General features: G+C 44.0%; 1 protein-coding gene and 1 long non-coding RNA gene across 4 annotated transcripts; one reads left to right on the forward strand and one right to left on the reverse strand.

The window, feature by feature from the left end:
* Positions 1–7089: 7089 nt before the first annotated feature.
* On the reverse strand, positions 7090–78925 carry SOCS5 (suppressor of cytokine signaling 5). 3 transcript variants are annotated; one of them, XM_008254440.4, is made up of 2 exons: positions 78703–78925; positions 7090–11263 (listed from the first exon to the last, which is right to left on the reverse strand). In XM_008254440.4, exon 2 carries the CDS (start codon positions 11249–11251, stop codon positions 9641–9643), a length of 1611 nt encoding a protein of 536 aa, XP_008252662.1. In that variant the 5' UTR covers positions 11252–11263; positions 78703–78925; the 3' UTR covers positions 7090–9640. The 3 variants fall into 3 exon arrangements, with proteins under 3 accessions (XP_008252662.1, XP_008252661.1, XP_008252663.1); XM_008254439.4 differs by having other exon boundaries at positions 78365–78727; XM_008254441.4 differs by lacking the exon at positions 78703–78925 and adding an exon at positions 78064–78244.
* On the forward strand, positions 78811–83164 carry LOC138848630 (uncharacterized). The gene is made up of 4 exons (XR_011386658.1): positions 78811–78927; positions 80207–80314; positions 80463–80573; positions 82535–83164. It is a non-coding gene; the product is annotated as an uncharacterized lncRNA (long non-coding RNA).
* Positions 83165–119648: the final 36484 nt, after the last annotated feature.

Below are 119648 nucleotides of genomic sequence, written 5' to 3' on the forward strand. Positions count from 1 at the left end.
CCTTTTGTATTGGATCATACAAGAAGCTACATAAAGAACTTCGAAAAAATGAATAATTAAAAAAAATCTTCGGGGCCCGACACTGTGGCGCAGCAAGTTAACACCCTGGCCTGAAGCGCCGGCATCCCATATGGGTGCCGGTTCTAGTCCTGGCTGCTCCTCTTTTGATCTGGCTCTCTGCTATGGCCTGGGATAGCAGTGGAAGATGGCCCAAGTCCTTGGGCCCCTGTGCCTGCATGGGAGACCTGGAAGAAGGTCCTGACTCCTGGCTTTGGACTGGCGTGGCTCCGGCCATTGCGGCCAATTGGGGAGTGAACCATCGGATGGAAGACCTCTCTCTCTCTCTCTCTCTCTCTCTCTCTCTCTCTGTAGCTTGGCCTTTCAAACAAATAAATTATTTTTAAGGACATGCAATAAGATATTCATGACTTTTTCATGTTGACAGAATGGAGCAATAATATAAGTAAATGGATTATTAATTCACTGACCCATTTAACAAATACTAAATACCTATTCTGTACCAAACACCAACCCAGCACTGAAGATAAAACAGTGAACAAGACAGACATGGTCTCTGTCTCAGAGATTAGCTTAAAAGTGGGAGAGTCACACTTAGAAGCCCAGATGAACAAAAGATTTCCAAGTCTTCCTAGTAGAGACTAGGCAGAACACAAAGCAGGACAGACAGACAGAAGAACGGGGAAGGGAAGCCCCTTTAAACGCCGTGCGGGAGCTCGGAGGAGGCGACACTTCAGCCTGGCTGTAAGGAACAGAATCTTCCTATGAGGAAGGCGGAGAGACGCTGGTGACTGGAGCACTGGAAAGATGGCTGTGGTGGCGGGGTGTGTGGGTGTGTGCGCTGGGGGCTGGGCAGAGCAGCACCAGGTGGCTCCCCAGAGAAGGTCGCAGTGGCCCAGTGGCCTGTTCTTTCAACGTATTTGCCAAGGGTTTAGAATCTATATTTACCCATTATTTACAATCTATTGTTACCTAGAAACACTATAAAAGAGAACAAAGGCCTGGAAGAAACATTAATTTGCTTGACAAAATTAGGATCCTGAAAACACATTAGATAAGGGTTCAGGCTCAGGCCTCAGGCCTGCTTGAAATCCAGCAGATATTCTTCCTCTCTGTGTCCTTGGACAAGTTACTTGACCTCTCTGTGCCTGGGATCAAAGACTAGTGGAGGAGGAGACCCAGGCAGCTCAGGTGACCTTAGGTACTGTGTGCTAGTCCCCCTGCTGCAGCAGGCTACATATGGTTTGTCTGTGGGGCCCTGAAACTCTCCCTGCATATGGGCTCCGCATTGTGTCCCAGCGGCTCCACTTCCAATCCAGCTCTCTGCTATGGCCTGGAAAAGCAGTGGATGGCCCAAGTCCTTGGGCCCCTGCACCCACTTGGGAGACCCGGAAGAAGCTCCTGGCTCCTGGCTTCGGATCGGCCCAGCTCTGGCTGTTGCAGCCATTTGGAGAGAAAACCCGCTCTGTCTCTCCCTCTCTCTGTCTGTAACTCTACCTCTCAAATAAACACATCTTTTAAAAAAAGAGAAAGATTAAACTTTTAAGTGTAATGATAGATTTACACTGTTAAAAAAATACTCTAAAATCTTGGGTTTTTGGTAAAGGGACAGTAAATACCTAGAGTTAGGCTGTGATACTGTTTCCAGATCTGGTACTATCAAACAATAAAACTCAACACAGTTTTCACACTTACTAAAAAAAAATTGAGAAAACCTCAATTGCATAGTAGCCTTTTGGGGGTTAAATTCAGTGACTCCCTCTTAAACCTTATTTTTGCTGCCCTTTCTGAGTACTTTTGTCAAATAAAGCTTGCCTTGTTGCTGTTTATACATGACCCGAGTTTCCGGTCCTCTCTGTGTAAGTAAGGCTAAGAGCAGCATTTATTTATTTGTTTATTTTTTGCCTTGCAAATGTGTTTTACAAAACTGTTTTAAATACGGTGAGTTTGACTTAACAACAGGTAAAACACACGCTTGTATTAAATGGGAGACACAGTTCGGCTTTCTGATTTGCTTACATTTGGAGAAACCGGCACATTTAACGAGGAATCTTCCAGGCAAGCGAACGACTTGCTTTCCCTAGCTCCGAACTGCGGCACTGATGTCTTTGGCAACTTCTCCAATGTGCTCCTTGGGTTCACCCCGGCGCCATCAACCTGACCTCGGCAAACTTCACACTTCCTGACTCCAGCTTCTCCCGGCCGGCCGGAGTCTCAGAGCCGCTGCTGTGACTTCTGATTCTTCTTGCTTCCTCCTGGGTCAGTCTGTGCAGCGCAGCCCAGCCCGCGCTTCCCCCTCCTCAGTCCTGCCCCTCTCCAGTTGCTACCTGGTACTGCCATTCCGGGGCACCTCAGGAGGTTTGTGCAAAATGGAATTTAAAAATGTTTTGGTACAGAAGATTTCTGAAATATATGCATAGGAGGGATTTTCAAAGGCTCATGGAAGATGCCTACCACCAAAGAACTATGCATGAATTTCAAGGTTTTTTTTTTTTGTACCAAGGCAATCTTGTGACTGTTTTGCTTAGCAGTGAAGAATGCTGTTAGACAGCCTGTACTCCCCATCGCAGCACCCTGCTCTGGCTCCTGGCTCCAGCAGGTGACGGCTCAGCTCAAGTGGGTGGGTTCCTGCCTTCCACATGGGAGACCTGGATGGAGCCTCCGCCTCCTGCCTCACTTGGCCCAGCCCTGGCTGTTGTGGGCATCTGGGGAGTGAACCAGCAGATGGGAGCTCTTTCTCAAATATAAAAGTTTTTTTGTGAAAAAAATCTTTTAATTCCACTTTTACATGAACATCTGTCAGTACACCATACTTCTAGCACCTGGCCTCTCTACCTAATCTGCTAAGTTAAACTTTCGTTATGAAACAAACTTAAGACACCTTCCGAAACCACACTGGCTCCACTTGCCGTCACTTCTTGTTTTCCTTATCAGGAACACAACCAGTTTTTAGTTTGACAATTTGGTCTGTTTCTATATATTCTCATTGGCCCGTGTCTTCACCGCTTATAAACTCAAGAAATGAGGCACCTCACCTTCTACTGAAATCTTACTTCAAAAACTCTCAGTAACTGGGCCTCTGCAACCTTTTGTCCAACTGCTGAATGGCCTGCCTCAGAGTGAAGGGAGCCAGAGATGCAGGTCCATGCCGACTCAGGCGAGCTCCGTGCGGAGCAAGTCTGCGTGGAAACTCCTCAAAGTGGCTCCAAGCCTGCACTTCCTTCGTTCTTAATCAGCTACGTGTTTAAAGTTTGATCTTGGCCAGCGCTGTGGCTCACTAGGCTAATCCTCCGCCTACAGCGCCGGCACCCTGGGTTCTAGTCCCGGTCGGGGCGCTGGATTCTGTCCCGGTTGCCCCTCTTCCAGGCCAGCTCTCTGCTGTGGCCAGGGAGTGCAGTGGAGGATGGCCCAAGTCCTTGGGCCCTGCACCCCAAGGGAGACCAGGAGAAGCACCTGGGTCCTGGCTTCAGATCGGCGCGGCGCGCCGGTTGTAGCGGCCATTTGGGGGGTGAACCAACAGAAGGAAGACCTTTCTCTCTCTCTCTAACTCTGCCTGTCAAAAAATAAAATAAAGTTTGATCTTTTAATCAGAAAACGCCCTGGAAAATCATCAAAGGGAACATCACATGCTGCCAGGCTGCTGTTTGAGACACTGCATTCCATGTAAGAGCACCTGAGCTGGCGTCCCAGCTCTGCTCCCGGTTCCAGCTTCCTGCCGATACACATCCCTGGGGGCGGCAGCTGATGGTTCAAGTAGTTAGGTCACATGGGATTGAGTTCCAGGCTCCCAGCTTCAACCCCAAGGCTGTTGTGAGCATTTGGGAAAATAAACCAGCAGCCAGCGCCGCAGCTCACTAGGCTAATCCTCTACCTAGCGGCGCCGGCACACCGGGTTCTAGTCCCAGTCGGGGCGCTGGATTCTGTCCCGGTTGCTCCTCTTCCAGGCCAGCTCTCTGTTGTGGCCCGGGAAGGCAGTGGAGGATGGCTCAAGTGCTTGGGCCCTGCACCCCATGGGAGACCAGGAGAAGCACCTGGCTCCTGGCTTCGGATCAGTGCGATGCGCCGGCCGCACCACGCTGGCCGGGGCGGCCATTGGAGGGTGAACCAACGGCAAAGGAAGACCTTTCTCTCTCTCTCTCTCTCTCACTGTCCACTGTCAAAAATTAAAAAAAAAAAGGCCGGCGCCGCGGCTCAATAGGCTAATCCTCCGCCTAGCGGCGCCGGCACACCGGGTTCTAGTCCTGGTCGGGGCGCCGGATTCTGTCCCGGTTGCCCCTCTTGCAGGCCAGCTCTCTGCTGTGGCCAGGGAGTGCAGTGGAGGATGGCCCAGGTGCTTGGGCCCTGCACCCCATGGGAGACCAGGAAAAGCACCTGGCTCCTGGCTCCTGCCATCGGATCAGTGCGGTGCGCTGGCCGCAGGGCGCCAGCCGCGGCAGCCATTGGTGGGTGAACCAACGGCAAAAGGAAGACCTTTCTCTCTCTCTCTCTCTCACTGTCCACTCTGTCAAAAATTAAAAAAAAAAAAAAAAAAAAAAAAAAAAAAAAAGGACCAGCAGGTGGGAGCATTCTCTTTCTCTGCCTCCCAAATAAATTTTTTTCTTTTAAACAGAGGAACATTGGTGTAGCAGTTGCGATGTTGCTTGGGATACCCACATCCCATATTAGAGTGCCGGGGTTTAAGTTCCAGCTTCCAGCTAATGTACACCCTGGCAGGCAGCAGGTAATGGCTCAAGTGGCTGGGTCCCTGCTACCCATGAGGGAAACCTGGATAGTGTTCTTGGCTCCTGGCTTCAGCCTGGCCCAGTTATGCCTATTGTGGGTGTCTGGGGAAATGGGATATTTCTTTTTGTCTCTGCCTTTCCAAAACAACAACAAACAACAACAACAAAAACCAAAAAACAAAAAACCCCAAAACTGATACAGAACCTGAGTTGACAAACTAGAACACTAGATAAATGCTGCTGTAATTATTTTTCTCCAGATAGTTAATCCCATGTAAAATCTCTGTGGCCATCCTGCCCTTTGGGTTTAGATGCGAGTGGCTTTGTTTGCTACCCAGCACAGACCCTCTCCCTGGAATGTGGCTGGCACACGGGTCTTCACGAGTATTTGCTGAATGAGTATCTGGAAGAGACTACATAGTGATCAATCAAGCTCCCCGGGCACGAGGAGGGCTGCTCACCCACGCTCTGCCAGTCCTCCACCAGCCCACACAGCTTACCAGCGGCCCCGCACACAAATCCCAGTCCAAACCTCCTTAGAGCATCCTTTTTAAAAAGCCATGTTCTGGACTGGCGTTGTGGCATAGCAGGTTAAGATGCCGCCTATGACACCAGCTCCCTGCTGATGTGTCTGGGAAAGAAAGCAGCAAGTACTCGGGCCCCTGCTCCCACCTGAGACCTGGAAGAAGCTCATGGCTCCTGGCTTCAGCCAGGCCGAGCCCCGGCTGCTGCAGAGTGAACCAGAGGATGGAAGACCTCTCTCTCTCTCTCTCTACTTCTCTCTGGCTGTTTTTTTTTTTTTTTTTTTTTTTTTTTGATAGGCAGAGTGGACAGTGAGAGAGAGAGACAGAGAGAAAGGTCTTCCTTTGCCGTTGGTTCACCCTCCAATGGCCGGCGCGGCCGGCACGCTGCAGCCGGCGCACCGCGCTGATCCGATGGCAGGAGCCAGGTCTGGCTGTAACTCTTGCAAATAAATTTTAAAATTCTTAAAAACAAAAACCATGTTCTGTTATCATTTGTTGCAAAATCATGAAATGAAACCCTAGTCTCATATCCGGGTATTTTTTTTACATACACACGGAAAGCGGGATTGTTCTCTTTGGCAACTTTCTCACTCATGTCAGCGCATCTGATACATGTTTATTTAATTTCATGCAAGTAAAACTGTATGTGCTGGTGTGTGGGACAAGAGCACGACCTGGAGTGCCTGCCCTCTGCTAACACAGCCACAGGCAGACCTGGGTGATCCCAGGAAGAACAGGACAGAGGGCAGGGCATTCATAGGCTCTGCCTCCAGCAAAGGGCAATTCTCGCTGTTTGTGTAAGAATTTTAGGGGCCAGCGCTGGGGCATAGTGGGCTAAGCGTCTCCCTGTGGCACCAGCATCCCGTATGGGTGCTGCTTTGTGTCCCAGCTGCTCCTCTTCCAATCCAGCTCTCTGCTGTGGCCTGGGAACGCAGTGGAGGATGGCCCAAGTGCTTGGGCCCCTGCACCTGCGTGAGAGACCTGGAGGAGGCTGCTGGCTCTGGATCCGCTCAGCTCCGGCCATTGTGGCCATTTGGAGAGTAAACCACAAGATGGAAGAGTTCTCTCTTTCCCTCTCTCTGTAACTCTGCCTCTCAAATAAATAATCTTTTAAAAAAATTAAAATTTTAAGAAAGCTTAGGGATGAAAATGAATAACAACCAGATCAAAATGTCAAACAAAAAGTTTATATAAGTCTTCTATTTCGCTGTAAAACAAAGCTTAGAAATCAAATTTCAGTTTTTATGGAATAAGGCTTTCAAAAGACAAGAACAGAGAGTGGTTTGTGGAGAATTATTATTTGGGTTCAATTTTTGTCTAAGGGTTACGACTCTTAGTCACTTATTTGAACCAAGAAAGAAAACACCAATGACTTCTGTATATAAAGGTGACTACTGCAAAGGAGACTGCAGCTGCAAGGCTAAACCTTATGTGCAGATAACAAAATTTTAAAGGTACAAGGATACTCAAGTGGGATCTATAGAATAAGAACTCTAAATGATTTAAAATCAGATGACAGAATTACCTAAAATAATATTAACTCCACATATGTGTATGTGTACATATGTATAAATGTATATGTGTACATACACAAATACACATGTACGCACAGATGGGGAGGAAGAAAAGAGGAGTGTGTGTTTGTGAGAAGGGAATGAATGACCGAGAATGGATATTAATAAACCAACCTTTCCTTGGGTTAACTATTTTACTATAAAGATATGTCCCAACCTCTAAAGAATTTCCTGGTTTGTATTAAAACGTACTTCAAAAGGACCACATACACACAAATTTGCTACAATGGATTCAGAAAAAGACACAGTGAATATAGATTTATGTGTAATTTCATGCTGGTGATTTTTCTTTTTTTAAAATGTAAGCCACTAATATTTTAAGAAAAAATTTAAACCAGAAGTTGCATATTAATATTATACACAAACTGAAACATAAGTGACTTAGCACAGTGTATACATGCTTACATGAACTCATATAGTTACACATTTAAAACAATTTCCATGTAACATATGAAAGTTCTGTAATACATAAAAGCATTAATACTTTCTATAAAACTAGTTAGAACATCAATTTGCTACAAGCATATAAAAACATCAAGTGCTTTCTTGGAGTTTCAAGTGACCTCTCTCCAACCCGATCTTGCTTGCATATATAGTCCTTTTCCAGTAAATCAGCATGGGCGACTTTTCCCCCAAGAGGTTTGTTTTCCAGGTACAATATAAGCTCAAGAAAACGGACCCAACAATTATGCAACATAATTATGTCATAACAACTTCATTGCACATAATGCTTTAAAGTAGGTTTGGATGAAGTTCTCAATCACTTTGGTATATGTTGTTCAGGGACTTCTACTAGAAATACAGAAATTCTAAGTCCCCTCAATCCCCATTCTTTGATAAAATGGACAAGTCTTTGGTTAAAGTTCTACATTTTGGGCATTTATTATCGATTACGATGGTCCCCAAACCACCAATAAATGGTGATGTACTATTAGTTCACAAGACCTTGTTTAACCTGTTTCTGATGCAGTGGGACACTACAGATAATCACTGACTATGATACGTCATTGGTAGCTTCAGTTTTTCACTTCCTGTAGAGAAATCAATAGGTGTATTCTTTCTCTGCTAATTTTTGGTAATGACCTCAGCTGTAGAGTAATCTGCAGCAACTACAGACACTGCCCCACAGCATATACGATTATGACTGGAGAGCTGTGGAGCATCGAATTTAGACTCAGCTTATTCTGATAAGTCAGTATCAGACTGTACAGTAACTCCGCATTAACTGTAGTAGTTTGTCAGGTAATGCTTATTTTAAAAAACCCCAAACCATTCCATGTACAGGACACACTGTTGCAAATGTATAAAACAGCAGATCTACAAGGAGAACACCAAACATACTTTATTAGCACAAGGAAGCAGCCCTAACAAGGCACGGCAAGCAGAAACACACATCAGCAGTCAAAAGGTTCGAGTTGCATACAGCTGCGCCTTCTCTCTTGTAGCCTTGGCAGCAGCCTGAGGGATGCAGAACACCTCTCTGCAGCGGCTGGTGAGGAGCCAGGGAGCGCTCACCGGAGGCCAGAGCACACCAACAGAAAGACACAAAAATGGACTCGGCTACTTTAGTGCAAAATGTCTAGGACAGAACTGGAAATTCAGTTCGATACTAAGAAGCAAACACTAGAACTTGGTATTACTTCCAAAGGAGCTCACTCAAGTTGTATTACGTACTATTCTAAGTGATGAAAAGGTGCCAAGTAAAGTTATTTACAGATACAACGGTTGTACAGTACCTTTTCAATCGGCAATGTAGGTTTCAGATTTTTCCATTAAGAATTAACTGCACTGAAATCCTATAAATTATACTTAAGCAATTCAGCTATGAGAGTTTACAACAAAGAGATAAATACTGCCATCCAAATTATTAATTACAGTTTAACCATAGTCTCTCAACACCAGCAACCACGGTAGTGACTATTCTGACTTGTTTGGGCATCTTCTACTCTCATTTTCTTCATGGTTCACAAACTTATCGTGGGCATCGGAGAAGATCCAGCTTTTTAAGGAAACAAATATTAGACTGCGTATGTCAACTTAAAATGTTAGGATCACATGCAGGAGCACACTGCAGCAGCTATGCCAAACGCCTGTTTTAAGTCAGAGCACTCATTCAAAAAGTCATACCTAGGGCCTTTAAACAAAATTCTACTACTAACTTTCTAAGTCTGAAATTTTAAGAATAACTATTTAGAAAACCTGGTTTACTTAGCAGTACCTTTTGCAGATGATAAAAGGAAACTGACTATTAACTACATCAACACCTAAGTGAACTGCACTATGCCCTTGTGGCCAGAAAATTGCATTTTTTTTTTTTCTAAAAGGAAGGCAGGTTTTTTTTTTATTTTGTTGGACTTCCAAAGCTTGACTTATAGTAACTACAAACATCACTACTTTTGGAAGGTTATAGAAAAACTCTTAGAAAAAATAATTTCAAACATTAGTCACACTGTTGAAATACTCATCCAATATTAATAATTTGTTCTTCAGTAAGAAATAGAATTCTTCATAGCAAATGCCCCAGAGTTGCCTCCCTCAATTACTACAGCCATTAAAAACCCAACCTGTTAGCTAAATCAGCAAAAAGTTTTTGTAACCTTACTGAACACCTGTAGCTGGATCCTCTGCTGTTTCAACAGGCACCGCGCCTATCTGAGCAACAGCAGACGGCATCTGACAGAAGCTAAAGCTACGTCTACACACCGTGTGGGAGCACCTGGCACCGATCCTGCGCTGGTCACAGCCCTACTGCGAGACGCACACGGAAGCAGGCCTAGCGAACGCCCTGGGGGAACAGGTGGGCTTACTTCGCCTTAACTGGCTCTCGTTCTAACCAGCGGACCCTAACTTTCTGTTTATAATGATACTCTTTTAAAAAATCCTGCAACATGGACGGTAAAGGGAGCCCATCGATGCCATCATACGTGGTGCACCTGCAGATCACCGCCCGGCAGATGTACTGCAGGCTGAAAGGGAAAGTCCTATTGAGGGAGATCGTCAGCAATGGTTCAAAAAACATGCAGGAGCTGGGATCTTTGTAATGTTCTAGAAGTCCTGTTACAGTGGAGGAGTGAAACACGCACGGGTCGTGGGCATCGAAACTGAAGTTGTGGTTCCACTGCTCGATGCGGGCGTGCAGGGAGCGGTTGTAGCGGCGGAAGCTCACGGAGAAGAGGTAGTCCTCCTGCGCCGAGTCCCTGAGCAAGAACGTGCCTTCCGGCTTCCCTTCGAGCAGCGCCTCTGCCTCGTAGCGGTCCATCACGCCCCAGTAGCAGGGATTCCCTGTAATCTGAAGCAGGTCGGGCACGAGGCAGTGTATGTAATCGATCTGGGTGTGCACCTTCCAGGCGCCCTGCCTGCTCACGTGGGCGTGGCTGTCCCCAGACACCTGACGCTGCTTCTGCCTGCGAGACTGCAAGCACAGGGTGGTGGTGTCCTCTTCCGGGTCGCAGCTGGCCTGCGGCGCTGCAGGGCCGTCCCCGCTCACTTCAGTCATCCCAGGAGCTAGCTTTGGTCCCAGTTTGTACAACGGATTCACCTGTGCCGTAGCCTCGAAGGTGTGGATCTGGGCATTGGGAGGGGGGTCCACCCCTTCTTCGATGCTGAGTCGTCGTCTCTCTCGAAGCCGGTCTTCCTCGTCTTCTGTAGAAACCAAAGACGGATCGAAGGTATCAAAGAGGGCGGAGTGCGGGCTCACAGGCGCCGTGTGCTGTTTGATCAGGTGCCACTTCTGCGCTAGGTCGGAGCCCGCTGGGAAAGGGCACTTTTCAAGCATGAGTTCAGAGAGATGGATCTTCCTTTTGTTGGAAAAGAGGGGCTTTGGCTGCTTGTGGTCCGTTCTCACGGGGAAGCACAGGCCCACGGTGTCCTGCAGCCTCTGTCTCAGCGAGCGGCTCCCCAAGGCCCTGCCGGACACGCCGTCGGCGTCGTGCCCCGCGCTCAGCCCGCAGCGCCGCTCTCGCCTCGGGAGCCCGCCCCGAGTCCGCCCGACCTTTTTGTCGCTCTCCAGCGAGCTCTGGGTCTTGGTGGAACAGGAATGTTTCTTCTTCCCTCCCCACGGGGCGTGCCGCGAGTAGGAATCTCTGCGCGCAAGCCTCGTCCCGGCGGCCGCGCACGCCTCGTTCTCCTTCTCGATGCTTATTTCAACTATCTGCGGGATCTCCGCTGCACAGTTCTGGCTTCTCCGGGCAGAGCCCTTTGCGGGGCTCAGTCCCAGTTGTAAGGCGACATTTTCCCGTAGGGGGCTGCTCTGTTGCTGAGGAGCGGGCTCTCCGGCGCCGAGGCCCTTCTCTTTGACCGACAGACACCTGTTGGAGTTCATGTCCACATGGTCACTGCGGCTCGCTCCCTCATGGCTGAAGAGATTCTGACAGCGGTATTTGAAGTTATTCCACATCTTCCCCACCTTATCCATGGATTAGGAGACCTAAAGACAAAACAGGAAACGGACATCAATGCGTGGAGGAACACGTGCTGAAGGCAGAGCCAGTCCCCTCCAGGGCGCATGGCCCTCCCTGGAGGAGGCGGCGAGCCCCAGGCCCGAAGGGGCACTGCCTGAGAGCAAGCCGGGCCAGTCCTCGCTGCCCCTCCCCGCAGGCCCAGGTGAAGGAGACAGACCTCGCGACTGTGCTGCTGCTTTTACCCTTGCAGTGACCCGATTTCATCATCAGGCATTCTTGCGTCCTCTCAACGGACGCCTCAAGTATTACAAAGGGAAAATAGGTTATGTACTGTTGAAATGCATCTGTATTTGACTGTCAAAATAATCAGGGCCACATTTGTGTAACATCCCTGCACCCCACATGGGAAGACCCAGGGGAAGCTCCTGGCTCCTGGCTTTGGATCGGTGCAGCTCGGCCATTGTGGACAATTGGGGAGTGAACCAGCAGATGGAAGATCTCTTTCTCTCTGTCTCTCCTTCTCTCTCTGTGTAACTCTTTCAAATAAATAAATAAATCTCTAAAATTATTTTTATTTATTTATTTGAGAGGCAGAGTTACAGAGAACGAGAGACAGAGAGAGGTCTTCCATCCGATGGTTCACTCCCAGTTGGCCACAACAGCCAGGGCTGGGCCAATTGGAAGTCAGGAGCCAGGAACTTCCTCCAGGTCTCCCACATGGGTCCAAGGGCCCAAGCACTTGGGCCATCTTCTATTGCTCCTCTAGGCCATGGTAGAGAGCTGGATCAGAAGAGGAGCAGCTGGGACACAAATTGGTGTCCATATGGAATGTGGGCACTGCAGGCAGAGGCTTAGCCTACCACGCCATCATTACGCACTACTATTCACAGTTTACTGGAAAACTACTTGAGTATTTTTTTATACTGGGGAGAGTCATAAGAACTGATCTTTTTACAATTTTGACTAATTTCCTTTGTCAAATTCTCATATTTCCAACAAGCTGACAAGGGTTAAGAGAAGCACAGAGAATAAAACATGTGCAAGAAACTGAAATCTTAATTTAAGAATAATAAATGATAACGGCATGTTAAGTTCAAGTGGTGTCAGCCTCAAAAAAGGCTGATTTTGCAAGAGGGATGCGGCAGGATATTCTGAGATAAGAATGTCATAAGACCTAGCTGTTCCATCTGATAGATTTTTATTAGAACAGATACCAACTAGCATGCAAACTTATATGTGCCTCACGTATGATTCTAATAAAGACAAGATCCAGCCAGCACTGGGGCACAGCGTGCCAGATCCCGTAGTAGAGCTCCAGTTTGGTGAGTCTGGCTGTTCCTCTTCCAATCCAGCGCCCTGCTAATGCCCAGGGGAAAGTAGCTGATGACTGCACCACATGGGAGACCCAGATGGGAGTTCCTGGCTCCAGGGCCACGCAGCATTGTTCTGCTTACACAGTCTAATTCCCGCCATGCTGCTGGTGACTACATTGTTCTGTTGATGTTCTCTTTCACTCTTCTAGTTTCTTTCTTCTCATTTAAGACTGATTTTTATTTTTACTTAATTCAAGGATTCTAATAAAAAAAATAGCACTGTCTGCCATACCCTTTTCTATCCTTGATTCCCACCCTAAGGGATTCAAGGAAATTATATTTTTTTGGCTGTTTCTGCTGATACTGTCTTTGCCATTTCTAGATAGCATGGTCATGTTACTATGCTCATTTTTCAGCTCTAGACACTATCTACTGACTTCATACTAAGGAAGATGGTAGTTTTTGTTTGTTTTTAAATCATAGCATCAACATCAATTTCCCCGTATCCTTCCCTGTTCTCAGTTAACACTCATTTTTGGGCCAAACTGGTAATTATCATTTTGACCAAGTATAGTTGAGCCATTTTTCCTTTCTTGTACAACTGTTTTCCTAGAGTGATTGCCTTTATGCTGTTTTCTTGGTTTTCTCTGTATCTGTTACATTCTTTCTCAAATTCTTCAGCAAAATGTAAAACCACCTTCAAAAAAGTCAGCCCCTGCTTACACAATGCTGTCCCGTGACCGCTTCGCCGTCACTCCAGCGACTCTGCTTCTCTCCTGGGGATGCTCTTCACCCCCAGGATGCTCACTTTTTCAGAATAAAAATCTAGGCTGGGGATACTTTAGCCTCAGAATTCTAAGCGCCTTCCCTGTCTCCAGCTTCTCATGCAGCTACCGCAGTCCTCTCTCTCACTCCTCCAGTCTCCTATATAGGACGTGCTTCCAGCTTCTGAGAAGTGGCCACGGCTGCTTCTCCGCAGGGCGGGCCCTCTGCACTCCCTGTGCGGGGTCCTCTCAGTGCTCTGGCCGCACTGCCCAAGTCCTTTCCCACAGCACCAGGCCTCTGAGAGCCCTCTGTTGATTATCTGCTATTCTGCATTTCTCTTCCTTTTCTACTTTTGTTAATTTCTTTAGCTTCACTTTCCAACACTTATTGCAGTCACCATTTTCTCTTCACAATTTCAACTTCCTGACACTTTTTTTTCCTGTTCTCTAAACATTACTTTTAATAGCATCCTAGTCTAGTGTCTTGGATCTAGTATCTTATTTTTCGGAAGATATAAGCTTTTAAAATGTTTTCTTCCAACACCTAGATGTTTCTGTTTCTTCTTGGTATTCTTTTTCTGCTTGGTTCTTTCCTTAGGCCTCTATTTTGCATTTTCTACAAGTGTCTAATGATCCCTGGCTGTCCGTTACCACTACAGTGTTGGTTAGCAGCTCTGTCTGCATGAGTGGGACTTGTCAACTGGCTGGGTTGAGTTTCACATGATAGTAACAACCCACCGTCTTTCGGTGTATGCATTATCTCAGTGTAATGCTCTATCCTCCCGTCTAGTGGAGAGGGAAAGGGGGGTTTGAATCTTAATATTCAGGTTGTAACTTAGTCCTTGTTTTTCAAAAGGTGTCCCAACTTCAGCTGTGACCGAATCTCTCAGATTAAGTTTCTCCAAACTCCAAGAACCACAGTGCCCTGGCCTGGGTAAAGGAGGACAGGCGCGAGGAGTCGGGTAGGACTTCACTGTTCCTGCCTTGCTTTCTGAGGGCACTGGTTCTTCAACCTCAGAGCTACCCTTACTGCAATGTCCACAATATGTTAACACAGTAGCCCATGTACATGCCCACTCAGAAAAAGGCTGATCGAAGCACATCCAGACTGTGAAGTTCCAGCCTTACAAAGTTAGTTATGTTGGGTTCTAAACCTGTTCAAGCCATATTCACTATGTGATTTTATTAAATATTCATTAATCTACGTGGGAGTGGGAAGTCGGACCAAGAAGTAAATATTCTTGCTGAATTATGTGTAGGCAAGAAAATAGATCAAAACTGAAAAAGAGAAAAAAATCCTGCAAAGATCTATAAAGATTCTAGACTCAGTGCATCAGAAGAGTCTAAACTGTTCTATTTAAAAGCCCAAACTTGGGATGTGTGTGCATGTGCATGTGTGCGCGTCTGTGTGTGTGCACGTGGGCGTGTACATGCGTGTGCATGTGTGTACGTGTATGAGTATGTGTAAGTGTGTACATGTGTATGTGTGTGTACGTGTATATGTGCATGTCTGTGCGTGTGTGTGTATGTGTGTGCGTGTACGTGTGTGTGTTAGCAGGGTTGGGTGCGGCAGCACTGAGGTGCAGAAGATTACGGCATCCCTTGCGTGACCCACATTCCCCATCAGAGGACTCTTTTGAGTGCCGGCTGCTCTGCATCGAATCCAGCTCCTTGCCCATGTGCCTGGGAAAGCAGTGGAGGGGGGTCCAAGTTGGACCCCTGGCCACCCACATGGGAGGGTCAGATGGAGTTTCTTGGCTCCTGGCAACAACCTGGCCCACTCCAGCCGACAGCCATTTGGGGGATGAACCAGCAGATGGTTCATTCTGCTTCTCTCTATATTTCCGTCTCTCTCACACTGTACCTTCCTACCCTCCTTCCTTCCTTCCTTCCTTTCTTTTTTTTTGACAGGCAGAGTGGACAGTGAGAGAGAGAGACAGAGAGAAAGGTCTTCCTTTGCCGTTGGTTCACCCTCCAGTGGCCGCCACAGCTGGTGTGCTGCGGCTGGCGCACTGTGCTGATCCGATGGCAGGAGCCAGGTACTTCCTCCTGGTCTCCCATGGGGTGCAGGGCCCAATCACTTGGGCCATCCTCCACTGCACTCCCGGGCCACAGCAGAGAGCTGGCCTGGAAGAGGGGCAATCGGGACAGAATCCGGTGCCCCGACTGGGACTAGAACCTGGTGTGCCGGCGCCTCAAGGTGGAGGATTAGCCTAGTGAGCCGTGGCGCCGGCCCACACAATACCTTTAAATTAATAAATAAATAAGGGCCGGTGCTGCAGTGTAGAAGGTTTAAGCCTCTGCCTGCAGTGCCAGTGCCCCATATGGGCACTTGTTCCAATCCTGGCTATTCTATTTCTGATCCAGTTCTCTGCTAATGTGCCTGGGAAAGCAGTGGAAGATGGCCTAAGTTCTTGGGCTGTTGCGCCCATGTGGGAGACCCAGAAGAAGCTCCCGGCTCCTGGCTCTGGCCTGGCCCAGGCCCAGCTGTTGCAGCCATTTTGAGAATGAATCAGCAGATGGAAGATCTCTCTCTGCATCTCTGCCTTTCAAATAAATCAGTCTTAAAAATAAATGAATGAATGAATGAGTGAAGGGGGGGGCACTGTGGTATACAAGGTTAAACCTCCACCTGCAGCGCCAGCATCCCATATGGGCAATGGTTCAAGTCCCAGTTGCTCTGCTTCCAATCCAGCTCCCTGATAATGCATCTGGGAAAGCACTGGAAGATGCCCAAGTGCTTGGGCCTCTGCACCCACATGGGAGACCCAGAAGAAGCTCTTGGCTCTTGGCTTCAGTCTGGCCCATCTCTGGCCATTGTAGCTATTTGGGGAGTGAACGAGCAGATGGAAGATTTCTCTCTCTCTCTCTCTCTGTAACTCTGCCTTTCAAACAAAATAAATACATCTTTTATTTTTAAAAAAGTATACCTCCATATATAACAAAAATATACACAGCAGAGGGGCTGCCTGTTAGTAGGGGGGGAGAGAACTAGGCAAGGCATTAAGGATGGGTATGTGGTTTCTGATGTTTAACTATTTTTAGACTACACTTAGAATTTTATACCATCTTTTCTGTACACAATACCATGTACAGTAACATTTTTAAAACTATATAGGCTACATTTTTACCACAATAGGAATTAACAATCAAGTACTAAACAAAAAAATCTAAGGAAAATGAAAAAGTTCTGGTAACTCTTAGGTAAATGAGGAATTCAAAACTGAAAATTAGACTAATCAGAAAATGAGAAATAAATATTTGGTTGTTTTTCTTTTTGGTAATTGAGTGATATTTACCAGAATGCTCCTTTTTATTAAGATTTATTTTATTGATTTGAAAGGCAGAGTTAGAGAGAGAGAGGGGACACACACATATACACACGGGGGGGGGGGGTGGTGGCAAGGACTGCAACAACTGGGACTGGGCTGGGCTGAAGCCAGGAGCCAGGAGCTTCTTCTGGGTCTCTCATGTGGGCGCAGGGGCCCAAGGACTTGGGCCATCTTCTGCTGTTTTCCCAGGTACATTAGAAGGGAGCTGGACTGGAAGTGGAGCAGCCAGGACTTGAACCAGCGCCCATAAAGGATGCTGGCACAGCAGGCGGCAGTGGCTTAACCCACTGTGCCACGGCACCGGCTCCCAAAATGTTCCTATTCTTTGAAGTGGCAGTTATATATTCTAGACTAGATGGTTACTCTAAAGACAGCATTAAAAAAAGAACAAAAGAACAGTGAACTAAATAGGATTCTCTAATGTAACACAGGGCTTAGCAAGCATTTTTATAAAGGGCCGAATAGTAAATAAGTTATTTTAGATTTTGTGGGGCATAGGTCTCTGTGGCAATTACTAAACACTGTCATCATAACCTGAATGCAGCCACAGACGATCTGTAACAAGTAAGCATCGCTACAGGTCAACAAAACTATTTAGGTCAGCAAAATTAGGATTTCATATAATTTTTACTATTAGAAAATATTACTCTGAACCTTTTTTTAAAATTTTTTAAATTTATTTGACAGATAGAGTTAGATAGTGAGAGAGATAAAGAGAAAGAAAGGTCTTTCTTCTGTTGGTTCACCCCCCAAATGGCCGCTACGGCTGGCGCTGCGCTGATCTGAAGCCAGGAGCCAGGTGCTTCTTCCTGGTCTCCCATGGGGTGCAGGGCCCAAGCACTTGGGCCATCCTCCACTGCCTTCCCGGGCCACAACAGAGAGCTGGACTGGATGAGGAGCAACCGGGACTAGAACCCGGCGCCCATATGGGATGCCAGCGCCACAAGGTAGAGGATTAACCATGTGAACCACGGCACCGGCTCCCTTACTCTGAATCTTAAAATAATTTAAAAATGAACTGTACAAAAATAAGTGTAGCCATCTAAATTTGGCACATGAGCCAGTTTGCCAGCCCCTGACACAGCATACATTTTAAAATCTGATCGTACACTCACCAAACATTACTATTCAATTGTTTGGGAACCAATAAGAAGCAATCCTTAAGTGCGTAAAGATAAAGGTATACTGATGGTCACTAGAGCATAACATTGAAAACTATGTCTTATAAAAATGAAATATATGCATATTATAGAAGAACTGAGCACTACATAAGCATATTAAAAAAACTAACCCTACCTGAAATCCTACCACCTGGGATAATCAGTTAATATTCTGGCAACTATCTTTCCATATGTTCCCTAAAAGCTATACATAATCTTCGTTTACAATTAAAAAACTTTTTCATGTCTGTGTCAGTATCCCTGATTATTTTTGTAAAATGTATTTTCTGCCCTTCCTCCCTTTCTTCCTTCCTTTCTGTTAGCTATGTCAGAGATGGGATTAGACTTATAAAAGAGAAAAACTTCAAGTAGTTCCATTTTTTAAAATGATAAATAAATCTAAGGATCTTTGAAGTGAGGTTGAAACAGACAAACCTCTGAAAAGCTTCATCTTGAAAGAAAAGAAGAAAGATGATGGTAATGGCTGTGACGACAACATATATTGGTGGGTGCTAAGCTTGTGCCAGGCACTGACATAAGCATTTTACTTCTCCCAGTAACCCCAGCAACCATTATCTCAATTTTACAGGTGCAGGAACTGATATATCTGACATATTAATACAAACCTGGACTTCCATTATCATTAACCAATTCAGCTTTTCTACCTCTTTTGAATCAATTTTAAAACCGTATGTTAACAGCTCTAAGTCTGAATGGCGTTATTAATCAATTCTTTAAAACCTCAAAGAATACTTCATTTCTATATTGTTTCAAGAACTGGTGACCATATAAAAAGTGGGACATGTCTCAAATTATTATTTACATCCAGCATAACTTTTAATATTAGAATCTGATAAACCCAGTGCATGTACACACAAGAAAACCACTGTCCGATTCCATTTAGCTATAAAGAAGCAATCCTTTGACCAGAACAATCTGCAGGAAGTGGCCTGCTCACAGGGCTCCTGGGAGTGTTCTGGTGTCAGTGCTGGTCGCCCACGGACCCTCCATCTGTTTCTGTAGGTCCTACAGCACAGAAATGTTCTGATATGACTGGAACTAATAGATCCACATGACTAAGCTCTGTTTTGTGAGACTGCTTTTAACCAAATGATAGTTCCGAATGTGTCTGAAATCATATGCCTAATTCCAAGGCACCAAGTTTAAGAAGCTCTTACATTTCTCACTGTACACAGTGGTCCATCCGAAAGAAGAACAAAAGTGAAAGGGGATACAAAGCAAAACTAAGTCACAATGTTTCACAGACTCTGTAACAACATACACCGGCCAGCTAACAATTAAAAACTAATTTTCTAATAAAAAATAATTTCCATCTCTTAAATTTTACCCACACAATTCTAACTTCCAACCCCACTCCTAGGTCTAAATTCCACATAAAGATACTGCCCATATTTTTCTTCGGGCAGTTTAGTGAAAGGGCATGGGCAAGAGTCAAACCCGCGGGGGCTGGGGTGAGGGAGAATTCCAGCTTCAGCACTTCAGAATGTATTCCTTTGTATTTCTGAACCTAAATTAGCCTCTTGGTACAATCAGGATAATATCTATCTTATGAGTTGGATGTGAGGATTAAAAAAAATATATAAAGGCTATGGCTCACAGGAAACACTCAAAAGACAGAGGCTTTAAACAGGTAACCAGCGGCAGCCAGCATCTTTGCCTTTCCTTTCTTTCTGGAAAGACACTCCCATTCAGTTCTTCTGCGCACAGCACCGGCCGGCTGCGAGCTGCATTAATCACTGGAACTTCTGAAACACTACGGGGATTCCAGTGCTCCCCAGCAGTTGAAGCCACAGCTCATCTACAGCATAAACTAAGGACAGCTAATCTGTGCAGGACTGGACAAGGTCCAGGAGCACTGGCGCCCCCCCCCCCTTTTTTTGGCTTCAAACTCCTTTTTCAGTCTGTAAAACACTGCCACAATTTAAATTTTACTCCACAGATACTGCACACTAGAGAAGCATAAAATCCTAGTCAGTTATGCTTCATTTTCTATGGAAAAAACATCTTATGTAATACACTAACAAATATACCATTCATTGAAATGTTTCTTATCTGGCCAGCATTACTGGCAAACTGTGGTGTAACACAAATAACATACGCTTTAGATGTAGCAGGACCTAAAATCAAAGTGAACCACTCACTCGCTGTGTAGTGCTCCACGCCTCAGCCTTTCCACGTAAGGACAGCAACACTCGCCCTTCTCCTGAAGGGTAACTCGCGTCAGGTACATTCAGCGCGAGGAGCAACAAGGCTGCTTGATGACGAGCGAGGGAGTCCTGGTGAGTCAGTCTGCTCTGCATCTCCCACTCCCGGGAAGGCCTGCGGCCAGGCCACCCAGGCCACTTTCCTAGGCATGCTAACCAGCTGACCAGCACTGCCCTCACTGCCTCCAGAGCTCCGGGGTGGAGGCCCATCACATCCAGAGGCAGGTAGAACAAACAAAAACCCAACAAAGCAAAACACCAGAAAAGAGTCTCTGAGTGGGGAGCTGTGTGACAGTGTGCTCACTGTGATCTTGCTAACAAGTTACAAAGAACATTCAGTTCCCCAGGCAGGTGAGCAAGTGGAGCCTGGACCACTTCCTTCTCCAGGAAGGATCACCACCTCACAGTTCCAGCAGCCCAAACAAACGATCACAAGAAACATAAGGACTCTGAAGATGGAAATGCAAACTTTTTTGATAGAACACTCTCATGTTACTTTTTATCTACAATGCTTAGAATACATTTAACATCCATTTATAAACTTTACGGCACTACTCTCTCCTATGTCCAGTGCAGGTTTAAAGAAAACTAACAGGCTTCACGTAACTTGACAGCTTGCAATGAATCCAAAAAAGACAAAAACTCAGGGCAGCTTCCCTTTTTCCGATCTAGTTTCTTTACCACCTAAGGGAAAAAATACCTTTACTATCTCAAAGTTAGACTATTCTTTAGGAAGATATCTGAGGAGGATACTAAAAGAGGTAAAGGCAAATAACTATACTTCTTAGTTATATAAGGAAACAAATATAAAGAGAAGCACAACTACAACCAGAAACCATTACACAGCTCAATTTTTGTTTAATGTATTATCATGTAACCAGTTTATTTTTTTAAAAAATAGGACAAAAACCTTTAGCTTGATAAGAGAATGGAAATAAAATCTCACCTATCAAAGCTGAGACACAAGAAGCCTGAGGAGTATTTTTAAGAAGTACTGATTCGCACATTTGCGGAGTACCACATGTGGAAGACGTTACACTCAAGTTCAAGCTCCCACACAGGCCACTTTAAGCCCCTGCTCTATGTGTATTTACTCTAAACCAACCCACGATTTAAACAAACTTTATTTTCTGGACACCAAGCACACAGCAGCTTAGAAACTGGAAGTTAGAAGGGGTGGGCTGTGGTTAGAAAGCGTGATGTCCAAGTATGCCAAGCAGGGTACGACAAAACCAAAGAAACCTTGAAACACAAGCAATGTCCCTGGGCCACCAACTGCCTGCACGTATGAGGGGATGACACAAACAAGGGATTCCACAGACACAGAAAACAAAGGGTTAGAAGCTTCGAGACTGTTACCAGAAACTGCAAGCCAACGGATTTTTTCTTTTTTTAAAGTTTTTCACATTATTTTTTTTATTTTTGACAGGCAGAGTGGACAGTGAGAGAGAGAGACAGAGAGAAAGGTCTTCCTTTTGCCGTTGGTTCACCCTCCAATGGCCGCTGAGGCCGGCGCATGGCGCTGATCCGAAGCCAGGAGCCAGGTGCTTCTCCTGGTCTCCCATGGGGTGCAGGGCCCAATCACTTGGGCCATCCTCCACTGCACTCCCTGGCCACAGCAGAGAGCTGGCCTGGAAGAGGGGCAACCGGGTCAGAATCCGGCGCCCCCACCGGGACTAGAACCCGGTGTGCCGGCGCCGCAAGGCGGAGGATTAGCCTATTGAGCCATGGTGCCGGCTGAAGCCAACGGATTTTAAAACTTACAAGAAATGGCTAGATTTTAAGAAAAACATAATTTACATAAATTACCAAAATGGACTCAAGAAGAAATAAAATCAATAATCGCTAACAACCTTTAATGAGTTGGGATCAGTCAAAAATCTTTGCACGAGACAAACACCAGAGTTGTTAGATTGGTTTTTCGGCCTAGGACACAACTCTGATGTCAACTCACTCATGGCCAGAGTAAAAGGAATGCAAGAATCAGCTAAGAAAGGCAAGAGAAAGAACAGGCACACAAACTGGAAGAGGAAATAGAAAACTGTTTTCAAATGGCATGACTATCCACATTTAGAGAATCCTAAGGAACCTTAATAAAAGCCCAATCCAGAAGCTTCCGAATTAAATAAGTGGATTCAACAGGTAACAGGATACAAGATCAATGCACAAAAAGCAAGTATGTAACTATGCACTAGAAACTGAAATTAAAATATGACTTTAAAGGCTAAGGAGATAGGCTGACAGGAAATTTCTTTAAAATTAATTCTTTGGTCTGAGTTCTAGCTTCTAGTTCTGCTCCAGAAGACTCAAATGGCAGGGGGAAAGCAGGCTTGCGGTCCTGGAGCTCACCGGGCGCGGTGGTGAACCCTGAGAACGGGGTCTGTGGCTGCCTGAGTCCCATCAGGTCCCTCCCTCGGGTCCTGGCACAGTCCTCATCCTCCTGTGCACAGACCAAGCCTAACAGCCGACTAGATACTCCACCTCCCCCCACTCGGACTCCAGAACACACACACACACACACACACACACACACACACACCCGCATCTCAAGCCCATCAGAGAAAAAGTCAAGGGATGCTTTGTGTGGGGGGCTGCTTCCTCCACACGTGAAGAACCGGTACGAGAGAAGCAGCAGAACACCAGTGACCAGCATTACAACGCAGGACCAGGAGGCCAGCACAGCTGCCCCACACAGCTGTTTTCTGTTTTTCTCTTAGAAGGGGAAATCAGACTTGCTTCTTTGTTTCAGTCTTTCTAAAGACTGAAACCAAACCAACTCTCAGAAAAAGAAAACTAATATTTTAAATGGTTGAAAATGTAGAGACAACCGAAAGAGCCCTGGGAGGAGTCTCTGGGGGAAGCCCCCAGGCTCAGGCTGCGGCAGCTCACAGCCCAACTCGCCCACAGCAGAGAGCTGTGTGTTTTCATGCTAGAATTTTCAAAATAAGCACAGCATTCCACAAACAGACCCAAGTTACTTAAGGTCTGCATTAGCATGGCAGTTATCACTCCAATCCCAATCATACCACTCCCCAATTATCTAAATAGCTTCATACTCGATAGCTAGTCATGTTTTCAATTAGGTGTGAATTAATGTTCAATTTAAACATTATGTTTAGTTCCAGCTGCAACAAACACCTAGCAGAAGCATAACACACACACTTCCTATACAATTTAAAGTATAATTATTTTCAATAAACAGCTTTAAAATGAGAGGGTTTTGGTAAGAATTACTTATTTATTTGGAAGTCAGAATTACAGAGGAGGGGAGAGAGGGGGAGGAAGGGAGAGAGACACAGAGAGAGTGATCTTCCATCTGCTGGTCCACTCCCCAAATGCCTGCAAGGGCCAGGACTAGACCAGTCCAAAGCCAGGAGCTAAGAGCTTCTTCTGGGTCTCCCACATGGGTGCAGGGGCCCAGGCACTCGGGCCATCTTCTACTGCTTTCCCAGGCCATGGCAGGGAGCTGGATCAGAAGTGGAGCAGCCGGGGGACTTGACCCAGTGTCCATATGGGATGTAGCCCACTATGCCACAGCACTGGACCCAAAATGAGAGTCTTTAATATATAAAAATAAAGCAGTCTGTTTAAACAGTTTCAAAGATGAATAACATGGCTTAAAGTAGAGGTAGATTCTCAATATTCTTTGATAATGAAGTTTTGAGTTTCATGAAAACGCAAATCCTTACAACATTCTGTCAAACTGGAAATGAGGAAAGATTTGCTATTTACTTACATTACACTTGTGTGAAGTGTGCAAGGTAGAAACTGACTGCTATTGCCTGCAGGTGATCCCGGGACCTGCACGTGAGATCATTCACTATCTTGTTAAATGACAATACTGGTTTTCACAATAAAACGTCAAACTTTCCAGTTGGACACCTGGATCTAATGTGGTTGAACCACTCCACAGCTGGTATATTTCCACATACTAACTAGAAATCACAAATATACACAAATCAAAATCATGTAAAATTATCTGAAATAGCTCATCTAATGTCAAACTATCCACAAATGCTCTCTCCCCTATCAAATGACTTCACCAGATGGACACACATGTGGCTTGTATTATTCTGGCTCCCAACACAAATTCTTTACCACAATTACAATTTCGTATTATGCCAGAATAATACCAAGAGTTCATAAAATAAATGGTTTTACATATTTCATATTCTATAAAAACAGTATCAAAGACATCATCTCTCATGTAAGGGTCCACAAAACATTTCTCTTTGTACTGTGAACACTCTTCTCTGGAGAGAAAAAACACAGCCAATATGTAGCCTGTAAGCGGAAAATGGAAAAGGATCACTCATTGCACCCCTCCTTTTTCCCTGCTAATGCTACCAGGGAATCCAAATACAAGGTCTTCGCTTTAGTTTCTGATATACTTGGAGGCTCCTTTCCCAGTCATTTATACAAGTCTTAACCAATAATCTTTATGTTAAATGTTCAGGTACAGGTCTGGTAATCATCTCTCTTTTCCTTTTGTATGTAGATAGAAATAAAACAGTCAACTCTCAAGCATTCTGAAACTAAAAACTCTATACTTCCACATCTAAAAGAGCTGGCTCAAATGTTCCCAGAAGAGGAACTGGTGAGAATCTCATCTGGCTGTAAACAGGTAAGCCTATCATTTAAAAAAAAATAGCAAACCACATGACCTCTCAAAGAAGAGACCGTAAGGTCCATTTAAGCAGAATACTGAAAGAAACCAAAAGGACAGAATCAGCACTGTGGCTCAGTGGTTAAAGCTGTCACCTGCAGCACTAGCGTCCCATATGGGCTCCTGTTGGGAGCCCTGGCTGCTCCACTTCCGATCCAGCTCCTTGCTAAGGCACCCAGGAAAGCATCAGAGGATGGCCCAAATCCTTGGACCCCTGCACCCATGTGGGAGACCTGAATGAAGCTTCTGGCTCCTGGCTTCGGCCTGGTCCAGCCCTGGATGTTGTGGCCATTTGGGGAGTGAACCAGTGGATGGAAGCTCTCTCTCTCTCTCTCTCTCTCTCTCTCTCTGTTTCTCCTTCTCTCTCTCTGTAACTCAAATAAATCTTTTTTTAAAAGATTTATTTTATTTATTTGAAAGAGAGAGAGAGAGAGGGAGAGAGAGAGAGAGGTCTTCCATCGCTGGTTCACTTCCCAAATGGCCACAATGGCCAGAGCTTAACTGATCCCAAGCCAGGAGGTTTTCCCGGATTTCCCACGTGAGTGTGGGGCCCAAGGATTTGGGCCATCCTCTGCTGTTTTCCTAGACGCAATAGCAGGGAGTGGGATCGGAAGTGGAGCAGCCAGGACTTGAACTGGTGCCCATATGGGATGCCAGCACTGCAGGCCAGGGTTTGAACCTGCTGAGCTACAGCGGTGGCCCCATCGGAAAGAAGGCAGGCAGGCAGGCAGGCAGGAAGGAAAGAAACCAAAAGGAAATGGTTGAAAGATCTGCTGTACAATTTAAAACTTCTACATTTTTTAAAAAAAGGCCACAAACAAAAAAAAGTAATAAGCTGGGTAAAACATTTTCAGCATACAACAAAATGTTAATATAATATAATGAATTTATAACAAAAGATGAAACACATGACTCAACAGACAATGGCAATGCCCATATTAATTAGAAGTCACATTTATCCTTGGCCAACAAATCCGAAGGGTGTTCAAAAAGTCCATGGAAAACGCATCTCAGGGTTGGCATGTGGCAGAGTGGGTTAAGCCAGCGCTGCATCCTATATGGGCACCAGTTCGAGTTCCAGCTGCTTCACTTCCAATCCAGCTTCTTGCTAATGCGCCTGGGAAAGCAGCAAGGATGGCTCAAGTGCTTGGGCACCTGCACCTGTGTGGGAGACGGGGAAGAAGCTCCTCGCTTCAGCCTGGCTCAGCCCCAGCTGTTGCAGCCATTTGGGGAGTGAACCAGCAATGGAAGACCTCTCTCTCTCTCCCTGTCTCTCTAACTCTGCCTTTCAAACAAATACAAGCAACCTTTAAAAAATAAAAAGTGACTTATGAAAAACAATGTATGCATTTCAGATTTTGTGCACTGAAATAAATTTATCTTTTAATTACATACATGAGCTTTTTCTGAAGTCGCCTTAGGTATGAAAAAGGTTATTCTTGAAATCTATTAGACATTCAAAGTAAAATGTGATATGATTTTTCATGTCAATTTGTTTTTCTTTCACATTAAAAACATTTATTTATTTGAAAGGCAGAGTTAAATAGAGAGAGAGACATCTTCCATCCGCTGGTTCACTTCCCAAATGGCTGCTACAGCCAGGGCTGGACTGGGCTTTAGCCAGGAACCAGGAGCCAGGAGCTTCTTCTGGGTCTCTCACATGGTTGCAGGGACCCAGGCACTAGGGGCATCCTCTGCTTCTTTCCCAGGTACATTAGCAGGGAGCTGGACAGGAAGTGGAGCAGCCAGGACAAGAACTGGTGCCCACATGGGATGCTGGCATTGCAGGTGACAGCTTAACCCTGTAGGCTACAATGTTGGCTCCTGTTTCACATTTTAATGGTACTATCTCCATTATGTGATATTGGGAAAGTAACATCTTACATACTAATGTGAAAACATAAATCCACCTAACAGTCCAAGAAAGAAATTTCGTACTATGCATCAAAGCTTTACAACTGTGTATGGGGCCCGCACTGTGGAATAGCGAATTAAGCCGCCGCTTGCAACACTGGCATCCCGTATCATCAGATGTGCTGGTTCCCAGCTACCCCACTTTTGATACAGATGCCTGCTAACAAGCCTGGGAATACAGTAAAGCCCAAATGCTTGGGCCCCTGCCCCTGACGTGGGAAACCAGGATGGAGTTCTTGGCCCCTGGTTTTTCCTGGTCCAGACATGGCTATTGCAGCCATTTGGGAGTGAACCAGTAAATGGAAGATTGATTTCTCTCTCTGTCTCTGATGTTCTTTCAAATAAGTAAATAAATATTTTAAAATAATGAAATTTGGAGCTGGTGCTGTGGTGTAGTGGGTAAAGCCACCGCCTGCAATGCCAGCATCCCATAAGGGCACCGGTTAGAGACCCAGCTGCTAAACTTCCTATCCAGCTCTCTGCTATGGCCTGGGAAAACAGTGGAAGATGGCCCAAGTCCCTGGGCCCCTGCACCCGCATGGGAGACCCAGAGGAAGCTCCTGGCTCCTGGCTTCGGATAGGCAGCCTGTTATAGCCATCTGGGGAGTGAACCAGCAGATGGAAGACCTCTCTCTCTCTCTCTCTCTCTCTCTCTCTGCCTCTCCTCCTCTCTCTGTGTAACTATGATTTTCAAATAAATGAATAGATCTTAAAAAAAAAATGAAACTGTGTATAACCTTTTATCCAATGTTTCACAATTAGAAATTCATCCCCAGAAAAGAATCAAATAAAGACGCAAAGGTTTATTTACTTATTTATTTGAAAAGCAGAGATAGAGAGAGAGGAAACAGAGATAGAGATCTTCCATCTGCTGGTTCACTACCCAAATGGCTGCAGTGGCTGGAGCTGGACCAGGCCAAAGCCAGGAGTCAGGAGCTTCATCTAGGTCTCCCATGTGGGCTCAGGGGCCCCAGGACTTGGGCTATCCTGCACTGCTTTCCCAGTCACATTAGCAGGGAGTTCGATTAGAAGATGAGCAGCCAGGACTTGAACCAGGACCCATATGGGATGCCGGAACTGAAGGTGGAGGCTTAACCTATGCCACAGCATAAAAGTTTATATACCAGAGAAACAAGAGATACAGATTTATATGCAAGGCATAAAGATGTATATACAAGAGATAGTCATCATATCATTAGTTACATTAGCAAATAATTGGTAATATCTGTATTGGTCCATTAATAGAGGACTGGTTAAACAGTGGTATTTTCATATCCTAGAATAATACAAAGACATTAAAAGCCATGTTTGAGCATTTGACATTCTGGAAATGTTTACAAAATTAAATGAAAATGATTATAAAACAGTATTTTTAAATTGACCTCAACACATACACACACATATACAATACACACATAAATACAAACACATATTTTTTTAAAAGATTATAGATAGGAAATACCACTGTGGTTATTATGGATACGGTGTGATTATTGCAGTCGTATTTCTTTTCCAAAACATCAGATTCTACTGGACTTAATTTTATAGTTGGAAAAAAAATCCTATTTGAAAAGGAACCTGATCTTGAAAAACATCAATCTAATTTCACATTATAAATCCAAAGTTGCAAGTAAAATGTACAAGAATTAAAGAATGAAGTATATATTTATTAAAGATTTATCTATTTGAAAGGCAAAATTAGAGAGAAAGAGAAAGACACAGAAAGTGAGATCTTCACTCCCCAAGTGGCTGCAATGGCTGGAGCTGGCCCAATCTGAAGCCAGGAGCCAGGAATTCCTTCCAGGTCTCTCACTTGTGTGTAGGGGCCCAAGTGCTTGGGCCATTCTCCACTGCCTTCCCAGGTGTTATCAGCAGGGAGCTGGATGGGAAGTGGAGCAGCTGGGACTCGAACACATGGAGATGCCAGTGCCACAGTGGCAGCTTTACCTGCTTCGCCACGGCACCGGCCCTTTAAGTATTATCTTTTGAAACTGTAAAGAAAAGGCTTGGCAACAGTGAAGAAGAGGCACACAAAGAAACGGGGCAAAGAGGGCAGAGAGCCTAATTGGTGGAGAAAGGACCAACAAATACAGAGGTCTCCACTGGAACCAGCCTGACTCTCAAACAGCCCTGGGGATTAGTGGTAAGCCTGGGTAGGGAAGCAGGAAATGCTCTTTCTAAAAGAGTGCCAAGAGTAAGTAATCTGCATTCCTCTGTATATGGAGATACTATTTATAGGCTAGCCAACAGAAATAGATTATGAGATGCCATTTAATAACTCGCACAGCTGAGCTTAGAAGAGGAGCGTGTCCAAAATATAATAAAGAGGAAAGAAGGGGGCAAGCAGCAGCAGGAAAGGGGCCATTCCACTGTTAAAAAAAAAAAGGCTCACTACTTGCTAATCCAACAGCAGAGCTGATAGGAATTCAACTCTTACCAGTTACTTTTTTAAAGATGTATGTATGTATGTATTTATTTATTTGAAAGGCAGAGTTACGGAGAGAGAGATCTTCCACCTGTTGGTTCACTCCCCAAAAGGCCACAACAGCCAGGGCTGGGCCAGGCTGAAGCCAGGAGCCAGGAGCTTCATCCAGGTCTCCCACGGGGTGCACAAGTGGCACAAGCACTTGGGCCATCATCCTCTGCTTTCCAAGGCTCATTAGTTGGACAGGAAGTGGAGCAGCAGGGACTTGGACCATCACCCATAGGGAATGCTGGCGTCGCAGGCAGCAGCTTAATCTACTCACCACAATGCCTTATCAATTACCTATGAATGCAACAGTTAACTTTACCCGTTTACTAGTCAATTCTGGTTTCAGGGTTCTGACACCCGAATGTAGGTAGTTGTGTGTGTGGTGGGGGGAGGATACTGATTTCAGTATGGATGTAACAAGAGAGAGGAATCCTCACAGAAATCCAAGGACAAAATGAGTAACAACGAAAGTGGGCCTGGGCCTTGAGGAGCCTGGAACTAAGATCGTGCTCGGGTGCTGGGCTGCCCTAGGGAGCAGCAGCGGGAGTAGCAGGAATCTGGTGTCTTTCATTTGGGCGTCCACGCCAGTTCCATCACCTCTAGCCAAGGAAGACAGGACCATTCCAAATGTAGGAGCACAGCTGCCTTGGTTTACTCCCTCGGCCAAAGTTCCTCTTAGACATGACGGTGGGAATGGCAAGGAGCTGAAGTCACGCAGTGACAACATGTGCTCCATAGAGATGTTTGACACTGCAGCTCGCGGCCCAGCATTCCATACGTCGTGCTCTCCGGAATTCCAGTACACTACAAGGCATCAAGGGGTCTCCACGAGCAAAGGTTTCTGTTTAGCTCCCTGAGAGAGGACAGTCTCCTGGACATTATTTTCCAAACTGTGTGACGCTGCAGGTTGCTAAGATCTCATGGGGCCACCAAGACTCTGGGAACTGGTTTGCAGAACGCTGTCCTGTGGTGCCCCAAGTTTCCCCACAATCCAAAAACCACAATGAGCTGAGTTTCCAGGAAGCAGGGGCTTTGTTTCATGCCATGCTTGGTGCACATCATTCACTCAACTTATGGATGCTTGTGAAACTAAGTCAGTACTAGGAGGTTGGAGGGGAAATGGGAGATGCAATGAGAAAAAGGAAAAATAAAATCAAGAGGACTACCATTTCCAGTAATGACATATATTTTCAGGGCAACCTTGCTGCTGAAAACAACTAAAAATCCAGATATAAAAACCAAACAAAAAATCAAAATACCTTAAAATAAAAACCTAACAGGATGTTGAGAAACTGCCAGACCAAATTTTAAGGTCAAGTGGGAACCCGGGAGGTGACGGGACACTGCACCTCTAAGACCCTGGCTCTGAGGGTGCTGCTGGCGGGTCTCAGCCGAGTGCATCTTCCAGTGGCCTCCCAGGATGACCGGGACAGATGTCAGGGCACACAGTCCTCAAGACATCCACAGGAATTCCTCCCCACATCAAGCAGAAATCCCCAAGGGCTGAACTACGACTAAACCTATCCCCCAGGCCACCCCTAGGAGTTGGAGGATAGAATCTTTAGGTCTCAAGAGAAGCAAGCTGAGAAAAGTATGATGGAGAAGACCTATGTCTCTAAGAAATTTGATCAGCCTGGGTAAGGACTGCAGTCTGGGTTTGCACGGAGTTGGTAATCCAGGGAACTCCAAACCATGATATTCCTTAAAAATATTTTTGGTGAGTGATACTCTCACACCTGAACATTTAGCGTAAGTAAACACAAACTCATTCTGAAGGAAGACATCTTCATTCTCAACTTCAAAGAATACCCACAAGTTAATTGTAAGGTCAATAAGCAGTGAACAGAGTCAAATAAAATACACATCCAATAGCCTCTGTGGTGAGAGCAAGAGCCCACAGGAACAGACGCACAGAGATTCCAGATGCCAGATGACCAGATCCCGATCTTAACAAATATGCTTGCTATGCACACCCAATAAGAGTCAAACTCGAAGATACTTTCAAGGAACAAGAAACTATAAAAAGTGACCTAGGAAGAGTTGTAAATCAACGTTACCTGTAGTCAAATTCTTTCTAGAAACAAAAACAAAAACTCCAGGCCTAGGTGACTTCATTGGTAAATCTTAGAGATAATTTGAGAAAAAAGAAAATTCCAACCCACACAAGCTCTGTATAAAAATTTCTCCAATATTTATTTTATTATGTTAACATAACCTGGTAACAAAGTAAAAACACACCATGAGGAGAAAAAATACAAAATAATCTCCATGACCAGTACAGACAAAAGCCTTTTAAATATCAGCAAGCTGATTCCAACAGTATACAAAAATGATCAAATGAGATAAGCTACCAGTCCAAAGTTGGGTTAACATTAGAAAATCAACCTAATTTATCACACTGAGTAAAAAGCATGTCATAATCTTATTAGATGTAGCAAAGCTATTTCATACGATTCAACATTTACTTAGGATGAAAACTTTTAGTAAACCAGGACAGAAAAATAAGCATTATTTAACCCAATAAGTGTGTTTCCGAAAAATGAGTGTTAACTCCATCCTTAATGACATACTGAGATATGTTTCTTATGACAAGGATGTTCACTCTGATCCCTTCCATCTATAAATCAAGAGGACTACTAGCCAGCAAAACAAGGTAAGTTAAGATATAAGGCACTGATTAACTTTATCCCTACAGATTCAAAGGAACAAACAAAACTGACATTATTTCCAGATGATGTAATCATGTACTTCAGAAATCCAAAACAATCCATACATAAGAATAAGTAAGAATTTGGAAGATTGGTAGATACAAAACAATATATAAAATACTTCTATGTGTCTCCTATTCCATACTCTGTTTCAGTAACAAACAATACAAAATGTAAAATATACACAGCTTGTATAATAGCATAAGTGATATGAAATAACTAGGATAATCCAAGAAAAGATTTGTAAATTTTTTTGAGAGGGAGGGAGAGAGTGAGCAAGCGAGCTTCCATCCTCTGGTTAACTTTCCAAATACCCGCCAACAGCCAGGGCTGGGCCAGGCCAGAATAAAAAGCTAAGAGCCCAATCCAGGTCTCTCACATGGGTGGCAGGGACTCAGTTACTTGTTGCCTCCTAGGGTCGCACTGGCAGGAAGCTGGAATTGAGAGCTGGAGCTGGAAATCAAATCCAGGAACTCCAATGTGGAATATGGATTGCTTAACGTGTTTTAATGCCCTAAGCCAAACATCCCATTCCTACCAATTTTCATGGGGAGGGGGGACCCCACATATCTCTACTGGACAAGCATACTAAATAGTATTACACTGAAATTTAGAACTTCTTGTAGCTGGCATTGTGGCATAGCAGGTTAAGCTACCGCCTAAAACACTGGTATCCCATATGAGCACTGATTTATGGAGTCCTGATTGCTTTGCTTCCAATTCAGCTCCCTGCTTATGTACCTGGGAAAGCAGTGGAAGATGGTCCAAACACCTGAACCCCTACAACCCATGTGGGAGATCTGGATGGAGTTACAGGCTCCTGGCCTTAACCTGGCACGGCCCTGGCCATTGCAGACATTTGGGGAGTCAATCAGTGGATGGAAGAGCTCTCTCTGTGCCTTTCTGTTTCTGTAACTCTGCCTTGCAAATAAAGAAAACAAATTTTTTAAAAGGACTTAAATTAACATTTTCTGTTCATCAAAAGCATTAGGTAAGAAGCAGCATTTTCTTTTTAAAAAATATTTATTTTTCCCCCAGAAACCTTTTGAGGCATACAAGCGTCAAACACTTCATACTTACAACTTTAGGAACATGGTGTTTCTTCCCACTGTACCTGCCCTCCCACCCCTGTACCCACCCCTCTTCCTCCTTCCTCTCCTATTCCCACTCTTATTTTGTTACTAAGATCTATTTTCTTTTTCTTTCTTTCTTTTTTTTTTTTTTGACAGGCAGAGTGGACAGTGAGAGAGAGAGAGACAGAGAGAAAGGTCTTCCTTTGCCGTTGGTTCACCCTCCAATGGCCGCCGCGGCCAGCGCGCTGTGGCCGGCGCACTGCACTGATCCGATGGCAGGAGCCAGGTACTTATCCTGGTCTCCCATGGGGTGCAGGGCCCAAGCACTTGGGCCATCCTCCACTGCACTCCCTGGCCACAGCAGAGAGCTGGCCTGGAAGAGGGGCAACCGGGACAGAATCCGGCGCCCCGACTGGGACTAGAACCCGGTGTGCTGGCGCCACAAGGCGAAGGATTAGCCTATTGAGCCATGGCGCCGGCACTAAGATCTATTTTCAATAAACTTTATACACACATGATTAACTCTGTGTTAAGTAAAGAGTTCAACAACCCATGGGGGAGACCTGGATGAAGTTCCTACCTCCTGGCTTCAGTCTGGCCTGGATTTGACTGTTGCAGCCATTTGGGGAGTGAACCAGTGGATGAAAGATCTCTGTTTTCCTCAGCCCCACCTCTGCAATACTCTATTCCTTACTCTGTCTTTCAAATAAATAAATAGTTTTTAAAAGAATATAAATTGATATAATTACTTTGAAAACTAGATTGGCAATATCCTGTGAATTTAAAGATACGAGTTTCCTGGGGCTGGCATTGTGAGGTATCAATAAAGTCACAGCCTGCAGTGCCAGCATTCCATATGGTGCCAATTCGAGTCCCGGCTGCTCCACTTCCGATCCAGCTCTCTGCTATGGCCTGGGAAAGCAGTGGAAGATGGCCTAAGTCCTTGGGCCCCTGAACCCATGTGGGAGACTGGAGGAAGTTCCTGGCTCCTGGCTTCGGATAGGCGGCCTGTTACAGCCATCTGGGGAGTGAACCATCGGATGGAAGACCTCTCTCTCTCTCCCCCTTCCCCACCCTGCCTCTCTTTAACTCTGCCTTTCAAATAAATAAATAAATCCTTAAAAAAAATATGGATTTCCTAAGACCCAGCAATTCTCCTCAATTTAAACTCTTGAGATTCTAGTGCCCATGTGTACCACAAAAAAAAAAAAAAAAAAACAAAATGGTCATAGCTGTTTTTAATATTACGAAATAGAGCAGAACACAGCAGTAGTTCAAAAAGTTCATGGAAAATGGAATTAAAAGATATGCTTATTCTGGTGCCAAAAATGTTGAAATCCATGAATATTTTCATCCCACATTTTACAAGAACCTTTTGAAGACTCCATGATACAAGGGAATTGTATATCTGCAACAAATGAGAGAAATGAAAATAAATGCACAAATACTGACATATTTACTTGTATATGTGTGTAGAAAAGAGGAAAACTAATCTACATCACTTAAAGAAACACACATAAGTGGTAAAACTGTAAGGGGAAAGGAAAAGTGATTTTTGCCAAAGTAAGAATATGGTTACATCTGGGGTGTGGTAAGGGGTGGACAGATGGGTCTGACTAGGAAGGGCCACACAGCACGCTTCACGCTTCCAGTACACCGGCAATGCTCTATTCCTTAATCTGGATGCAAAACACACTTCATAACTATGCATTAAACTGCACTTTTACATTTTATTCATTGTTCAATAAAATAAAAAGCTAAAAAAGAAACATACACCAGAGAGAGAACAAAGAAAGCAGACCGGCACTAGTGAGGTGCTACTGGTAACAGCTCAGGTATCCTCAGCGAAACTCGGGTAAGTATGGGATACAGCTATCCAGACACACACGTGATGGCCACCTCAGCCGGACAGTGTGTCTCCAAGCACACTCCCCCCGTCACTGCTGTAAGGCTGTACACCTGAAGACAACCTCTCACCCAATACTAACGGAACACGGCCTTCCCTACTTGACTCCATATGCTTTGTTGTCTACACAAAGAGCCATTCTGACAGAGAAAGCCACAAGCATTTGGCAGGGCCAATGCCACTGAGTGCTCCTAAGGGAAAACACGAAATTTTCACTACATACGAGTGGATTACTCCAAGTACTGTAAAATTAAGCTGCATATGAAAAATCGCTGGTTCAGTAAGGTAACTTGCAATATTTAGGACTAACTCTCCTTGGCACAAGGCCACACTGCCACAGGAGCTGTGTACTTTGAGACGCTCTGCACCGAAGACTCTGCGTTCTGAACAAGCCTGTTCTACATCTTACCAACCACGGAAGGGAACTGGAATTCTACTTTCTTATCCGATTGCATGGGAGAAAAACTCAAGTTTCCTGGATGTAACTCATAAATTTCATCTGTTTAACCTAGCTCCTTCAGATGAAATGAAATAACGGAGAATATTTTTAAAATTCTGATTTGCCAAGTGTTTATATTTACATAGCAACAAACATGCAGGGTCTTCAAAAAGTTCATGGAAATGTGCATGGCTTTTACTTTTATTTTCCACGAACTTTCTGAAGTGCCCTTGTCATGGTCTTGCCTTTACAGTTCTGAGGAAGTGTTTCTACGCTTTCTTCCAGTATAACTGGATGTGTAAGGGAAGCACACACAGAGTCGACCTATTCGTGCACTCTTCACCCTCCAACAGCCTGCCGGTCTGTCCCAATTTGGCCATTCGTCATCGTAGTGCAGGCTCACTGTATCTACAATCAGTATTTCTCCTCAAATTGGGACATCAGTTCCAGGTTTGTACTGAATTTCTTGGAAAAATCTTAAGAGTGTTTTACTCTTCCTCCACTTAGCACCGTCGTATTAATGCTACCTACTCCAGCAGTTTCTTTTTTCAGAATGGCTCTCAAATGTACCTTGTTTCTCCACTCTCACTGCCAGTAACTGCGTCCAGATTTCTTTTGCCACATTCCTCGATTTCTGCAACACCTCAGTCTCTCCTGCCTTGCCAGCCTCACTTTCTTTCAGGAACAGTCAACAGTTACAACATCCTGCACCTGCTACTCACTCGCTGCCATCCCCAATTAGCTCCCAGTTTATAACAAACTTCATTCTCCCTCCTCTGAAACACCCCTACCACTTTGTCCCTCACATTCAATTCTATTTTTAACATCCACATCAAGTTCTAATGTCTCCCTGTTGATTTCTTAAATTACAGTTAATACCATAATTTCTTATCTTTTTTTCAGATTATTTCAGACATGTCAATTTCATCTTTACATCTGTACTATAAAATTCAAAAGACAGAGAATTGTTGTACATTGCTTCTCATACCCAAAGCACCTAACAGAAGGAAAGACGTTTACATCATGTTTCTCAGAGACAAAAAGGCAGGCGAGCCCAGGCACTCCAGTGCACCCTGGTGCTCCGGCCTTGGCTCGGGTCATCGAGGACTACTGCTGGTCTGTGCACTGGCTACTGACGCCTGACTCACCATTTTGCCAAACTGAACAAATAATCGGCATCAATGGGAAAGCATCTATGAAATCCTGTTTGAACCACTGGATATGTGTTTAGAGATGATTATTTGAAAGCCTGACCAGAGAGTCTTGCTGAAGGAACTGAATGCTAATTTTGACTATGAATCCACTGGGACAGAGGCCCCAAACCAGAATTTTCTAGGCATTAGGCAAGTTATTAGAAATCAAACATCTAATAATAATAAGCATTGTCACTAAATTAACTTGCATCTAGAGCAGGCATTGGGCACAGTAGTTAACATGCTGCTTGGGACGTCCACATCCCATATGGCAGTGCCTGGCTCAAGTCCTGGCTCCTTGGCTTCTAATCCAGCACAGGGGCCAGCAAAGGCTTCATAAAGAATATGACCCCCACTTGGTTTTAAAGAATGAATAGGGGCTGGCATCAATGGTGCAGCTGGTTAAGCCACCATCTGTGATGTAGACATCTCAGTGCCAGTCCTGGTTGCCCCACTTCTGATCTAGTTCCCAGCTGGAGGCCTGGGAAAAGCAATAAGAGATGGCCAACGTTTGGGCCCTTGCCACCCATAAGGGAGATCCGGATGAAGCTCCTGATGCCTGGCTTTGGCCTGGCTCCACCCTGGCCATTGTGGCCATCTGGGGGGTGAACCAGTGGATGAAGCGCATGCAAATGCTCTCTCTGTCTCTAACTCTGACTTTCAAATAAATAAGTAAATCTTAAAGAAAGAGAAAAGAATAAATAGCTACCTACTAAGCAGAACAAAGCTCATCAGGCAGAGAGAGTGCAAAGGCTCAGACTCAGAGAAAAGCCCGGCTTTCCCAAGGCTGAGGGATGTTCAGCGGGCTGTAAGAGAGGGCAAATGAAGGAAAATTAAGGAAAAAGCGACCAGGGAAACTGGGGACAGAGACTCTAGAGGGTCTTACACATCGTGCTACAAGGGTGCCTTCATTCCTGGACCTGGTCTCAACCAACGCCGATTCCCTGCACGGTCCCCACAGGGGCCAGACGGCTCAGTGACAACACAAAGCGTGCGGGTCAGGGTGTGCTGAGGACGGGGGTGAGGGAGAAGAAAAGCTCACTCTAGGAGGAAAAGGCTCAGTGTTATTTTAGTGAATGCTGAGGATCGGAGAAGCCAGCATGGGCACGAAAGAAAGATGATGACTCCTAGAGTGAAGGGAAAGGAACATGGCTGACAAGTGTAATCGGGCACTGTCTAGATTAGGTAAAGACAAGACTATCTGCCTTATAGAGTGAACTAAGGGCAATAACTACCGAGGAAAGACTGCATTCTTATTTTAGGTCTACACTCATGGCTTTCCTTCACAAATGGCTGATGCAGGTTAGTAAACAACAGCTGAGGGGCCAGCGCCATGGCGTAGCGGGCTAAGCTGCACCTGCGACACTGACATCTCATATGGGCTCTGGTTTGAGTCCCAGCTGCTCCACTTCTAACCCAGATCCCTGCTAATGTGCCTAGGAAAGCAGCAGTAGATGGCCCAAGTGCTTCGACCTCTGTATGCATGTGGCAGACCCAGATGGAGTTCCAGGCTCCTGGCTTCAGCCTGGCTGAGCCCTGGCCATTGAAGCCATTTGGGAAGTGAACCAGTGGATGGATAAAATCTTTCTCTCTCTATTCGCCCTCTCTGTCACTTTGTCTTTCAAATAAATAAATGAATCCTTTTTAAAAAAATAGCTGGGCAGACCTTTTCTATAGCAGGAACATGGTATTTGATGACCTCTGATCCCTATCAAAAGTGGTATTAAATATGAGTGAAAGACAAAGAAAAATCAGTCTTAAAGGGTACTAGGGGCTTTAGTTTTTGTTATTAAAATGGGGAGAGGCCAAGATCTCTCTTTTATTTTTGTATTTATTTTCATTTTAACTGAAAGGCAGAGAAAGAGAGAGAGAGAAAGAGAGAGAGAGAGAAGAAAGCCAAGGAGAAAGATTTTCTATCTGCTGGTTCATTCCCCGAATATCTGCAAAACCCAAGAGTGGCCCAGGTTGAAGCCAGGAGCCAGGACTCAATCCAGGTCTCCCATATGGGTGGCAGCGGCCTAAGTTCTTGAGACATCAACCGCTGCCTCCCAGGGTGTACGTTAGCAGAAAACTGCAACTGGAAGCAGGCGGCACTCCAACACAGGATCTGGGCATTCCAACCACAGTGCCAAATGCCTGCCTCAGAAGCTTGAATTTCTACTCAAGCAAGCAGTGGCCTTTTATTTTATGCAATCATCGTGTATATTTTTTTTGCAAATTTTTAGTTTTATGATTAAAAAAAAAAAAAAGAAACAACCACCAACATCCTATTAAGAAAACAAGAGGTGGACTTTTGGCCTAGTGGTGAAGACACCAGTTAAGATGCCTGTGTCCCAGGGCCAATGCTGTGGTGCAGGTTAACCCTCCGCCTACAATGCCGGCATCCTATATGGGCACCAGTTCAAGTCCCAGCTGCTCCTTTTCTGATCCAGCTCTCTGCTGTGGCTTGGGAAAGCAGTGGAAGATAGCACGAGTGCTTGGGCCCCTGCACCCACATGGGAGACCCAAAAGCTTTTGGCTCCTGGCTTCTGACTGGCACAGCTCCAGTCACTGCAGCCATTTGGGGAGCGAACCAGTGGAAGAAAGACTTTTCTCTCTGTTTCCCCCTCTCACTGTCTGTAACTGTATGTCTCAAATAAATAAAATCTTAAAAAAAAAAAAAAAAAAAAAAAGACGCCTCTGTCCATATCAGAGTGACTGGGTTTGCTACCCGACTCCAGTTCCTGACTCCAGTTTCCTGCTAATAGAGACCCTGGGAGGCGAGCCCCTGCCACCCACTTGGGAGACCTGGGATGGGATCCTGACTCCCAGCTTCCACTGAGGACATTTGGGGAGTGGAAGAGTAGATGACAGCATGCCCTCTCTCTCTTTGCCTCTCTAATAAAGTAAGAAAATAAAGAACAAATTATTGAGGAGGAATATAGCCTCTGTGAATCTGCAACCCATTCGTGGTAACCTCTAGTTTCAAAGAGCAGGGAATTCTAAAACAAACAAAAACACTGTTGCAATGTTTCCATTATTTTTGTTCTAACCCTCCCTAAATTTAGGTACCGCATTTTAGCCTTTTAACAAATATTTATTACAGTGTGGGCCACTGGAGTTTACCAAGAAACTGCACGATTTGGTTTTTACCCTTAGTCCTGTTTCCGTTTTTAGCATGTCTTTGGCATTTTCAGCTAGATTATGAGTTTTATCACTGATCTGTAACACACATCAAAACACTTGCTAAGGAACAATGTGAGAAAACACTAATTTTTTTAGAGTGGGATATATGGCTTTTTAAATTTAGACTTGTTATTCAAACCATTTGTACCCAAATATAACTTCTGCTTGAAAAAATATGGTTACAGATTTTCTTAACCCCTGAATTTCACCTGATATTTACTTATCCTTTACAACAGTTACTCTTTATTATAAAATAATTTGGGCAAAAACGGGGATCCAGTGGGCAATGAGGCCTTTGACCCATGTATTTATTTCCCAATGAATGCACCTTAAGATTTCAACTTCTCCAATGATGATTCACCACACTGCAAGAATAAAGCTAACAGAGATCAGCTGTTGTGGAAGGTGGTTATACATTCACCTGACTCATCGCCATATGGAACAGTAACTCTGAAGGATCTGGTTCTTACGGTCCTTGAAGTCAAGAAGTAGAATTATAGTAACAGCGATTGCTTCAACTTCTCACAGACGTCTCACGTGGTGGAAGAGGACTCTCATCTTTTCAGCCCTTATAAAGGCACCGCGCCATGACTGAGGTCTACCCTCACACGCTAGCTGCCCCACAAAGTCTTGCTAATATAATCATGACAGGGATTAGGTTTCAACACAGGAATTTTAGGGGGAACACAACATTCAGTCTATTGTAGCTTTCTTTCCTTAATACTGATACCACAGGGTGATGAGTTTAAAATCTAATACAAATAGTAAAGACTAGAAAACCTGTTTCTACAATGGAGGATAATATCTGCTCTGCCCCAACCCCACCAATCATTTTAGTAAAAGGAGAGCTGGGAATTGAGCACAAGTAATCTTGTTTACTAGAAGAGAGACAGCCTTCCAAACCAACCTATATATCTAGATATATGTACAAATCTAACTTAGTAACCTATACATCCCTCCAGGAATGTGAATTGTACACTGACTTTAAAAACAACCCTGGAGATGTGATTGATATTTTATTTTCTGATTGGCAATCTTACAAAAATATATTACAGGAATATACAAATTAAATTTAGCTATATATTTAGTCTTTTGTGAAAAAAATTAAAACAGGATCCATACTACAAATATGGGCCACCTTAAGTCAACTCAATCTTAATCTAAATTAATCTTAAAAAGTATCTTGAAATTTTTGTCAAGCAATATTAATATCTGGAAATTTAAAATACAGGTCATTACATAACTGTAATTGCCAGAGGCTAACTGATTTATTGGCCCAAACCATACCTAAGTTTGATTTTCTTACATATATATGTAAAATCTATATATAAAATTTTAACTCATTTAATTTATACTTTAACTACTGATGTCTTGAGTAATATGGAAAAGCGTGAATTTCCACCTGTATGTTAGTGATTTCAGTAAAAAAAAAAATCAGACCTAAACATACTAATATATGTCTCAAACAATGCTGAAAAGTTACTTTAGCTTCTTACATTACTTTGCTAAGAAACTAAGCGTTACCTGGTGCTGGCGAAGACGTCTAGCATAAAGAAGAGGTTCTTAAATTCAATATGCATCAGGATAACAGAAGGCCTGTCAAAACAAATCAATGGGCCTCATTCCCAGCAAGTCTGATTTAGTAGAGCAGGGGTGGGGCCAGAGAGTTGGCATTTTGAACAAGTTCCCAGGCGATTCTGATGTTGGCCCTTGGACTACACTTTGAGAACCACTGGCATATTTCTAAATACCTGTGTTCAAATCTCTACTTGTCATTTAGTATCCATGTACTCTTGACTTGGTTTAACAGCTTTACCCCTCGATTTTGTCATGGCTAAAAAGAGGACAGTTGTTGGAGAATGAAAATGACATGTGTACAGTGCCCAGTGCATGGTGAGCACTCAAATAATAGCAACATAGTGGGCTGAATAAATGAATACCATACTTAGTGCACACCGTTCCAGTGCCAGCCAAAATGTAACAAAAACACTCCATCCTGTCTTTCCTACTGGATACAGCTACAAAACCTACACTCAGATGATAACCACATATGTTGGTTGAATAAATGAACACTGTACTTACCAGAACGCACTGTTCCAGTGCTGGATACGATGGAGTGAAAACACTCCACCCTCTCTCCTACAAAAGTAAGTTATACAATCTGAACAGAATCAAGGAGCAGCTTTCAAAGATTCTGAAAAGCGAATGGTAGCAGGCAGCCTGGAGAAGATCGGAAACAGTGGTGAGCTGACTTTCTGCTCCCCTCCCGTATCCCACCACCTGGACGTGGAGGAGACCTGGAGTGGGCATCAGAGCACAGCTCCAGGAGCTGCCCTCCAGTCCCCACTGAAGAAACAGGGGAGAAGGTCTCCTGGCAGTTAAGAGTTGGGTGCTCACAGTACCTAAAATCCCAAGAGAAACGTTCCTCTCTATAGTCCCAGAAAGCCAAGTTTCAAGAGGGTGGGTGCAATCATGGAGAGAGAGCAGAGCAGAAAAAGATCCAGCTTTCTCACTGAAGACTGAGAGAGGGCTCCCCAGTGGGGGGTTAAAGTACAGGAGAAACTGCCAAGAGGGAGACGCTCAGAAAAGCGATTTCATGGCAAGAAATTCCACCTAAATAGCATACCAAAACCTTTGACACTTGAAATAAGAGAGAGTGAGTCACCTATCTCCAACTGGCCAATGAGCAGTGCACATACAGACCAAAATAGCAAAGCACTGCAGGCTTTGAAACCAAACTGACACTCCAATCATAGAAAGCTGGCTGCAACTCGCAGGCTGAACCCAACCAGACCTGAATGACTGCTGAAACACAAGTATCAACATTTTCACAGAATATGAGCAACATCCAGAGTCTCAGTATTTTGTCCAGAATGCAATCCGAAATTAGCTAGCACGTGATGAAACAGTAAGATCTCCACTTGCATGGGACAATAAACAGACACCAACACTGAGATGACACAATGTTGAATTATGTGACAAAGACTTCAAAGCAGCTATTATAAAAATCCCAAGAAGGGACAACACTCTTGAAACAAACAGAAAGTCTCAGCAAAGACAAAGAAGCCAAGAAATACAGTAGTCCCCCTTATCCACAGGGGATACCAAGACCCCTAGTGGGTGTCTAAAATCACAGACAGTACCAAACCTTATGAACAAGAACGGTGATACCATAACAGTTGATAAGTGAGAAAACTGCTAAGTGACTAGTGGGTGGGCAATACACATAGCTGGCTATGCTGGACAGAGGATTCACACCCCAAGTGGAATAGAGAGAGAAGGCAGGAGATTTCATTAGAATGGTACATAATCTAAAACTTACAAATTATTTTTTTAAAGATTTATTTTATTTATTTGAAAGAGTTACAGAGAGAGACAAAGACAGAGATCTTCCATCTGCTGGTTCACTCCCCAAAATGGCTGGAGCTGAGCCAATCCAAAGCCAGGAGTCAGGAGCTTCTTCTGAGTCTCCCATGTGAGTACAGGGGCCCAAGGACTTGGACCATCCTCTGCTGCTTTCCCAGGTGCATCAGCAGAGAGCTGGATCAGAAGTGGAGCAGCTGGGATTCGAACTGGTGCCCATATGGGATGCTGTCATGGCAGAACTGGGCTGTAACCTGCTGTGCCACAGTGCTGGCCCCATATATGCTTATATCTGGGATTTTTCCACTTAGTATTTTTCAGAACATAGGTAACTGAAACTGCACAGGCAGTGCACTACATAGAGCCAAATGGAAATTCTAGAACTGACAAATACAATATCTGGAATTAACCACTAGATGGGCTTCATTAGCAAAACAGAGATGAACAGTCAGTGAACTGGAAGACACACTGACAGAAATGATCTAGTACAAACAATACAGAGAGATAAAAAGGAACAGAGCCTAAGGGATCTTTGGGATTTATCAAACTATCTACCAGGATGGGTGTTTAGCCGAGCAGTATCTCTAAGAGGCCTATATCCCATTTCAGAGCATCCAGGTGAGAGTCCCAGCTCTGGCCACCAATTTCAGCTTCCTGCCACCGCAGACTCTAGGAGACAGCAGGCAACAGCTCAAGTGGCAGGGTCTCTACCACCTACATGGAGACTAGAATGAGTTCCCAGCTCCAACCAGGCATTGCGGGCTTTTGAGAAATGGAACAGTAGATGGGAGCTCTCTGTTTCTGTCTCTGCTTTTCAAATAAATAAAATAAAAACTTTTTTTTTTAAACAGAGATAGAGACAGAACGAGAGAGAGAGAGAGAGAGACAGACAGAGAGAAAGAGAGAGACCTCTCAATGCTGGTTTATTCCCTAAATGGCTGCAATGGCTGGAACTGGACAGATCTGAAGCCAGGAGCTGGGAGCTTCTGCCAGGTCTCCCATTCACTTGGACCATCCTCCCTGCTTTCCCAGGCACACTAGCAAGGAGCTGGATTGGAAGTGGAGCAGCCAGGACTTGAACCAGCTTGAACCAATATGGGATGCCAATGCTGCAGGCAGAGGTTTCACTGTGTACACCAAAGTGCCAGCCCCTTTAAAAACTTTTTGAAGTGTCTAATACTCATGTCATTGTCATCTTGGAAGGTAAGTGAAAGAATTCAATGGAGAAAAGTAAATAATGGCTGAAACAAATTTGGTAAAATGAACAACATGTGTCAGATTCTAGAAACTCAGAGATATCAAAGCGAATAAACCCACTGGTTAAAACTCAATTTTGAAAGTCACAAGAACAAAAATGATGCATTTACAGGGAAATTGCAATATGAATGAATTTCTCACCTGAAACCACAGAGTCCAAAATAAAATTGGTCTATTTCTAAAGGGGTGAAACAAAAGAACTGTCAAATCCAAAATTTTAGATCCAATGAAAATATCCTTTAAGAATGCAGATGATGGGGCTGGCACTGTGGAATAGCAGGTAAAGCTGCTGCCTGCAGTGTTGGCATCCCATATGGGTGCCTGTTTGAGTCCCAGCTGCTCCCCTTCCAATCAGCTCTCTGCTATGGCCTGGGAAAGCAGTAGAAGATGGCCCAAGTCCTTGGGCCCCTGCACCCACGTGGGAGATCCGGAAGAAGCTCCTGGCTCCTGGCTTTGGATCAGCGCAGCTCCAGCTGTTGTAGCCAACTGGGGAGTGAACCAGTGGATGGAAGACCTCCCTCCCTCCCTTCTTCCCTTCCTGCCTCCCTCCCTCCCTCCCTCCCTCTCTCTTTTTCTCTTTCTCTGCCTCTCCTTCTCTCTCTGTGTAACTCTTTCAAATAAATAAATAAATCTAAAAAAAAAAAAAAAGAATGAAGATGATGAAAGAGGATGAAATAGATATTCTCAGGTGAAGGTAAAATTAACAGAACTCACTGCCAGCAGATTTGCTGGAAAAGAGTTACTAGAGAACAGAGGACATGATATCATGAGAAACATGGAACATGAGTAAAGGAAGAATAAAGAAATGGTAACTATCTGGGTAAACATCATCAACTACTCTACTTCTGAATTCTTCAAAAAATGTTTCACAGTTGAAAGCAAAAATCGTACCACTGTATGACAGGGTTTTCTATGTATGTCAGTGTAATAGGTAAGATAATACAATAAAAAGAGGGAAGGTAAAGGGGCACAGATGGTGTTAATATTTTTACATCTCACTGAACTGGATAAATATCTATTCTAAGTGCACTATGAAAACTTAAGTATGTATAATCTCCAGAGCAAATCAACTCACACACGCATGTGCAAGCGCACATTCTCACACACTATAATGAGAGAAAAAATTTTAAAACTCACAATAAATAAAATAGAATACTAAGTCTGGGCCTGGCGTTGTGGTACAGTGGGTAAAGCTGCCACCTGCAACACCAGCATCCCAAATGTGTACCAGTTCATGTCCCAGCTGGCTCCACTTCTGATCCAACTCCTTGCTAATGGCCTAGGAAAAGCAGTGGAAAATGGCCCAAGTGTTTGGGCCTCTGCCACCCATGGAGGAGACCAGCTGAAGCTCCTGACTTTGGCCTGACCCAACTGTGGCTATTGTGACCATCTGGGGAGTGAACCAGCAGATGGAAGATCTCTCTCTCTCTGTCTCTCCCCCCTCTCTCTGTAACTCTGACGTTCAAATAAATAAATAAATCTTAAAAAAAAAAAAAAAGTTGTTCAAGTATCCCCTCCCTTAGGAAGGGGAAAAACAGGAACAATAAACAAAGAGAACAAACAGAGAGCAAGTAATAAAATGGCAGAGCTAAATCTAAACATGCTAGCAATTAAATTAAATGTAAATGACCCAAAAACACCAATTAAAAGACTAACATTTGATATTAAAAAAAGAATGATCCAATTATATGTCACCTACAAGAAATTCAAGAGACAGGTAGGTTAGAAATAATCAAAAAGGGGTATCATGGAAATAGCTGGAGTAGCTATATGATTGTCAAATAAAGTTTATTTCAAAACAAAGACAATTACAGGATTAAAAGTTCCATTACAGGGCCAGCGCTGTGGCACAGAAGGTTAAACCTTGTCCTGTGGTGTTGGTATCCCATATGGGCGCTGGTTCAAGTTCTGGCTGCTCCACTTCTGATCCAGCTCCCTGCTAATATGTGCCTAGAAAAGTAGTGGAGGATGACCCAAGTGTTTGGGTCCCTGCACCCACATGGGAGACTGGGAAGAGGCTCCTGGCTCCTGGCTTTGGCCTGGTTCAGCCCTGGCCTTTGCGGCCATTTGGGGACTGACCAGCGATTGGAAGATCTCTGTTTCTCTCTCCTCTATCTCTGCCTTTCAAATAAACAAATTAAAAAAAAAAAAAGTTCCATTACATAATAATAAATGGTTCAATTATTTCAGAACACATATCCTATATGTGCACCTAACATAACAGATCTTCAAAATGCAAGAAACAAAAACTGACAGAACTGGAAGTAGAAATAGAGAAATCTAAAATTACAGTTGGAAATGTCAACACCCTTCTCTCAGGAATCTATGTTGACAAAATCAGAAAGAATATGGAACTTAACAATACCACCAACCAACTGGATCTAAGTGACATTTACAGAGCACGTCATCAACGAGAGCAGAGTACACTTTTTTTGCAAGGAATATCAAGATGCTCACAAAGATCAACCCTCAGTTACAGACACAAAAAAGCAAATTTAAAAGAACCAAAGTAACACAATTATATTCTCTGACCACAATGAACTTAAACTAGAAATCAGTAACAGAAAAAGCTCTAAAAATCTGGAAATTAAACAATATACTTATAAATAATCTGCAAGTCAAAAAGGAAAGTCTCAAGAGCTATTAGAGAATATTCTAAATGGAAAGAAAATAAAAATATCTATTATCTAAATGTCCACCTTAAGAAACTGGAAGAAAAGAGCAACAAGCCCCCGAATCAAGCAGCACATGACTGCAGCTTAACAGTGAGAGCCTGGATGCTTTCCTCCGAGACTGAGAACAAGTCAGTGATGTCTACTCTCACTGCTTCTACTCAACATTGCACACAGCTGGTGAGAGAAAGCAAGGGGACAGAAAAGCACAAAGATGAGAAAGAAAACGGTCTCTATTTTGATACATGTTGTCTGCACAGAAATCTTACAGAATCCACCCAAAAAACTCACAGAATTAGCAAGATTACAAGGTTGCAGAATACAGGTCAACACACAAAAATCAACCATATTTTTATATACTAGCAATGCAATGAACAACTAGAAACTAGATTTTTTAAAATAATACTTATAATAGCTCTGAAAAAGTGACATACTGAGATATAAATCTAACAAAATATGTACAGGAGCTGAATGCTAAAAACCACCACAATATAAAATGAATCAAAGGGAAGTTAGACATATTTATGGGCAGGAAGATAATAAAGGAAAGATGTCAATTCTTCCTACTCAATTTATAAATTTAACAGAATTCTAATCGGCTCTCTTGCCCCTGCATATTTTTTAAAAGATTTATTTATTTATTTGAAAGTCAGAGTTACGCAAGAGAGGAATGGCAGAGAGAAAGAGAAAGAGAAAGAGAAAGAGAGAGAGAGAGAGAGAGCGCGCGATCTTCCATCTGATGATTCATTCCCTAGTTGGCCACCGATCCGAAGCCAGGAGCCAGGAGCTTCTTCCAGGTCTTCCATGTGGGTGCAGGGGCCCAAGGACTTGGGCCATCTTTTACTGCTTTCCCAGGCTATAGCAGAGAGCTGGATTGGAAGTGGAGCAGCCGGGACTTGAACCAGCGCCATATGGGATGCCGGTGCTTCAGGCCAGGGTGTTAACCCACTGCACTTCAGCACCGCCCACTCCCTGCATATTTTTATAAGTAAGGATAAACTGACTCTAAAATCAAAAGCAAAGGGATAAGAACAGTCAAATAATTTTTAATAAAATTGAAACAATCATACTACTAGATTTTAAAAAATACTGAAAAGCTACAGTAATTAAGACAGTATGGCGGGCCGGTGCCGCGGCTCACTAGGCTAATCCTCCGCCTTGCGGCGCCGGTACACCGGGTTCTAGTCCCGGTTGGGATGCCGGATTCTGTCCCAGTTGCTCCTCTTCCAGGCCAGCTCTCTGCTGTGGCCAGGGAGTGCAGTGGAGGATGGCCCAAGTGCTTGGGCCCTGCACCCCATGGGAGACCAGGATAAGTACCTGGCTCCTGCCATCGGATCAGCGTGGTGTGCCGGCTGCAGTGCATTATGGCCATGGTGGCCATTGGAGGGTGAACCAACGGCAAAAAGGAAGACCTTTCTCTCTGTCTCTCTCTCTCTCTCTCTCTCTCACTCTCCACTCTGCCTGTCAAAAAATTAAAACAAAAACAAGACAGTATGGCTTTGAGGAAGGAACAGACACACAAATCAATGAAGAGAGAGAGGCTGGTGGTGCGGTGCAGAGGGTTAAGCCAGCACTTGTGATGCTGGCGTCCCAAACTGGAGTGCCAGTTCCGTTCCAGCTTCTTGCTAACGTGCCTGGAAAAGCAGCAGAAGATGGCCCAGTTACTTGTGCCTCTGCCACCTGAATAGAGTTCCTGGCTTCCAGCTCCGGTCTGGCCCATATCCTGTTGTTGCAGCCATCTGGGGAGTGAACCAGCAGACAGAAGACATCTTCCTCTCTGCACACGCTGCTGCCCCTACCCCACCACTGTTGCTCTGATTTCAAATAAATTAATGTCTTTATTTAAAAAAAAAAATAAGAATTGAGAAGGGTACTCACACAAATACGGCCAAATTATTTTTTATATTTATTTTTATTTATTTGAAATGCAGAACAGGAGCGACAGAGAGAGAGAAAGAATCAATCTTCCAGTTGCTGGTTCACTCCTTGAATGTCTGCAACAGCCAGGGCTGGATCAGGCCAAAGGCAGCAGACCGGAACTCCATCCAGGTCTCATGCAGGTAGGAAGGATCCAATTACTTCCGCTGCCACCCGCTGCCTCTCAGGGTGCGCATTAACAGGAAGTTGAATTGGAAGCAGTGCCAGGACTTGAACCCTGGCACTACAACATGGGATTCAGGTGTCCCCAGTGGCATCTCCACCACCACAACAAATGCCTATCCCTTGCTGGTTGATTTTTGACAACCGTGCAAAGATGATTCAATGGAGAAAGGGCAGTCTTTCCCCCAAAAATAGTGTTGTAATAATTGAATGTTCATATGCAAAATATTTGAACCTCAATTTCACACCTTAAACAAAAATGAATTCCAAATAGATAATAGATTTAAATGTAAACTACAAATCTGTAAGACTTTTAGAACATAAAGGATATTAAGTCATTGTGACATGAAATCAGGTAAACATTTTTTGACGTGACAGCAAAAGCAGAATCCATGAGAAAAAAATTATAAACAGGACTTTATCAAATTAAAAACTTTAGTTCTAAGAAAGACATCATTGGGCCGGCGCTGTGGCGTACTGGGTTAACCCTCTGCCTGCAGCACCTGCATTCCCTGCATCCCATGTGGGCGCTGGTTCAAGTTCTGGCTGCTTCACTTCCAATCCAGCTCCCTGCTGATGGCCAAGGAAAGTAGTGCCAGATGGCACAAGTACATGGGCCCCTGCACCCACATGGGAGACCCAGAAGAAGCTTCTGGTTTCGGATCAGCCCAGGTCCAGTTGTTGCAGCCATCTGGGAGTGAACCAATGGATGGAAGATCTCTGTCTCTCCCTCTGTCTGTAACTCTGCTTCTCAAATAAATAAATAAATCTTTAAAAAGGAAAAAAAAAAAAGACATCGTCAGGAGAATGGAAAACAAAGTAGACTGGGAGAAAATCTTGGAAAATGTTGTATCTGACACAGGATTTGTAACCAGGATAGGCAAGGAACTTTCTCGTCAGAGTTAGAGAAAGAGATCTTCCATCCATTGGTTCCCTCCCCGGTTGGCCACAACGGCTGGAGCTATGCCCATCCGTAGCCAGGAGCTTCCTTCCAGGTCTCCCAAATGGGTGTAGGGGCCCAAGGACTTGGGCCATCCTCTATTGCTTTCCCAGGCCATAGCAGAGAGCTGGATCAGAAGTGGAGCATCTGGGGCTTGAACTGGCACCCATATGGGATGCCAGCACTGCAGGTGGTGGCTTTACTGCTACGCCACAGCACTGGCCCCAAAAAGATTTCCAACATTATTAGTCATGATAAAAATCCATATTAGAGTCAAGATGATAGAAGAACAGATAAAACAGTGATAACACCAAACTGTGGTAAAGATGCAAAGCAACCCGAACTCCCGTATGTTGTCAGACATGAAATGGGACGGTTATTCTCAAAAAGAGTTCAGCAATTTCTTACAAAGTTAACAATCTCAACCTTTGGTATCTATTCTAGAGAAATGAGAACTTGGGTTCACACAAAAACTTGTACATAAAAGGTTAAATGGTTCTTCCCATAACTGTCTCAAACTAATCCAAATGTCCTTCAACAGGTGAATATATAAACAAAAGGTAGTACAGTCATACGCTGGAATACGACTGCATGATAAAATGGAACCAACCACTAATACATCTGACAACTGGGATGAAACTGGAGAGAAATGGAACCAGAAATGGAACTGGAGAGAAATGGATAAAATGGAACCAACCACTGATACCTGTGACAACTGGGATGAATTATGCTGAGAGAAAGCAAACATACTGTATGCTTCCATTTCTGACATCAGTGATTAGCAGGGGTTGGAACGGGATAGCCAGGCGTTCAGAGTGTGATGCAAACAAATAGTATTGTGGAATTGTTTTGTATTCTGACTGCAGCAGTGCTTATGCGGATTTGTGCATCAGCTGAAATTTATAAAATAATGTATCAAGTAATTTGGGCATGCGTTAATTTTTTTAAATGTAAAACTTTAAAAGTACATAGTAAATATTATCTTAGAACTCTTAATTCTTTTTTTTTTTTTTTTTTTTTGACAGGCAGAGTGGACAGTGAGAGAGAGAGAGAGGAAGGTCATCCTTCCGTTGGTTCACCCCCCAAATGGCTGCTACGGCTGGCAAGCTGCGCCAATCCGAAGCCAGGAGCCAGGTGCTTCCTCCTGGTCTCCCATGGGGTGCAGGGCCCAAGGACTTGGGCCATCCTCCACTGCCTTCCTGGGCCACAGCAGAGAGCTGGATTGGAAGAGGAGCAACTGGGACAGAATCCGGTGCCCCAACCGGAACTAGAACCCGGGGTGCCGGCGCCGCAGGTGGAGGATTAGCCAAGTGAGCCGCGGTGCTGGCCAGAACTCTTAATTCTTTATAGAATTAGAAAATAAATGTCAAAAGTCAAAAGTAAGGGCTAACATTGTGGCATAATGGATTAAGCTGCTGTCTGCAAAGCTGGCCTCCCTGTGGGCGCCGGTTTGAGTTCCAGCTGCTTTGCTTCCAATCCACTCCCTGCTGATGGCCTGGAGAAATGGAAGATGGCCCAAGTGCTTGGGCCTCTGCACCCACATGGAAGACCTTTGGCCTAGCCCAGCCCCTGCTGTTGTGGCCTTCTGTGGAGTGAACCAGCAGATGGAAGACCTCTTTCTGTCTCTCTCTCTGTTTCTGTCTCTCTGGAACTCTGCCTTTGAAATCAATAAAATAAATCTTTTTTAAAAAAGTCAAAAATATATGTTTTCAGTATGTGTGTATCCCTGAAATCAGAGAATGAAGATATAACTGGAAAGAGATTTTTAAATATTACCTATGATACAACACAGGTATAAATCTTAGACTGAGAAACAAGTATGTTCTCCAACCAACCACCCAGGCTATTAATATCTAGTATCAACTAAACACAAATATTTAACATCATCCTGTGAAAAAGGTAAGTTGAGACTAAAGAAACACAGCATGTACAAATCAAACAGCCATTTGAATTCACACTGGATACTCATTTGGCCTTGGAAAGGAGAGGACAATACTGTCCACTACCAGTATGGCTTCTCACAGTACCAGTTGCTTCTCACAGCAGCTCCAGACACACACTAATCCATTCAGGATTTTCTTACCTCATTCCCCTGGACGCCAAAAACAAGCACTCTGAAGACTGCTAACTGGGATCAAATACTGACTGTTATAAATGCAATCAGCCCAAGAACGCATGAAATATTTCTTTTCTCCACAAAAAAAAAAAAAAAAAAAAGCCCACAGCAAATCAGTACACGGAAATAGCTCTTCTTAGATTGTGCTTAAAAACACCACCACAACCAGATGACTAAAAGCCATTTATTTAAATAAGTGCTCCATCTCACTGTCCCTAGTTTTTCTCCATTCTTAATTCATTACATAGAAACTTAATGTGGGAGCACTAGGTCCTTCTGAAATGACATTTGTGCTCTGAGTGCTCTGGTCACTTCTCAACCTTAAGTCTTTTGGGGATATGAGCTTTAGGCAGCGAATGTGGCTTTTTCTATTGTGTTAAAAAATACAACTTGATCGATTCAAATATTGAAAACAAATACTTCCCTACTAAACAACAATTACCGAATGCTTAAGATACCCCCAGCCTTAAGGGTCATACAAAAGAGACAGCAAGGTGAAACAGGTCCTCAGAGACTTCATGCAGATCTGTGGGTAATACAGTACCATGCAGAACACCGGGGAATAACATCTGCCCAGAAGTCAAAGCCTTGTTCAGCAAGGCTCCCACTCCAGCCTCTTCCCGCCACAGAGAGTAAGCTGGTCTGAAGAAGGGAGGCCCCGTGAACTGCTGCAGCCAGGAGACCGGCTTGGGTGAGTCCCAACCACTCTCCAGCGCTTAGTGTTGACGGGACACCTGACACAAAAAGGACATTTGTTCATTCGCCTCTGATTTGGACTTGGCAAAGCAAAAAAGAAGGAGCAGGCAGGGGCTCCTTCTAGAAGGGACTCACTCAGAATGTTTGCATCTTGGGACAGCAAGTTCGCTGTTTAAACTGAATACTGCCTTCTCACAGTCACGAGAAAGAAAGGAAGCTGACACCCAAAAGGGGGAGCTGGCTGCTCTCCTGGCCTCCTCTGGAGTACACCCACTTACATCAAGGGCTTCACTGTCCTAGCCCCAGCTGCACTTGGCACCTCCCGGTCCTACAGCCCCCTACCATGTATCAGCTGCACTACGGTTCTCAGAGTCTTAGTAAGCTCATCTGAAACCCAGGGAACTGGACCAGATCCAGGACGTCACAAACTGCTAGTATGACAGTTTAGAAATACTGACCACAGAACACATACCTTACCCAGCTTATTAAATTTGTTATCTGGACTTTACCTCTTTGTTTCAGATGAAACATCAAGTTGTCCCAAATTGGAAAAGCAAACACTACTTAATTCCTAAAAGAAATTCTTACCTTAGTCCAAAATACTTAAATGGCTGTATCTTACAGTAAAACATAATCCATGCAAAAATTCCTCATAGTTCTTTACCAGATAAATTTACCACTAGGAAGCAAGCATTGTGGCACAGCAGGTTAAGCCACCACCTGTAACACCAGCACCCGATATGAATGTGTCCAGGTTGCTCCACTTCGGATCCAGCTCCCTGCTAATGCACATGGGAGCGGTGGAAAATGGCTCAATCCCTTGGGCCCCTACATCCACCTGGGAGACCCAGATGGATCCCTGGCTCCTGGCCCAGCCCTATGGTGACTATTTGAGAAGTGAATCAGAAGATGGACTCTCTCTCTCTCTCTCTGTTTGAGAAGTGAACCAGAGGATGGATGATAGCTCTCTCTCATCTGTTTCAAAGAATAAATAAACTTTTTAAAAAATTTATCACTCAGAATAATAATCTTTTTTAAAAATAAAGATTTATTTATTTATCAGTAATTTTGAGGTAGAGTTACAGACAGAGAGGGAGAAACAGAGAGAAAGGTCTTCCATCCACTGGTTCACTTCCCAAATGGCGACAATGGCAGGAGCTGGGCTGATCTGAAGCCAGGAGCTTTTCTTGGTCTCCCACATGGGTTCAGGGGTCCAAGCACTTAGGCCACCTTCTGGCTGCTTTTCCCAGGCACATTAGCACGAAGCTGGGTTAGAAGTGGAGAGGACCCAGGACTTGAGCCAGGCATTCTGCTATGGGATGTGGGCAGCCACTCGCTGCACCACAACCTGCCCCAACAACAATCTAATGAATCAAATAACATCAGTACCTCTGCAACACCAAGAGCTGTAGAGTTCCAGCAATGTCTTCAGGGAGCAAGAAAAGATCAAGTGCTCCCTTGTTAAGTTTCAGACTACAAATCCAGAAGTGGAAGAAAACAATCTTAACAATTACTGAACGGAATGGAAGAGAGACATTGTGCCTGTCACCTTACTGGGATGACACCCCACGAGGTAGCTAGTTACTGCCGCTATTTTAACCATGAAAAAACTGAGGCTGGCACTGTGTGCATCAGGATAAGTCACTGCCAAGTGGTGCCGGCAGCCCGAATGGGTGCTGGCTCGAGTCCCACCTGCTCTACTTCTGATCCAGCTCCCTGCCAATGCACTTGTGATCAGCAGAGGATGCTCCAAGTGCTTGAGTCCCTGCACTCATATGGGAGACCTGGGGGAAGCTCCTGGCTCCTGGCCTTGGCCTAGCCTGCCTCTGGCCATTATGGCCATTTGGGGAGGGAACCAGCAGGTGGAAGACCTCCCTCTGTCTCTGTCTCTCTGCCTCTCCCTCCTGTACCTCTGTCTTTCAAATAAATAAATAAATATTAAACAAACAAACAAAAAAGAATGCTTCACAGAGTCTAAATATAAATTAATAAAGAAGAATGAATTTCTGTCTCAAGACTTCAGGACAACATGCTCCGATCAGCAGAGCCAATAATCACACACATCCTTTCCACAGGTACAGCTCTGGAATGAAGACAGTCTGTCAGATGATCGTGGCTACATACTGTTTCTTTATTCCTCCTTCTAAAGACGTATTTCTTGGCCGGCGCCGTGGCTCACTAGGCTAATTCTCCACCTTGCAGCGCCAGCACACCGGGTTCTAGTCCTGGTCGGGGCACCGGATTCTGTCCCGGTTGCCCCTCTTCCAGGCCAGCTCTCTGCTGTGGCCAGGGAGTGCAGTGGAGGATGGCCCAAGTACTTGGGCCCTGCACCCCATGGGAGACCAGGATAAGTACCTGGCTCCTGCCATCGGATCAGCATGGTGCGCCGGCCGCGGCGGCCACTGGAGGGTGAACCAACGGCAAAAAGGAGGACCTTTCTCTCTTTCTCTCTCTCTTACTGTCCACTCCGCCTGTCAAAAAATAAATAAATAAAAATAAAAAAAAAGATGTATTTCTTTCTTTATTTGAAAGGCAGAGTGACAGAATAGGGAGAGAGAGAGATCTTCCATTTGCTGGTTCATTCCCCAAACAGTCACAACAGTAGAGCTGGGGCAGGCAGAAGCCAGGAGCTAAGAACACCATCTGGGTTTCCCAACAGGGAGGGGCTCAAGTACTAGGGCCACCTTCTGCAGCTTTTCCTGGTGCATTAGCAGGAAGCTGGGTTGGAGGCAGAGCAGTCAGGACTCAAATGGCACTCTGATATGGGATGCTGGATTCTCAAGCAGGGATTAACCCGTTGCACCACAATGCTGGCCCCATTTCTTAATATAAACTTAAAAAATAGATCTGTTCTAATAGTCTTTTGTATGCTTGCTTAGGATGAAATCAATTTTCCTGATCAAAATGAGCTCCTGGGTCTACAAATGCTGAGGAACAGACTAGACTGTTAAGCTGAAGTGGTTCGCTGAAGTCAGGTGTGAGTGGTGCCTCTCTGGAGGAACTGTCTGGTTCTCTACACTTCAATTGCTCATGAAGTGTAACACTCCTTTGTCTCTTCAACATGAACTTGCTGCTCCTGATTTCTAACACGTTCTATATATAGCAAAATATGGGAAGTTGAGTCACCACTGTGAGTTCCTGAAGAGCATGAAGTCCATATGCTTAAGATGCCAGGGGTGTAAACAGCAACTACAGTATTTTATTAAGAAAACCAATGATTCCTATGTCTATTATTTTCTTAACACAAGGACAGCCATACCTGCAAGGGGGTGGGCAGTAACAGTGGCAGAGGAAGTTAAGACAAAGACTTTTTAAAGATCAGCTCTGGGGGGAAAAAAGGAAAGAAAGAATGCAACAATAAATCGCTTCAAGTACATAAAGAAGTGCTTGATGGAAATACAATTTTAACTATGAAACATGGGAAACTGTCTTAGTTCAGGAAAAGTTTAGGGTGTATGTTATACATACACTGTAGGGATAAATTTCTCTCTAAATTTATAAAGATGATACTCAGTAAAGCTCAATCTAAAGTACCTACAAAAATGAAAAAAAGACATAATCAAGATATAAACTGGGGCTGTCATTGTGGCATGGCAGGTTAAGCCACCGCCTGCAACGCTGGCATACCATATGAATACCAGTTCGATTCTGGGTTCTCTCTCTCTTCCTTTTAAACAAATAAATAAATCTTTAAAGAAAAAGAGACACTCAAAAGTATCACTTACTATTTTCATTCACCATATTATGAACACTATCTCATACTTGTAAACATTCTAAAGCTCAGGACTTTTAAACATAACATTTTAAAAATTATAATCAGTACACCAACCAAAGTTGTAGAGAACATAGTTTTATGCTACATGATTACACAGCCACAGCAAAATTTAATGATTCTAAGAGGCTTCTAGCTTTTTAACATTATAAATACCACTGTAATAAGTAAATACCACATAAATTTGTTTGCATTTCTTACTCCTTCTAAAAAATTCCTAAAAATGTAATTTTGGGGCAAAAGTTATGAACATTTGAAGGATTCTGAATATTTGCAAAATTGCCCTTTAGAAAGCTGTAGCAATGTAGGTTCCTACTATCAGCAGATACCTGCCAGTGCTTGATTCCTTTTTATGTGATAGATCAATCTGAGCATGTAGTCTGACATAATGACTCTAACCTTTCATGGCTTTTTCTATAATTTATTTCTTAAGCTTGGTGAAAAATCTTTTAGGAAGTAATAGTTGTTGCAGTGAGAAAATACCTGTAGTAGAACAACTTTTCTTATGTTGTTTTTGTTGAACAAATGTACCTCTGCAAATTAAATTTTAAAATTAAAATTTATTAAAAATAGCATGAATTGCATATATCCATTTTTAAAAGTAACTTATCCTTCTATAAGTATATGTGCAATAATGTATGTCTGGAATGATGTTCAGACAACTATGATGAACTCTAGGTTTTGAGATTCTGAATTATTTTTTCTCCATTCTAAAAAATTTCCTTCTATTATCTCTAGAAGCTGGCATTATTTTTTGAAAATAATTTATAGCCTAAAAAGTATGACATACCAAAAATCACAAAGGATTTTTAAGGATAAAAATGAAAATAAACTCTATACTTCCACCCTCAGTTATGATGGCATTAACTGGGACTGGACTGGACCTCCTGCTGCACACTATCATAAATCTGGGGAATACAGATGCTCCCCTACCTATGGGGGCTGACTTGCAATCTTTTGATATGAAAGCAACACGTATTCAGTAGAAAACATCTAGGGCTGGCGCTGTGGCACGGCGGGTTAAAGCTCTGGCCTGCAGTGCCAGCATCCCATAAGGGTACGGTTCAAATCCCAGCTGCTCCACTTCTGATCCAGCTTTCTGCTATGGCCTGGGAAAGCAGCAGCAGATGGCCCAAATCCTTGGGCCCCTGCACCCACGTGGGAGACCAGAGGAAATTCCTGGCTCCTGGCTTCGGATCAGCTCCCACCTATGTGGCCAATTAGGGAGTGAACCAGCAGATGGAAAACCTGTCTCTCTCTCTCTCTGCCTCTCCTCTCTCTGTGTAACTCTTTCAAATAAATAAATAAATATTTAAAAAATAAAAATAATAAATAAATAGGAAATCTCATTTTTAAAAAATCTGAATTTAGAATCTTTGTTCTTCCGAGGTGAGGTGATGGAACTGAGTTGTGGGGTCTGAGTACAGCACCACAGGGACGCACTCCAGGAGTTTGCAAAAGGGACCTTTGTGAGCATCAGGCTAAACACTCATCTGCACATGCATGGTGTGTAACTCCATGAAACTATACAATTACCAACACCACGGAGTTCTCAAACAGTTCAACAGAGTATATAGCAAACAGGGTTTAGTTCCTACCAATGGGGGTAACCAAACCTTGATGAATACAAGGGGCATGCCTCAACAGTGGGCCCCAAATTGCCCTCTACTAAAAGCTATTCTGGAACTGCCCCCAAACAACTAAAAACCTCAAAACCAAAAAACCCTGAAAACAAAACAAAGATTAAGTTGACCCATAAACTATGAGAATAAAACTTAATACTCAAGAAAGATCATGCCTCCCTCCTCAAAAATCAAAGACACTCATCATTAGAACATCCATTAAAAATTACCAGATTTAAGAAAAAGCAGGGGCCGGTGCAGTGGTGCAGTAGGTTAATCCTCCACCTGTGGAGCCGGCATCCCATATGGCCGCCAGTTCTAGTCCCGGCTGCTTCTCTTCCAATCCAGCTCTCTGCTGTGGCCTGGGAAAGCAGTGGAAGATGGCCCAAGTACTTGGGCTCCTGCACCTGCGTGGGAGACCAGGAAGAAGCACCTGGCTTCTGGATTTGGATCGGCGCAGCTCCAGCCGTTGCAGCCATCTGGGGAGTGAACCAATGGAAGGAAGACCTCTCTGTCTGTCTCTCTCACTTTCTGTAACTCTACCTCTCAAATAAATAAATAAAATATTAAAAAAGAAAAAAGAAAAAGCAAGAAGGCCTGGCGTTGGGTTGTAGCACGTAAAGCCACTGCCTGTAATGCCAGCTTCCCATATGGATGCCAGTTTCAGATGTGGCTGCTCCATTTCTGATCCAGCTCTCTGCTAATGGCCTGGGAAAAGTGGTGGAAGGTGGCCTGACCGCTGGGGCCCCTGCTACTCATGCTGGAGACCTAGAAGACTCTCCTGGCTCCGGCTTCAGTGTAGCTCAGCCCTGGCTGTTGTAGCCATCTGCAGAGTAACCAGCAGATGAAGATCTCTCTGTCTCTCTCTCTCTGTGTGTAACACTTTCAAATAAATAAATAAATCTTAATAAAAAAAAAAGAAAAAGCAAGAAATGATAGCCTATAATCAGGTCAAAGAAATGGCAGGGATAAAGAGAATCTGAATACAAAGAACTAAAAACAGGTAATACAAAAATGATTCAGAGATTTAATGAAAAACATGAATATAATGAACAAAAAAGAAAAATTTCAATAGAGAAGTGGGAACTATATAAAATGAAATTCCAGAACTAAAAAAAAAAAAAACCTTATACAAAAAATTAAATGGACAGTCATAATATCAAATCAGACAAAGAAGTTTAGAAAAAGTGAACTGATGACAGAGCAACAGACATGTTTCCACACTGCAGGAAATAAGGAAACAGGAAGAAAATGGACAGAATCTTGGTAACCTTTTAGTTAATATTAAGTGGTTGGACATATGAACAATTGGAGTGTAAGGAGAAAAGAGATACTTAAAGAAATGGAAATTTTGATGTTGGAATTGTATAAGTTTGGTGAAAATAAGACATCCATAGGCCCAAGAAGTTCAATAAATTCACCCCCCCCAAAAAAAAAACCAAACCAAGAGGCATCATAATAAAGTTATTGACTATAAGTGATGCAGAAAAAAATGTTAAAAGCAGCCAATGGGGAAACACATACATACAGGGAAACAAATGTAAGAATGTTCAGACTTCTCATCAGAAACTATACAAACAAGAAGACAGTGGAATGTCCTTGAGCTACTGAAAACCTGGAATTCTACATCACCCACTTTCAGCAACTGGCACCAAATGAATGCTGTTTAAGGGGGGGGGGGCAGCAGCACAGAGGCATAGTGGGTAAAGCCGCTGCCTGCAGCGCCAGCTTCCCATATGGGCACTGTTCAAATCCCGGCTGCTCCATTTCCTTTTCTTTTTTTTTTTTTTTTTAATTTATTTGAAAGAGTTACAGAATGAGGTAGAGACAGAGAGGGAGGTCTTCCATCCACTGGTTCACTCCCCAGAGGGTCACAATGGCTGGAGCTGTGTGGATCTGAAGCCAAGAGCCTCCTCTTGGTCCCCGACACGGGTGCAGGGGCCCAAGGACTTGGGCCATCTTCTACTGCCTTCCCAGGCCATACCAGAGAGCTGGATCAAAAGAGGAGCAGCCGGGACTAGAACTGGTGCCCATACGGGATGCTGGCACTTCAGGCCAGGGCTTTAACCCACTGTGCCACAGCGCCAACCCCTGCTCCACTTCTGATCCAGCTCTCTGCTATGGCCTGGGAAAGCAGTGGAAAATGGCCCAAGTCCTTGGGTCCCTGTACCCGCATGGGAGACACAGAGGAGGCTCCTGGTTCCTGGCTTCGGATTGGCACAGCTCCGGCCGTTGCAGCCAACTGGGGAGTAAACCAGCAAATGGAAGACCTCTCTCTTTCCCTGCCTCTCCTACTCTCTCTGTGTAACTCTGACTTTCAAATAAATAAATAAATCTTAAAGGGGGGGGGGGGGGCAGCACTGTGGTGTATTGTGTTAGGCTGCCACCAGTGAAGTTAGCATCCCAAATGGGCACCAGTTCCTCTCCCAGCTGCTCCACTTCCAATCCCTGATAATAGCCAGGGAAGGCAGAGGCAGATGGTCCAAGTGTTCAAGCTCCTGCCATCTGCATGGGACACCTGTGGATGAAGCTCCTGGCTCCTGGGCTTTGGCCTGGCCCAGTGCTGACCACTGAGGCCATCTGGGAAATAAACCAGCAGATGGAAGATCTCTCTTTCAAATAAATAAATAAATCTTTTTTAAAAAAAACCTTTAAAAAAATCTTAAAAAAAAAAAAAAAAAAAAACAAAGAGAGAGGGCTGTACTATAAGAAATGTAAAAGGGAGTTTTTCAAGCAATGGGAGCATGATACCAGACAAAAACTTGGATCTATACAAACAAATGAAGATCCAAAGAAATGGTTAAAATGAAAGCAAACATTAAGGGCATTTTTATCATTTTTAATTACTCTAAAAGGTAACTGCCTGACAAAACAAAAAGAATATATAAAATTAAAATGACAGCACAAGCACAGAGGATGGCAATGTATTATGATTATGCTTCTTGTATTGTACATGTATTATTTAAAGGTAGACTATAATTAATCAATAATTAGGGTTACCACTAAAAAATATTATTTTTTAAATTCTAACTTTTTTTAAAGATTTATTTTATTTATTTGAAAGACAGAGTTACAGAGAGAGGTAGAGGGAGAGAGAGAGGTCTTCCATCTGCTGGTTCACTCCCCAGATGGCTGCAATGGCCGGAGTTGCACCGATAAGAAGCCAGGAGCCAGATGTTTCCTCCTGGTCTCCCATGCGGTGCAGGGGCCCAAGCATGTGGGCCATCTTCTACTGCTTTCCCAGGCCATACCAGAGAGCTGGACTGGAAGAGGAGCATCCGGGACTAGAACCAGCGCCCATATGGGATGCCAGTGCCGCAGGCAGAGGATTAACCCAATGCACCATGGCACTGGCTGCACCACTAAAAAATTTAAAGAGCGATATCTTATAAACCAATAGAAAAGATAAAATGGAGTCATTTAAAAAAAATGCAAAGCATATAGAAAACCAAGGGAAAAAACAGCAAACATACGGAACAAACAGAAAACAGTACATTTTAATCCAACTATAACCATAATTACATTAAGTGTAAACAGTAAATTCCTTGTTGGCATGATCATAGTTGTACTCCAATAAAACTCTACTTACACAGGGACTGGTGTTATGGTATAGCAGGTAAAGCTACCACCTACAATGCCAGCATCCTATATGGGCACCAGTTCGAGACCCTGCTACTCCACTTCCAATCCAGCTCCCTGCTAATGGCCTGGGAAAAGCAGCCAGAAGGTGGCCTAAGTGCTTGGACCCCTGAACCCATGTGGGAGACCAAGAAAAGCTCCTGGCTTCAAATCAGCCCAGCTTCTGCCATTGTCGCCATTTGGGAAGTGAACCAGTGGATGGAAGACCTTTCTCTCTGTTTCTCCCTCTCTGTAACTCTACCTCAAAAAAAAAAAAAAAAAAAAAAAAAAAAAAAAAAAAAAAAGAGAGAGAGAGAGAGAGATGCCATTATAAGGAGACACTACATGGAGGTAAAGAGTATGTTAGAGTATGTTCTTTGGGTCCCTGTTTCCTGGCTTGCATAGTGATGGTCCCTCCACCATCCTCCAGTACCACCAGATGTTTCAAACCAATGGGGCCACACGATCTCAGTTAGGCTGTGAACCTCCCAAAGTGTATGCCAAAATGAACCTCCTCTCAGGTATTTCAGTTAAGGTGACAAAAAGCTGACTAATATGGTATCTATGAACACCTACAGGTAACATTTAACTGTGCAAGACCTAATTATTTCTTTCCTAAAATCAGTCTCAAGGGATGTCCTTTCTCACCAACTTTACTCAATATTCTCCTGAGGACCATGACTAGGGAACCAAAGCGAGAAAACAGAGGCATTCTGACGCTTTTAAAAACAAGTAAAATAATCTTTACAAAAATCAAGATCACGTGATCATGTATACAGAACGTGCTCTGGCAGGAAAACTACCAAAAAACCAACAAAACAAACCTACTAGAGCTAACAGATTAATTTAGCAAGGCTGTAAGATATAAAAACCAAAATACAAAATTTCATTTTACTTCCATATATTAGCAACACACCACTGAAAAATGAAAACTTAAAAATACCATATATATCTGCATAAAATACTTACGTATAAATTTTAATAAATTATGTATAAAACTTTAATGTTGTAAAGTATAAAATATGACAAAAAATTAAAGAACTAAAAAAGTAGAGATATATGATGTTCACAGATCGAAAAACTGTATTGTTAGGAAGCCAATTTTCTCTAATTCCTACATTCATGCAATCTCAACCAAAATTTCAGCAGGCTTTTCTGTTGATGTTGTTAAGCTGACTCTAAAATTTATATGGAATTGCACAACACCTAGAAAAACCTAAACAATCTTGAAAAAGAACCACACAGGAGGACTTAACATTACCTTATTTCAAGACTTAAAGGGGGTCAGCACCGTGGCACAGTGGGTTAAAGCCCAAGCCTGTGGCACTAGCATCCCAGATGAATGCCAGTTCTAGTCCTGGCTGCTCCACTTCCGATCCAGCTCCTTGCTAATGTGCCTGGGAAAGCAGCAGAGGATGGTCCCAGTCCCTGGGCCCCTGCACCCACATAGGAGATGGGGAAGAAACTCCTGGCTTCAGATGGGCTCAGCTTTGGCCACTGCAGCCATTTGGGGAGTGAACCAGCAATGGAAGACCTCTCTCTCTCTCTCTGTAATTCTTTCAAATAAATACAAATATTTAAAAAAATTTAATGAAGCCATGTTAATTAAGACAATGTAATGTTGGCATAAAGATATACAGATTAATGAACAGAACAGAACTAGAAACAGATCCACATGTATTCACCTGATCTTTGATGAAGGTACCAAGCAATTATTGGGGAAAAGAAAGTCTTTTTAACAAACCATCCTGGACCAACTGGTTATCTATATCCATATGAGTGAAAAACTTAAACTCAACCATTACCTCACTCCAATACACAAAAATTAATCTGAGTTAGTACACAGACCTAAAAACAAAAGCTACCTCTATCAAGCATCTGGAAGAAAACACAGTAGACTATCTTCGCAACTATGAATAGCAAAGGCTCTTAAGACACGGCCCAGAAAACATTAACACTAAAGAAAATACTGGTAATGTAACAGACTTCCTCAGTTCAAAATTTTATCTCATTAAAAGATATCTTTAAGATAATGAACAGGCAAGTCACAGACTGGGAGAAAAATCCTTAATAAATATATCTGACAAAGAACTTGTATCCAATATATGAGTATATAAATCCTAAAACTTATTACTAAAATGGAAAAATACCCTTTCAAACTGGCAACTGGCTGTCTTGAACAGACATTTGACAAAGGAAGATGCACAGGTGGCCTATAAGCATGCAATAAAGTGCTCAACAGCAACAGTTACCACAAAATGCAAATTTCAAACCACAATGAGACACCCCAGTAGGACCAGACACTGGTAAAGATAAGGGGCAAACAGAACCTTCAGAATGCATTGCTGGGGGAAGCATAAAGTGGTAAAACCAACTCAGAAATTGTTCTTTAAGTTCCTTATGTCAAACACACATTGGGACTGGCGCCGTGGAGTACTAGGTTAATCCTCTGCCTGTGGCACCGGCATCCCATATGTGTGCCGTTTCTAGTCCTGGTTGCTCCTCTTCCAGTCCAGCCTGGGAAAGCAGTGGGCCCCTGCACCCACATGGGAGACCGGGAGGAAGCACCTGGCTCCCGGCTTCCGTTTGGCGCAGCTCCGGCTTTTGCGGCCACTTGCGGAGTGAACCAACGGAAGGAAGACCTTTCTCTCTGTCTCTCTCCCTCTCTCTCTCACTGTCTGTAACTCTGCCTGTCAAATAAATAAATAAATAAATAAATAAATAAATAAATAAAAACACATCTACCCTACAATCTAGCAATCCCACTTCCAGATATTCACTCAAGACAAAACAAAACATGTGCCACAAAAAGACCTATATGCAAGAATGTTCAAAGCAGCTTTGTCCATAACGACTGAAAACTGCAAACAACCCTTTCTACAGTAACACCACCTATGCAAGGGAATACTAGCCTGCAAGGAAAAGAACAAAGTACTATCACATATAACATGGACAAACCTCGAAGACATCACACTGATCAAAACAAACCAAACACAAAAGAGAACATCCTGCATGATTCCATTTGTATGAAATCCTAGACAGTTACTCTTACTGTGAAAGAAGTAAGAACAGTGGTTGTAGCTGTGAGAAGGAGACAGAAAGGAATGAATGGGAAGGAGCACAAAGGGTCTTTTGGGGTGATGGAAATTGTAAATTATACAGATACAAAAATATGGAACCGTATGTTTTTTATCTGTGTATTTCCCTGTATGTGAATTATATCCCCACTTTTTTTTTTTTTTTTTTTTTTTTTGGACAGGCAGAGTGGACAGTGAGAGAGAGAGACAGAGAGAAAGGTCTTCCTTTGCCGTTGGTTCACCCTCCAATGGCCGCCGTGGCCGGCGCGCTGCAGCCGGCGCACCGCACTGATCCGAAGGCAGGAGCCAGGTGCTTCTCCTGGTCTCCCATGGGGTGCAGGGCCCAAGCACTTGGGCCATCCTCCACTGCACTCCCGGGCCACAGCAGAGAGCTGGCCTGAAAGAGGGGCAACCAGGACAGAATCCGGCGCCCCGACTGGGACTAGAACCCGGTGTACCAGCGCTGCAAGGCGGAGGATTAGCCTAGTGAGCCGCGGCGCCGGCCCTATCCCCACCTTTTATAAGAAAGGGAAACAACATCTAAAAATTGAATTTCTACCTTATTACTCTCTGCCCATCCTCTAGAATAATATTCCCCCAAAGTTTGGTCTGTGGACTGTATTTATCAGAATCAACCAGGCCCATTCTTAACTTATTGAACCGGAATTCAGGGGTGGGTAAAGGCATGTGGGCCTGGAAATCTGTATTTGAACAGAATCCCATAGAATTCGCAGACCCAGAAAAGTCTGATGATCATTGTTATAGAAGTACATAATAAGCCGGCGCCGCGGCTCACTAGGCTAATCCTCCGCCTTGCGGCGCCGGCACACCGGGTTCTAGTACCAGTTGCCCCTCTTCCAGGCCAGCTCTCTGCTGTGGCCAGGGAGTGCAGTGGAGGATGGCCCAAGTGCTTGGGCCCTGCACCCCATGGGAGACCAGGATAAGTACCTGGCTCCTGCCATCGGATCAGCGCGGTGCAGCGCGCTGGCCGCGGCCATTGGAGGGTGAACCAACGGCAAAAGGAAGACCTTTCTCTCTCTCACTATCCACTCTGCCTGTCAAAAAATTAAAAAAAAAAAAAAGAAGAAGAAGTACAGAATAAGAAAAAAGATCAAAGGATTCAGATTAATTATAAATTGTCAGTGCTTTATATACAAATATAAAACAATAGATAACAGTTGCCATTTAAATGCTAAGTGGCTATTTAAATTATGTTGCAATTTTCTCTTTACAATTTTCTACTTATATCCTTCAAGGAATTTCAACTCTAAATTTTGGTCTTCAATTATCTAACTACCCTAATTTCTCATTAATCCCAACTCAAACTACAGGCTTTAGATACGGAATCCTGTTCATGACATCTTGTGCTTTTTCTTCCATAACGCTCTGCTTTCTTGGCACTGTTTTCCCTACCTCTTAATGGTGCTATTCCTATTTTTTAATGCACAGCCTTGTCTTTCTACCTTCTTTAAAACTAAACGAAAAACTCATCTTTTCCACTAAGTGCTAAACTACCTAAGTCAGAGTCTTCCCAAATTCCCTTGGCATTTGAAAATCTTGCTCCTAATAGATGCACTTATTTTGCTGAGACTGGACGTCTCATCTTAATGACTCACTAACTCCATCCCCTAGTTCGGAGAGCAGGACCTCTGGGGAAGAACTGAAAAGTTAACAGCCTTCCTGTTTTTTTCCTTTTCCCTTTTTGAGTTGCCAGGGCCTTAAGCTCCAACAGGCTGAAGGGGCAGGAAGGGGAGAGGCAAAGACCTGGTTGCTTAGGGATGCTCTGGACTAGACTTTAAAGCAGGTGAAACAAGCCTTCAGAATTCAGGGTTTGTCCAGACTATCTAACCAGCCCAAGCATGCAAACGAGGACTCCAACAGGAGATCTAGGTGAGGAACAGGAAGCACATTTGTCTAAGAATTCCCTGTGTCACACTGGATGGCTAGACAGAATGCACAAGGCAGGAAGGAAAATCTCAACTGGCACACTCTGTTCAAAGGCAACAAAACATTTCTGGGTTTCTAACAGCAAATATTTGTATATATTCTTTGTACAGCTAGGTAGTGGAGTTTTGGGTGGCAATGGACAACGAGCAAATATTTTAAATCATCTATAATCTTGAGCAAAGTACTGGTGTTGGCCGTTGGTTTTTGTTCTGAATGCACTATCCTTTCAAAATTATGATCACTACTTGTCTAACTTCATGATTCTCAACTATAAATATACGCCTTCAGAATCATATCCATAAACCTGACCAGGCTCCTATCCAAGATCCATATTTCCAACTGTTATCTTGATCATGTCATTTATTTATCTAAAGCATAATTACTCAACTGAAATCAAACTCAGTGTCCCCCCTCTCCCAAACTTGCACATCTGGTTCTTCTGCCAAGCCAGAACTTCAGACTCATCCTCAATTTCTACCACCCCCAAACACTAACCAAGGCTGGAGCATTTAAAATTCTTTAATCTCTCTGAAATCAGTGAGTTTCATCCCCATTATAAATTCCTCAATTCAAACTATTTCATCTCCCTCCAAAAGGAGGGAAGAGCCTTAGATGGCTGTGATCTTCCTATGTCAGGCCAGAGAGAGCTGCCCCATATGCTCATCTGTCACCTGTATTATTGACTCAAAAATTATTTGAGGAATAACCATCTCCAATGTTTCTCTGGATTATTCTGTTTATTATTAATACTGTGAGCAATTTCTTTAAAAAAAAAGATTTATTTATTTATTTGAAAAGTATAGTTACAGAGAGGTAGAGGTAGAGAGAGAGAGAGAGGTCTTCCATCTGCTGGTTCACTCCCCAGATGGCTACATCAGCTGGAGCTATGCCAATCTGAAGCGAGGAGCCAGGAGCTTCTTCCAGGTCTTCCACATGAGTGCAGGAGCTCAAGGACTTGAGCCATCTTCTACTGCATTCCTAGGTCATAGTAGTGATCCGGATTGGAAGTGCAGCAGCTGGGACTCAAACTGATGCCGACATGGGATGCCAGCGTTGCAGACCGGGGCTTTAACCTGCTGTGCCACAGTGCCAGGTCCTGTGATCCAGACTCCTAGGATGTTTTGCATTTTGCTCTCATAAACCTGCTCCTGTCTGATTTCTTGATTTTCTTTTGCACCCACTCAAAGATCAAATCTCTCCCTTCTCCTTAGACACAAATACCCTTTCATTTTTAATAATCTACAATAAATAGTAACTCAGTCCAGCTTATTTCATTAGCATGAGCACTCGTACACCATTTTAAGCCATTTGCTAAGGCTGTGCAGAGGTAATGAGTGAAGAAAGACAATATGGCCCACTCCCCACCAGCTTATCTATGCAGCCTTATTAACGGGGTCGGGGTAGACCACGTGGACAAATGAGTAAAATGTGTCCACTGTCTGCTGGGCTTCTTCCTCACAGTAAATGAAGGCTAAAATCCTTCAGCTACAGGCTTCTTACCCATCTTTTGGCAATACATACAAAGACTGATAATTCCATTTTCCTCTTTAACACCTCCCTTCTTCACTTCCGCGATCCTCTTCCTCCGCCACCTTGGTTTCCACTGAATTCTCCTTGTCTACTCTTCCCCAGCATATCAGTATTCCTGTCACTCTCACTGGCACAGCATTTGAAATTTACCAATCATTGTCACATACATTTATTCACTTGGTCTTTCCAACCTAATTTTTTGGGGATTCCAAAATCAGTGAATACCATTCTATGTGTATGTGTTTGTACACACATCTGGTATCCAGCAGTATTTAACAGCATGCATATACATATAAAAGTTTGCATACAGCAAATGGTGCCCTTGCTGTTTTTTATATTTCATTTCAACGTGCAAGTGCAGTTCTAAAAGCTCAATGATTCAGGTTTTATATTTCTGGTTCCTTTGTCCAGTCAGGACACAGCTCAGGCTCCTGCACTTCCAGAGCAGGAAGAAGGTTATGCCTTATGTATTTCACATCACTACTTCATAGCACAAGAAGCATCCAGGTCTCTGAACTCCTACTCTGGTGACTTCCATTAAACCATATTTGCCCTATTAATGAAGGTTACCTTTGCTGACAACTATTAATGAACCAGCATTTTATAAATTCAAGGGGGGAAATGTTTTATGGGTAGCCAGAGTTGATCACCAATCTCAAAGGGAAAAACTGTATACCAAAACACTCCTGGCTTTCCTTAAAAATCAAGAATTTAAGGAATGTTTCTAGATCCACTCAAAGTATTAGAGACCATCCTTGTGGTAATGACATTCAAATCAGACCAGAGCAAGGAGTACCCTGAATACTCCATAAACCCTAAATTAAACTATTTTTTTTTAAAGATTTGTTTATTTATTTATTTGAAAGGCAGAGTTACAGAGAGGCAGAGGCGGAGAGAGAGAGAGAGAAAAAGAGAGAGAGAGAGAGAGAGAGAGACTTCCAGCCACCGGGTCACTCCCCAGAGGGCTGCCAGGACTGGAGCTGAGCCGATCCGAAGCCAGGAGCCAGGAGCTTCTTCTGGGTCTCCCACATGGGTGCAGGGGCCCAAGCACTTTGGCCATCTTCTACTGCTTTCCCAGGCCATAGCAGAGAGCTGGATTGGAAGTGGAGCAGCCAGGTCTCAAACCAGTGCCCATATGGGATGCAGGAACTGTAGGCAGTGGCTTTACCAGCTATGCCACAGCACCGGCCCTAAATTAAACTATTAGAAGTTTTAAGAAATTCCTAATATCCTGGGAAATATTCAGGACTGATAATCAGGAGACTGAAGTCTTAGTCCGCACTCCACCACAGACTGGCTCCCTGGGGAACATCACTTTAACTCTCTGTATCAAATTTCCTCTACTATAAAATTGGATAAGGCCACTGATCTTTCAGAATCATTCAGTGAATTCAATTAAAGAATGGCTGTAAATCACTTGGCCTGGAACATAACAGTCAAAAAACGGTAACCTCTTTTATAATGATTTTCATGTACAACATCATTCTTGGTTTCAGGGCCATGACCGACAACAGTCAACATATTCTTGGACTTGCTGGCCCTGCAGCTACTACAATAAACGCCTTCAAGGAAGTCATCTACATGACTTCTGGATTCCCTTCCTGGGTCACAACCCACGTCCTATAAATATAATTTGGAAAATCTTTTCCTAAGTGCATTATCTTTCTCTATGCCACATGAAAACTCATCAAAGGATGTTCCTGTAGCTCTCCTTGTTGGCTTGGCTTTTAACTACCTGGAACAGCACAAAGAGCTGCAAGTCTGGCAACTTTCACTGCCAGTCTATCTTTTAAATCATTTATAAAAATGTTAAATAAAACTGGGCCCAGCACTGCTCACCTGAAGGGTAATGGACTGCAGCCTCACATAAACAGCCCAAGCCAAAGACCAAATAATTAAGAAAACCCAGCTCCCCTTTGGCTGCATGCATAATTTAACCCTTAACAAAGTGTGTGGACCCTCCTAAGATTGTGTACGGTTAGTGAGTTTCTCCTTTAGTTTTAGAATACACAGGCATCCCTCGGGATTGTGGGAGATTAGTTTCAGGACTCTTGTGGATACCAAAATCGCAGATGCACAAGTCCCTAAGGTGAAGTGGCACAGTGTTGACACACAACCTACACACTGCCTCCTGTACACTGACCAGCTCTACATTACTATAATGCATCATATAATGTAAGTGTTATATAAATAGTGGTTATACTACTGTATTGTTTAGGGACTAATGACAAGGAAAAAAAAAACTGTCTGCATTCTGTGCACTTTTTTTTTCCAGGTATTATTATAGATCTGTGGTTGGTTGAATTCTGATTCAAAACTGCTGGATGCACATGGCCAACTCTGTACATGTACCGGACAAAACACAAGGGCCAGCACTGTGGAGCAGTGGGTTAAGTGCCACTTGGGACATCCCATATCAGAGTTCCTGGTTCCACCCCAGATTCTGTGCCTCTGATCCAGCTTCCCGCCAATATACACGAGAGGCAGTGGTTGATGGCCCAAGTATTTGGGTCCCTGCCACCACAGTGGAAACCCAGATGGAGTTCCTGGCTCCTGACTTTGGCTTGGCCTCACCTGGGCTATCACAGGCATTTGCGGAGTGGATGGAAGATTCTCCCTCTCTCTGCCTCTATGTCACTCTGCCTTTCCAATAATAAATAAATCTTAAAAGAAAAATCTAGTCTAACTACCCTTTCAAGATCACTACTGCTGTGACCGGATTCTAAAGCCTTCCTAAGGTAGGACAGCTGGCTAACTCAGATGAAGAATGTTATTAAGTTGGACCATATATTCCTTCCTTCATGCTGTAACAACCACCCAGAAGCTAAGGAGAAATGTGCATGGACTGTACATCTACCGAGTCCACAGACCCTGCATGACAATTCACAATGGTCGTAATTATTCTAAATATATAAAGAAAACTCCAATCCAATTTAAAAACAAGTAATGGATGATTATCTTTTCCTATGATATGGCATTCCTGATGTCTCCTAAAACCATATTTAACTAAATCATTTATTCACAAAACTAGACTATAACAGACCTGATAAAATGATTTACACATCAACATTGTACAAAATTCCTACAAGCATATCATGAATACAATAAATGTTCAACAAACTGTGACAATTTTATAATCCTCATAATAGTTAATCAAAAGACGATCCAGAACTGATCACTTTTCAGTCATTAAAATTACGTATTGGTGAAAAAAAAAATATGACCCTAGAAATTTCTGATGGCTCCATGTATTGTCTTAGCTCTGCCAGCGTCTCTTGCTTGGTCCCATGCATTTATCATCTGAAGTACCACCAACAATCTACCTGCCTGAGATGGCAAAGCAATAGTAAGGTTACTACTGGCATGATAAAGACACTTTTGAGCTATAACTAGCTTCTGATTTTAATCCCTCAGCTATAAAACAAACTTACTTCAATGAAACTCTAAAAATAAGGGCAATTAAAATAAACTATCTGAGATACATTTAAAAATGAAATTAATGGGGGCCGGCACTGTGGTGTAGTGGGTAAAGTCACCACCTGCAATGCTGGCATCCCATATGGGTGCTAGTTCAAATCCTAGCTGCTCCACTTCCAATCGAGCTCTCTGCAATAGCCTGGGAAAGCAGTGGAAGATGGCTCAAGTCCTTGGGCCCCTGCACCCATGTGGGAGACCCAAAGAAGCTCCTGGTTTCGGATCAGCGTAGCTCCAGCTGTAGCAACCATCTGGGGAATGAACAAACGGATGGAAGACCTCTCTTTCTCTCTCTGCCTCTCTGTCACTTTGCCTTTCAGATAAATAAATCTTTTTTAAAAATGAAATTAATGTTAAAAGAGAGTAATAAAAAAATGGTAAGCTCTGCGGCAACACTCTGGTGCAGTGGGTTAAACCACTGCTTGTGACATAAGCATACCACATCAGAGTGTCGGTTTGAGTCCCAGCTACTCCACTTTTTATCTAGCTCCTTGCTAATGAGCCTGGGAGGCAGCTGAAGATGGCCCAAGTGCTTGGACTCTGTCACCCATGTGGGAGACCAAGATGTAGTTCCTGGCTCCTGGCTTTGTTCTGGCCAGACCTGGCTGTTGTGGCCATGTGGGGAGTGAAGCAGCAGATGGAAGAGCTATCTTTCTCTCTCTCTCTCTTTCTCCCTCTGCCTTTCAAATATATAAACTACATTTTTTAAAATGGTAAGCTCCAGTGTGACAGATAAGAAGTTATTTGTCATGACAGGAGGCCAAGATGTTGTAAGAGGAAAAGACCACAAAGACGCATGAGAGCTGAAGTTGTGACGACTATGAGTGAAAGAAGAGCTGCTCTAACAGCACCAGGAGGACCTGAGAAGACAGAGCCAAGGAGCACCGGGAAGAAATCCACCATTCTTTGAGTGACACAATTAACAAAGACTCTGAGATCAGGAATGGCTCAATCTGTCACCACCAAAAACATGTGCTGGGAGTGGGCGTTTAGCCTAGTGGTTAAGACACCTGTGTGCCACAAGGGAATGCCTGGGTCCAATTCCCAGCTCCGGCTCCTGCCTCCACCAACGCAGACCCAGGGAGCCAGCAGTGATGGCTCAAGTAATTTGGTTCCTGCCACGCACATGGGAGACCTGGATTGTGTTCTCAGGTGCTGACTATGGCCCAGTCCCAGTTGTTCTGGGCACTTGGGAAGGGAGCCAGCAGATGCAAGTTTTGTCTGTTGTCTGTCTCTAAATTAAAAAAAAAAAAAAAAAAAAATCAATCTGGGAGGCCACAGTTGTGACACAGCAGGTTAAGCTGCTGCTTCAACACCAGCATCCCATGTGGAATGCCAGTTCCAGTCCTGGAGGTTCTACTCCAATCCCGCTTCCAGCTAATGCACCTGGGAAGTCAAGGGAAGATGGCCCAAGTACTTGGGTTCTTGCCACCCCTGTGAGACCAGGATGGAGTTCCTGGCTCCTAGCTGTGGACTGGCCCAGAATTGGCTGTTGGAACAATTTAGGGAGTAAACCGGCAAAGGGAAGATCTCTCTGTGTCTCTCCATCTTCCTGTTGCTCTACCTTTCAAATAAATAAATAAATAAATAAATAAATATTTTTTAGGTGGCTCTGTGGCACAATGAATAGCACACTGGACCTAAAAAAAAGAATTTGGTTCATTGGGGCCAGTGCTGTGATACAGCAGGTTAAACCGCCACCTACAGTGCTGGCATCCTGTGAGAGTGATGGCTGCTCTACTTCTGATCCAGCTCCCTGCTAATGTGCCTGGGAAAGCAGCAGAGAATGTCCCAAGTGCTTGGGCCCCTGCACCCACATGGGAGACCTAGATGAAGCTCTGGCTCCTGGCATCATTCTGGCCCAGTCCTGGCCATTGTGGCCATTTGGGGGGTGAACCAGTGTATGGAAGACTTCTTTCTCTGCCTCTCTCTATATAACTCCAACTCTCAAATAAATAAATAAATCTAAAAAAAAAAATCTGGTACATCACGCAGTCATCACTAGTAGGGCCTGTGTTACAAATGAGAGAATTGTGGGCTGGTGCCATGGCTCACTTGGCTAATCCTCTGCCTGTGGCGCTGGCAACCCGGGCTCTAGTCCCAGTTGGGGCAGCAGGTACTAGTCCCATTTGCTCCTCTTCCTGTCCAGCTCTCTGCTGTGGCCCAGGAGGGCAGCGGAGGATGGCCCAAGTGCTTGGGTCCCTGCACCCGTCTGGGAGACTGGAAGGAAGCACCTGGCTCCTGGAGGCCATTAGGGGAGTGAACCCACAGAAGGAAGACCTTTCTCTCTGTTTTTCTCTCACTATAACTCTACCTGGCAAATAAAAATAACAATAATAAAAAGCAAAACAAAAAAACAAATGAGAGGATTGTATGTTAAAAACCTGAGTTATACCACACACAGACCTTCTAAATTACTGATTTCCTCACTTAAGTTTGTCTCGTAGGCCTCTAGACCTCACTGTATTTTCACTAGAATATCTGCAAATCAATTATTAATCTTTTGGCTCTAGAATAATAAAACAAACCATAATAAGGGTCTCCCAATGACATTGCAGAGATGAAAGTTCAATTCAATATTTGAGTCTATAAAATAAACTGAAAACAGATTAGCAAGAGAAAATACATACTCACTTCTTCTGTGCAAGCACGTGGGAGCCACAGAAACTATGAAACTCTAAGAGGAGCCAGATGGTTGAGGTTTACACTGCATTCTGAGCTGCAGAAAGGAACAGAGGCTTGGGACACCAGGGCCAAGATGGTACCAGGAGAGAGGAGGGTGAGCAGAGGAAATGCACTGAGAAAAATGTCTTTGCCTCACTCTACAGTTAAAGTCCCTCAGGTAACAGCCCTCAGAGGACGATGTGCCATCCTGCGGCGATCTGAGTGGAGACGTCCATATGGTATTTCTCAGATCCAGATGAGGCCGATAAGGGACCCGGAGAAAGCCTGTTTGCATCTGCTGTCTACTTCACTAACGTAGATTTCCTCTAGAGATGGAAATTTTCCTCGGACCAGGACAGCTTTTCAGAGCTATTCCTACATCTGCAACCCCTCTGAAAAACCATCTCAAAACTTGCCAAAGATGCACACTTGGGTGGGGACACTTGACCTTCCTATGACATTCAGAAAAGCAGACACGTTCCCTATAACTCAATATGTAGACCTAATGAAGGTCCCATGGAAGCAGAGGGGGAACAAAACGCGAGAGCACCACTTGCAGTGACTGGCCCCTAAGGCAGACCACTATTTGGTCACATGTTTAATGGGACCTGCATGGCGCCAGCATCCCATATGGGCATTGGTTCAGCCCCAGCTGCTCCACTTCCAATCCAGCTCTCTGCTAGAGCCTGGGAAAGCAGTGGAGGATGGCTCAAGTGCTTGGGCCGCTGCACCCATGTGGGAAACCTGGAAGAAGCTCCTGGCTCCCGGCTTCAGATTGGCCCAGCTCCAGCCATTGCACCCATCTGGGGAGTGAACCAGCAGTTGGAAGACCTCTCTCTCTCCCTTTTTGCCTCTGCCTCTCTGTAACGCTGCCTTTCAAATAAATAAATAAATCTTCAAATAAGTCTTTAGCCGGAAACTGACTGCATTCAACAAGGAAACAAATGGGTATATAAGCACCTACTCACAGCCAATGAACCCCAGAGGATAGTGTCTAATATTCGTTGTGCCCCTACTATGTGCTGGGCAGTTAAGTCTTCACCACCAAGATAATAATACCCTTATTTTCAGATGAGGAAACCTAGAGACTTGGGGTTAAACCCCCTTTCCTGAGATCATGTTAAGTGACTGACATAGAAATTCTTTCTCTGTTACAACTTGATAAAAATTATTGTCATAGTTATAATTCTATTATTGCTTAAAAGTACTAAAACCCATTTTAATAAAACCCCCAATACTTATCTGAAAATAACTTTTAGACAATTCAGTTGGAAAGGGCCTTTTGAATTCTTAATATCCTTCAAGCAACTAATTAATTTAAAAATTACAGAATACTGGCCTATTCTAAGATGTTCATCTAATATTTTAGCTGTTTATCTTATTCCAATGAGAGGCAACTATCAGCACTTCCACTAACATTGCAGCATTATCATTTTAGACTTTTAAAACTCACCCAGTTTTCTATCATTTTATGAATGAAAGTCATCAATTCAAAGTTCTCCATCCTGGGGGGCCAGCACAGTGGCACAGTGGGTCAATGCCCCGCCTGAAGCACCAGCATCCCACATGGGTGCCGGTTCGAGTCCCGGCTGCTCCACTTCCAATCCCGCTCTCTGCTGTGGCCTGGGAAAGCAGTAGAGAATGGCCCAAGTCCTTGGGCCCCTGCACCTGCATGGGAGACCTGGAAGAAGCTCCTGTCTCCTGGCTTCAGATCAGCGCAGCTCTGGCCTATGCGGCCAATTGGGGAGTGAACCAGAGGATGGAAGCTCGCTCGCTCTCTCTCTATGTAACTCTGACTTTCAAATAAATAAATAAATCTTTTAAAAAAAAGTTCTCCATCCTTAGAAGGGAACACTATCACAAATAATCCTAAAACCATTTATATTCAGCAGAAGTAGACAATGTGAATGTGACAGAGTAGAAAAAAAAATCTGGACTCAAGTCCAGAGACCTACCCACCAATGCTGGCTCCACCAATAACCCCAATTTAGTGCCTTCAACCGTGCTGGGCACTGCTTTCCTGATGTGCAGAATAAGCACCTCTGTGAGGTGCTCTTCCCGCTCTAAGAGCAATGTGCCTCACCCCTCCACACTCCCCATTCTCCTTCTGTTTAGTTACTGCCACTACTTCATAGCCAGGAAGCATGGTTTTCCCTCTGTTCTGCAGCAAGAGCAAACAGCCCTCTCTCCACAAGGAGAGCGAGGAAAGTCTCCCAGCCCGCTGGTTTGCATACATGGTTCTCAAGGTGATTAATGTAGAAGCCATTTTAATGTTAAAAGGTGTTAGGTTTCAATATTTTAGGCTACTGTTTTGTATGCCAGTACATTCTCCCTAAGGACAAATTAGTGAAATTCAAGGACAATAGGAAGAAGGAAAGAACAATTCTTCATTAGTTAGCTATTCCAGCACTGAGAAGGTGCCAACTGAAACGTTAACATCCTCCTGCAGAAGTGCTTTCCCTCACCGATGCACTGAAGGGCAAAACACGATCGACAAATTTTCCTAAACGATGTTCAAGTCCTCTCCAATCAAACAGGCTTTTCGTTTTGTAAACTGTAAATTACTCAACAAATGTGAGATATTAGTAACATATATGACTAAGAAAATATTAGTAAGATTAAATATCTAGCTGTGCAACCCGTAGCTTACTCTTCCGTGGACAGCCACAACCTGGGACCCTAGGGACCTCCTAGGAGGCCCTCCTCAGATTGGACCACTGCCTAATCTTGTGCTTCTCTACTTTCCCAACCCATTCTCAGAAGACTGTTATGTAAACGCGAGACTAAGTGTCTAACGCGAAGACTCCCAACTATGAGAAAACTCAACCTGATTGTAGTGCTGCTTTCTAGAGCCGCCAGCTTCCCAGCATCTCCTTCCCAACTTAACGCCTGAAGCTAAAATATTTTAAAGCTTCTATAGTATTATAGTTCAATCTTGCATGACCTTGTAAAGAAACAAAAGGAACACATGTGAATAACTTCTTAATCTCCTAGAATAGGTCAGTAGTAAATTACAATCGTTCGGTCCAATCTAAACGTTAACTGGGAAGAAGTGAAGACACCACTACAGATGCAGGGGCTGCCACAAGAAATTCAAGATGTACTCGGGATTATCTCCAACATAATCGATAACCGATTTCAAAAAGTACCACCCAACACACACATGCATCTTGAAATAAAGGCTCACTGACCAAGTCCAGCAAATGCCAAAGAAAAATGTCAAAACCTCCTCGTGACTCCCAACCCCAAGGCTTTCAAAGTTCAGAACCAAACCCAGATGTACTTGACACTGCTCTGTAGCATCTCTCTTTACCTGCAACCGCCTCCCCAGTCACTCCGCTACAACCACTCGGGCGCCCCGAGAACCTCAGGAGCCCAAGTAGTGGCCGAAGGGTCTCGCCGGCGCCCGCCTCCGCATCCCCAAGCAGCTCCGGCTAAGCCCCCGGGGGTGCGCCAGTCACTCCCCGCATCCACGCTCGCCTGCTCCCTCCCTCAATCCCCCCACCACCACCACGGCGGATCTTTTCTCGGCGACCTTGAAGGCCCCCGCACCGGGGACTTACAGCCCCAAGTGTCTCGGCCGGTCACCCCTTTAACTGCTGCTCGCGTCCAGTGGCCTCCCCGCGACTCATCGCGACCAGGCTCACCGACGCCTTCCGCATAGCCCGGGACGACCCCCTTCTCCTTAGGTGCCCGACGTTCCGCCAACCAGAAGAGCAATTGCACTGAAATGCACCGACAGCTCGCTGAATGCAAGCGCCCACTACGCGCGGCGTGGGCTGCACGGGCGCGCGGCCCCGGGCTCGCCGTCCTCTCCCGACTCGGCCCATCCCGACCCGAGGGCCGGTGCTACCGCCCGGAGTGCGGAGGCGGCGCCGGCCGAAGGTGGACTGCGCCGAGAGGCGCCGCTACCCGCGGCCAGCCGGACGCGACTGCGGGGGTACTCACCGGGCGCGGCGCGCGGGGCGGCCTCATCCAGGGCACCTGCGGCCAGGCAGGACGGGCCTGGACGGCGCAGTCACCACCGACTGGGCGAGTCCGCCCGCCGGCGCGTCCCGTCCCCTCTGATGGTCCAGCCAGCGCAGCCTCGCTTCCTCCGGACGGAGCCCGGGGACCCCAGCTCCGCCGGATGCCCCCGCCAGGCCCCCACCCCCTTCCCCGGCCGCCTCCCCCTCTTCACCCTCTTCCCCTCCCCCCTCCCCCCAACCCCCACCGGAATGGAAAATACCTCCCGGGGAGGGGGGCGGGGGGCGGGCGGGGGCACGCCTCTCTGAAGGGCAGCCTACCGTGACCAATAACAGGCGGGGCCTCGGAGGGGCGGGATTCCCAGCGGCCAATCCGGAGGCGGGAAGGTGAAGGCCCGAGGAGGGAAGCAGGGAGCGAGAGCGGGGCGGCCGGGGAGTCAGGCAGGTCCGGTCGCTCGGGTGCGCGCGGTGCGCGGCTGCCATTTTGGAGTCGGGCAGCTGCGACGGCGACTGAGTCCGGCCCGGTGAAAGGGAGGAGCCAGTCAGGTGGGAGAGAGGCTGTCACGTGGGCTCGGGGGCGGGGAAAGGCGGGCTGCGGCCCGAGGGGAGGGGTCGGTGGCGGCGAGTCACGGGGGCTGAGGAGAGTCACGTGTTCGGAGAAGGGCCAGCGGTGGGCTGGGGGTGGAAGGTCAGCTTGAGGTGGGAGAAAGGGGAAAGCTTTGTCCGTGGTTTCAACTCCGTAGGGAGAAGGAGAGGAAAATGCTGAATGGAGGGCGTGAGTGGCGGGTAGGAAAATGTGAATGAGTCTCCCTAGCTCTCTCCAGCATGGAGCCACCCAGTCACTAAATTCCAAGATCCACGGGAAAGCAGGCACCTCATGTAATTCAAGTCTTCCCATTCCCATTCCAGCTGCCACACGGGTGACTCACGAATCGGTGGGAGGGATGTGCTGACCCCGCTTTGCCTGCACTCTGTGTGGAAGGGCAATGGCTGAAAGGGCAGAGGCAGAGACGCTCAGTGGAGGATGGTGGTGCCTGCGGGTCTCTTTCCTCCGATCTTTGGGAAACATGGGCATTCGCTGACGTAGGGGTCCCCTCGTCACTACGGGACATACCTAGGATCGTGTTCCAACACCTGCGGACTTAATAAACCAGGAAACGCTGGGGAGACCCTGTCTAGCTCTCATCCTGTGCTGAAACTCATGCCTCAGCTAGAGGCTAGATTACTCCCCCGGCAGGCCGCTGAACGCGCTCTTCTTAAGGCGTCTGTATGACCTAGTTCCAGGGTCACTTTTCATCTTTTATCTTACTTCCCCTCCTACGCTGCAGCCTGAAGACCACTTCCTTCTTGAAGGTTTTTCTCCTCCCCCGCACACCCTGCCCCCGCCCCTTTCCTTGACACCACGTGCCCTTACATGGTTTTTCTCTGTTCACTGTCCACTAAGAGAGAGTCACGGTGTCTGACCGCTTCCCCGAGGGCACATGGTCCTTCTGCACATTCTGCTGGCTTCAACAGCCTAATGGACATGTAGTGAGGTCCAGCTCTGCATAGATCCATGCCTTTTGGACGTTTGCTTGTATGACATGTCCGAATTGGAACTTGTAGCGCCATGCAGTGTGGGAAACCTGCTCCTTCTCCATTGTGCTTTGTCTTCTGTGACAATACCACCGTCCACTCAAATGGGAGTAATCGTCTATACCACTACAGGGCTCTCGGATCTCCTAGCCCTTCTCCCCGTGATGTGTTGATTATACATGTATGTACTAAATGCTCACGCTTCTCCAGGTATGGTCCCACTGCCTCACTTGCATCGTTTATTCTTTAGACCAACTGTTTACTGAACACCCTACTACATGCCAGGCACGATTTAAGGTGCTCAAGATATGGTGGTGAACAAAACTGCCAAGGATCCTGAAGGGGTGAGACAAGCTGAGTAAGTTCATAAATGAGATAATTCAGGGTCTGGTGGGGATACGTGTTATGAAGACAGTGAAACAGGGAAACCTGTAAGAACCTCTCCAAGTTGTTGCCCAGCTCTTTGCTGCCCCCACCCCTCCTTCTAATCCATTCTTACTCTGCAGGAGGAGGTGGTCCTGATCCCTGCACCTGGAGTCTTGTTCTCATCCTCCTTCATCTGCAAGGACTTTTCCAGATCTTTATTTTCCTGTATTACAGCTGCCTGAATACAGATGGTAAGCTCTTGAAGGTCAGGGGTACACATCCTGGTACCTCTCCAGTGCTCAGAATAGGTGCTTACCAAATGAGTGGTAAATGAATTGATGGCGCCCTGGTACCTGAAACAGGCTAGCCTAAAAGCTCTTCCAGCCCAAAGCAGCCAGGCAAGTCAGTGAAGCACCAATTTGAGTGAAGTGGCCATGATGCCTCGAGGCCAGGCACAGGATAAGAAATGAGATCACCTGGTTTGGTCCCTTTCAGTCCAGGGGGAGTCCATGATGCTCTGCCCCATGTGTGGCAGTAGTTGCTTCATAAATACTACTCGAGAGTGCCAAGAATACGTGGACAGCTGACAAGTACTCTTTGTTTCAGTTGATGAGCTTCAAACCCGGGGAACTCTGGGTGAACTGGCAGGGTAAGGCCTTGCAGAAGGTTGCAGTTGCCACATCACTTTGAATTTCCAGGCCCCTGGGTATTGCACCCCAACAGAGAGCTAGATGTTGCCAGTTCCGTCATAGCCATTGTAATTAAATCCAAGTCCTGGCAAAGGGCAGTACATAATTATGAAGTATTATTATGGTTTTTTATCATTATTAGGCACCCAGCTGCCCAGCCCAGGAAACCACAGTAGTAAAACACTGAGAAGCCAAGCTTCTCTCCCAGCTGGCATGAATCAATACCAGGTGTATTGGCACATAGTCTTACAGCTCCACATTCATCAAGATGAGACTTTCTGTTCCCTCTTTTTGGCAAAATAAAATTTTAAATGAATGGAAAGAGGAAGTGTAAGGAGAGACCTTTGCCATCACCTCTGAATGGAATTTCTTTCTTTCTTTCATCTCCTCAGAATGATCTCTTTGCATTTACGAATTTATCTCATAAATCTTGTTGGAGTTTATCCTTGACCCGCGCACTTCCTAAGCATCATTCTGCAATGCCCCCTGGGGGTGTACGACATTGTGTTAGGATGAGAGTACAAAGCACAAGAAAGAACCCTTTTGCTTTCAAGAAACTTAGAGGCTAAATAATTCAGAAGGCACTGTCAGGGTTGACAGGAAGTCTGCCATTTGTGAAGCAGCTACCCAGTGCCATACTTGGCATGTTCACCTGTGCTTTCTGACTTAATCTGTACCACCTTTAAAGGTGGGTTTCATTATCCTCCTTTTCTTCAAGGTCACAAAGAGTAAATTGCAGAGCCGAGATTCCCACATGAATGTATAAATTGGTAATTGTAGCCTTATAGTGGATTATAGGTATCAGATTTCAGCTCTTCTATCAAATTAAAATGGCTTCTTGTACAAAGTAGAATTTAAGCTGAGCACTGAGAGGACAATTCAGAAGTGATGCTGAAGGAATGGTGCCAAATGAGGAGGCCAAATTGGCCGTGAGCCTAAAGTCAATCAATAAGGAAAGACTTCTTGTCCGGCAATGAGTCATGTTATATTCTTCAAGTATCTGAGCTGCTCCAAATGGGGAAGTCATCCCACGTGGTACTGGGTTGGGAGACGTGGGCTGAGGAAGGGTACAAGGAGGATGGAGGAGGTTTGGGAAAGGAGCAAGTCTTTGAATAGAGAACTCCAAAATAGCCAGTCAGCGGGTGCATCCAGCATTGGCTTCTGAATCAGCTGAAATCATGGCAGCCTCCCTGCTGCCAGTCACTGCTTCCTAACTGAAGTGTGCAGAACGATTCCTCATTCGTTTCCTTTTTTTCCTGAAATAATTGATCATTTGTCAGTGATTTATTTAGTATTTAGGATGTTGTACCAGGCAGTTCACTGCAGTTCACATCTACAATTGTTTAAAAGGGATATAAGATTCGATAAAATGCACTCAATTTAAGTGTACCATTTTGATCTGTTTTGAGACACATGAGGGTACTTTGAAAAATTCCTGGAAATACATATTATGCAAAAATTCTACATGGATTTCAAAACTTTTTCACACCAAAATAAACTTATCTTTTTATTCCATTTGCCAGGAACCTTTTGAAGTAGTATATATGAAGATATATGCCTATGTATGTCACCACGATAACCAAGAACTAGAACATCTTAGGGCCAGCATTGTGGCATAGCGGGTTAAGCCTATGACAACAGCATCCCATATGGATTCCTATTCGAGTCGGAGTCCCGGCTGCTCCTCTTCCAATCCAGCTCCCTGCTAATGCGGCTGGGAAAGCAGCAGAACATGGCCTAAGTCCTTGAGCCCCTACACCCATGTAGGAACATCTCCAATACCCCCAAAAATTCCCTTGTGCCTCAGTAGAAATGTTAATACAATTTGTATTTTGGTGATTTCAAAATCTAGATCTCTAGCTTCAACTTTGCTTTCAAATTCTAGACCCGTATTTGCAGTTACCTGCTTAACATATCTACCTACCTGCAAGCTACAAATAGGCACATCAAACCAAACATGACTAATAACAAATGCTTTATATTAAGTCCAGAAGAAGTCTCATCCCTTCCCTGCTGTTTCTTTCTCACACCGTATTTTCAAAGCTCTCCAAGTTAGCTGAGGAAGTCTTACACACTAGAGTTTATAAGAATAATCTGTTCTCCCCCTTCTCTTTCACCTTTCCAAGTCAATAAATGATTCTAACTCAGACAAACGTGCTTTAATGGGTCCTTCCTTTTCTGCTATCCTGATTCAGATACTTATCTCACTTGCATGACTGCAAAAAAAAAAAAAAAAAAAAAAGCCTCCTACCTTGTTTCTTCATGCTCCAATTCATCCACCAATCTGCCACTCTAAATTTTCCTCTGAAAATCCAGATCCGACTGTTTGAATCCCCCACTTTCATGGGCTGCCCAACTGCAGACAAAATGGCACTGGAAATCTTTAACCGTCTTGTCCCAACCTTGACTTCTGGCCTCCTCTGCCGCTACTAGATGAAGTACATGGCCCACGTTTCATCTCTCTCTGCTTTTCATCAAATCTTTGCTTGAAATGTGCCTCCTCCACCATGTGAAAACCCTGCTTTATCTTTCACAGCCCCATTTAAATGATCTTTCCCCAGTGAAGTGTTTCCACAGCTCTACCATAAAAGCAGAACTCTCTGTCACCTAAGCCTTCCACGCATTGATCTACACAACACTGGTCACACTGACTAGATATGGTGGTGAAATAGAACAGAAGGGCCCCGTCAGAAAATCTGGGCTTCAGTGAAGTCACTTGTCATTCACTGTGCCATCCAAAGCAATGCACATAACCTTTTTGAGCCTCAGTTATTTCATTTATGAAATTGTCATAAAAATGTCAAGAAAGGACTCTGGTGGTGGTCACATGAGGTTATTGTGAATGTGAGTGTGATTTGCACTATGCAACTATCAGATATAGTCGCAGAGCTGTAACTGCTGATAAATTTTGAGTAATTAGATTGGTTGATGACATTGGTTACCATTTTTTATAGAATCATATTCTCCCAATTATTCTTTCAATTAACTTTCTTAGCCTACTTTCTACAATGTTTCTTTAAAAATCAATCATGACATTTCTTTTTTTATTGACATTTCTCATTTCTTTTTGTGATTGTTGATTGCCTTTGTAATTAAATAGTCACTTTAAGAAGTCTCTGAGGAAAAGAAATAAACTACCCATGATTAATTTAAATGCTTTTTTCAAATTCCTTAACAAAGAATGTTTTAGAGCTATCTTGTCCCAAGCGTATTCTAGGCACTGGGCAAACAGAGGAAAAGGAGGGACTTCCTAAAACTTACAGTGATGAGCTGGGGGCCAAGCCAGTCAAAAAGGATTTACTGCATGTGCCAGCGTGGGCAGGGCTGGCCTCCCTAGGAAGCAGTGTTCGAGCACTGTTGGTTAGGAGACAACCAGACCAAAATCCGGGAAGAGCATTCCAGACAGATGGAAGAGCACATGCAGAGGCCCTGGGACACGGGCAGGCAAAGCACATGTGAGGGACTGAGAGGGGGAAGCCGGGGTGGCAGTAAGAGCTGAAATCAAAGATGCAGACTGGGGCTGGATTACATGGTGCTTTGAAGGTCAGGGTAGAGTAAGTGTGTTAGGAAGCCTTTGAAGAGCTTTCAGCAAGGATGTGATATGGTTTCATTTGTTTTGAAATGCACAGGGAGGATGCCTTCTGGGGCAGTGGGAGAGAGGATCAGAGGCAGATCCGTCGTTGTGGTCCAGACTACAGATGGGGTGGTCTGGATTGGGGGCTAGTGCTGAAGATGGGGAAGAGGAGTAGGTTTTACTGATGGATGTGATGGAGTACATGAGAAAAAGACATTAAATAAAGAGGACCCTTAGGATTTAACCTAAGTAATTAGGTGGGTGAAAGCTTGGTTTATAGAGTATGAGTTCTGTGGCAGACATAGGGCTAAATAAACTCTGAGAATACAAAACTCAGTAAGACCTTGCACTCAGGAAAGGCCTTTGGCCTAGCAGTTAAGATGCCTGTGTCCCATATTGGAGAGCCTGGGTGCATATCCTGGCTCTACTTCTGGTTCTAGGTTTCCACTGATGCGCACCCCAGGAGGCAGCAGGCAATGATTCAAGTACTTGGCCTCCTGACACCAACATAGGAGACCAGATGGAGTTCCAGGCTTCTTGCTTTGGCCTGGCCCAGCCCTGGCTGTTGGAATACTTGGGAGCTTGCTCTCTATCTATCTCTGTCTGCCTCTGTCTCTCTGCTTTTCAAATAAGTTAATTTTTTTTAAGTGAATACGATGCCATCCTTTCTTTTAAAAAACAGTCTAGAAGGAAAGACTTCCTCACCCCGATAGTCTCTATGGTATGCTATTAGCACAGTGACACAAGTAAGCACAGGTTACAAGGAGCACACCAACAAGAACCCCTAGTCCGGGCCAGATAGATGAGCCAGGAGGGTCACCCTCTGGGGAAGGTAACCAGGGAGCTTTCCTGGCATTGACGAACATGAGCTTTAATAAATGCTTTAGGTAAAGCTTTGACTTAACTCTTCAAAATAAATGAGGCATAATCATTGTCAGTAACATTTGCCAGGATCTCTGATTTATTATTTCTTGTTAAGAAGAAAAAAGAATATGAAAAATTGCTAGGGCACTAAAGATATTGAACAATGGCAAGGTACTCAGCTAATGAGAATGGGAAATCAGCATGCTGTATGCTTCTGCTGCAGCCCTTAACCCCTACCAATGATATGCCTTTGGTTCAAAATTGTTATTGTGTTTTAATAGTAACTGTTTTTAAAATTATTTTATTGACTTTCATTCTATTTGAAAGGCAGAGAGAGATAGAGACAGGAAGACAGGCCGAGAGGTTGTCTCTCCACTGGTTCACTTCCCAAATGCTTACAACAGCCAGGGCTGTGCCAAGCCAAAGCAAAGACCCTGTCACTCCATCTAGGTCGCCCACGTGGGTGGCAGGGCCCCAAGTACCTGAGTCATCACTTGCTGCTCCCAGAGTGCACATTAGCAGGAAGCTGGATCAGAAGCAAAGGAGACAGGACTCGACCTAGGCACTCCAGTATGGGGTGCAGGTGTCCTAAGAGGTGATGTAACCGCTGCACATATGACTTCTGAATGACTTCTCTTGAGGATTTTTCTTTTTGGTAGATATTTGTTTAGCTGATATACTCCCATGTTTCACAAATTAAAATAAAATGAAAAGGTAGAGTGACAAGTCTTCTTTCCCCCCGCCCCTCCACCTGCTCTTGGTAGGTAGATGTAACTGGGTTCCACGGTTTGGATTTGGTTGGAGAGTCTCCTACAAGAGTTCACGAATTGGCAGCTCAGTGCTCTGTGTGGCCATTCTGGCAGCTGATGTGCACCTTTAAGAGGTGGGGCCTGGGGGGAGGTTGTTTGGCCATTGAGGGTGTTCTCTCAGGAACCTGTTGTTACAAGAGCGAGCCCAATGAGGTCTTCCTCCCACAGGCACTCCTACCAAGACAACCTGCCATGGGTTGATGCAGCCAAAGGTGACCCTCACCATGCCGTTTAGACTTTCAGCCTCCAAAACTGTGAGCTGAAGAAACGTCTTTTCTTTTTTTCTTTTTTTTTCTTTCTTTCTTTTTTTTTTTTGACAGGCAGAGTGGACAGAGACAGAGAGAGACAGAGAGAAAGGTCCTCCTTTGCCATTGGTTCACCCTCCAGTGGCCGCCACGCTGATCCAATGGCAGGAGCCAGGTACTTATCCTGGTTTCCCATGGGGTGCAGGGCCCAAGCACTTGGGCCATCCTCCACTGCACTCCCTGGCCACAGCAGAGAGCTGGCCTGGAAGAGGGGCAACCGACGTCTTTTCTTTTTAAACAGCCTGCCTCTTCTTTCTTAAGAGTAACACATTGTGGCCCCTGATCTGCGTCTGGCTTTCCCCTGTAACACCGTGTCTTGGAGATCTTTCCTATCAGTCCAGAGAGAGCTTCCTAGTTCTTTTCAACCACTATGGAGTGTTAGACTGTAGGATATGCTGCAGTTTGTTTAACCATTCCCCTATCGATGAATACTTGGATGGTTGCCAGCCTTTGCTATTTGTATAAGCAATATTGTGGATAACATGGTACATATGTATGCAAGTATATCCTGAGGACAAATCTGCACAAGTCTCCCAAACTTTAATAAACTTTAATAAAATTTCCCGAAGGAATGTTCTAAGACGGTGTGGCTGGGTTTCCAAATCAGAACTTCAGTTTCCCTAGGATTAATTTTCACATTCCATTCAGAGTAGTTCCTCATTCTTTTGGCTTATAAATTATTTCTGTATTTTTTCCAATAATGAATTTTTAAAATATTTAAACTGCCTCTGCAGCAACCAACAATAATTGGCATTATGTTTTAAAATAAAATAATGTAGAATAAAAGTTGGTTTGATTAATCCCAGTTAATGAATTGCAAGCTTTAGAAAATAACTGAGTTTTCCCAATTCCAGAGGCATCTCTGGAATGAAATCCCAGATAGGGATGATGGGTTTGGGTTGAGAACACGAAGTGTGCCCTGCTCCAAACAGCTCTTATGCTACCCTCATTCTGGGATAGGCCATTTTTTGTTAGTATCTCTTTTCTTTTTCCTTAGTAATTCTTCATTTTCTCATAATTACTTATGGAAAATAGGTTTGAGGGCTTGATTAAGTGGCAGGCTTTTGAAAATGTGTTTTACAATCAGCTATGAAGCGTTAGTATTCTATCTTTATACTGGTTTCCCCACATATACCCCAAAATACCTTTTCTTATTTCTCAGCTTCCAGACCTATGAGATTAGGATGGAAGAATTCTAAGTTACTTAGTTAACCTGAGATCTCTGGGAGAATATGTTGGGATGCAGAAATACATATAATTGATAAAGGCTGCCTTTTCAAAAAAATTTTTTTTTCATTTATTTGAAAGGCAAAGTGACAGAGAAAGGGAGAAACGGGGGTCTTCTATCCTCTGGTTCACTCCCCAGATGCCCCCAACAGCCAGGGCTGGGCCAGGAAGAAACCAGGAGCTCAGAACTCAATGAAAGCCTTCCATATGGGTGGCAGGGACCCAACTACCTGAGCCGTTACCTGCTGCCTCCCAGGGTGAACATTAACAGGAAGCTAGACTCAGAAACAGCCAGGGCCTGGACCCAGGCCCTGTGTTATAGGATGCAGGCATCCCAGCAGTGACTTAACTGCTGTGCTAAATACGCACTCCACGGATGCCATTTAAAATGGTACATACATCTTAAAGACACTGTCCCAGTCACATTACTGTCTTTATTCAAAAATAGTCTTTGCACATGGAACTTCTCTTTGGTTCCGTTCCGTGTATGTAGAGGGTTTTGGTTTTTCCTTGTTTAATTATAGCATATGAGAAAATATTTAAAATAAAACATGAGGGTAACAAGGGCCAGCAAATAACGTTTCAGAAAGCTTTTCCTAGCACCAAGGATCTCTTCCTCAGGATTCACAGAATCTACAAACTGCAGAGCTGTCCAAACCGAAGAGTGTCTCATCCCAGTTCTACTTAAGACCATCTTCCATTGGCACAGTGCCTCGCCTAAACCTTCCGTAATCTCCTCTTTGCCCACCTCCCCCCTTTTTGTTCTTATCTGTTAAGACTTGGACTGTGACCTTAAGATCTACCCAGAATTCCTTCTTAGATGAAAAAATTGAGGAAATGACTTGTGCTCCCAGTTCCCTGAGTCTCTGTGGAGAACACCAGCTCTGCTGACTATGCAGTCATTTTCTTCTGGGGACTCTGGTCCATGGGAGCGAGATCCCCACTCCTCGCTCCGGCATTCCTGGCAGGAGTGAGACATGTGACCTAGGTCTAACATATCCCATTCCCCTGGTCATAGTCATCGATACCTGACCCACTAGAATAAATCCACTCTGGATTTGATCCTAGGTGCAAGTAGTCCCCAGCGTAGCATGTGTCTATGCTGGGTACACAGAGGAGAGCTTGCCCAAGGTGGGAATCAATACTGAAGATGTAGAGTTGAGAAATGGAGAGAGAGCAGTCAGGTCCTGGGCCACACCCTTTCAACCCTGGTTCATTCTTCGCCTGAACCAGAAGTTCTAAAGTATTCAGTTACATGAGTCCATCAGTTTACCTTTTCGATGAAGCTACTCTGGATGATATTTTTAAATTTCTGGCCACCAGAAGATTTTTAGTTGATGTAACATCTTCAAGCAAAATTAGGCCAGTTAAACTCAGGTTGTTCAAATGATTTCCACACTAACTGCCCAGACCACTCTGTGGTTGATACAATAAATACTCCCATTGCTGCATGCCATGAACTAAACAGCAAGCCAGAGTTCTCTCCTTCCCCAAGGACTCTTGCAGTTGTATGCTTAAACCCAGCCCACTGGTAGAGTTAAAGAAGGAAGGGAACAGATGGCAACCTGAAGGAATTAAGCCAATTTATTTTGGGGGTCAGATCCAGGTCACTTTCAGCAGTGAATGAAGTTGTTTGAATCTATTTCTGGCTCAGGCAGTTCATCTGAACTGCTCCAGAGTTCTTCACATGGGAAAAATATTTGGAGACATAAAGTGTTGTTCCAGTTTGAGAGAGCTAGTAACATGGAATCAAGCTATACCTGTTTTATTTGCATTTTGGTTTTTGGTATTAAAAGAGGTAGCACATAAGCAGGATAAGGGGTGATTGATAATATTCATAATATTAAAAAACCTAAGTCTAGACTGCACCCAAAAAGACTAGTGTCATAAAGCCTGCCCTTTGGATGTATTTCTTGATAAAGTTTTAAAATTTTGTTTATTTTTATTTGAGATGCAGAAAGACGTACAGAAATAGTGACAGACAGAGAGCACTTCCACATACTGGTTTCCTCCCCAAATGCCCACAGTATTTGGGGCTGGGCTGGTTTGAAGCTGGGAGCCAGGAACTCAATCCAGGTCTCTCCAGTAGGTGGCAGAGACCCAAATACTCAAGTCCTCGTTGCTGACTCCCAGAGTCTGCATTAGCAGGAAGGGAGAGTCAGAAGCCAGAGGCAGAACTGAAACCCAGGTGCTCCGAAATAGGACACAGGCGTCCTAACCAGTGCCTCAACTGCTAAGCTAAATACCCTCCCCTGGATTTACTTTCATTATTTCTAGTCCACATGAGGACACATTTTGAAATATACCGTATTCACTAAGTTACTGACATATGAGTTTAAATATTTTGTAATTTATGCCTCTTTTAGAGGAACAAGTTTTTTGTAGGTGAAACATTTATAGCCTCTGCAAGAAAATGATTTCTATTTAGAGTTATATTCTGTCAATGTTTTAAGGCTCTAAGACATAGAGAATAGTCTTGGGACAGAATTATTATTCTCTGTAAAATATCATTGAGAATATAGGCTCTGAATATAAACTCAACCATTTTCAAAATTCTTTAGGTCATCTAATGGATATGCTGTATTAGGAAGCATTCTGTGTCTTGATGCTTCCGTATTTTTTATTTTGAAGTTTAAGACACAAAATGCGTAGCTTATTCCAGGATAGTTTTTGTGAGTGGGTGGTATGCAAACAAAAGATAGAATGACAGATGCCATCTATATACTTTACAGAAACACTTCTTGCATAGGCATGTGTAAGCAGCGGATTTGACAAGATGAAGAGAATGTCTTACAGATGGCACACGTGAGCAGGACAGGTCTTCCCAAATGGATGGCTCCATAAAAGCAGTTGTCACACCTGTTCTTCTGCAAAGAGATTCCCTCATAAATATAGGGCTAGATCTTCAGAATGAGAGCCCAAGGTTAGCTTATCTTATTCAACTTTCCGTTAGTTCAAGAGACACTATGGCCACCAAAAATGGATTGTATATCTTTTGGTGGTTCTTCTGAGATGTTTATGTTTCCCCTGGCTGTGTGTTATTTGAAATTAAAGTTTAAGATTTAAATCCTTCCTACTTGGTCCTCAGGGGAAAAAAATGACCATAGCGAATCTTACAGCATTAAATTCATTGGCAATGTAATTTGGAGGGAATAACTCGGTTTCTGCAAAAGGGCTTGGATATACAGAATTTCAATGCTTTGAATGATGTAATTTTATACATTATTTAGACTGCCATTTTTAGATTGGTTTTCGAATAATAGGAGATTTCGAAGAAAAAGCGAAAGAGAGGCTAATTTGCTTGGTAGTGCTTCTGTTCTTTTGTTCTTTCAGAATCTAAAATTAACCAACATGTGCAGTGTCAACAAGGACTCCATATGGCATTCAAGTTTGTACTTTTCCTAAATAATGCATTGGAGGCGATGTAATCTGAGAGGAACACTGAGGCAATAATGAATATAGTGCCTTCAGTTGTGGAGCATTTTATAGTTTAAGAGTGATTTAACAACCAGGACCTTATTTGATCCTCACAGCGTAAGAGGCAAGGAAAGCAGGTATTTATTATTCCTGTTAGAACAGATGAGAAAAAAGAGTGACAAAGTACCGAAGAGACGCAATTGTCTGTGGTCACAAACCTGGTGCTGGCACACTGAGGATAAAGCCAGGCCACCGGTTTCTCAATCCTATGCCTTTTCTGCTGTGTTACCAGGATCACGTTTTTGATAACCCAATTTAAAACAGCATATTTTCAGAATAGAGTCCACATCAATTCCATAAGGAAATAAACAGAACTCAATGCCAGAGACTGAATAATAAACATATCTTATTTTCTAAAGTTTAATGGATTTCATTTGCTCAGTAAAGTTAGAAGACAATTTCTATGGAAGTTCATACAGGGGCCAACATTGTGGTGCAGTGAGATAAGCCAATGTCTGTGATGCCAGCATCCCATATGAGCGCTGGTTTGAGTCCAGGCTGCTCTACTTCCAATCCATCTGGGAAGGCAGCAGAAGATGATCCAGGTACTTAGGCCTCTGCACCCCTGTGGGAGACCCAGGTGGAAATACAGGCTCCTGGCTTTGGCCTGCCACAGCCTCAGGCATTGCAATATTTGAGGAATGAACTAGTGGAAGGTTATCTCTCATCAGCCTACATTTCAAATAAATAAATAATTTTTTTTAAAAAAAGAAATGTATATTCTTTATTTTTAAAGTTCATCTAGTTATTCTTGTGATTTCCTATTTTATGTTAAAAAAAAAGTTTCACCAAAACACTTTTTCTCCTTGTGAAATTATACTTCATCTATCATTATTTGTTGTATCAAGAAAATTCAAAAACTTTTTTGTGAGATGTTGCAGCTAAGAGTGTTTCTTTCACAGAGTTCTTGTAAATATATCTTATGAGATTTTTAAAAATTTATTATTATTTATTTATATGAGAGGCAGAAGAGGGGGCAAACAGACAGATAGATAGGGTTCCCATCCACTGGCTCACTTCCCCAGTGCCTGCAATGGTAGGAGCTGGAACCAGGAACTGGGAGTTCAATCCAGGTCTTCCACAGGCGTGGCAGGAACCCAAGTATCTGCATTGGCAGGAAGCTGAAGTCCAGAGCCAGAGAGGAGAATTGTGGGTGCTCTTATGTGGGGCAGAGGCATCTTAAATGCTAGGTTAAATGGCTGCTCCCTACCTCAGTTTTGAAACATTTTATTCAATTTAAATTTCTATAAATTTCTGATGATAGCAATCATTCAGAATTTCTGAGACAAAAAGAAAGTTGTTGGAATTAGAAAACACATTGGAAACATAACTTGTGACTGATACATAAGGATAAATTTAGAAGGACCCCATTTTTAATGCAAATATTGCTATTGGTGATCCAGACCCTATAGAAATGTCTAGCTATGTTATATAAAAAAAATGTAGCAGAATTCAATTACTTTCATTTCTCGAAAGATGAAGGTTTAAGAGTTATGAAGGCTGGATTCTTGAAGAGGTACAGTGAGAGTTGGTGCTGGTGGTCTCCAACATTGACATGGCAGGTAGATCTCCAACGTGGAAACACAGGACTATTCTGGCAGAAGGAGCAGCCAGCAAGAATTTTAATGCTGATATGCCTTGGTCTATGCTGGTGCTGAAGAAAAAACTGTTTATTTTAAGGGAAAGAGAAGGACAGACAAGGAGAGCTCCAGTCTGCTGGTTTATTTGCTTAATACCTGCAAGAGCTAGGTCTGGGCCAGGCCAAAGCCAAGAGCTGAGAACTCAAGTCTGGGTCTTCCCTGTGTGTGGCTGGGAAACAACATCTTGAGTCATGCACTGCTATCTTCCACAGTGCTCCTTAGCAGGAAGCTGGAATTGGAAGCAGAGCTGGGACTCCAACCTAGGTACTCTGATATGAGATGCAGGTGTCTTAACCGTTGGCTTAACTGCCAAGAAAAATACCCACCCTAAAAAGTGTATCTTGTGGAAGCATCTTCTATCAAGTAGAAAACTGGCAAAAAGTAGCACTGAAGGTTGCTGACATCAAAGCAACCAAAGCTTACTTAAAAATTAAAAAAAAAAAAAATTTCTTCTGGGGCCAGTGTGGTGGTATAGCGGGTAAAGCTGCCACCTGTGATGCCAGCATCCCATATGGGTGTCAGTTCATGTCCTGGCTGCTCTATTTCTGATCCCTGCTAATGGCCTGGAAAAGCAATGGAAGATGGCACAAGTGCGTAGGCCCCTGCCTTGGGAGACCAAGATGCAGATCCTCGCTCCTGGCTTCAAACTAGCCCAGCCCTGGCCATTGTGGCCATTTCTGGAGTGAACCAGTGGATAGAAGATCAGTCTTTCTCTCCCTCTCTGTAGCTCTGACTTTCAAATAAATAAATAAATAAATAAATGTTTTTAAAAAAGCAATTTCTTCCGTAAATTGCTTGGATATGTTTCAAGTAACCAGAAACAGAAAAACAATATTTAAATTTGATACTGTCCAAACGTTCTTGTGACTCTATCTACATTGGGTTTATGTAATTAGTGGAAATACACTAGACATTTTTGAAAAGATCACCTCAACTCCGTAAAATGTTCTCTCTCCAAGCATGAGAGTGGTGAAAAAAAGATACAGACGGAAGGAGACACAGAGGATGATATGGAACGTATGAGAGTGGGGAAAATTGAGGAGAGCTGGAAAACTGGGCCATGAACAGCTTGAAATAGAGGCTGAAATCATTTGACCCCCTCTGGCTGGCCATGGGAGACCTGTGAGAGGGGAGCCCAGGGTGCTAGGAGAAAGTGGCTGGATTGTAGTGCCATGGTTTGAATATGATTTGGTCCCCAAATCTACAGGACTTTAGACCTCATAAGTTTACAGCACTAAGAAGGTAGAAGCTTAATCCAGTTATGACTCAGGAGGTCTTTAGGTTGCTTAGGGCATGCCCCCGGGAGGTGGTTCTCATGAGAGGGTCGTTAGGAAAGCCTGAGTTCAGGTCCAGCCACTCTGCTTTGCTTCTTGCCATGTGACCTTTCCTTCCTAAGTGCCCTGCCATTGCCTTCTGGCGCCCTTGCCAGATGCCAGACCAAATGGTGCCTTCTGAGCTTATGCTCGAATCTCCAAAACTGGGCACTAAATACAACTTAGGTGCCCTGGATATTTTATTATCATAGGACCGTGATGAAAAGCTGACTCGGGCAGGTCTGTTCCCAGGTGATGTGATTGCAGAGAGATGGTGAATGCGAAGGTGAGGAAGGGTGTATAAGGTGCCACAAGAATCACACTATGGTGATTTTTCCCTCACTTCTTTAGTCAGATCTAGTTTGTATCCACCCCTTACCCACCATTGCCACACCTCTGCACCCCCAATGGAAGAAGCCCAGTTTAGTAACTTAGTGGAACTTAGTTCCTATTCACCTGCTGAGTGACGTGTGGAAATGGGGATTGATAATCATTCTACAGAAATGACTTCAGCACTAATCAGTCAGACTTGGAATGATAAACCTTTGGAATGATAAACCTTTCTTCCCACTCATGACCCCAGACCTCTGTGCTAAGTAATGTAGCCCCTTTGCTGTTCTGCTCATTAGTGGAATGGACAGAAAAGTATTAGAAGGGCCAATGGAGCTCCCACAATAATCCAGCTCTTTTTGGCCAGGTTGGCTGGGGAAAAAGCCAATAATGTCAAACCGAGTTAGCCAATACCTGTATTGTCTGCCTGAGCTATACAGTTGCAAACAGTGCATCCTGTTCTCCCACAGTTGGAAGAAAGAGCTTGAGGCAGGTTTGCAGGAGACCTCTAACGCACAAGATGAGTAGGCAGCCCAGGGCACTGGACGCTGCCGGTTCGAACATGTCATTTGCACACTGATACAGAAGGGTTACTCCAAAAGTTAGATACAATACCATTCGCCCTGACCCCCTTTGCTGAGATGCCAAGGAGGGAGAAGGACACGCCCTTGTCAGTGGATGCTGCCGAAGACCAAAAATCTTAATTACGCCTTTGTTTATTAACCAAACCTTATGAGCTTGCCTTTACTGAAACAGTCAGTCCACATGCATCATTATCACATGAAGAATCAAAATCAAATGCTTGGTGGTCCTCCTGGGTTGGATCCAGAGGACTTTGCCTTTCTTCCTTAGACAGTCTTTGAGGGGAAGCCCATTTTTCCTTGTGAAAACATTGAGATCCAGGAGAATGGAATACCGTGTGATTTACCCCCAAATCCTTCATCCTGCACGGTATACCCCAGAGTGGAGGGATTCTTGCTATCACAGATAATTCAGCTGTGAGTGGACCAGCATATTTAAAAGAAATTTCCAAATATGTCTAAAACTCCAGGTGCGGAGAGACTTAAGTCCCAATTAACAGGGGTAGATGTAGGATAAAACAGAGGTCAAAGGTTAAAAAAAGCGAAGAGGCACTGCAGTACTGCACCCTTGGCCACTGTGGCTGTGACTCAGTTGCCTCACTCTAAGCTCTGAACATTTCAATGAAGGGAATTTGAGAAGTGACTTCTCTACGAGAAATGTTGGAAATACTGACTTACATGTTTTATCTCTGTACTTTACCCTTTTCCCCTCCCATTCTAGCTTGTCCTCAGGAGAGGTTTGTTGTGGGACTCATGGGCTTTAGATCTGAGAAACCCATTGCGGAGAAGAGAGCCTGAGGAGGGCTGTGTCTTCCCACTCTAGAAAGATCTGGGGTTCCAGATGCAGCAAGGACACCACCCTGCTTCTTGGCAGTACCCCTTGCTGTGCACACTCCAGGGGGCTGAGTCTTTGCCAAAGACTATTTTTTTTTCCCAGAAAAAAAAGATACCCTCCCCCTTTTCTTCTGGAAAATAGCAGCGGGGTAAACCCAAAGGGACCAGGCAGCTGGAGACTTGCCGGTGTGCACTCATGAGGGGAGGGCCTGCAGATGTGCTGGCGCTTCCTAAGGCTCCGGCCCTGCCAGTGCTCTCAGTGAGTGAACGAAAGGTACCCCAGGAACAACTTGAGTTCAATTGAGTTTCCAGGTTGCAATTGAATTACCGTATTTTAAAGGTCCCAAGGAACTATTGGTGGCAAGATGGCCATCGTTTGTTTAGTTCGTGTTTCTCTATTATTTATTAAGACTAAGCCTGAACACATCTCACCCACTATGGGAAATCTGCTTTCTTGCGGTTGAGTGCACCCAGGCTGGACTTCTGCCAGCCATCCTTGCCATAGTTTCCCCGCACCAGTCCTTCCTGGGCTCCATGTCCCCATTCTTCATTGAGAAGGGCTGGTGACACCTCGAAAAACATCATGTGCCCTCTCCCAAACCTCTAAATAATTTTTTCTCACTCGATCCCTAAATATTTTCTTCACAGTGAGAAAAGAGTTTCTTTCCTCTTGGAGGACATCTCTGTGATGGCTGAGAAGCAACTCTGATTAACTGAAGGGAGGGCCAGGTCTTGGTCCCCTCCTCTGGGGCCATATCCTTTTGGAGTTGCTGACAAAGCAAACAGAACAAAGCAAGGTGAAAGGTAAAAATGTCTTATGCACTTGTTTTTATTGCCCTTGCTACTATTGCTTGATGGGTAAAGAGTATTTCGGTTGGTTCCGGGTTGTGCTGCAACTGGAAAGGGGCAGAATCTTAGTGCAAGGGAAAGCCATGTACAGGGGCTGCCAGCGTTTCTGGTGTCTGGAGGCATTGACATCATCTCATGTGTCTTCTTGGCAGGAGATGTAACGGCCATCCTCTTGTGGCTTGCTTGCTTTTCCCTTTAAATATTTTAAGAGAAAAAGTAATGCGTTTTTTAAAAATTACTATTTTATAATTTAGAGACCCTATGTTCTTGACTCAGTCAAACTAATCTTTGGATCACTTTTTATTCCAAGCCAGATAAGCTTTTTCAAAATGTGGAAAATAAAGTAAACTGGCATCTAAATTCTTTCCTTTTCTCTCTTCCTTCTAAATTCTTCCATATAGTCAAGGAATCATCACTTTGTATGTGTGTGTCTGGGGGCAGTGTTAATGAATCCCTCTTCTAATTTAAGGCCTCCTAAATATGGATTACCTATGTTGCTTCAAAGAATTTAGTGATCTGAAAGATCCACAAAAATAATCCAACCTTCTCCCAGTAGAAACTACTAAATATAGTCACATAATGCACTTCTTAATGTAGAATTTATTCCTTCTTTCTTAATTAAATAAGAAAGAAAAGGAAGTTATGCACAAGCTGTTGGAGCAATGACTACAATATTTTAAAAATGTAGTTCTAGCCAAAAAAATGTTGAAAATGGTAACAATATGGGGTCCGACTCAACTAGATCCTTATGCTCTAACCAAAAGCTAGAAGACTTAAGAAAAACTGTAAAGAGAGGTTAAAAAAATGCAACGTAGAGAAAAGCAGAGGAGTACAGAAAATAAATGATAAACCACAGCTTAGGATGATTCTTAACTAAGTCACCTTCCAATTAAAGTTTCAAATCAAAGATGGGATTGAAAGAACTCATTGCCAGACAAGGTAACAAAATCAAAATTTTTAAAAAGCCCATTTTGAGTAATATCCTGCAGAGACAAGGTCAGCTCGTTGGAAAGGAATTGAAATGAAGCACATTAGCGCAGATGAGTGGGTTTGCTAAAATCCATGCTGGCTTCGTGCACGGCTGCATATGTCAGGTAATGCTCCCAGGGTTGCCTCCCATGCTCTGCTTCCAAAGGGAAGTGGTAGTTCTGTCACCCACAGGAGTTACCTGTTACTGAATAACAAATACCTCAATGCTTAGAGCTCAGAACAACAGGACATTCATTGCGGTTTCTGTCTATCAGGAATCCAGGTGCAGTTCAGCTGGTCCCTCCCACTCAGGTCTCTTACAAAACAGCAATCAAGGCACCAGTGCTCTTCAAGGGTCAGTTGGGGCAGGACCTGTCTCCCTCCTCAGTCAGGCCATCAGCCTCCACGGGGCTGTTGGACTGAAGATTCAGTCTCCTACTTTGGGCTGTTGCGCAGTTCCTCACTGGTTGTTGGCCAGAGGCTGCCCCAGTTCATTGCCATGGGACAGGAGGACCCCTCCACGGCTCCCAATATATTGCTCTGGTTTCCCTCACAGCCAGTGAGAGAAAAAAAGGGATGAGCGAGAGAGAGAGAGAGAGAGAGAGAGGAAGAGAGAGAGAGAGAACCAAGTGGTGTGCAAGAAGGGAAGGTGGGAGTCAGTCTTTTATAAGCTAATCTCATTATCAGAGTCCCATCCTCCTGAGTGCTGTATTTATTACAGTCAAGTCACCAGGCCCAGCTGCCACTCAGGGGGAGGGGATTTGACAAGGTGTGAATACCAGGAAGTAGTATCACTGGGCGCCACCTTACAGGGTGGCTGCCACATCACCCTGTTTTATTATCTCCTAGCAATAATAAACTGCGTCTTCAAGGTAAAAAATATTCTTATTTGGAAAAAATTCTCTAAAAGTTTGTTTCATTTGAGAGGTCTCCAAAAAGTTTGTGGGGAAACCCCACTTTTCCAGGGACTCATTGAAGTACCCTCATAGCTCTTGGATTCGTTCGTAAATGGCTTTATTTACCTACATGATTCACGTTCTACTGAGTTGTCCAGATTATCTTAGCTGGTAAAATATCAATGAAGAAGTATTCACTCATGCATTTCACTGGAATGTAAGCTCTAGGAAGGCAAGGACTCTGTCATGCCTACCACAGAATTTGACATTGAATATACAGATATTCAGCAAGTGGTTACTGAATGAATGACTTAAGCTATATGTATTGTTCATCTGTTAGATGTGCTAGGCACTCCAAGGAGGGGGAGGCATCAGAAATGTTTGCATTTGTATGGAGAGGGGAAGGAAGAGATTTTTAGGACTTGGGATTTCCAAAGGCACTTCCAGTCAGTTACCAACTTTGTAACTACTTGGAGTTTATAATACAAGAGAGACTAGCTCTGTTTTCTCATATAGGAAAAATGGATTTTCTCATTTAGCAAATCTTACTTTCTCTGGCTTTTCATTCATTAAGATGATTGTAAAGGAACAACATTTTTTATTTTTTTAAGATTTATTTATTTGAAAGGCAGAGTTACAGAGAGGCAGAGGCAGAGGCAGAGAGAGAAAAAAAGGTCTTCCATCCGCTGGTTCACTCCCCAGATGGCTGCAACAGCCAGAGCTACGCTGATCCGAAGCCAGGAGCCAGGAGCTTCCTCCAGGTCTCCCACGTGGGTGCAAGGGCCCAAGGATTTGGGCCATTTTCAACTGCTTTCCCATAGCAGAAAGCTGGATCAGAAGTGGAGCAGCTGGGACTTGAATTGGCGCCCATATGGATGCCGGCAGGTCTTTAACCCACTGCTCCATAGCACCAGCCCCACAACATATTTCTTAAAAATTGAGATTTTTAAAAACCGTAAACAATAAATAACATGTTATGTTTAGGGGTGTGTATTGTAGCACAGCCTGCTAAGCTGCCGCTTGGGTACCCACAGTCCATATCTGAGTGCCGGATTGACTCACAGCTGCTCTGCTTTTGACCCAACTTCCTCCTAATGTGCCAGGGAAAGCACTGGGTGACGGCCCAAGGACTTGGCTCCTTGCCACCCACATGGGAGACTCTGATGGAGTTCTGGTCCTGCCTTTGGCCTGACCCCAGCCCTGGCTGTTGCAGGCATTTAGGAAATGAACCAGCAGATAAATGATCTCTTTCATTCTTTGTCTTTCCCTCTCTCTTAATCTTTTCCCTCTCTCTCTGTCACTCTACCTTTCAAATAAATAAGTAAACCTTTTTTTTTTTAAAAAAAAAGCATAAAAGTGAAGAAGTAACAGATAAATTCTCATCCTTTGATCCTATCCCCAGTCCAACTCTATCTCTTTAACAGTTTGTTAGGTAGCCTTTCAAATATTTTCAAAGCAATATAAATGTATTTATTTTCTCTTTAACATATGCTATCATCAAAATATTTATCTATACCTTAATGTTTTTTTTTTTCAATTTGTAGTCATGTATCTGGTAATCCATTTATACCTGTCTTGATTTTTTTGGCTATATAATATTCCTTTGTATGCATGTACTATGGTTTATTCAAGAGTTGCCTACTAAGAGACATTTACTTCCTCCCCTACCCTCAATTTTTTATTTTATTTTTTTGCTTGTTATAAACAGTGTTGCAGTGGACATGACTAACTTTGCTTATCTGGGTGAGTTAATCTTACAGATCAAGGATAGGGAATGTCCATTCCATGAGTCATTTAAGGCCCATAAAATTGTTTGGTCTGGCCCTGCCAAGGCAGCTGCAGGTGGGACTCAAAATTCAATAAGTCTATAGAAGGCTAATTTTTAAGTTGATAATTTTATATGGCCCATGAATGATGTTATAAATATCCAAATGGCCCTTGACAGAAAAATTGTTTCCCACTTGTGTTTCAGATAAATCCCTACAAGTGGAATTGCTAAGCCAAAGGATATATGTAGTTTTAGTTCTAAAGTTTCTTTTTATAATAAATTAGAAATACAGGAAACCAAACAAAACAAATATAGGTCATAATGAAGTGTTACAAAGCAGCACCCAGATAAGAAAAAAACAGAACTGGTGTCTGCTACCTCACAGGTCTTCCAGGGCTCCGAGACTCAGTCACAACTTATCATAACTCACTCCCATAAGTAACCATTGTGATGGCTTCATTAGAAATGGCTTCCTTTTCATTATTTGTGTGTGTGATTTTACCACCCGGTATGCATCCTTAACTGTTATAACTTTGTTTTGTCCATTTGAAAAAAATTTGATTTGTCTTTCAAATATCTTGATGCCTATCTATATCAAACTTCTCTTTCATATACAATTTGTCCATTGAAGAATCCAGAGCCCCTGACCTATAATTTCTTGCAGCCTGGATGTTGCTGGTTGCTTCCTCACTTGCAGCTCAGCTTGTTCCTCTGTCCTCTGGTGTTTCCTGCAAACTGGCCTCTGGATTTGGAAGCTTGATGAGAAGCAAGGGTGATCCCTTTGGCAAGACCATGATGGGTGAAGCAGCAAGAGGCGCGTATGTCTGGTTGTGACCGCAGCAGACATCGGTGTTTTAATGTGAGGATTTATTAATTGTTGTGGGCACACTTTTATCATTACTTTTACATTTATTTTTTGGATAGTTCTGTAAAAAGATACTTCCCCTTGCTACTAATTGTCTAAGCAATGGTATAAGTCATATAGGAAAGGCTAAGTAAATGCTTGATTCTTTCCATTCACTTACCAGCTTTCAAGACAATGAGTGTTTTCTATTATCCTACAACTTCTTTTAGTATCCTGAACTCATGGGTTCATGTGTGTATTCAACTTATTTTAAGAGTTTTAAGCCATAACTGTTATTTCTGATCAATTAGTCCTATCTTTGGCTGTGAGAGCCTCTTCTACAGGTACTGAGATCTTTTTGATATGACCTTAGTAGTCCCTGTTAGTTTCCTTGCAATAAGATACAAACAGATATCCTAGGCTTACCTTGTACAATACATGCCCCAGACCTGAAATGTGACATTTCTCTACAAACTCTGGTTTCTTTTCATGGGAAATAGCACTAAGTATGCTCATCTCTACTATGTTAGTTAACAGTTTTTAGGCCTTTTCAGTGGCTAGAGAAGAAAATATGTTTATTTTTAAAGGTAAAATTCCCTATGGATTCACTTTGATATTCCACTTTCAATTTAGTACTCTAGATTTTCATAAACATAACAGGTTCAGAAAAATAATACTAGTGGTATCCCAAACAACATATTTTCTAAGACTTATTTTTTATTTGCTCATTGCACCTGTTTTTATTTTTTAAAAGTAATTTTTGCTCTATCTATGTTGTTGAAGTATATAGTCATTGCATACAAAACAAGCTCCCTGTTAATTCTGCAAGTAGCTGGTTATTTAATGCTCACCACCAGTCCTCATATTGCTGTGTCCTTGGTCATTTCTAGTAGATTCACAGATAGGGTTCACCGGAATAATATTCCCTGGGTGTTTACATGTTGATTACAGTTTGTGTTCTTTGTACTAGGAAGTCAGTTTTCCTGTATATAAAAATCTTCAGGTCACATTTTTCTCTTGTAGTATAAATATGTCACTCCTTTTCATTAAGGCATATAGTGTTGAAACATCTGATGCTAAGCTAATTTTCTTTTCTTTATAAATCACTTTTAAAAATTATATGCCCAAAGAACTTTTTTTCTAGAAATTTGGTGATTTTTTTTTTTTGACAGGCAGAGTGAACAGTGAGAGAGAGAGACAGAGAGAAAGGTCTTCCTTTTCCGTTGGTTCACCCCCCAATGGCCTCTGCGGCCGGCGTACTGCGCCAATCCAAAGCCAGGAGCCAGGTGCTTCTCCTGGTCTCCCATGTGGGTGCAGGGCCCAAGGACTTGGGCCATCCTCCACTGCCTTCCCGGGCCACAAGAGAGAGCTGGACTGGAAGAGGAGCAACTGGGACAGAATCCGGCACCCCAACTGGGACTAGAACCTGGAGTGCCGGCACCGCAGGCAGAGGATTAGCCTATTGAGCCACAGCGCCAGCCAGAAATTTAGTGACTTTATTAGACTATGTCTTCGTTCACCACTCTGAGTCAGTATCTTCAGGTACATAGTGTGCTCTATGTGTAGTTTTATATGTATTTTAATTTCAGGAAAGTGTCTTGAATATTTTTAAAGGAACATTTGTTATGTTTTCTTGCTTTGAGTTTCTCCTTCAGAGATTCCTATTATTTTATGTTGGATCTTCTTTGTTTACCATCATTTTGTCACTTTTCCTGTAATCTTTCTAATTATTTTTTCATTTCATGTAGATTTTTTAGATTTTTCTACTGTATACCTTATAAATATTTTAATGTGTCATTTGTTATATTTATTTGCTCTTGTGTTTCTTCTTAGTTTTATTTCTAAAAATTTTTTTCCTTTTATTTGTAATTCTTTCCCAAGTCTGTATTCGCATTTCTAAGTCTGTTTGATTTATGTCATTCTTCCATGTGGGATATAACTTTCCTAATGTTTTCCATTTCATTTTTAAATGGTAGGCTGCAGTTTTAATCTCATTTGAGAATTTGCTTTATTCAGCTCTTATTCTCTTTTGCCCAATAATGATTGTGTGGGATTTAACCTTGATGCTTTTCTGTTGTTCATTTCTACATAAAATTATTTTCTGAACTTTTATAAGGAGGCAGGGTTTGGTTAAAAGGCATGGCTCAGAAGTTAGAAAAGCCAAATTCACAGAGGTCCCTGTTGTGCATTTTTTGTGAAATAACTCTGGAACAAAGTAGCTGATTTTCTGAAATTTCCTTGCTCTGTTCTTTTCTCCCTTTTAATCTCAAATTTCTCTTCCTCTGTCTGTGTTGTCTTAACCAGCTCTACTTTGGTCCTATTCTCAAGACCTTCTCCTTAGTATGGGGCCCTGTCCCGGAAAGATGCCCTGGCTTTTCAGCCTTGAGCGTCCCAGGGATTGAGCTGTTTCTTACTGTGGGCTCCAGGCACTCATCCTCTCTAGGAAAGGGCAAAGTCTGTCCGGATTCCACTGCTGTTATTCCATAGGCTCAGGGTGCTTTCCAGTGACTACCTCTTGGCTCTTGGGGGCTTCCCTGTTTCTGGACCTATTAGATAACATTGCTCTTTCCCTTGACTTCTTGCATAAATGTGGACAGCATGCAGGTCTTGGGGCTCTTCCCTTCTGCTGGTGCTTTGAAGTTTATAGAAATGCTTTGTCTCCCAGCTTTATCATAAGTATTTTCAAGAATTTTTGGCTTTACTACCTAGTTAGTCTTTTTATTTTTACTTTTATTTATTTTTGTAAAGATTTATTTATTTATTGAAAGGCAGAGTTACAGAGATAGAGAAAGAGAGACAAAGAGAGAGAGCTCCTCCATCCACTGGTACACTCCTCAAATGGTTGCAGTGACCAGGGCTAGGCCAGGCCTAAACCAAGAGCCAAAAAGCTTCATCAGGGTCTCCCAGGTGGGTGAAGGGGCCCAAGGACTTGGGCCATCCTCCGCTGCTTTCCCAGGCACATTAACAGGGAGCTGGATCAGAAGTGGAGCATCTAAGGACTTGAACCAGTGCTCATATGGGATACCAATGCTGCAGGTTGTGTATTAACCCACTATACCACAGTGCCAGCCCCTAGTTAGTCTTTTTAAAAAGTTTTATTTGTTTATTTATTTGAAAGGTAGAGTAAGACAAAAGGGGAGACAAAGAAGAGAGAGATCTTTGATCTACTGGTTCATGCCATAAATGCCCACAATAGCCAGGGCTGGACCATGCCAAAGCCAGGAGTCTGGAACTCCATTTGGGTCTCTCACATGGGTGACAGGAATCCAAGCACTTGGGCCATTATCCACTGCCCCTCCCCCCCTCCAGGCACACTGGCAGGAAACTGAATCAGAAGTGGAGTAACTGGGACTCTCACTAGCACTCTAATGTGGGATGTAGTCATCTTAAGTGGTACCCCAATGCCTGTCCCTCTAGTTAGAAGGATCTGGGCCAATGATGCTTCCTTCTCTTCCATTTTCCTAGAGTCCTCTTCTTATTTTAAAAATTGAGAGCACCAAATAGTTTGGGAGGATGACATACTTTCTGTGAACTTGTCTTAAATTAATAAAGTTGTCCTATTCCTGAACAGCAAAACAAAAACAAAAACAAAAAAAGCTGTAAACATCCCAGGAAGAGACTCTACGTAGCATGCATTCTCATTCTAATTCAAAAGTGACTTTGGAAATAAATTCTGTGTAATGAGGACTGCATCAAGATTTTTAAAAATTTTCCCCCCAAAGAAATCTTTTATTTAAGGAATACAGACTTTATGCATTTCATAACTACAACTTTAGGAATATAGTGATTCTTCCCACCGTACCCGCCCTCCCACCCACTCTCCCACCCCTCCTCCTCCTCCCTCTCCCATTCCCAGTCCCACTCTCCACCAAGATCCATTTTTTGTTAACTTCATACACAGAAGACCAACTCAATGCTAAGTAAAGAGTTCAACAATTTACACGGTAGAAAAACCCCAAAACAAAAACAAAATGAAACAAAAAATGTTCCTCAATAGTTGAGACAAGGGCTGTTCAACATCATTGCATCTTTTTTTTTTAATTTTTAATTTTTATTTTTATTTTTTGACAGGCAGAGTTAGACAGTGAGAGAGAGTCAGAGAGAAAGGTCTTCCTTCCGTTGGTTCACCCCCTAAATGGCCATTACGGCCATCACGCTGTGCTGATCCGAAGCCAGGAGCCAGGTGCTTCTCCTGGTCTCCCATGCAGGTGCCGAGCCCAAGCACTTGGGCCATCCTCCACTGCCTTCCCGGGCCACAAGAGAGAGCTGGACTGGAAGAGGAGCAACTGGAACAGAATCCGGCGTCCCAACCGGGACTAGAACCCGGAGTACCAGTGCTGCAGGCGGAGGATTAGCCTAGTGAGCCAAGGGGCCGGCCAATCATCATTGCATCTTGAAGTTAATTTCATAATTTTTTTTTAAGAAACTTATTCTGGGTCAACAGTTTTTTTCTCTTAAGACTTGGAATATATCTCACCATTCTCTCCTAGCCTATATGGTTTCTGATGAGAAGTCCGCTGTGAGTCTAATTGGAGATCCTCTGAAAGTAATCTGGTATTTCTCTCGTGCACATTTTATAATTTCTTTATGTTTTACTGTGGTGAGTTTGATTAAAACGTGTCATGGTGAAGCTCTTTTCTGGTCATGTCTATCAGGAGTTCTATGTGCTTCCTGTACTTGGATGTCCCTTTCTTTCTCCAAATTAGGGAAATTTTCTGGTATTATTTCACTAAAAAGGCCTTCTAATCCTTTCTCTCTTTCCACTCCTTCAGGAACTCCTAGAACCTGAATGCTGGGTCGTTTGATAGTATCCTGTAGATTCCCAACGGTATTTTTTAGTTTTCTAATTTCCTTCTCTTGTTTTTTTGTCTGACTGTATAATTTCCAGAGATTTGTCTTCTAAGTCGGACATTCTTTCTTCTGCTTCACCAATTGTGTGGTCAAGGCTTTCCACTGCATTTTTATTTGTTCTATTGCATTCTTCATTTCCAGGATTTCATTTTGATTTCTCTTTAAGATCTCAATCTGTGGGAGAAATTTTCTTTCATGTCATGTACGGATTTCATTAGTTGGTGCATTTGCTTCTGATTACTTCTATGCAATCTTATGAGCAATTTTTTGATTTCCATTTCTTGCATTTCTTCAAACTCTTCATCTTCACAATCTAGTATTGAAGTGTTACATTCTTTTGGGGGCATCGTGTTGTGTTCCTTATTCTTGGTTCTTGAATTGGTGCATTACTTATTCAGCATTTGTGGAGATACCCGTTGGTTTCTCCTTTTTTTTTTTTTTTTTTTTCTGTGGCAGCTCTTACCTTTAGACTATGTCTGTGTGGATTAGTGAAGTGTCTGCTTTTAGGGAATACCTAGGGGCGTCTGGTGGGTGTGGCCAGGGAGCTTTGTTCAGTGCTCCAGGGTGAGGAAGGTATAAAGGTGACACCCAGGATGGGTGTGGTAAATCTCTCTCTCTTTTTTTTAATCAGAGGGGAGGTTTTTCTTCTGTTGGCATAGACTCAGCTCATTTCCTCTCCTCAAAGGAAACCAGTACCTGGGCGCTAGCCCCAGTGGGTATTCCACAAGGACCACACAGAGGATCTGTGCTGTCCTCAGTGTAAGCAGATTCCCCTGCAATGTCTCTCACCAGGGAACCAGGGAGCCCTGAGCATGTGGAGCCTCCCACACTGACTGCCCAAAGTCCCAGCCACACCCTGAGTCTTCCCACGCAGCCTCAGTGTTTTCAAAGCCCCGCAGTCTCAGTGTTTTCACAGTCCTGCACACAAGCCTCCCACAGTAACAAACACCCACCCACTCCCCCATCCCCCGTCAGTTCTCCCCGCCAGGCCCCAGAGTCTCTGCTTGGCTGGTTGCTGAGCATGGACACGAGCTGGCACAGCTGTTATGTATGTCCAAAATGGCACCCGCTCTGCATCGGCTTGTTACAGGACATCACTGCAGGGTGACTGGGGAGAGAGAAACGTGCCCCCTCACCTTGTTCCTTCTCTGGTTTGGCAGGTGCACTGTCCCCCACAGGGCTCCAAGCCAGATTCCCTCCAGGCTTTTCCTGAAGCTCTTTCGCCAGTGGCTTGGGCTGCTGTAGTCTGGTCTCACCTCTCTCCAAAACTGGCACAGAGGCTCTTGGTTGCTGGGGTCCTGATTTGTGCATGCCCACACCCTCCATGTAGGCCCCCTGTGTCCCTCTAACTTGCGTGGACTTTCCTCTGCCATTTTTTCCGTAACTCTTCCCTGAGACTGCACTCTCTCCACTTTTTTAAAACTATCTTCTCCTAGAATAGAGCAGTAAGCTCCCTTGCTACTCCACCATCTTGATTTAACCCTGTGTCAAGATGTGTAACACAGCTGGAAGACAAGGATGCATGCTAACTTTCAGGGACCCAACCAAGAGGCAGATGTGTTTGAATCCTTCCATAAGCCATCACGTCTTTGAAGCAGAAACTGCAGATCTCAATAGGGACAAGTGTGGATCCAAATGTATTAGAGGAATTTATTTAGGGATCTCTCAAACCACGGGTCTCATGTCTGTGTTTCTTCAGCTTTGTTCAAAAATGAAGTCAGCTGGAAAGGACAGTTGGTTTTTATTATACTCCTCTGTTTCTACAGGCTTCTCACTAACAACAAGCAGCTTCTGACAAGGACTTGTAGTTACATTCTCAGAAAAAAAATATTTTTTTTTCAGGCCTCAAATTTAGTTTATGCATATATTATAAAAATGAGTCCAAGGCCTCTAAAATTAGCAACTGACATAGTATTGTCTAGTCAGTTGGTGTAGTCATTTAAGGTATAATGAGAAAACACTCTGTTAGTTGCCTTATCTTTTCAGACTGGCGTGTGGATGGGCTCCTAGACACTGACTGATTATATATTTGAGAATATTAGACTCAGCAACCTTCTTCTTTAAGCTTGGATCAATATCTGTCCCTGTGAATTTTATGTTCATTTCAGCTCACAAAATGTGATGCCACCTACTCAGTGGCCTGATTATGTAAAGGTGAGGATCCCACCTACATTTCCATGCAGCCCAGCTGGCATTGGACCTGTCACCAGAAAACTCAGAATGCAGCTTAGTAGAGGCTTTCCTTGGAGAGTTCTAGGCCCATGGTATTTCTGTAGACTCAGTTAAAAGCCCTGAGGGGTGGCCCCGTTCAGTAAAAGATTAAAGATCCCGTTCAGTAAAAGATTAAAGATCCCACTGGAGCACCCTTTACTGTCAATTTTGGTAAGTCTCTCCTATGTGAATGGGTATAATATGGCCTTTTTTGAAGATACATCAGTGAAACACTAAAAAGCATCAGTTTTTAGAGCTCACTAATTTAATTAGATGTAGATTGCTACAGATTCACATAAATTCTGCAGAATAGTAGCCTCCAGATCATCTAGATGGCCTCAGAGGATTGTTACCTCCTAAAAACCAAAAACTCACATACTTCATCCCCTTCCTCCTCTATCTGTTACATGATTTCTACCCATCCATCAGAAACATTCATAGAACTAACTGATCTTCCATCAAATATATTCATGAAAACATACAACCTATGGGACTGTGAGTTATTGTTCATACAATTAATAGAGCAAAGATCTGTTGAGAATTTGCTATTATTTCCTGTACACAGGCACTATGATAAATCATGTCCTACACTGTAGAGTCTACTTTTGAAGTAAGTAGTTAGTAGTTAGTATCTACACACAAATTTTACTATTGGTATTTGTAAAGTGTGAATGTCAGAAGCTACATTTTTAAATTCCATATACAAAAGTTACTGTTAATTGTTATAACTTAATTGGATTAAGTGACATACTTAATTTACACATTTCATAAGCAACACATTAGATGGAGAATGAAAATTCTTTTCTTTTTGTTGCTTTTCACATGTATCATGTGAACAAAAAGTCTGGAAATGAACTCCTGCAGGCTAGAAGAGAAAATGAAGTTTAGTGAAAGAGTAGACATAGGTTGAAGAGAAAGCAGGGACCTGTAGGGAATAAGGAGGAGTTGGCTGTTTTGCAGGAAGAAAGGAAGGATCTGTTAGGTTCCATTGTGTTTTGCTTGCTTGTTTGCTTTGAGCATATGGATGAGTGCTTAAGTTTATACAGAAGAGCAAAGGGAAGGAGGAGAATGCAGCAGCAGACAAGGAATATGTCAGACAGGTGTTTGTTACATTTGCAATAAAGGAATTCATACAGTGAGGAAATACCTGGATAAGAAGCACGAGTAGAGAGCAACATGATTGAATTCTATGAAAATATGAAGTTGTATGCTGTGTAATCAGGAATGGTTCACCAAGATATCCAATACTAAAACTAAATAGGGGCCGGTGCTGCGGCTCAATAGGCTAATCCTCCACCTAGTGGCGCCGGCACACCGGGTTCTAGTCCCGGTTGGGGTGCCGGATTCTGTCCCAGTTGCCCCTCTTCCAGGCCAGCTCTCTGCTGTGGCCAGGGAAGGCAGTGGAGGATGGCCCAAGTGCTTGGGCCCTGCACCCCATGAGAGACCAGGATAAGTACCTGGCTCCTGCCTTTGGATCAGCACGGTGCACCGGCTGCAGCACGCCAGCCGTGGCGGCCATTGGAGGGTGAACCAACGGCGAAGGAAGACCTTTCTCTCTGTCTCTGTCTCTCTCTCTCTCACTATCCACTCTGCCTGTCAAAAACAAATAAACAAACAAACAAAAAAAAACTAAACAGGAGGAGCTCTTGAACTTTGAAAGAACATGTAAGAGATAGTTTTACGTACTCTTATAAATTCATCATACCAAGAAGTGCTCAAGACTTGAACAACTTAAATACTGTAGGGATTTCAATAACTGCATGAACAAAGTACTCATAATTAGTTGTTAAAGGGAGTTAGAGCTGTTGAGTAAATGTCCTTTGTAGGTCTGATGTCCTGAAGATTATTTTTATTTTTCCACAAAGACGTGTTTGATTTGTCTATCATGGTAGTATTCTTTAATTTATTTTCATTGTGTTTGAAAGGCAAAGAGATAAAGAATGAGAGACAGAGATAGGCCAGCAACTAGCCAGGGCTGAGCCAGGCCTAGAACTCAATCTGGGTTTGACACATGGGTGTCAGGAACCCATCCACTAGAGCTACTGCCTGTTGCCTCCCGGGGTGCAGATCAGCAGAGCTGGGACTCAGACCCAGGCACTCTAAGATATGATGTGGGCATTCCAAGTGGCATTTTAACTACTGCACCAATCTCCTGCCTGGAGTAGTCTTTTGAATGAACCTTACTAGGTTGTACCTACTGTGACAGCCAGTACCTAGCATAGTGCCTGGTAGCGAGTAGGCATTTAGTCACTGCTGGATTTGTTGAATCCCTTTTGTACCTCACAGAGGTGTTGCCTTCAGAAAACTGATGTTGACCTAATATTTTCAATTTTCATTTGGATGAAGAAATTATTTGAGCATTGCAGATAATTGTAATAAATAAATAAATGAATAGAATGAGTTGCTATTTGCAGTAGAATGTTAATTTATAGGATGCCAAACTGGGTTAAGACTCTGGAGTTCCCTTGTGGGTTTTGCTGTTGCCCAAGGAGAGGGTCATTCTCTTTGATGGAGTACATTGACACAGATAAGGAACGCCTAGACCAAGACAGAGAGCTGTCCTAATAGGCCAACTTGGTATTGTTTCAAACCCATATTCTTTAAATATGTGTTTATGATTTATTTCAAGACAGCCTGTCATGTACAGGGGAAAGAGGATAAAGAGGACAGGATCAGTCTCTTCTTTATTGGCTTGAATGATTGAGCTCTGACTCAGAACTTGGACCCTCTGCTCAGCAGAACAAGACCTCTGCCGTTAACCACTCCCCACTCCTCTAAAGGCAGGGAAGTGAACGTTGTTGTTACTTGAGCAGCCTCTTGGAAGTCTCAGCCTCCTGCTGCCAACCCAAGCAGCTTCCTGAGAGGTTCCTGGTAACCTCTGTTTTATTACATTTCTCTATAAGATAGATTCCATGTACAGTGTACAGCTTCAGTATGCATTTCATTTATGGAATGATTTCTGGAATTCCACCTTAATTCATCTCTTCAGGTAAAAGGAAAAGAAGAGAGAAACAGTTATCTAGTAACTTCAAGATTTTTATTTTATGTAAGTTATTTGCTGGCCATAGTTGGTCCCTAGATTGGCTATCTATATGTGCAGAGATTTTGTATTATTTCTGTATGTATGTCGTCCAGCCCGGTGTGGACAGAGAATGCTTAGTCAATGCTTATGGAGATAGCAAATGGATGATTGAAAGGAGGTAACAGTGGGTTACTTCTTCATTCTCCTCTTTGGTCCATGAGGACACCCTAAAGACCACTATACTTTATTCTCACACTCCTGGTGAGAACCAATTCGAGTTTATAAAAGGAGGCAGCATCTTTGGGAGGAGCTGTTTATTTCATGACAGCCAACAATCGCACAGGAAGTTCAGTTTTTCAAGCCCAACTGTTCAAGCTATTCTGTTCTTTCTAAGCAGCTCTGTATGCTTTGGGTTAGATTATACCATATAAAATAGCCTTGCTTCAACCATGGTTGGCCTGCAGAGAGGCTAATCAGAATGGAAACTGCAGTACTTTACACATGACTTGGCAGAAGATAACATCAAATCAGATATTGGAGTTCTGAATTCAAGTCTTAACATTGCGGAGCTTTGGAGAAGCCACATCCTCATCTGCAGTCTCATTTGCTGACTCAATAGTAGAAAGCTCATGTTATATGCAAGACTCTGGTGAGGGCAACATTAAGCTGCATAAAACACAATTGTTTTCCTTCTTCAGGCTCACAGTTTAGTTGCAGAAATAAAATTCACCTGCAAAACACTATAATCAAAGGCAGAGTATGATGGTGCCAAAATATGCTCCTTTTCATTAACTGCATTCCAAGCAAGAGAAATTACTTCCTGCTGCAACAATCAGGAAGGCACTATAAGGGAGAGGACAGTTGAGCTTGGGATTAAAGGATGATTAAATTTCACAAAGCCGAGACTCGGAGGAGGGCAGTTTAAGCAAGCACCAGGGCAAGAGCAAAGGTACAGAGGCTGGAAAACACATGCTATTTTGGTCTGGGTGGACAGATGGTTCGTGTAGGCGGGCTGTGGGAGATAAGACTTGAAGCCTGCTTTGTCCATGACATGTAGTAGGCACTTTTTCATCTTAGTTGCTACACTGAATAAATGAAATGAGGAAGATTGGTAGAAGAACCCCAGAATGGAAATCAAGAGACTAGATGTCACCTTTGTCACCAATGCTCTGGACTCCTTGGACAAGTCACGACAAGGCTCTCTGTCCCCAGCTGTCAGGGAGAGGTGATTTGACTAGTCCTTGCAAGGACAGAGTGAATAATTAGAAAAAAATGCTTGGAAAAGGAAAACTACTGTCCCCACCCTCCAACATGAGTTGCTATGGATTAAACTTAAGTTAGATACTCTTGCTAACAGCAAACGTGTGTACCTTCTACTTAGAGTATTGATTTCATGGTAATCTAATTTCCCGATTAACAGGCAAGAGAAGATGGAGGGTAAATGCAGATTGTGATTACTTAGGTTAACCAAGAATACAACAAAGTCTGTTAGAGAATGGATGGAATCAGTGTGGAAATAGCTGTCCAACAGCAGATAAAGGCCCATGGGTCCATCATGGGACCAAGAGAGAAGTCAGAGGAGGAAGCTTCCTGGCAGCAGGCAATTGGATGAAAGAATTCGTTGAGCCCCAGGAATGTCATCAGATAGCGTTAACCCCCTGGTGTCCTTCAAATTCTGTACCATCCCCTTGCTCCAGCAGCTCATGAATCAGACACAGGTTGCTGATGCCGAGCAGGAAGAAGCACCCTTCTGCTGCTGACTTACCTGGAGCCAGTCTCCTGCCAGCCAGCCCGCCCAGGCAGGATGGAAGTGCCTCCATCACAACTTGTTGGCAACTCTTGTTTTCTCAGCCAACTTTCCTCTGCTCTTGGATTTGAAGTCTGGACTCTATCAGAACAGCTCCACAGTTCCCAAATGAAGGATTGGGTTTGACAAATTCTTTTTTGTTAACTTAGATCAGATCAGGTGCCTGCTGAGTAGCTCTTATTCAGGTCCCAATGGCCATGGCTTCTTTTGGTGTTTATAGTCTGTGAGTGTGGGAAGGCTACCAGGTAGACAGGCCCATCTGTGTGGGACTGTCACCAAAGCCACTGGGAGGAACAGAAATCTTGGGGATTTCTCTAGACACTCCTGATCAGGGTCATTGACATCTGATGGGTCAGTGGCCAGATGAGCTTATTTTTCCTTTTTTTTTTTTTTTTTTTTTTTTTTGTACAGGCAGAGTTAGTGAGAGAGAGAGAGACAGAGAAAGGTCTTCCTTCCATTGGTTCACCCCCCCCCCCCCAAATGGCTGCTACAGCCGGCGCACTGTGCTGATCTGAAGCCAGGAGCCAGGTGCTTCCTCCTGGTCTCCCATGCGGGTGCAGGGCCCAAGCACTTGGGCCATCCTCCACTGTACTCCCGGGCCACAGCAGAGAGCTGGACTGGAAGAAGAGCAACCGGGACAGAATCTGGTGCCCCAACCAGGACTAAAACCTGGGGTACTGGCGCCGCAGGCGGAGGATTAGCCTAGTCACCAGCCGAGCTTATTTTTCCTTTTGCAGTGAGTTGTACTAGAAAATCTAGGCCAAACCCCCAAAATCCTTTAAGTACTCTAGTTTCTATCATAGAGTAGTTCTCCAGGCATCTGCATTCTAAGCAAACATTGATGCCTCAGTCTTAGGTTGAGCAATGGGCAGTTCAGGAAAGGAAATGAAAACTGGGTTGCCATGGAATTTGGAGCTAGGCAGAGATGCAGGACACCTACTGTTTCTGTTCCCTTGGCAAGACAATTTGAGGCCCATCTCAGGTGTCTCTGGGAGAATCTTGGGCTCCTTTACCCTAGCTGAGTCATGCTATAGGGAAGCAGGAGCCACAGGAGAAGTCCAGCCACAGTGGAAAAGCACCTAATATCATGCCGTGGAGCAGTGTTTCTGTTACCAGGTATGGGCAAGACAAGGACAGCTAACATCACTCCATGTAAAGACCTAAAATAACAGTTGTCTACACCCTTTGAGAGAATCTGGAGGTTAAAAAACACCTGTCATTTCCTCATGCACCTGTCACTTACAACAGTGTTATTTCAGAAGGATTGGTGGGTGCTCGTGATGTGTTTCCAACACCACAAGGTAGATGAGTTTCAGATATGTATTGTTTATGGCTTTCAAGAGTTGGTCAGTGTTCTGTGACAATAGAAGAAGAGAAGGGTGTGATTCCAAGTCAGCAAGCTCAGAGCCCAGCACGGAGCTCTTACCAGGACTTATATTTCAGAGAAGAGCTGCCATGAGAGGGATCAACACTAATTAATAATACCTTGGCATACTGCAGAGAGTTGTTTGGCAGCCTAGAGAATCCATTGTCAAGACAAGTGAGGGTCTGTCTGAATCTCGAGGTTGTAGATTTGCATGCTGAGGCATCCAGGAGGCCCCGGGTCACATTAAGTCTCTGGCTAACAAGGATGGCAATACTGTTGCGTGATTTGTAAAGACGCAGATTGTGCAGTTAGGAGTTCATGGATATGCTGGGTAGAGAGGCATAGCACTTCATATTTGTAGTATATAGGCTTATGTATTTGATTATTAATGGCTTGTTTTTATAAAATGATATATTTACAGGTGACATTTAGGCTCGGAGTGTCATTATTTTCCCCCAATGTGGACTATGCTAATAATTTTAGGAACCATGTTTTTATCATCATTGGTAGTTCATGGAGTTGAGAGAAATAGAGTAGTGCAGTGGGTGCCTGAAACTGTTGGTAGTACCAAACCCTATGTATTCATATAAGCAGTGTGACAGTGGGACAGTTGATCTGATTCCTGCCACGGCCACTGCGTGACTACCAGGCAGATAGCATATACAGTGTGGAACGGCAGAACAAAGGTGTGGTTCACTCCGTGGGCAGAGCAGCATGACATGAGATGTCATCATGCTACTCCACACAACATGCAATTTAAAAGTTAGGAATTGCTTATTTCTGGAATTTTCCATTTAATATTTTCAGACCAGCATTTACCATTTGCCACAGAAAGTGAAACCACAAACTGGGGGAAAGGGGCAAGTATAGATAGAAGATGTTTCTACTCCTCAAGTAAGACCACTTTGGGGGATTGATTGGATATGTAAGATTTCAAATCTGATGCAAACCTTCTAGATGTGTGTCCAAAATCTTTTCACGCAAGCCTGGTTCTGAAAGCAATGCAACAGATGTTGAAGTGGTTGGGCAGAGACGTTATCTTGGCTTCTTCCATGTGTGACTATGCGGTAGGAAAGGGTTTTCTCTCTCTTTTTTCTAAAGATTTACTGTTTCAACAATTTGAAAGGCAGAGTTAGAGAGAGCAAGAGAGAGAGAGAGAGAGAGAGAGATCTTCCATCCACTGGTTCACTCCCAACAAAGCCAGGAGTCTGGAACTCCATCCTGGTCTCACATGTGGGTGCAGGGCCCGAGCACTTGGGCCATCTTTTTCTGCTTTCCCTGTGCATTAGCAGGGAGCTGGATTGGAGCTGGGACTCCAACCAGAGCTAATATGGGATGCTGGCATCTCAGGTGGCGGCTTAACCCATTACACCACAAGGCAAGCCCCCAAGGGTTTTCTTTTATAATGACTCTTCCTTCCAAATAAGCCCAGCCTGTTCAGTTCACTCCTTCACTGCGTCCTTTCAATATTGCTGGACTCCTTTCCCTTGGAATCATTTCATACATGCTGCTCTGAAGTTATTATTTTCTATTAAGCCAGAAACTCCCAAGCACTAGCACCTCCTGCCTGGTAAACCGGGGTTTCCTCAAAGCTAGGAAGTTTTCTTTCTCATTCCACCATGGACAATCATGGGGCACAGGCTCCTTCTGTTTCCTCAGCCAGCTCCTTTGGAGAAGGGTCTGCTGTTAGCTGACTGAACTCGGGTTCATGGCTGAGACAGGACTGCAGGCCGAGAGGCATGCTGTCCACCATAAAGAACTCTATCATGAGCAAAGCAGAGTCACGACCGTGATACCCATTGGGAATTTTCAGGTGGCTCGCTGGACCTGTTCCCCTTCTGCCCTTTCACGTGCTCGTCTCATCCCTTCTCTCTGTCTCATGCTTATTTTCTGTAGCCTAGCCTGAAAGCCTAAAACATGGAAGAAAAATCTTGCACATGTGCCTTGTACATTTTGCGCAAGCTAAAATAGAATGAAAAAGTAAAATATGTTGCAAAGTCCTGGCCTTGCCCTTGAGTCTCTGCAGTGGTGGTGTCATTGTTAACCAGTGAAGCTGGGAGGTGAAGACTGTATACCTGTTAGAGAGTTTTGGAGCCCCTTTTCTGAGCTCTACCATATATAGCTCAAAATTATTTGGATCCACTTTGGGGCAACTGCTTGGCTTGGAATTGTGCCCCAAGTGCTTCATTTTTTTTTTTTTTATGAATTGGCTGTATTTAGCAGAGTAGAGTTAGTGTTTTTAATAGCCTGAAAAATGATATCCAGATGCTCAGCCCAGAGGAGGGGGCCCTTCCCTCTAACTGTGCTGCCACAGTCATCCTTAGCTTGGTCCTTCCCATCTGGACAGCTGCCCTGAGCTCTCTGGGGGGCTACCTTGGGAGACCGCCCAGGAGCTCCAACTGGCCCCAAACCCAAGGAAGGAAGGCGAACCATCTGGAATGCATCGTCCAGATCGGCTCCACGCTGCCCAGGCACCCTGACAGCTTTTTGGGCCTGTGCGAGGCTTGGATTTAATCCATCAGGCTCTCTCCAGTCGGAGGCCTCCAGACTTCGCTTTGTCTCCTTCCAGAATCTGGATTCCACAGAGGCACAATTAGGCCTGCTAGTCACTTCCAAGTTTGGCTTTCTCAGGAAAAGGACCAAGGTGTACTCGGAGAGACAATTCCAGCAGCTCTTTGGACCAGGAACAAATAAAGGAAGGGGAGTGGTTACTGCAAAGCCTTTCCCCAACCAGCTCTTACTAGCACTGGAGTGTCCCAGCTGTCCATGGCAGACCTGATGATTGACACTTATGTAAGAGGAGAAAGAAGGTTTATCCCATCCCAAGATGTCTCGGGAGGCTTTAAAAAATGGTAGCCTGGCTTTCCACATCATCTCTACACCAAGCAAGGCCTGCTTGGGAGAAATGAGAGAAAATCCATAGGGGAAGAAGAAGTGAGGCAGAGGGTTGGAACTATCTTCAAACCAAATTGTCAAAAAGGACTGAGGATTTAAGGGTTTTTTTCTTTAAAAACCATAAATCCAGTATTTAGAAAAGCATAAATCCTCGCAAACCAATCGGATTTTTTGCCAATTATTTTTTCTGGGGCAATGAATACTTTCTTAGTAGGCAACAAGCACTGAGTCAGTCATTCTTTTACCACCACCTTGTTTTGAGTCCTGATTTATTTCTTCACATAAGAAAAAAATCCCCGAAAATATCTGCCTTAAGGAGCCTGAATTCCAAGTTAATTGGATCTAAATAAAAGAGAATCTACTAGTTTTGTCAGATGGCGGGAGTGTAGTGACAAACAGGATTACCCAGCTCCACCACCTACGAGTTATCTCTGAAGTCCCCGTGTGTTGGGCAAACCGAAGGTGTGTTACCTGGTTGCCCACCTGGCAGTTGGGTCGAGTGCTTCTTCCTGTTTCTTCAGCCCCACTCCTAGCTGCTACTCACTAGAACCGAGAGACGATGCTGCTAGCCACACACAGGTCTCAGTAGGAGTGAGTGGAGCAGGCCACGTTTCTGTAGATTGCCCTGCTCTCTCACCCTCAAGGCACCTCCATGAAAGCTGTATAGGTGTGTAAAGATTTGGAGCAGGGAGGAGGTCATATTGTCCCACTACAGATAAATTAAAATTGAACAGTGAAAACCCTTCAGGCCACTCCGTGTCAAGGATCTCTCTCTCTCTTTCTCTCTTTTTTTTTTTTTTACAGGCAGAGTGGACAGTGAGAGAGAGAAGAGAGAAAGGTCTTCCTTTGCCGTTGGTTCATCCTCCAATGGCCGCCGCGGCCGGCGCACCTCGCTGATCCGATGGCAGGAGCCAGGTACTTATCCTGGTCTCCCATGGGGTGCAGGGCCCAAGCACTTGGGCCATCCTCCACTGCACTCCCTGGCCATAGCAGAGAGCTGGCCTGGAAGAGGGGCAACCGGGACAGAATCCGGCGCCCCGACAGGGACTAGAACCTGGTGTGCCGGCGCCGCAAGGCGGAGGATTAGCCTAGTGAGCCGCGGTGCCGGCCGTCAGAGATCTCTTATTGGCTGCTTTCCCCACCTAGGTTCCTGCCTCCTCCTGTGTAGCTCAAACTTCTCTGGTTTTCTACAGAATGTCGTCTTATATTTTCTCCATCACCTCCAGTAGCTACCAGTTCTTCATGCAGAATGTCAGCTCTTTCCAGACCATCACTTTCCATATCAAGAGACCTGAAAGGCATTACAGGAGATGTGTCCAGTGTATCCTCCCCCACACTGGGGAAAACCCACTCAACACATTGTCCTGATACACACCTTTGTGCTCCGTCCCACAGGGCAAACAAAGGCCTGTGGCTAGGCTGAGATGGGCCTGGAGGATTATCCAATGTGCAAGCTGGCCTCGTGACCTTAAGGCAAATAGCTCAAGGCCAATCTCAGCTTTGCTCTCATACCAGCTTGAGCCAGAGGTTTCCAGTCAAGCCCCAAAGAGTTCAAGACACGGTCAGAAGACCTCTCACCACATGGGAGGTTTGAGCCATGGAGTAAGGACAAACAGAGCAGTTCCCACCATGGGGTGATCATTCAGCGTGGAGCACCAGCCTCAAGAAACTTAGGTTCTAGGTGGAATAATCAAGCGAAATGTCAGGACCCAAGTTAAAGCCTCTGGTGAACATTAAGTATGTGGAAAGAGCTGGTACTTGGGCCCCTACTCATGCCTAGTAGTCATGGCAGAGGCCTCAGAGCTCCAGTTCCCTTTATCAACAAGGACCTTTGGGAGTGCCTGCCTGGCTACGGGAACATGATCTGATTCTGAGCTCCACAGATGGTGGGTGAGTGAGCTGGGCCAGGCTATTTATGATCTGTGCCAGCACGGCCAGTTATGTTGGGTGGGGAAGGCAGAGAAAGAGGAAACAGGGTGGAGACTGGTACTCTTCAGCTGTAAAGGATAACATGTTTATTATTGGAATAGCACCTCTCTGACATCCTGACCATGGCCCAGTCCCAGGCGGTAGGAAAGGCACCGGGAGTCTTTGTTCTAGCCTGGCGTCAGCCAGTAGCCACTTGTGAGCCCTGGCACGTGTGTACTCATTAACTGCTGGGCTCCGGTTTCTTCATGTGTGAAATCAGGAGATGGGGCTGAACCA

Source organism: Oryctolagus cuniculus, chromosome 2 (genome assembly GCF_964237555.1).
Source record: "Oryctolagus cuniculus chromosome 2, mOryCun1.1, whole genome shotgun sequence".
In the NCBI taxonomy this organism is placed as follows: Eukaryota; Metazoa; Chordata; class Mammalia; order Lagomorpha; family Leporidae; genus Oryctolagus; species Oryctolagus cuniculus.

What these genes read in the sequence shown, in the direction of transcription:
- SOCS5 (XM_008254440.4), bottom strand. Translation starts at nt 11,251, where the DNA reads ATGGATAAGGTGGGGAAGATGTGGAATAACTTCAAATACCGCTGTCAG.